Below are 144,179 nucleotides of genomic sequence, written 5' to 3' on the forward strand. Positions count from 1 at the left end.
GAACACGAATATCAACTTCTATGATTGAGTTTTTCGTGAGCTGTGGTCGCGAAGAAAATTATGTTGCATCAGTTTCCTTGGTTATTCGGCGTGCTGAAACCGAATATGATGCCAGATTTTGTCTAGGTGCAGCCAAAAAAAAGTGATTCCCATGATGTCGTAAAAACGCATATGTATAATCGACTTTTTCTCGAAGACAAATCGTTCAAACGCAAACTTCGGGTATGCACTCGTGTAGTTCGACGAGACGAAGCTATTGCACGCGGTTTCATCGGCCTACGACAATGTGTACTCAAGTTATATGCCATCATATCGAACACGAATATCAACTTCTATGATTGAGTTTTTCGTGAGCTGTGCTCGCGGAGAAAACGATGTTGCATCAGTTTCCTTGGTTATTCGGCGTGCTGAAACCGAATATGATGGCAGATTTTGTCTAGGTGCAGCCAAAAAAAAGTGATTCCCACGATGTCGTAAAAACGCATATGTATAATCGACTTTTTCTCGAAGACAAATCGTTCAAACGCAAACTTCGCGCATTGCACTCGTGTAGTTCGACGAGACGAAGCTATTGCACGCGGTTTCATCGGCCTACGACAATGTGTACTCAAGTTATATGCCATCATATCGAACACGAATATCAACTTCTATGATTGAGTTTTTCGTGAGCTGTGGTCGCGAAGAAAACGATGTTGCATCAGTTTCCTTGGTTATTCGGCGTGCTGAAACCGAATATGATGGCAGATTTTGTCTAGGTGCAGCCAAAAAAAGTGATTCCCACGATGTCGTAAAAACGCAACCGTATAATCGACTTTTTCTCGAAGACAAATCGTTCAAACGCAAACCTCGCGTATGCACTCGTGTAGTTCGACTAGACGAAGCTATTGCACGCGGTTTCATCGGCCTACGACAATGTGTACTCAAGTTATTTGCCATCATATCGAACACGAATATCAACTTCTATGATTGAGTTTTTCGTGAGCTGTGGTCGCGAAGAAAATTATGTTGCATCAGTTTCCTTGGTTATTCGGCGTGCTGAAACCAAATATGATGCCAGATTTTGTCTAGGTGCAGCCAAAAAAAAGTGATTCCCACGATGTCGTAAAAACGCATATGTATAATCGACTTTTTCTCGAAGACAAATCGTTCAAACGCAAACATCGCGCATTGCACTCGTGAAGTTCGACGAGACGATGCTATTCCACGCGTTTTCATCGGCCTACGACAATGTGTACTCAAGTTATTTGCCATCATATCGAACACGAATATCAACTTCTATGATTGAGTTTTTCGTGAGCTGTGGTCGCGAAGAAAATTATGTTGCATCAGTTTCCTTGGTTATTCGGCGTGCTGAAACCGAATATGATGGCAGATTTTTTCTAGGTGCAGCCAAAAAAAAGTGATTCCCACGATGTCGTAAAAACGCATATGTATAATCGACTTTTTCTCGAAGACAAATCGTTCAAACGCAAACTTGGCGAATTGCACTCGTGTAGTTCGACGAGACGAAGCTATTGCACGCGGATTCATCGGCCTACGACAATGTGTACTCAAGTTATTTGCCATCATATCGAACACGAATATCAACTTCTATGATTGAGTTTTTCGTGAGCTGTGGTCGCGAAGAAAATTATGTTGCATCAGTTTCCTTGGTTATTCGGCGTGCTGAAACCGAATATGATGCCAGATTTTGTCTAGGTGCAGCCAAAAAAAAGTGATTCCCATGATGTCGTAAAAACGCATATGTATAATCGACTTTTTCTCGAAGACAAATCGTTCAAACGCAAACTTCGGGTATGCACTCGTGTAGTTCGACGAGACGAAGCTATTGCACGCGGTTTCATCGGCCTACGACAATGTGTACTCAAGTTATATGCCATCATATCGAACACGAATATCAACTTCTATGATTGAGTTTTTCGTGAGCTGTGCTCGCGGAGAAAACGATGTTGCATCAGTTTCCTTGGTTATTCGGCGTGCTGAAACCGAATATGATGCCAGATTTTGTCTAGGTGCAGCCAAAAAAAAGTGATTCCCACGATGTCGTAAAAACGCATATGTATAATCGACTTTTTCTCGAACACAAATCGTTCAAACGCAAACATCGCGCATTGCACTCGTGAAGTTCGACGAGACGATGCTATTCCACGCGTTTTCATCGGCCTACGACCATGTGTACTCAAGTTATTTGCCATTATATCGAACACGAATATCAACTTCTATGATTGAGTTTTTCGTGAGCTGTGGTCGCGAAGAAAATTATGTTGCATCAGTTTGCTTGGTTATTCGGCGTGCTGAAACCGAATATGATGCCAGATTTTGTCTAGGTGCAGCCAAAAAAAAGTGATTCCCATGATGTCGTAAAAACGCATATGTATAATCGACTTTTTCTCGAAGACAAATCGTTCAAACGCAAACTTCGGGTATGCACTCGTGTAGTTCGACGAGACGAAGCTATTGCACGCGGTTTCATCGGCCTACGACAATGTGTACTCAAGTTATATGCCATCATATCGAACACGAATATCAACTTCTATGATTGAGTTTTTCGTGAGCTGTGCTCGCGGAGAAAACGATGTTGCATCAGTTTCCTTGGTTATTCGGCGTGCTGAAACCGAATATGATGGCAGATTTTGTCTAGGTGCAGCCAAAAAAAAGTGATTCCCACGATGTCGTAAAAACGCATATGTATAATCGACTTTTTCTCGAAGACAAATCGTTCAAACGCAAACTTCGCGCATTGCACTCGTGAAGTTCGACGAGACGAAGCTATTGCACGCGGTTTCATCGGCCTACGACAATGTGTACTCAAGTTATTTGCCATGATATCGAACACGAATATCAACTTCTATGATTGAGTTTTTCGTGAGCTGTGGTCGCGAAGAAAATTATGTTGCATCAGTTTGCTTGATTATTCGGCGTGCTGAAACCGAATATGATGCCAGATTTTGTCTAGGTGCAGCCAAAAAAAAGTGATTCCCATGATGTCGTAAAAACGCATATGTATAATCGACTTTTTCTCGAAGACAAATCGTTCAAACGCAAACTTCGGGTATGCACTCGTGTAGTTCGACGAGACGAAGCTATTGCACGCGGTTTCATCGGCCTACGACCATGTGTACTCAAGTTATATGCCATCATATCGAACACGAATATCAACTTCTATGATTGAGTTTTTCGTGAGCTGTGGTCGCGAAGAAAACGATGTTGCATTAGTTTCCTTGGTCAATCGGCGTGCTGGAACAGAATATGATGCCAGATTTTGTCTAGGTGCAGCCAAAAAAAAGTGATTCCCAGGATGTCGTAAAAACGCAAATGTATAATCGACTTTTTCTCGAAGATAGATCGTTCAAACGCAAACTTCGCACATTGCACTCGTGTAGTTGGACGAGACGAAGCTATTGCACGCGGTTTCATCGGCCTACGACAATGTGTACTCAAGTTATATGCCATCGTATCGGACACGAATATCAACTTCTATGATTGAGTTTTTCGTGAGCTGTGGTCGCGAAGAAAACGATGATGCATCAATTTCCTTGGTTATTCGGCGTGCTGAAACCGAATATGATGCCAGATTTTGTCTAGGTACAGCCAAAAAACAGTGATTACCACGATGTCGTAAAAACGCATATGTATAATCGACTTTTTCTCGAAGACAAATCGTTCAAACGCAAACTTCGCGTATGCACTCGTGTAGTTCAACGAGACGAAGCTATTGCACGCGGTTTCATCGGCCTACGACAATGTGTACTCAAGTTATTTGCCATCATATCGAACACGAATATCAACTTCTATGATTGAGTTTTTCGTGAGCTGTGGTCGCGAAGAAAATTATGTTGCATCAGTTTCCTTGGTTATTCGGCGTGCTGAAACCGAAACTGATGCCAGATTTTGTCTAGGTGCAGCCAAAAAAAAGTGATTCCCACGATGTCGTAAAAACGCATATGTATAATCGACTTTTTCTCGAAGACAAATCGTTCAAACGCAAACTTCGCACATTGCACTCGTGTAGTTCGACGAGACAAAGCTATTGCACGCGGTTTCATCGGCCTACGACAATGTGTACTCAAGTTATATGCCATCATATCGAACACGAATATCAACTTCTATGATTGAGTTTTTCGTGAGCTGTGGTCGCGAAGAAAACGATGTTGCATCAGTTTCCTTGGTTATTCGGCGTGCTGAAACCGAATATGATGCCAGATTTTGTCTAGGTGCAGCCAAAAAAAAGTGATTCCCACGATGTCGTAAAAACGCATATGTATAATCGACTTTTTCTCGAAGACAAATTGTTCAAACGCAAACTTGGCGCATTGCACTCGTGTAGTTCGACGAGACGAAGCTATTGCACGCGGTTTCATCGGCCTACGACAATGTGTACTCAACTTATATGCCATCATATCGAACACGAATATCAACTTCTATGATTGAGTTTTTCGTGAGCTGTGGTCGCGAAGAAAACGATGTTGCATCAGTTTCCTTGGTTATTCGGCGTACTGAAACCGAATATGATGCCAGATTTTGGCTAGGTGCAGCCAAAAAAAAGTAATTCCCACGATGTCGTAAAAACGCATATGTATAATCGACTTTTTCTCGAAGACAAATCGTTCAAACGCAAACTTGGCGAATTGCACTCGTGTAGTTCGACGAGACGAAGCTATTGCACGCGGATTCATCGGCCTACGACAATGTGTACTCAAGTTATATGCCCTCATATCGAACACGAATATCAACTTCTATGATTGAGTTTTTCGTGAGCTGTGGTCGCGAAGAAAACGATGTTGCATCAGTTTCCTTGGTTATTCGGCGTGCTGAAACCGAATATGATGCCAGATTTTGTCTAGGTGCAGCCAAAAAAAAGTGATTCCCACGATGTCGTAAAAACGCATATGTATAATCGACTTTTTCTCGAAGACAAATCGTTCAAACGCAAACATCGCGCATTGCACTCGTGAAGTTCGACGAGACGATGCTATTCCACTCGTTTTCATCGGCCTACGACAATGTGTACTCAAGTTATTTGCCATCATATCGAACACGAATATCAACTTCTATGATTGAGTTTTTCGTGAGCTGTGGTCGCGAAGAAAATTATGTTGCATCAGTTTGCTTGGTTATTCGGCGTGCTGAAACCGAATATGATGCCAGATTTTGTCTAGGTGCAGCCAAAAAAAAGTGATTCCCATGATGTCGTAAAAACGCATATGTATAATCGACTTTTTCTCGAAGACAAATCGTTCAAACGCAAACTTCGGGTATGCACTCGTGTAGTTCGACGAGACGAAGCTATTGCACGCGGTTTCATCGGCCTACGACAATGTGTACTCAAGTTATATGCCATCATATCGAACACGAATATCAACTTCTATGGTTGAGTTTTTCGTGAGCTGTGGTCGCCAAGAAAACGATGGTGCATCAGTTTCCTTGGTTATTCGGCGTGCTGAAACCGAATATGATGCCAGATTTTGTCTAGGTGCAGCCAAAAAAAAGTGATTCCCACGATGTCGTAAAAACGCATATGTATAATCGACTTTCTCTAGAAGACAAATCGTTGAAACGCATGCTTGGCGCATTGCACTCGTGTAGTTCGACGAGACGAAGCTATTGCACGCGGTTTCATCGGCCTACGACAATATGTACTCAAGTTATATGCCATCGTATCGGACACGAATATCAACTTCTATGATTGAGTTTTTCGTGAGCTGTGGTCGCGAAGAAAACGATGATGCATCAATTTCCTTGGTTATTCGGCGTGCTGAAACCGAATATGATGCCAGATTTTGTCTAGGTACAGCCAAAAAACAGTAATTACCACGATGTCGTAAAAACGCATATGTATAATCGACTTTTTCTCGAAGACAAATCGTTCAAACGCAAACTTCGCGTATGCACTCGTGTAGTTCAACGAGACGAAGCTATTGCACGCGGTTTCTTCGGCCTACGACAATGTGTACTCAAGTTATTTGCCATCATATCGAACACGAATATCAACTTCTATGATTGAGTTTTTCGTGAGCTGTGGTCGCGAAGAAAATTATGTTGCATCAGTTTCCTTGGTTATTCGGCGTGCTGAAACGGAAACTGATGCCAGATTTTGTCTAGGTGCAGCCAAAAAAAAGTGATTACCACGATGTCGTAAAAACGCATATGTATAATCGACTTTTTCTCGAAGACAAATCGTTCAAACGCAAACTTCGCGTATGCACTCGTGTAGTTCAACGAGACGAAGCTATTGCACGCGGTTTCATCGGCCTACGACAATGTGTACTCAAGTTATTTGCCATCATATCGAACACGAATATCAACTTCTATGATTGAGTTTTTCGTGAGCTGTGGTCGCGAAGAAAATTATGTTGCATCAGTTTCCTTGGTTATTCGGCGTGCTGAAACGGAAACTGATGCCAGATTTTGTCTAGGTGCAGCCAAAAAAAAGTGATTCCCATGATATCGTAAAAACGCATATGTATAATCGACTTTTTCTCGAAGACAAATCGTTCAAACGCAAACTTCGGGTATGCACTCGTGTAGTTCGACGAGACGAAGCTATTGCACGCGGTTTCATCGGCCTACGACCATGTGTACTCAAGTTATATGCCATCATATCGAACACGAATATCAACTTCTATGATTGAGTTTTTCGTGAGCTGTGGTCGCGAAGAAAACGATGTTGCATCAGTTTCCTTGGTTATTCGGCGTGCTGAAACCGAATATGATGGCAGATTTTGTCTAGGTGCAGCCAAAAAAAAGTGATTCCCACGATGTCGTAAAAACGCATATGTATAATCGACTTTCTCTAGAAGACAGATCGTTGAAACGCATGCTTGGCGCATTGCACTCGTGTAGTTCGACGAGACGAAGCTATTGCACGCGGTTTCATCGGCCTACGACAATGTGTACTCACGTTATATGCCATCATATCGAACACGAAAATCAACTTCTATGATTGAGTTTTTCGTGAGCTATGGTCGCGAAGAAAACGATGTTGCATCAGTTTCCTTGGTTATTCGGCGTGCTGAAACCGAATATGTCGCCAGATTTTGTCTAGGTGCAGCCAAAAAAAAGTGATTCCCACGATGTCGTAAAAACGCATATGTATAATCGACCTTTTCTCGAAGACAAATCGTTCAAACGCAAACATCGCGCATTGCACTCGTGAAGTTCGACGAGACGATGCTATTCCACGCGTTTTCATCGGCCTACGACAATGTGTACTCAAGTTATTTGCCATCATATCGAACACGAATATCAACTTCTATGATTGAGTTTTTCGTGAGCTGTGGTCGCGAAGAAAATTATGTTGCATCAGTTTCCTTGGTTATTCGGCGTGCTGAAACCGAATATGATGCCAGATTTTGTCTAGGTGCAGCCAAAAAAAGTGATTCCCACGATGTCGTAAAAACGCAACCGTATAATCGACTTTTTCTCGAAGACAAATCGTTCAAACGCAAACCTCGCGTATGCACTCGTGTAGTTCGACTAGACGAAGCTATTGCACGCGGTTTCATCGGCCTACGACAATGTGTACTCAAGTTATTTGCCATCATATCGAACACGAATATCAACTTCTATGATTGAGTTTTTCGGGAGCTGTGGTCGCGAAGAAAATTATGTTGCATCAGTTTCCTTGGTTATTCGGCGTGCTGAAACCGAATATGATGCCAGATTTTGTCTAGGTGCAGCCAAAAAAAAGTGATTCCCACGATGTCGTAAAAACGCATATGTATAATCGACTTTTTCTCGAAGACAAATGGTTCAAACGCAAACATCGCGCATTGCACTCGTGAAGTTCGACGAGACGATGCTATTCCACGCGTTTTCATCGGCCTACGACAATGTGTACTCAAGTTATTTGCCATCATATCGAACACGAATATCAACTTCTATGATTGAGTTTTTCGTGAGCTGTGGTCGCGAAGAAAATTATGTTGCATCAGTTTGCTTGGTTATTCGGCGTGCTGAAACCGAATATGATGCCAGATTTTGTCTAGGTGCAGCCAAAAAAAAGTGATTCCCATGATGTCGTAAAAACGCATATGTATAATCGACTTTTTCTCGAAGACAAATCGTTCAAACGCAAACTTCGGGTATGCACTCGTGTAGTTCGACGAGACGAAGCTATTGCACGCGGTTTCATCGGCCTACGACAATGTGTACTCAAGTTATATGCCATCATATCGAACACGAATCTCAACTTCTATGATTGAGTTTTTCGTGAGCTGTGCTCGCGGAGAAAACGATGTTGCATCAGTTTCCTTGGTTATTCGGCGTGCTGAAACCGAATATGATGGCAGATTTTGTCTAGGTGCAGCCAAAAAAAGTGATTCCCACGATGTCGTAAAAACGCAACCGTATAATCGACTTTTTCTCGAAGACAAATCGTTCAAACGCAAACTTCGGGTATGCACTCGTGTAGTTCGACTAGACGAAGCTATTGCACGCGGTTTCATCGGCCTACGACAATGTGTACTCAAGTTATTTGCCATCATATCGAACACGAATATCAACTTCTATGATTGAGTTTTTCGTGAGCTGTGGTCGCGAAGAAAATTATGTTGCATCAGTTTCCTTGGTTATTCGGCGTGCTGAAACCGAATATGATGCCAGATTTTGTCTAGGTGCAGCCAAAAAAAAGTGATTCCCACGATGTCGTAAAAACGCATATGTATAATCGACTTTTTCTCGAAGACAAATCGTTCAAACGCAAACATCGCGCATTGCACTCGTGAAGTTCGACGAGACGATGCTATTCCATGCGTTTTCATCGGCCTACGACAATGTGTACTCAAGTTATTTGCCATCATATCGAACACGAATATCAACTTCTATGATTGAGTTTTTCGTGAGCTGTGGTCGCGAAGAAAATTATGTTGCATCAGTTTGCTTGATTATTCGGCGTGCTGAAACCGAATATGATGCCAGATTTTGTCTAGGTGCAGCCAAAAAAAAGTGATTCGCATATGTATAATCGACTTTTTCTCGAAGACAAATCGTTCAAACGCAAACTTCGGGTATGCACTCGTGTAGTTCGACGAGACGAAACTATTGCACGCGGTTTCATCGGCCTACGACCATGTGTACTCAAGTTATATGCCATCATATCGAACACGAATATCAACTTCTATGATTGAGTTTTTCGTGAGCTGTGGTCGCGAAGAAAACGATGTTGCATCAGTGTCCTTGGTTATTCGGCGTGCTGAAACCGAATATGATGGCAGATTTTGTCTAGGTGCAGCCAAAAAAAAGTGATTCCCACGATGTCGTAAAAACGCATATGTATAATCGACTTTTTCTCGAAGACAAATCGTTCAAACGCAAACTTCGCACGTTGCACTCGTGTAGTTCGACGAGACAAAGCTATTGCACGCGGTTTCATCGGCCTACGACAATGTGTACTCAAGTTATATGCCATCATATCGAACACGAATATCAACTTCTATGATTGAGTTTTTCGTGAGCTGTGGTCGCGAAGAAAACGATGTTGCATCAGCTTCCTTGGTTATTCGGCGTGCTGAAACCGAATATGATGCCAGATTTTGTCTAGGTGCAGCCAAAAAAAAGTGATTCCCACGATGTCGTAAAAACGCATATGTATAATCGACTTTTTCTCGAAGACAAATCGTTCAAACGCAAACTTGGCGAATTGCACTCGTGTAGTTCGACGAGACGAAGCTATTGCACGCGGATTCATCGGCCTACGACAATGTGTACTCAAGTTATATGCCCTCATATCGAACACGAATATCAACTTCTATGATTGAGTTTTTCGTGAGCTGTGGTCGCGAAGAAAACGATGTTGCATCAGTTTCCTTGGTTATTCGGCGTGCTGAAACCGAATATGATGGCAGATTTTGTCTAGGTGCAGCCAAAAAAAAGTGATTCCCACGATGTCGTAAAAACGCATATGTATAATCGACTTTTTCACGAAGACAAATTGTTCAAACGCAAACTTGGCGCATTGCACTCGTGTAGTTCGACGAGACGAAGCTATTGCACGGGTTTCATCGGCCTACGACAATGTGTACTCAACTTATATGCCATCATATCGAACACGAATATCAACTTCTATGATTGAGTTTTTCGTGAGCTGTGGTCGCGAAGAAAACGATGTTGCATCAGTTTCCTTGGTTATTCGGCGTACTGAAACCGAATATGATGCCAGATTTTGTCTAGGTGCAGCCAAAAAAAAGTGATTCCCACGATGTCGTAAAAACGCATATGTATAATCGACTTTTTCTCGAAGACAAATCGTTCAAACGCAAACTTGGCGAATTGCACTCGTGTAGTTCGACGAGACGAAGCTATTGCACGCGGATTCATCGGCCTACGACAATGTGTACTCAAGTTATTTGCCATCATATCGAACACGAATATCAACTTCTATGATTGAGTTTTTCGTGAGCTGTGGTCGCGAAGAAAATTATGTTGCATCAGTTTCCTTGGTTATTCGGCGTGCTGAAACCGAATATGATGCCAGATTTTGTCTAGGTGCAGCCAAAAAAAAGTGATTCCCATGATGTCGTAAAAACGCATATGTATAATCGACTTTTTCTCGAAGACAAATCGTTCAAACGCAAACTTCGGGTATGCACTCGTGTAGTTCGACGAGACGAAGCTATTGCACGCGGTTTCATCGGCCTACGACAATGTGTACTCAAGTTATATGCCATCATATCGAACACGAATATCAACTTCTATGATTGAGTTTTTCGTGAGCTGTGCTCGCGGAGAAAACGATGTTGCATCAGTTTCCTTGGTTATTCGGCGTGCTGAAACCGAATATGATGGCAGATTTTGTCTAGGTGCAGCCAAAAAAAAGTGATTCCCACGATGTCGTAAAAACGCATATGTATAATCGACTTTTTCTCGAAGACAAATCGTTCAAACGCAAACTTCGCGCATTGCACTCGTGTAGTTCGACGAGACGAAGCTATTGCACGCGGTTTCATCGGCCTACGACAATGTGTACTCAAGTTATATGCCATCATATCGAACACGAATATCAACTTCTATGATTGAGTTTTTCGTGAGCTGTGGTCGCGAAGAAAACGATGTTGCATCAGTTTCCTTGGTTATTCGGCGTGCTGAAACCGAATATGATGGCAGATTTTGTCTAGGTGCAGCCAAAAAAAGTGATTCCCACGATGTCGTAAAAACGCAACCGTATAATCGACTTTTTCTCGAAGACAAATCGTTCAAACGCAAACCTCGCGTATGCACTCGTGTAGTTCGACTAGACGAAGCTATTGCACGCGGTTTCATCGGCCTACGACAATGTGTACTCAAGTTATTTGCCATCATATCGAACACGAATATCAACTTCTATGATTGAGTTTTTCGTGAGCTGTGGTCGCGAAGAAAATTATGTTGCATCAGTTTCCTTGGTTATTCGGCGTGCTGAAACCGAATATGATGCCAGATTTTGTCTAGGTGCAGCCAAAAAAAAGTGATTCCCACGATGTCGTAAAAACGCATATGTATAATCGACTTTTTCTCGAAGACAAATCGTTCAAACGCAAACATCGCGCATTGCACTCGTGAAGTTCGACGAGACGATGCTATTCCACGCGTTTTCATCGGCCTACGACCATGTGTACTCAAGTTATTTGCCATCATATCGAACACGAATATCAACTTCTATGATTGAGTTTTTCGTGAGCTGTGGTCGCGAAGAAAATTATGTTGCATCAGTTTCCTTGGTTATTCGGCGTGCTGAAACCGAATATGATGCCAGATTTTGTCTAGGTGCAGCCAAAAAAAAGTGATTCCCACGATGTCGTAAAAACGCATATGTATAATCGACTTTTTCTCGAACACAAATCGTTCAAACGCAAACATCGCGCATTGCACTCGTGAAGTTCGACGAGACGATGCTATTCCACGCGTTTTCATCGGCCTACGACCATGTGTACTCAAGTTATTTGCCATTATATCGAACACGAATATCAACTTCTATGATTGAGTTTTTCGTGAGCTGTGGTCGCGAAGAAAATTATGTTGCATCAGTTTGCTTGGTTATTCGGCGTGCTGAAACCGAATATGATGCCAGATTTTGTCTAGGTGCAGCCAAAAAAAAGTGATTCCCATGATGTCGTAAAAACGCATATGTATAATCGACTTTTTCTCGAAGACAAATCGTTCAAACGCAAACTTCGGGTATGCACTCGTGTAGTTCGACGAGACGAAGCTATTGCACGCGGTTTCATCGGCCTACGACAATGTGTACTCAAGTTATTTGCCATGATATCGAACACGAATATCAACTTCTATGATTGAGTTTTTCGTGAGCTGTGGTCGCGAAGAAAATTATGTTGCATCAGTTTGCTTGATTATTCGGCGTGCTGAAACCGAATATGATGCCAGATTTTGTCTAGGTGCAGCCAAAAAAAAGTGATTCCCATGATGTCGTAAAAACGCATATGTATAATCGACTTTTTCTCGAAGACAAATCGTTCAAACGCAAACTTCGGGTATGCACTCGTGTAGTTCGACGAGACGAAGCTATTGCACGCGGTTTCATCGGCCTACGACCATGTGTACTCAAGTTATATGCCATCATATCGAACACGAATATCAACTTCTATGATTGAGTTTTTCGTGAGCTGTGGTCGCGAAGAAAACGATGTTGCATTAGTTTCCTTGGTCAATCGGCGTGCTGGAACAGAATATGATGCCAGATTTTGTCTAGGTGCAGCCAAAAAAAAGTGATTCCCAGGATGTCGTAAAAACGCAAATGTATAATCGACTTTTTCTCGAAGATAGATCGTTCAAACGCAAACTTCGCACATTGCACTCGTGTAGTTGGACGAGACGAAGCTATTGCACGCGGTTTCATCGGCCTACGACAATGTGTACTCAAGTTATATGCCATCGTATCGGACACGAATATCAACTTCTATGATTGAGTTTTTCGTGAGCTGTGGTCGCGAAGAAAACGATGATGCATCAATTTCCTTGGTTATTCGGCGTGCTGAAACCGAATATGATGCCAGATTTTGTCTAGGTACAGCCAAAAAACAGTGATTACCACGATGTCGTAAAAACGCATATGTATAATCGACTTTTTCTCGAAGACAAATCGTTCAAACGCAAACTTCGCGTATGCACTCGTGTAGTTCAACGAGACGAAGCTATTGCACGCGGTTTCATCGGCCTACGACAATGTGTACTCAAGTTATTTGCCATCATATCGAACACGAATATCAACTTCTATGATTGAGTTTTTCGTGAGCTGTGGTCGCGAAGAAAATTATGTTGCATCAGTTTCCTTGGTTATTCGGCGTGCTGAAACCGAAACTGATGCCAGATTTTGTCTAGGTGCAGCCAAAAAAAAGTGATTCCCACGATGTCGTAAAAACGCATATGTATAATCGACTTTTTCTCGAAGACAAATCGTTCAAACGCAAACTTCGCACATTGCACTCGTGTAGTTCGACGAGACAAAGCTATTGCACGCGGTTTCATCGGCCTACGACAATGTGTACTCAAGTTATATGCCATCATATCGAACACGAATATCAACTTCTATGATTGAGTTTTTCGTGAGCTGTGGTCGCGAAGAAAACGATGTTGCATCAGTTTCCTTGGTTATTCGGCGTGCTGAAACCGAATATGATGCCAGATTTTGTCTAGGTGCAGCCAAAAAAAAGTGATTCCCACGATGTCGTAAAAACGCATATGTATAATCGACTTTTTCTCGAAGACAAATTGTTCAAACGCAAACTTGGCGCATTGCACTCGTGTAGTTCGACGAGACGAAGCTATTGCACGCGGTTTCATCGGCCTACGACAATGTGTACTCAACTTATATGCCATCATATCGAACACGAATATCAACTTCTATGATTGAGTTTTTCGTGAGCTGTGGTCGCGAAGAAAACGATGTTGCATCAGTTTCCTTGGTTATTCGGCGTACTGAAACCGAATATGATGCCAGATTTTGTCTAGGTGCAGCCAAAAAAAAGTAATTCCCACGATGTCGTAAAAACGCATATGTATAATCGACTTTTTCTCGAAGACAAATCGTTCAAACGCAAACTTGGCGAATTGCACTCGTGTAGTTCGACGAGACGAAGCTATTGCACGCGGATTCATCGGCCTACGACAATGTGTACTCAAGTTATATGCCCTCATATCGAACACGAATATCAACTTCTATGATTGAGTTTTTCGTGAGCTGTGGTCGCGAAGAAAACGATGTTGCATCAGTTTCCTTGGTTATTCGGCGTGCTGAAACCGAATATGATGCCAGATTTTGTCTAGGTGCAGCCAAAAAAAAGTGATTCCCACGATGTCGTAAAAACGCATATGTATAATCGACTTTTTCTCGAAGACAAATCGTTCAAACGCAAACATCGCGCATTGCACTCGTGAAGTTCGACGAGACGATGCTATTCCACTCGTTTTCATCGGCCTACGACAATGTGTACTCAAGTTATTTGCCATCATATCGAACACGAATATCAACTTCTATGATTGAGTTTTTCGTGAGCTGTGGTCGCGAAGAAAATTATGTTGCATCAGTTTGCTTGGTTATTCGGCGTGCTGAAACCGAATATGATGCCAGATTTTGTCTAGGTGCAGCCAAAAAAAAGTGATTCCCATGATGTCGTAAAAACGCATATGTATAATCGACTTTTTCTCGAAGACAAATCGTTCAAACGCAAACTTCGGGTATGCACTCGTGTAGTTCGACGAGACGAAGCTATTGCACGCGGTTTCATCGGCCTACGACAATGTGTACTCAAGTTATATGCCATCATATCGAACACGAATATCAACTTCTATGGTTGAGTTTTTCGTGAGCTGTGGTCGCCAAGAAAACGATGGTGCATCAGTTTCCTTGGTTATTCGGCGTGCTGAAACCGAATATGATGCCAGATTTTGTCTAGGTGCAGCCAAAAAAAAGTGATTCCCACGATGTCGTAAAAACGCATATGTATAATCGACTTTCTCTAGAAGACAAATCGTTGAAACGCATGCTTGGCGCATTGCACTCGTGTAGTTCGACGAGACGAAGCTATTGCACGCGGTTTCATCGGCCTACGACAATATGTACTCAAGTTATATGCCATCGTATCGGACACGAATATCAACTTCTATGATTGAGTTTTTCGTGAGCTGTGGTCGCGAAGAAAACGATGATGCATCAATTTCCTTGGTTATTCGGCGTGCTGAAACCGAATATGATGCCAGATTTTGTCTAGGTACAGCCAAAAAACAGTAATTACCACGATGTCGTAAAAACGCATATGTATAATCGACTTTTTCTCGAAGACAAATCGTTCAAACGCAAACTTCGCGTATGCACTCGTGTAGTTCAACGAGACGAAGCTATTGCACGCGGTTTCTTCGGCCTACGACAATGTGTACTCAAGTTATTTGCCATCATATCGAACACGAATATCAACTTCTATGATTGAGTTTTTCGTGAGCTGTGGTCGCGAAGAAAATTATGTTGCATCAGTTTCCTTGGTTATTCGGCGTGCTGAAACGGAAACTGATGCCAGATTTTGTCTAGGTGCAGCCAAAAAAAAGTGATTACCACGATGTCGTAAAAACGCATATGTATAATCGACTTTTTCTCGAAGACAAATCGTTCAAACGCAAACTTCGCGTATGCACTCGTGTAGTTCAACGAGACGAAGCTATTGCACGCGGTTTCATCGGCCTACGACAATGTGTACTCAAGTTATTTGCCATCATATCGAACACGAATATCAACTTCTATGATTGAGTTTTTCGTGAGCTGTGGTCGCGAAGAAAATTATGTTGCATCAGTTTCCTTGGTTATTCGGCGTGCTGAAACGGAAACTGATGCCAGATTTTGTCTAGGTGCAGCCAAAAAAAAGTGATTCCCATGATATCGTAAAAACGCATATGTATAATCGACTTTTTCTCGAAGACAAATCGTTCAAACGCAAACTTCGGGTATGCACTCGTGTAGTTCGACGAGACGAAGCTATTGCACGCGGTTTCATCGGCCTACGACCATGTGTACTCAAGTTATATGCCATCATATCGAACACGAATATCAACTTCTATGATTGAGTTTTTCGTGAGCTGTGGTCGCGAAGAAAACGATGTTGCATCAGTTTCCTTGGTTATTCGGCGTGCTGAAACCGAATATGATGGCAGATTTTGTCTAGGTGCAGCCAAAAAAAAGTGATTCCCACGATGTCGTAAAAACGCATATGTATAATCGACTTTCTCTAGAAGACAGATCGTTGAAACGCATGCTTGGCGCATTGCACTCGTGTAGTTCGACGAGACGAAGCTATTGCACGCGGTTTCATCGGCCTACGACAATGTGTACTCACGTTATATGCCATCATATCGAACACGAAAATCAACTTCTATGATTGAGTTTTTCGTGAGCTATGGTCGCGAAGAAAACGATGTTGCATCAGTTTCCTTGGTTATTCGGCGTGCTGAAACCGAATATGTCGCCAGATTTTGTCTAGGTGCAGCCAAAAAAAAGTGATTCCCACGATGTCGTAAAAACGCATATGTATAATCGACCTTTTCTCGAAGACAAATCCTTCAAACGCAAACATCGCGCATTGCACTCGTGAAGTTCGACGAGACGATGCTATTCCACGCGTTTTCATCGGCCTACGACAATGTGTACTCAAGTTATTTGCCATCATATCGAACACGAATATCAACTTCTATGATTGAGTTTTTCGTGAGCTGTGGTCGCGAAGAAAATTATGTTGCATCAGTTTCCTTGGTTATTCGGCGTGCTGAAACCGAATATGATGCCAGATTTTGTCTAGGTGCAGCCAAAAAAAGTGATTCCCACGATGTCGTAAAAACGCAACCGTATAATCGACTTTTTCTCGAAGACAAATCGTTCAAACGCAAACCTCGCGTATGCACTCGTGTAGTTCGACTAGACGAAGCTATTGCACGCGGTTTCATCGGCCTACGACAATGTGTACTCAAGTTATTTGCCATCATATCGAACACGAATATCAACTTCTATGATTGAGTTTTTCGGGAGCTGTGGTCGCGAAGAAAATTATGTTGCATCAGTTTCCTTGGTTATTCGGCGTGCTGAAACCGAATATGATGCCAGATTTTGTCTAGGTGCAGCCAAAAAAAAGTGATTCCCACGATGTCGTAAAAACGCATATGTATAATCGACTTTTTCTCGAAGACAAATGGTTCAAACGCAAACATCGCGCATTGCACTCGTGAAGTTCGACGAGACGATGCTATTCCACGCGTTTTCATCGGCCTACGACAATGTGTACTCAAGTTATTTGCCATCATATCGAACACGAATATCAACTTCTATGATTGAGTTTTTCGTGAGCTGTGGTCGCGAAGAAAATTATGTTGCATCAGTTTGCTTGGTTATTCGGCGTGCTGAAACCGAATATGATGCCAGATTTTGTCTAGGTGCAGCCAAAAAAAAGTGATTCCCATGATGTCGTAAAAACGCATATGTATAATCGACTTTTTCTCGAAGACAAATCGTTCAAACGCAAACTTCGGGTATGCACTCGTGTAGTTCGACGAGACGAAGCTATTGCACGCGGTTTCATCGGCCTACGACAATGTGTACTCAAGTTATATGCCATCATATCGAACACGAATCTCAACTTCTATGATTGAGTTTTTCGTGAGCTGTGCTCGCGGAGAAAACGATGTTGCATCAGTTTCCTTGGTTATTCGGCGTGCTGAAACCGAATATGATGGCAGATTTTGTCTAGGTGCAGCCAAAAAAAGTGATTCCCACGATGTCGTAAAAACGCAACCGTATAATCGACTTTTTCTCGAAGACAAATCGTTCAAACGCAAACTTCGGGTATGCACTCGTGTAGTTCGACTAGACGAAGCTATTGCACGCGGTTTCATCGGCCTACGACAATGTGTACTCAAGTTATTTGCCATCATATCGAACACGAATCTCAACTTCTATGATTGAGTTTTTCGTGAGCTGTGCTCGCGGAGAAAACGATGTTGCATCAGTTTCCTTGGTTATTCGGCGTGCTGAAACCGAATATGATGCCAGATTTTGTCTAGGTGCAGCCAAAAAAAAGTGATTCGCATATGTATAATCGACTTTTTCTCGAAGACAAATCGTTCAAACGCAAACTTCGGGTATGCACTCGTGTAGTTCGACGAGACGAAACTATTGCACGCGGTTTCATCGGCCTACGACCATGTGTACTCAAGTTATATGCCATCATATCGAACACGAATATCAACTTCTATGATTGAGTTTTTCGTGAGCTGTGGTCGCGAAGAAAACGATGTTGCATCAGTGTCCTTGGTTATTCGGCGTGCTGAAACCGAATATGATGGCAGATTTTGTCTAGGTGCAGCCAAAAAAAAGTGATTCCCACGATGTCGTAAAAACGCATATGTATAATCGACTTTTTCTCGAAGACAAATCGTTCAAACGCAAACTTCGCACGTTGCACTCGTGTAGTTCGACGAGACAAAGCTATTGCACGCGGTTTCATCGGCCTACGACAATGTGTACTCAAGTTATATGCCATCATATCGAACACGAATATCAACTTCTATGATTGAGTTTTTCGTGAGCTGTGGTCGCGAAGAAAACGATGTTGCATCAGCTTCCTTGGTTATTCGGCGTGCTGAAACCGAATATGATGCCAGATTTTGTCTAGGTGCAGCCAAAAAAAAGTGATTCCCACGATGTCGTAAAAACGCATATGTATAATCGACTTTTTCTCGAAGACAAATCGTTCAAACGCAAACTTGGCGAATTGCACTCGTGTAGTTCGACGAGACGAAGCTATTGCACGCGGATTCATCGGCCTACGACAATGTGTACTCAAGTTATATGCCCTCATATCGAACACGAATATCAACTTCTATGATTGAGTTTTTCGTGAGCTGTGGTCGCGAAGAAAACGATGTTGCATCAGTTTCCTTGGTTATTCGGCGTGCTGAAACCGAATATGATGCCAGATTTTGTCTAGGTGCAGCCAAAAAAAAGTGATTCCCACGATGTCGTAAAAACGCATATGTATAATCGACTTTTTCTCGAAGACAAATCGTTCAAACGCAAACATCGCGCATTGCACTCGTGAAGTTCGACGAGACGATGCTATTCCACTCGTTTTCATCGGCCTACGACAATGTGTACTCAAGTTATTTGCCATCATATCGAACACGAATATCAACTTCTATGATTGAGTTTTTCGTGAGCTGTGGTCGCGAAGAAAATTATGTTGCATCAGTTTGCTTGGTTATTCGGCGTGCTGAAACCGAATATGATGCCAGATTTTGTCTAGGTGCAGCCAAAGAAAGTGATTCCCATGATGTCGTAAAAACGCATATGTATAATCGACTTTTTCTCGAAGACAAATCGTTCAAACGCAAACTTCGGGTATGCACTCGTGTAGTTCGACGAGACGAAGCTATTGCACGCGGTTTCACGGCCTACGACAATGTGTACTCAAGTTATATGCCATCATATCGAACACGAATATCAACTTCTATGGTTGAGTTTTTCGTGAGCTGTGGTCGCCAAGAAAACGATGGTGCATCAGTTTCCTTGGTTATTCGGCGTGCTGAAACCGAATATGATGCCAGATTTTGTCTAGGTGCAGCCAAAAAAAAGTGATTCCCACGATGTCGTAAAAACGCATATGTATAATCGACTTTCTCTAGAAGACAAATCGTTGAAACGCATGCTTGGCGCATTGCACTCGTGTAGTTCGACGAGACGAAGCTATTGCACGCGGTTTCATCGGCCTACGACAATATGTACTCAAGTTATATGCCATCGTATCGGACACGAATATCAACTTCTATGATTGAGTTTTTCGTGAGCTGTGGTCGCGAAGAAAACGATGATGCATCAATTTCCTTGGTTATTCGGCGTGCTGAAACCGAATATGATGCCAGATTTTGTCTAGGTACAGCCAAAAAACAGTAATTACCACGATGTCGTAAAAACGCATATGTATAATCGACTTTTTCTCGAAGACAAATCGTTCAAACGCAAACTTCGCGTATGCACTCGTGTAGTTCAACGAGACGAAGCTATTGCACGCGGTTTCTTCGGCCTACGACAATGTGTACTCAAGTTATTTGCCATCATATCGAACACGAATATCAACTTCTATGATTGAGTTTTTCGTGAGCTGTGGTCGCGAAGAAAATTATGTTGCATCAGTTTCCTTGGTTATTCGGCGTGCTGAAACGGAAACTGATGCCAGATTTTGTCTAGGTGCAGCCAAAAAAAAGTGATTACCACGATGTCGTAAAAACGCATATGTATAATCGACTTTTTCTCGAAGACAAATCGTTCAAACGCAAACTTCGCGTATGCACTCGTGTAGTTCAACGAGACGAAGCTATTGCACGCGGTTTCATCGGCCTACGACAATGTGTACTCAAGTTATTTGCCATCATATCGAACACGAATATCAACTTCTATGATTGAGTTTTTCGTGAGCTGTGGTCGCGAAGAAAATTATGTTGCATCAGTTTCCTTGGTTATTCGGCGTGCTGAAACGGAAACTGATGCCAGATTTTGTCTAGGTGCAGCCAAAAAAAAGTGATTCCCATGATATCGTAAAAACGCATATGTATAATCGACTTTTTCTCGAAGACAAATCGTTCAAACGCAAACTTCGGGTATGCACTCGTGTAGTTCGACGAGACGAAGCTATTGCACGCGGTTTCATCGGCCTACGACCATGTGTACTCAAGTTATATGCCATCATATCGAACACGAATATCAACTTCTATGATTGAGTTTTTCGTGAGCTGTGGTCGCGAAGAAAACGATGTTGCATCAGTTTCCTTGGTTATTCGGCGTGCTGAAACCGAATATGATGGCAGATTTTGTCTAGGTGCAGCCAAAAAAAAGTGATTCCCACGATGTCGTAAAAACGCATATGTATAATCGACTTTCTCTAGAAGACAGATCGTTGAAACGCATGCTTGGCGCATTGCACTCGTGTAGTTCGACGAGACGAAGCTATTGCACGCGGTTTCATCGGCCTACGACAATGTGTACTCACGTTATATGCCATCATATCGAACACGAAAATCAACTTCTATGATTGAGTTTTTCGTGAGCTATGGTCGCGAAGAAAACGATGTTGCATCAGTTTCCTTGGTTATTCGGCGTGCTGAAACCGAATATGTCGCCAGATTTTGTCTAGGTGCAGCCAAAAAAAAGTGATTCCCACGATGTCGTAAAAACGCATATGTATAATCGACCTTTTCTCGAAGACAAATCGTTCAAACGCAAACATCGCGCATTGCACTCGTGAAGTTCGACGAGACGATGCTATTCCACGCGTTTTCATCGGCCTACGACAATGTGTACTCAAGTTATTTGCCATCATATCGAACACGAATATCAACTTCTATGATTGAGTTTTTCGTGAGCTGTGGTCGCGAAGAAAATTATGTTGCATCAGTTTCCTTGGTTATTCGGCGTGCTGAAACCGAATATGATGCCAGATTTTGTCTAGGTGCAGCCAAAAAAAGTGATTCCCACGATGTCGTAAAAACGCAACCGTATAATCGACTTTTTCTCGAAGACAAATCGTTCAAACGCAAACCTCGCGTATGCACTCGTGTAGTTCGACTAGACGAAGCTATTGCACGCGGTTTCATCGGCCTACGACAATGTGTACTCAAGTTATTTGCCATCATATCGAACACGAATATCAACTTCTATGATTGAGTTTTTCGGGAGCTGTGGTCGCGAAGAAAATTATGTTGCATCAGTTTCCTTGGTTATTCGGCGTGCTGAAACCGAATATGATGCCAGATTTTGTCTAGGTGCAGCCAAAAAAAAGTGATTCCCACGATGTCGTAAAAACGCATATGTATAATCGACTTTTTCTCGAAGACAAATGGTTCAAACGCAAACATCGCGCATTGCACTCGTGAAGTTCGACGAGACGATGCTATTCCACGCGTTTTCATCGGCCTACGACAATGTGTACTCAAGTTATTTGCCATCATATCGAACACGAATATCAACTTCTATGATTGAGTTTTTCGTGAGCTGTGGTCGCGAAGAAAATTATGTTGCATCAGTTTGCTTGGTTATTCGGCGTGCTGAAACCGAATATGATGCCAGATTTTGTCTAGGTGCAGCCAAAAAAAAGTGATTCCCATGATGTCGTAAAAACGCATATGTATAATCGACTTTTTCTCGAAGACAAATCGTTCAAACGCAAACTTCGGGTATGCACTCGTGTAGTTCGACGAGACGAAGCTATTGCACGCGGTTTCATCGGCCTACGACAATGTGTACTCAAGTTATATGCCATCATATCGAACACGAATCTCAACTTCTATGATTGAGTTTTTCGTGAGCTGTGCTCGCGGAGAAAACGATGTTGCATCAGTTTCCTTGGTTATTCGGCGTGCTGAAACCGAATATGATGGCAGATTTTGTCTAGGTGCAGCCAAAAAAAGTGATTCCCACGATGTCGTAAAAACGCAACCGTATAATCGACTTTTTCTCGAAGACAAATCGTTCAAACGCAAACTTCGGGTATGCACTCGTGTAGTTCGACTAGACGAAGCTATTGCACGCGGTTTCATCGGCCTACGACAATGTGTACTCAAGTTATTTGCCATCATATCGAACACGAATATCAACTTCTATGATTGAGTTTTTCGTGAGCTGTGGTCGCGAAGAAAATTATGTTGCATCAGTTTCCTTGGTTATTCGGCGTGCTGAAACCGAATATGATGCCAGATTTTGTCTAGGTGCAGCCAAAAAAAAGTGATTCCCACGATGTCGTAAAAACGCATATGTATAATCGACTTTTTCTCGAAGACAAATCGTTCAAACGCAAACATCGCGCATTGCACTCGTGAAGTTCGACGAGACGATGCTATTCCATGCGTTTTCATCGGCCTACGACAATGTGTACTCAAGTTATTTGCCATCATATCGAACACGAATATCAACTTCTATGATTGAGTTTTTCGTGAGCTGTGGTCGCGAAGAAAACGATGTTGCATCAGTTTCCTTGGTTATTCGGCGTGCTGAAACCGAATATGATGCCAGATTTTGTCTAGGTGCAGCCAAAAAAAAGTGATTCCCACGATGTCGTAAAAACGCATATGTATAATCGACTTTTTCTCGAAGACAAATTGTTCAAACGCAAACTTGGCGCATTGCACTCGTGTAGTTCGACGAGACGAAGCTATTGCACGCGGTTTCATCGGCCTACGACAATGTGTACTCAACTTATATGCCATCATATCGAACACGAATATCAACTTCTATGATTGAGTTTTTCGTGAGCTGTGGTCGCGAAGAAAACGATGTTGCATCAGTTTCCTTGGTTATTCGGCGTACTGAAACCGAATATGATGCCAGATTTTGTCTAGGTGCAGCCAAAAAAAAGTGATTCCCACGATGTCGTAAAAACGCATATGTATAATCGACTTTTTCTCGAAGACAAATCGTTCAAACGCAAACTTGGCGAATTGCACTCGTGTAGTTCGACGAGACGAAGCTATTGCACGCGGATTCATCGGCCTACGACAATGTGTACTCAAGTTATATGCCCTCATATCGAACACGAATATCAACTTCTATGATTGAGTTTTTCGTGAGCTGTGGTCGCGAAGAAAACGATGTTGCATCAGTTTCCTTGGTTATTCGGCGTGCTGAAACCGAATATGATGCCAGATTTTGTCTAGGTGCAGCCAAAAAAAAGTGATTCCCACGATGTCGTAAAAACGCATATGTATAATCGACTTTCTCTAGAAGACAAATCGTTGAAACGCATGCTTGGCGCATTGCACTCGTGTAGTTCGACGAGACGAAGCTATTGCACGCGGTTTCATCGGCCTACGACAATATGTACTCAAGTTATATGCCATCGTATCGGACACGAATATCAACTTCTATGATTGAGTTTTTCGTGAGCTGTGGTCGCGAAGAAAACGATGATGCATCAATTTCCTTGGTTATTCGGCGTGCTGAAACCGAATATGATGCCAGATTTTGTCTAGGTACAGCCAAAAAACAGTGATTACCACGATGTCGTAAAAACGCATATGTATAATCGACTTTTTCTCGAAGACAAATCGTTCAAACGCAAACTTCGCGTATGCACTCGTGTAGTTCAACGAGACGAAGCTATTGCACGCGGTTTCATCGGCCTACGACAATGTGTACTCAAGTTATTTGCCATCATATCGAACACGAATATCAACTTCTATGATTGAGTTTTTCGTGAGCTGTGGTCGCGAAGAAAATTATGTTGCATCAGTTTCCTTGGTTATTCGGCGTGCTGAAACCGAATATGATGCCAGATTTTGTCTAGGTGCAGCCAAAAAAAAGTGATTCCCACGATGTCGTAAAAACGCATATGTATAATCGACTTTTTCTCGAAGACAAATCGTTCAAACGCAAACATCGCGCATTGCACTCGTGAAGTTCGACGAGACGATGCTATTCCACGCGTTTTCATCGGCCTACGACAATGTGTACTCAAGTTATTTGCCATCATATCGAACACGAATATCAACTTCTATGATTGAGTTTTTCGTGAGCTGTGGTCGCGAAGAAAACGATGATGCATCAATTTCCTTGGTTATTCGGCGTGCTGAAACCGAATATGATGCCAGATTTTGTCTAGGTACAGCCAAAAAACAGTGATTACCACGATGTCGTAAAAACGCATATGTATAATCGACTTTTTCTCGAAGACAAATCGTTCAAACGCAAACTTCGCGTATGCACTCGTGTAGTTCAACGAGACGAAGCTATTGCACGCGGTTTCATCGGCCTACGACAATGTGTACTCAAGTTATTTGCCATCATATCGAACACGAATATCAACTTCTATGATTGAGTTTTTCGTGAGCTGTGGTCGCGAAGAAAATTATGTTGCATCAGTTTCCTTGGTTATTCGGCGTGCTGAAACGGAAACTGATGCCAGATTTTGTCTAGGTGCAGCCAAAAAAAAGTGATTACCACGATGTCGTAAAAACGCATATGTATAATCGACTTTTTCTCGAAGACAAATCGTTCAAACGCAAACTTCGCGTAGGCACTCGTGTAGTTCAACGAGACGAAGCTATTGCACGCGGTTTCATCGGCCTACGACAATGTGTACTCAAGTTATTTGCCATCATATCGAACACGAATATCAACTTCTATGATTGAGTTTTTCGTGAGCTGTGGTCGCGAAGAAAACGATGTTGCATCAGTTTCCTTGGTCATTCGGCGTGCTGGAACAGAATATGATGCCAGATTTTGTCTAGGTGCAGCCAAAAAAAGTGATTCCCACGATGTCGTAAAAACGCAACCGTATAATCGACTTTTTCTCGAAGACAAATCGTTCAAACGCAAACCTCGCGTATGCACTCGTGTAGTTCGACTAGACGAAGCTATTGCACGCGGTTTCATCGGCCTACGACAATGTGTACTCAAGTTATTTGCCATCATATCGAACACGAATATCAACTTCTATGATTGAGTTTTTCGTGAGCTGTGGTCGCGAAGAAAATTATGTTGCATCAGTTTCCTTGGTTATTCGGCGTGCTGAAACCGAATATGATGCCAGATTTTGTCTAGGTGCAGCCAAAAAAAAGTGATTCCCACGATGTCGTAAAAACGCATATGTATAATCGACTTTTTCTCGAAGACAAATCGTTCAAACGCAAACATCGCGCATTGCACTCGTGAAGTTCGACGAGACGATGCTATTCCACGCGTTTTCATCGGCCTACGACAATGTGTACTCAAGTTATTTGCCATCATATCGAACACGAATATCAACTTCTATGATTGAGTTTTTCGTGAGCTGTGGTCGCGAAGAAAATTATGTTGCATCAGTTTGCTTGATTATTCGGCGTGCTGAAACCAAATATGATGCCAGATTTTGTCTAGGTGCAGCCAAAAAAAAGTGATTCCCATGATGTCGTAAAAACGCATATGTATAATCGACTTTTTCTCGAAGACAAATCGTTCAAACGCAAACTTCGGGTATGCACTCGTGTAGTTCGACGAGACGAAGCTATTGCACGCGGTTTCATCGGCCTACGACCATGTGTACTCAAGTTATATGCCATCATATCGAACACGAATATCAACTTCTATGATTGAGTTTTTCGTGAGCTGTGGTCGCGAAGAAAACGATGTTGCATTAGTTTCCTTGGTCATTCGGCGTGCTGGAACAGAATATGATGCCAGATTTTGTCTAGGTGCAGCCAAAAAAAAGTGATTCCCAGGATGTCGTAAAAACGCAAATGTATAATCGACTTTTTCTCGAAGATAGATCGTTCAAACGCAAACTTCGCACATTGCACTCGTGTAGTTGGACGAGACGAAGCTATTGCACGCGGTTTCATCGGCCTACGACAATGTGTACTCAAGTTATATGCCATCGTATCGGACACGAATATCAACTTCTATGATTGAGTTTTTCGTGAGCTGTGGTCGCGAAGAAAACGATGATGCATCAATTTCCTTGGTTATTCGGCGTGCTGAAACCGAATATGATGCCAGATTTTGTCTAGGTACAGCCAAAAAACAGTGATTACCACGATGTCGTAAAAACGCATATGTATAATCGACTTTTTCTCGAAGACAAATCGTTCAAACGCAAACTTCGCGTATGCACTCGTGTAGTTCAACGAGACGAAGCTATTGCACGCGGTTTCATCGGCCTACGACAATGTGTACTCAAGTTATTTGCCATCATATCGAACACGAATATCAACTTCTATGATTGAGTTTTTCGTGAGCTGTGGTCGCGAAGAAAATTATGTTGCATCAGTTTCCTTGGTTATTCGGCGTGCTGAAACCGAAACTGATGCCAGATTTTGTCTAGGTGTAGCCAAAAAAAAGTGATTCCCACGATGTCGTAAAAACGCATATGTATAATCGACTTTTTCTCGAAGACAAATCGTTCAAACGCAAACTTCGCACATTGCACTCGTGTAGTTCGACGAGACAAAGCTATTGCACGCGGTTTCATCGGCCTACGACAATGTGTACTCAAGTTATATGCCATCATATCGAACACGAATATCAACTTCTATGATTGAGTTTTTCGTGAGCTGTGGTAGCGAAGAAAACGATGTTGCATCAGTTTCCTTGGTTATTCGGCGTGCTGAAACCGAATATGATGCCAGATTTTGTCTAGGTGCAGCCAAAAAAAAGTGATTCCCACGATGTCGTAAAAACGCATATGTATAATCGACTTTTTCTCGAAGACAAATTGTTCAAACGCAAACTTGGCGCATTGCACTCGTGTAGTTCGACGAGACGAAGCTATTGCACGCGGTTTCATCGGCCTACGACAATGTGTACTCAACTTATATGCCATCATATCGAACACGAATATCAACTTCTATGATTGAGTTTTTCGTGAGCTGTGGTCGCGAAGAAAACGATGTTGCATCAGTTTCCTTGGTTATTCGGCGTACTGAAACCGAATATGATGCCAGATTTTGTCTAGGTGCAGCCAAAAAAAAGTGATTCCCACGATGTCGTAAAAACGCATATGTATAATCGACTTTTTCTCGAAGACAAATCGTTCAAACGCAAACTTGGCGAATTGCACTCGTGTAGTTCGACGAGACGAAGCTATTGCACGCGGATTCATCGGCCTACGACAATGTGTACTCAAGTTATATGCCCTCATATCGAACACGAATATCAACTTCTATGATTGAGTTTTTCGTGAGCTGTGGTCGCGAAGAAAACGATGTTGCATCAGTTTCCTTGGTTATTCGGCGTGCTGAAACCGAATATGATGCCAGATTTTGTCTAGGTGCAGCCAAAAAAAAGTGATTCCCACGATGTCGTAAAAACGCATATGTATAATCGACTTTCTCTAGAAGACAAATCGTTGAAACGCATGCTTGGCGCATTGCACTCGTGTAGTTCGACGAGACGAAGCTATTGCACGCGGTTTCATCGGCCTACGACAATATGTACTCAAGTTATATGCCATCGTATCGGACACGAATATCAACTTCTATGATTGAGTTTTTCGTGAGCTGTGGTCGCGAAGAAAACGATGATGCATCAATTTCCTTGGTTATTCGGCGTGCTGAAACCGAATATGATGCCAGATTTTGTCTAGGTACAGCCAAAAAACAGTGATTACCACGATGTCGTAAAAACGCATATGTATAATCGACTTTTTCTCGAAGACAAATCGTTCAAACGCAAACTTCGCGTATGCACTCGTGTAGTTCAACGATACGAAGCTATTGCACGCGGTTTCATCGGCCTACGACAATGTGTACTCAAGTTATTTGCCATCATATCGAACACGAATATCAACTTCTATGATTGAGTTTTTCGTGAGCTGTGGTCGCGAAGAAAATTATGTTGCATCAGTTTCCTTGGTTATTCGGCGTGCTGAAACGGAAACTGATGCCAGATTTTGTCTAGGTGCAGCCAAAAAAAAGTGATTACCACGATGTCGTAAAAACGCATATGTATAATCGACTTTTTCTCGAAGACAAATCGTTCAAACGCAAACTTCGCGTAGGCACTCGTGTAGTTCAACGAGACGAAGCTATTGCACGCGGTTTCATCGGCCTACGACAATGTGTACTCAAGTTATTTGCCATCATATCGAACACGAATATCAACTTCTATGATTGAGTTTTTCGTGAGCTGTGGTCGCGAAGAAAACGATGTTGCATCAGTTTCCTTGGTCATTCGGCGTGCTGGAACAGAATATGATGCCAGATTTTGTCTAGGTGCAGCCAAAGAAAAGTGATTCCCACGATGTCGTAAAAACGCAAATGTATAATCGACTTTTTCTCGAAGATAGATCGTTCAAACGCAAACTTCGCACATTGCACTCGTGTAGTTGGACGAGACGAAGCTATTGCACGCGGTTTCATCGGCCTACGACAATGTGTACTCAAGTTATATGCCATCATATCGAACACGAATATCAACTTCTATGATTGAGTTTTTCGTGAGCTGTGGTCGCGAAGAAAATTATGTTGCATCAGTTTCCTTGGTTATTCGGCGTGCTGAAACCGAATATGATGCCAGATTTTGTCTAGGTGCAGCCAAAAAAAAGTGATTCCCACGATGTCGTAAAAACGCATATGTATAATCGACTTTTTCTCGAAGACAAATCGTTCAAACGCAAACATCGCGCATTGCACTCGTGAAGTTCGACGAGACGATGCTATTCCACTCGTTTTCATCGGCCTACGACAATGTGTACTGAAGTTATTTGCCATCATATCGAACACGAATATCAACTTCTATGATTGAGTTTTTCGTGAGCTGTGGTCGCGAAGAAAATTATGTTGCATCAGTTTGCTTGGTTATTCGGCGTGCTGAAACCGAATATGATGCCAGATTTTGTCTAGGTGCAGCCAAAAAAAAGTGATTCCCATGATGTCGTAAAAACGCATATGTATAATCGACTTTTTCTCGAAGACAAATCGTTCAAACGCAAACTTCGGGTATGCACTCGTGTAGTTCGACGAGACGAAGCTATTGCACGCGGTTTCATCGGCCTACGACAATGTGTACTCAAGTTATATGCCATCATATCGAACACGAATATCAACTTCTATGGTTGAGTTTTTCGTGAGCTGTGGTCGCCAAGAAAACGATGTTGCATCAGTTTCCTTGGTTATTCGGCGTGCTGAAACCGAATATGATGCCAGATTTTGTCTAGGTGCAGCCAAAAAAAAGTGATTCCCACGATGTCGTAAAAACGCATATGTATAATCGACTTTCTCTAGAAGACAAATCGTTGAAACGCATGCTTGGCGCATTGCACTCGTGTAGTTCGACGAGACGAAGCTATTGCACGCGGTTTCATCGGCCTACGACAATATGTACTCAAGTTATATGCCATCGTATCGGACACGAATATCAACTTCTATGATTGAGTTTTTCGTGAGCTGTGGTCGCGAAGAAAACGATGATGCATCAATTTCCTTGGTTATTCGGCGTGCTGAAACCGAATATGATGCCAGATTTTGTCTAGGTACAGCCAAAAAACAGTGATTACCACGATGTCGTAAAAACGCATATGTATAATCGACTTTTTCTCGAAGACAAATCGTTCAAACGCAAACTTCGCGTATGCACTCGTGTAGTTCAACGAGACGAAGCTATTGCACGCGGTTTCATCGGCCTACGACCATGTGTACTCAAGTTATATGCCATCATATCGAACACGAATATCAACTTCTATGATTGAGTTTTTCGTGAGCTGTGGTCGCGAAGAAAACGATGTTGCATCAGTTTCCTTGGTTATTCGGCGTGCTGAAACCGAATATGATGGCAGATTTTGTCTAGGTGCAGCCAAAAAAAAGTGATTCCCACGATGTCGTAAAAACGCATATGTATAATCGACTTTTTCTCGAAGACAAATCGTTCAAACTTCGCACGTTGCACTCGTGTAGTTCGACGAGACAAAGCTATTGCACGCGGTTTCATCGGCCTACGACAATGTGTACTCAAGTTATATGCCATCATATCGAACACGAATATCAACTTCTATGATTGAGTTTTTCGTGAGCTGTGGTCGCGAAGAAAACGATGTTGCATCAGTTTCCTTGGTTATTCGGCGTGCTGAAACCGAATGTGATGGCAGATTTTGTCTAGGTGCAGCCAAAAAAAGTGATTCCCACGATGTCGTAAAAACGCAACCGTATAATCGACTTTTTCTCGAAGACAAATCGTTCAACCGCAAACCTCGCGTATGCACTCGTGTAGTTCGACTAGACGAAGCTATTGCACGCGGTTTCATCGGCCTACGACAATGTGTACTCAAGTTATTTGCCATCATATCGAACACGAATATCAACTTCTATGATTGAGTTTTTCGTGAGCTGTGGTCGCGAAGAAAATTATGTTGCATCAGTTTCCTTGGTTATTCGGCGTGCTGAAACCGAATATGATGCCAGATTTTGTCTAGGTGCAGCCAAAAAAAAGTGATTCCCACGATGTCGTAGAAACGCATATGTATAATCGACTTTTTCTCGAAGACAAATCGTTCAAACGCAAACATCGCGCATTGCACTCGTGAAGTTCGACGAGACGATGCTATTCCACGCGTTTTCATCGGCCTACGACAATGTGTACTCAAGTTATTTGCCATCATATCGAACACGAATATCAACTTCTATGATTGAGTTTTTCGTGAGCTGTGGTCGCGAAGAAAACGATGTTGCATCAGTTTCCTTGGTTATTCGGCGTACTGAAACCGAATATGATGCCAGATTTTGTCTAGGTGCAGCCAAAAAAAAGTGATTCCCACGATGTCGTAAAAACGCATATGTATAATCGACTTTTTCTCGAAGACAAATCGTTCAAACGCAAACTTGGCGAATTGCACTCGTGTAGTTCGACGAGACGAAGCTATTGCACGCGGATTCATCGGCCTACGACAATGTGTACTCAAGTTATATGCCCTCATATCGAACACGAATATCAACTTCTATGATTGAGTTTTTCGTGAGCTGTGGTCGCGAAGAAAACGATGTTGCATCAGTTTCCTTGGTTATTCGGCGTGCTGAAACCGAATATGATGCCAGATTTTGTCTAGGTGCAGCCAAAAAAAAGTGATTCCCACGATGTCGTAAAAACGCATATGTATAATCGACTTTCTCTAGAAGACAAATCGTTGAAACGCATGCTTGGCGCATTGCACTCGTGTAGTTCGACGAGACGAAGCTATTGCACGCGGTTTCATCGGCCTACGACAATATGTACTCAAGTTATATGCCATCGTATCGGACACGAATATCAACTTCTATGATTGAGTTTTTCGTGAGCTGTGGTCGCGAAGAAAACGATGATGCATCAATTTCCTTGGTTATTCGGCGTGCTGAAACCGAATATGATGCCAGATTTTGTCTAGGTACAGCCAAAAAACAGTGATTACCACGATGTCGTAAAAACGCATATGTATAATCGACTTTTTCTCGAAGACAAATCGTTCAAACGCAAACTTCGCGTATGCACTCGTGTAGTTCAACGAGACGAAGCTATTGCACGCGGTTTCATCGGCCTACGACAATGTGTACTCAAGTTATTTGCCATCATATCGAACACGAATATCAACTTCTATGATTGAGTTTTTCGTGAGCTGTGGTCGCGAAGAAAATTATGTTGCATCAGTTTCCTTGGTTATTCGGCGTGCTGAAACGGAAACTGATGCCAGATTTTGTCTAGGTGCAGCCAAAAAAAAGTGATTACCACGATGTCGTAAAAACGCATATGTATAATCGACTTTTTCTCGAAGACAAATCGTTCAAACGCAAACTTCGCGTAGGCACTCGTGTAGTTCAACGAGACGAAGCTATTGCACGCGGTTTCATCGGCCTACGACAATGTGTACTCAAGTTATTTGCCATCATATCGAACACGAATATCAACTTCTATGATTGAGTTTTTCGTGAGCTGTGGTCGCGAAGAAAACGATGTTGCATCAGTTTCCTTGGTCATTCGGCGTGCTGGAACAGAATATGATGCCAGATTTTGTCTAGGTGCAGCCAAAGAAAAGTGATTCCCACGATGTCGTAAAAACGCAAATGTATAATCGACTTTTTCTCGAAGATAGATCGTTCAAACGCAAACTTCGCACATTGCACTCGTGTAGTTGGACGAGACGAAGCTATTGCACGCGGTTTCATCGGCCTACGACAATGTGTACTCAAGTTATATGCCATCATATCGAACACGAATATCAACTTCTATGATTGAGTTTTTCGTGAGCTGTGGTCGCGAAGAAAATTATGTTGCATCAGTTTCCTTGGTTATTCGGCGTGCTGAAACCGAATATGATGCCAGATTTTGTCTAGGTGCAGCCAAAAAAAAGTGATTCCCACGATGTCGTAAAAACGCATATGTATAATCGACTTTTTCTCGAAGACAAATCGTTCAAACGCAAACATCGCGCATTGCACTCGTGAAGTTCGACGAGACGATGCTATTCCACTCGTTTTCATCGGCCTACGACAATGTGTACTGAAGTTATTTGCCATCATATCGAACACGAATATCAACTTCTATGATTGAGTTTTTCGTGAGCTGTGGTCGCGAAGAAAATTATGTTGCATCAGTTTGCTTGGTTATTCGGCGTGCTGAAACCGAATATGATGCCAGATTTTGTCTAGGTGCAGCCAAAAAAAAGTGATTCCCATGATGTCGTAAAAACGCATATGTATAATCGACTTTTTCTCGAAGACAAATCGTTCAAACGCAAACTTCGGGTATGCACTCGTGTAGTTCGACGAGACGAAGCTATTGCACGCGGTTTCATCGGCCTACGACAATGTGTACTCAAGTTATATGCCATCATATCGAACACGAATATCAACTTCTATGGTTGAGTTTTTCGTGAGCTGTGGTCGCCAAGAAAACGATGTTGCATCAGTTTCCTTGGTTATTCGGCGTGCTGAAACCGAATATGATGCCAGATTTTGTCTAGGTGCAGCCAAAAAAAAGTGATTCCCACGATGTCGTAAAAACGCATATGTATAATCGACTTTCTCTAGAAGACAAATCGTTGAAACGCATGCTTGGCGCATTGCACTCGTGTAGTTCGACGAGACGAAGCTATTGCACGCGGTTTCATCGGCCTACGACAATATGTACTCAAGTTATATGCCATCGTATCGGACACGAATATCAACTTCTATGATTGAGTTTTTCGTGAGCTGTGGTCGCGAAGAAAACGATGATGCATCAATTTCCTTGGTTATTCGGCGTGCTGAAACCGAATATGATGCCAGATTTTGTCTAGGTACAGCCAAAAAACAGTGATTACCACGATGTCGTAAAAACGCATATGTATAATCGACTTTTTCTCGAAGACAAATCGTTCAAACGCAAACTTCGCGTATGCACTCGTGTAGTTCAACGAGACGAAGCTATTGCACGCGGTTTCATCGGCCTACGACCATGTGTACTCAAGTTATATGCCATCATATCGAACACGAATATCAACTTCTATGATTGAGTTTTTCGTGAGCTGTGGTCGCGAAGAAAACGATGTTGCATCAGTTTCCTTGGTTATTCGGCGTGCTGAAACCGAATATGATGGCAGATTTTGTCTAGGTGCAGCCAAAAAAAAGTGATTCCCACGATGTCGTAAAAACGCATATGTATAATCGACTTTTTCTCGAAGACAAATCGTTCAAACTTCGCACGTTGCACTCGTGTAGTTCGACGAGACAAAGCTATTGCACGCGGTTTCATCGGCCTACGACAATGTGTACTCAAGTTATATGCCATCATATCGAACACGAATATCAACTTCTATGATTGAGTTTTTCGTGAGCTGTGGTCGCGAAGAAAACGATGTTGCATCAGTTTCCTTGGTTATTCGGCGTGCTGAAACCGAATGTGATGGCAGATTTTGTCTAGGTGCAGCCAAAAAAAGTGATTCCCACGATGTCGTAAAAAGGCAACCGTATAATCGACTTTTTCTCGAAGACAAATCGTTCAAACGCAAACCTCGCGTATGCACTCGTGTAGTTCGACTAGACGAAGCTATTGCACGCGGTTTCATCGGCCTACGACAATGTGTACTCAAGTTATTTGCCATCATATCGAACACGAATATCAACTTCTATGATTGAGTTTTTCGTGAGCTGTGGTCGCGAAGAAAATTATGTTGCATCAGTTTCCTTGGTTATTCGGCGTGCTGAAACCGAATATGATGCCAGATTTTGTCTAGGTGCAGCCAAAAAAAAGTGATTCCCACGATGTCGTAGAAACGCATATGTATAATCGACTTTTTCTCGAAGACAAATCGTTCAAACGCAAACATCGCTCATTGCACTCGTGAAGTTCGACGAGACGATGCTATTCCACGCGTTTTCATCGGCCTACGACAATGTGTACTCAAGTTATTTGCCATCATATCGAACACGAATATCAACTTCTATGATTGAGTTTTTCGTGAGCTGTGGTCGCGAAGAAAATTATGTTGCATCAGTTTGCTTGGTTATTCGGCGTGCTGAAACCGAATATGATGCCAGATTTTGTCTAGGTGCAGCCAAAAAAAAGTGATTCCCATGATGTCGTAAAAACGCATATGTATAATCGACTTTTTCTCGAAGACAAATCGTTCAAACTTCGCACGTTGCACTCGTGTAGTTCGACGAGACAAAGCTATTGCACGCGGTTTCATCGGCCTACGACAATGTGTACTCAAGTTATATGCCATCATATCGAACACGAATATCAACTTCTATGATTGAGTTTTTCGTGAGCTGTGGTCGCGAAGAAAACGATGTTGCATCAGTTTCCTTGGTTATTCGGCGTGCTGAAACCGAATGTGATGGCAGATTTTGTCTAGGTGCAGCCAAAAAAAGTGATTCCCACGATGTCGTAAAAACGCAACCGTATAATCGACTTTTTCTCGAAGACAAATCGTTCAAACGCAAACCTCGCGTATGCACTCGTGTAGTTCGACTAGACGAAGCTATTGCACGCGGTTTCATCGGCCTACGACAATGTGTACTCAAGTTATTTGCCATCATATCGAACACGAATATCAACTTCTATGATTGAGTTTTTCGTGAGCTGTGGTCGCGAAGAAAATTATGTTGCATCAGTTTCCTTGGTTATTCGGCGTGCTGAAACCGAATATGATGCCAGATTTTGTCTAGGTGCAGCCAAAAAAAAGTGATTCCCACGATGTCGTAGAAACGCATATGTATAATCGACTTTTTCTCGAAGACAAATCGTTCAAACGCAAACATCGCGCATTGCACTCGTGAAGTTCGACGAGACGATGCTATTCCACGCGTTTTCATCGGCCTACGACAATGTGTACTCAAGTTATTTGCCATCATATCGAACACGAATATCAACTTCTATGATTGAGTTTTTCGTGAGCTGTGGTCGCGAAGAAAACGATGTTGCATCAGTTTCCTTGGTTATTCGGCGTACTGAAACCGAATATGATGCCAGATTTTGTCTAGGTGCAGCCAAAAAAAAGTGATTCCCACGATGTCGTAAAAACGCATATGTATAATCGACTTTTTCTCGAAGACAAATCGTTCAAACGCAAACTTGGCGAATTGCACTCGTGTAGTTCGACGAGACGAAGCTATTGCACGCGGATTCATCGGCCTACGACAATGTGTACTCAAGTTATATGCCCTCATATCGAACACGAATATCAACTTCTATGATTGAGTTTTTCGTGAGCTGTGGTCGCGAAGAAAACGATGTTGCATCAGTTTCCTTGGTTATTCGGCGTGCTGAAACCGAATATGATGCCAGATTTTGTCTAGGTGCAGCCAAAAAAAAGTGATTCCCACGATGTCGTAAAAACGCATATGTATAATCGACTTTCTCTAGAAGACAAATCGTTGAAACGCATGCTTGGCGCATTGCACTCGTGTAGTTCGACGAGACGAAGCTATTGCACGCGGTTTCATCGGCCTACGACAATATGTACTCAAGTTATATGCCATCGTATCGGACACGAATATCAACTTCTATGATTGAGTTTTTCGTGAGCTGTGGTCGCGAAGAAAACGATGATGCATCAATTTCCTTGGTTATTCGGCGTGCTGAAACCGAATATGATGCCAGATTTTGTCTAGGTACAGCCAAAAAACAGTGATTACCACGATGTCGTAAAAACGCATATGTATAATCGACTTTTTCTCGAAGACAAATCGTTCAAACGCAAACTTCGCGTATGCACTCGTGTAGTTCAACGAGACGAAGCTATTGCACGCGGTTTCATCGGCCTACGACAATGTGTACTCAAGTTATTTGCCATCATATCGAACACGAATATCAACTTCTATGATTGAGTTTTTCGTGAGCTGTGGTCGCGAAGAAAATTATGTTGCATCAGTTTCCTTGGTTATTCGGCGTGCTGAAACGGAAACTGATGCCAGATTTTGTCTAGGTGCAGCCAAAAAAAAGTGATTACCACGATGTCGTAAAAACGCATATGTATAATCGACTTTTTCTCGAAGACAAATCGTTCAAACGCAAACTTCGCGTAGGCACTCGTGTAGTTCAACGAGACGAAGCTATTGCACGCGGTTTCATCGGCCTACGACAATGTGTACTCAAGTTATTTGCCATCATATCGAACACGAATATCAACTTCTATGATTGAGTTTTTCGTGAGCTGTGGTCGCGAAGAAAACGATGTTGCATCAGTTTCCTTGGTCATTCGGCGTGCTGGAACAGAATATGATGCCAGATTTTGTCTAGGTGCAGCCAAAGAAAAGTGATTCCCACGATGTCGTAAAAACGCAAATGTATAATCGACTTTTTCTCGAAGATAGATCGTTCAAACGCAAACTTCGCACATTGCACTCGTGTAGTTGGACGAGACGAAGCTATTGCACGCGGTTTCATCGGCCTACGACAATGTGTACTCAAGTTATATGCCATCATATCGAACACGAATATCAACTTCTATGATTGAGTTTTTCGTGAGCTGTGGTCGCGAAGAAAATTATGTTGCATCAGTTTCCTTGGTTATTCGGCGTGCTGAAACCGAATATGATGCCAGATTTTGTCTAGGTGCAGCCAAAAAAAAGTGATTCCCACGATGTCGTAAAAACGCATATGTATAATCGACTTTTTCTCGAAGACAAATCGTTCAAACGCAAACATCGCGCATTGCACTCGTGAAGTTCGACGAGACGATGCTATTCCACTCGTTTTCATCGGCCTACGACAATGTGTACTGAAGTTATTTGCCATCATATCGAACACGAATATCAACTTCTATGATTGAGTTTTTCGTGAGCTGTGGTCGCGAAGAAAATTATGTTGCATCAGTTTGCTTGGTTATTCGGCGTGCTGAAACCGAATATGATGCCAGATTTTGTCTAGGTGCAGCCAAAAAAAAGTGATTCCCATGATGTCGTAAAAACGCATATGTATAATCGACTTTTTCTCGAAGACAAATCGTTCAAACGCAAACTTCGGGTATGCACTCGTGTAGTTCGACGAGACGAAGCTATTGCACGCGGTTTCATCGGCCTACGACAATGTGTACTCAAGTTATATGCCATCATATCGAACACGAATATCAACTTCTATGGTTGAGTTTTTCGTGAGCTGTGGTCGCCAAGAAAACGATGTTGCATCAGTTTCCTTGGTTATTCGGCGTGCTGAAACCGAATATGATGCCAGATTTTGTCTAGGTGCAGCCAAAAAAAAGTGATTCCCACGATGTCGTAAAAACGCATATGTATAATCGACTTTCTCTAGAAGACAAATCGTTGAAACGCATGCTTGGCGCATTGCACTCGTGTAGTTCGACGAGACGAAGCTATTGCACGCGGTTTCATCGGCCTACGACAATATGTACTCAAGTTATATGCCATCGTATCGGACACGAATATCAACTTCTATGATTGAGTTTTTCGTGAGCTGTGGTCGCGAAGAAAACGATGATGCATCAATTTCCTTGGTTATTCGGCGTGCTGAAACCGAATATGATGCCAGATTTTGTCTAGGTACAGCCAAAAAACAGTGATTACCACGATGTCGTAAAAACGCATATGTATAATCGACTTTTTCTCGAAGACAAATCGTTCAAACGCAAACTTCGCGTATGCACTCGTGTAGTTCAACGAGACGAAGCTATTGCACGCGGTTTCATCGGCCTACGACCATGTGTACTCAAGTTATATGCCATCATATCGAACACGAATATCAACTTCTATGATTGAGTTTTTCGTGAGCTGTGGTCGCGAAGAAAACGATGTTGCATCAGTTTCCTTGGTTATTCGGCGTGCTGAAACCGAATATGATGGCAGATTTTGTCTAGGTGCAGCCAAAAAAAAGTGATTCCCACGATGTCGTAAAAACGCATATGTATAATCGACTTTTTCTCGAAGACAAATCGTTCAAACTTCGCACGTTGCACTCGTGTAGTTCGACGAGACAAAGCTATTGCACGCGGTTTCATCGGCCTACGACAATGTGTACTCAAGTTATATGCCATCATATCGAACACGAATATCAACTTCTATGATTGAGTTTTTCGTGAGCTGTGGTCGCGAAGAAAACGATGTTGCATCAGTTTCCTTGGTTATTCGGCGTGCTGAAACCGAATGTGATGGCAGATTTTGTCTAGGTGCAGCCAAAAAAAGTGATTCCCACGATGTCGTAAAAACGCAACCGTATAATCGACTTTTTCTCGAAGACAAATCGTTCAAACGCAAACCTCGCGTATGCACTCGTGTAGTTCGACTAGACGAAGCTATTGCACGCGGTTTCATCGGCCTACGACAATGTGTACTCAAGTTATTTGCCATCATATCGAACACGAATATCAACTTCTATGATTGAGTTTTTCGTGAGCTGTGGTCGCGAAGAAAATTATGTTGCATCAGTTTCCTTGGTTATTCGGCGTGCTGAAACCGAATATGATGCCAGATTTTGTCTAGGTGCAGCCAAAAAAAAGTGATTCCCACGATGTCGTAGAAACGCATATGTATAATCGACTTTTTCTCGAAGACAAATCGTTCAAACGCAAACATCGCTCATTGCACTCGTGAAGTTCGACGAGACGATGCTATTCCACGCGTTTTCATCGGCCTACGACAATGTGTACTCAAGTTATTTGCCATCATATCGAACACGAATATCAACTTCTATGATTGAGTTTTTCGTGAGCTGTGGTCGCGAAGAAAATTATGTTGCATCAGTTTGCTTGGTTATTCGGCGTGCTGAAACCGAATATGATGCCAGATTTTGTCTAGGTGCAGCCAAAAAAAAGTGATTCCCATGATGTCGTAAAAACGCATATGTATAATCGACTTTTTCTCGAAGACAAATCGTTCAAACGCAAACTTCGGGTATGCACTCGTGTAGTTCGACGAGACGAAGCTATTGCACGCGGTTTCATCGGCCTACGACAATGTGTACTCAAGTTATATGCCATCATATCGAACACGAATATCAACTTCTATGATTGAGTTTTTCGTGAGCTGTGGTCGCGAAGAAAATTATGTTGCATCAGTTTCCTTGGTTATTCGGCGTGCTGAAACGGAAACTGATGCCAGATTTTGTCTAGGTGCAGCCAAAAAAAAGTGATTACCACGATGTCGTAAAAACGCATATGTATAATCGACTTTTTCTCGAAGACAAATCGTTCAAACGCAAACTTCGCGTAGGCACTCGTGTAGTTCAACGAGACGAAGCTATTGCACGCGGTTTCATCGGCCTACGACAATGTGTACTCAAGTTATTTGCCATCATATCGAACACGAATATCAACTTCTATGATTGAGTTTTTCGTGAGCTGTGGTCGCGAAGAAAACGATGTTGCATCAGTTTCCTTGGTCATTCGGCGTGCTGGAACAGAATATGATGCCAGATTTTGTCTAGGTGCAGCCAAAGAAAAGTGATTCCCACGATGTCGTAAAAACGCAAATGTATAATCGACTTTTTCTCGAAGATAGATCGTTCAAACGCAAACTTCGCACATTGCACTCGTGTAGTTGGACGAGACGAAGCTATTGCACGCGGTTTCATCGGCCTACGACAATGTGTACTCAAGTTATATGCCATCATATCGAACACGAATATCAACTTCTATGATTGAGTTTTTCGTGAGCTGTGGTCGCGAAGAAAATTATGTTGCATCAGTTTCCTTGGTTATTCGGCGTGCTGAAACCGAATATGATGCCAGATTTTGTCTAGGTGCAGCCAAAAAAAAGTGATTCCCACGATGTCGTAAAAACGCATATGTATAATCGACTTTTTCTCGAAGACAAATCGTTCAAACGCAAACATCGCGCATTGCACTCGTGAAGTTCGACGAGACGATGCTATTCCACTCGTTTTCATCGGCCTACGACAATGTGTACTGAAGTTATTTGCCATCATATCGAACACGAATATCAACTTCTATGATTGAGTTTTTCGTGAGCTGTGGTCGCGAAGAAAATTATGTTGCATCAGTTTGCTTGGTTATTCGGCGTGCTGAAACCGAATATGATGCCAGATTTTGTCTAGGTGCAGCCAAAAAAAAGTGATTCCCATGATGTCGTAAAAACGCATATGTATAATCGACTTTTTCTCGAAGACAAATCGTTCAAACGCAAACTTCGGGTATGCACTCGTGTAGTTCGACGAGACGAAGCTATTGCACGCGGTTTCATCGGCCTACGACAATGTGTACTCAAGTTATATGCCATCATATCGAACACGAATATCAACTTCTATGGTTGAGTTTTTCGTGAGCTGTGGTCGCCAAGAAAACGATGTTGCATCAGTTTCCTTGGTTATTCGGCGTGCTGAAACCGAATATGATGCCAGATTTTGTCTAGGTGCAGCCAAAAAAAAGTGATTCCCACGATGTCGTAAAAACGCATATGTATAATCGACTTTCTCTAGAAGACAAATCGTTGAAACGCATGCTTGGCGCATTGCACTCGTGTAGTTCGACGAGACGAAGCTATTGCACGCGGTTTCATCGGCCTACGACAATATGTACTCAAGTTATATGCCATCGTATCGGACACGAATATCAACTTCTATGATTGAGTTTTTCGTGAGCTGTGGTCGCGAAGAAAACGATGATGCATCAATTTCCTTGGTTATTCGGCGTGCTGAAACCGAATATGATGCCAGATTTTGTCTAGGTACAGCCAAAAAACAGTGATTACCACGATGTCGTAAAAACGCATATGTATAATCGACTTTTTCTCGAAGACAAATCGTTCAAACGCAAACTTCGCGTATGCACTCGTGTAGTTCAACGAGACGAAGCTATTGCACGCGGTTTCATCGGCCTACGACCATGTGTACTCAAGTTATATGCCATCATATCGAACACGAATATCAACTTCTATGATTGAGTTTTTCGTGAGCTGTGGTCGCGAAGAAAACGATGTTGCATCAGTTTCCTTGGTTATTCGGCGTGCTGAAACCGAATATGATGGCAGATTTTGTCTAGGTGCAGCCAAAAAAAAGTGATTCCCACGATGTCGTAAAAACGCATATGTATAATCGACTTTTTCTCGAAGACAAATCGTTCAAACTTCGCACGTTGCACTCGTGTAGTTCGACGAGACAAAGCTATTGCACGCGGTTTCATCGGCCTACGACAATGTGTACTCAAGTTATATGCCATCATATCGAACACGAATATCAACTTCTATGATTGAGTTTTTCGTGAGCTGTGGTCGCGAAGAAAACGATGTTGCATCAGTTTCCTTGGTTATTCGGCGTGCTGAAACCGAATGTGATGGCAGATTTTGTCTAGGTGCAGCCAAAAAAAGTGATTCCCACGATGTCGTAAAAACGCAACCGTATAATCGACTTTTTCTCGAAGACAAATCGTTCAAACGCAAACCTCGCGTATGCACTCGTGTAGTTCGACTAGACGAAGCTATTGCACGCGGTTTCATCGGCCTACGACAATGTGTACTCAAGTTATTTGCCATCATATCGAACACGAATATCAACTTCTATGATTGAGTTTTTCGTGAGCTGTGGTCGCGAAGAAAATTATGTTGCATCAGTTTCCTTGGTTATTCGGCGTGCTGAAACCGAATATGATGCCAGATTTTGTCTAGGTGCAGCCAAAAAAAAGTGATTCCCACGATGTCGTAGAAACGCATATGTATAATCGACTTTTTCTCGAAGACAAATCGTTCAAACGCAAACATCGCTCATTGCACTCGTGAAGTTCGACGAGACGATGCTATTCCACGCGTTTTCATCGGCCTACGACAATGTGTACTCAAGTTATTTGCCATCATATCGAACACGAATATCAACTTCTATGATTGAGTTTTTCGTGAGCTGTGGTCGCGAAGAAAATTATGTTGCATCAGTTTGCTTGGTTATTCGGCGTGCTGAAACCGAATATGATGCCAGATTTTGTCTAGGTGCAGCCAAAAAAAAGTGATTCCCATGATGTCGTAAAAACGCATATGTATAATCGACTTTTTCTCGAAGACAAATCGTTCAAACGCAAACTTCGGGTATGCACTCGTGTAGTTCGACGAGACGAAGCTATTGCACGCGGTTTCATCGGCCTACGACAATGTGTACTCAAGTTATATGCCATCATATCGAACACGAATATCAACTTCTATGATTGAGTTTTTCGTGAGCTGTGCTCGCGGAGAAAACGATGTTGCATCAGTTTCCTTGGTTATTCGGCGTGCTGAAACCGAATATGATGGCAGATTTTGTCTAGGTGCAGCCAAAAAAAAGTGATTCCCACGATGTCGTAAAAACGCATATGTATAATCGACTTTTTCTCGAAGACAAATCGTTCAAACGCAAACTTCGCGCATTGCACTCGTGTAGTTCGACGAGACGAAGCTATTTGCACGCGGTTTCATCGGCCTACGACAATGTGTACTCAAGTTATATGCCATCATATCGAACACGAATATCAACTTCTATGATTGAGTTTTTCGTGAGCTCTGGTCGCGAAGAAAACGATGTTGCATCAGTTTCCTTGGTTATTCGGCGTGCTGAAACCGAATATGATGGCAGATTTTGTCTAGGTGCAGCCAAAAAAAGTGATTCCCACGATGTCGTAAAAACGCAACCGTATAATCGACTTTTTCTCGAAGACAAATCGTTCAAACGCAAACCTCGCGTATGCACTCGTGTAGTTCGACTAGACGAAGCTATTGCACGCGGTTTCATCGGCCTACGACAATGTGTACTCAAGTTATTTGCCATCATATCGAACACGAATATCAACTTCTATGATTGAGTTTTTCGTGAGCTGTGGTCGCGAAGAAAATTATGTTGCATCAGTTTCCTTGGTTATTCGGCGTGCTGAAACCGAATATGATGCCAGATTTTGTCTAGGTGCAGCCAAAAAAAAGTGATTCCCACGATGTCGTAAAAACGCATATGTATAATCGACTTTTTCTCGAAGACAAATCGTTCAAACGCAAACATCGCGCATTGCACTCGTGAAGTTCGACGAGACGATGCTATTCCACGCGTTTTCATCGGCCTACGACAATGTGTACTCAAGTTATTTGCCATCATATCGAACACGAATATCAACTTCTATGATTGAGTTTTTCGTGAGCTGTGGTCGCGAAGAAAATTATGTTGCATCAGTTTGCTTGATTATTCGGCGTGCTGAAACCGAATATGATGCCAGATTTTGTCTAGGTGCAGCCAAAAAAAAGTGATTCCCATGATGTCGTAAAAACGCATATGTATAATCGACTTTTTCTCGAAGACAAATCGTTCAAACGCAAACTTCGGGTATGCACTCGTGTAGTTCGACGAGACGAAGCTATTGCACGCGGTTTCATCGGCCTACGACCATGTGTACGCAAGTTATATGCCATCATATCGAACACGAATATCAACTTCTATGATTGAGTTTTTCGTGAGCTGTGGTCGCGAAGAAAACGATGTTGCATTAGTTTCCTTGGTCATTCGGCGTGCTGGAACAGAATATGATGCCAGATTTTGTCTAGGTGCAGCCAAAAAAAAGTGATTCCCAGGATGTCGTAAAAACGCAAATGTATAATCGACTTTTTCTCGAAGATAGATCGTTCAAACGCAAACTTCGCACATTGCACTCGTGTAGTTCGACGAGACGAAGCTATTGCACGCGGTTTCATCGGCCTACGACAATATGTACTCAAGTTATATGCCATCGTATCGGACACGAATATCAACTTCTATGATTGAGTTTTTCGTGAGCTGTGGTCGCGAAGAAAACGATGATGCATCAATTTCCTTGGTTATTCGGCGTGCTGAAACCGAATATGATGCCAGATTTTGTCTAGGTACAGCCAAAAAACAGTGATTACCACGATGTCGTAAAAACGCATATGTATAATCGACTTTTTCTCGAAGACAAATCGTTCAAACGCAAACTTCGCGTATGCACTCGTGTAGTTCAACGAGACGAAGCTATTGCACGCGGTTTCATCGGCCTACGACAATGTGTACTCAAGTTATTTGCCATCATATCGAACACGAATATCAACTTCTATGATTGAGTTTTTCGTGAGCTGTGGTCGCGAAGAAAATTATGTTGCATCAGTTTCCTTGGTTATTCGGCGTGCTGAAACGGAAACTGATGCCAGATTTTGTCTAGGTGCAGCCAAAAAAAAGTGATTACCACGATGTCGTAAAAACGCATATGTATAATCGACTTTTTCTCGAAGACAAATCGTTCAAACGCAAACTTCGCGTAGGCACTCGTGTAGTTCAACGAGACGAAGCTATTGCACGCGGTTTCATCGGCCTACGACAATGTGTACTCAAGTTATTTGCCATCATATCGAACACGAATATCAACTTCTATGATTGAGTTTTTCGTGAGCTGTGGTCGCGAAGAAAACGATGTTGCATCAGTTTCCTTGGTCATTCGGCGTGCTGGAACAGAATATGATGCCAGATTTTGTCTAGGTGCAGCCAAAGAAAAGTGATTCCCACGATGTCGTAAAAACGCAAATGTATAATCGACTTTTTCTCGAAGATAGATCGTTCAAACGCAAACTTCGCACATTGCACTCGTGTAGTTGGACGAGACGAAGCTATTGCACGCGGTTTCATCGGCCTACGACAATGTGTACTCAAGTTATATGCCATCATATCGAACACGAATATCAACTTCTATGATTGAGTTTTTCGTGAGCTGTGGTCGCGAAGAAAATTATGTTGCATCAGTTTCCTTGGTTATTCGGCGTGCTGAAACCGAATATGATGCCAGATTTTGTCTAGGTGCAGCCAAAAAAAAGTGATTCCCACGATGTCGTAAAAACGCATATGTATAATCGACTTTTTCTCGAAGACAAATCGTTCAAACGCAAACATCGCGCATTGCACTCGTGAAGTTCGACGAGACGATGCTATTCCACTCGTTTTCATCGGCCTACGACAATGTGTACTGAAGTTATTTGCCATCATATCGAACACGAATATCAACTTCTATGATTGAGTTTTTCGTGAGCTGTGGTCGCGAAGAAAATTATGTTGCATCAGTTTGCTTGGTTATTCGGCGTGCTGAAACCGAATATGATGCCAGATTTTGTCTAGGTGCAGCCAAAAAAAAGTGATTCCCATGATGTCGTAAAAACGCATATGTATAATCGACTTTTTCTCGAAGACAAATCGTTCAAACGCAAACTTCGGGTATGCACTCGTGTAGTTCGACGAGACGAAGCTATTGCACGCGGTTTCATCGGCCTACGACAATGTGTACTCAAGTTATATGCCATCATATCGAACACGAATATCAACTTCTATGGTTGAGTTTTTCGTGAGCTGTGGTCGCCAAGAAAACGATGTTGCATCAGTTTCCTTGGTTATTCGGCGTGCTGAAACCGAATATGATGCCAGATTTTGTCTAGGTGCAGCCAAAAAAAAGTGATTCCCACGATGTCGTAAAAACGCATATGTATAATCGACTTTCTCTAGAAGACAAATCGTTGAAACGCATGCTTGGCGCATTGCACTCGTGTAGTTCGACGAGACGAAGCTATTGCACGCGGTTTCATCGGCCTACGACAATATGTACTCAAGTTATATGCCATCGTATCGGACACGAATATCAACTTCTATGATTGAGTTTTTCGTGAGCTGTGGTCGCGAAGAAAACGATGATGCATCAATTTCCTTGGTTATTCGGCGTGCTGAAACCGAATATGATGCCAGATTTTGTCTAGGTACAGCCAAAAAACAGTGATTACCACGATGTCGTAAAAACGCATATGTATAATCGACTTTTTCTCGAAGACAAATCGTTCAAACGCAAACTTCGCGTATGCACTCGTGTAGTTCAACGAGACGAAGCTATTGCACGCGGTTTCATCGGCCTACGACCATGTGTACTCAAGTTATATGCCATCATATCGAACACGAATATCAACTTCTATGATTGAGTTTTTCGTGAGCTGTGGTCGCGAAGAAAACGATGTTGCATCAGTTTCCTTGGTTATTCGGCGTGCTGAAACCGAATATGATGGCAGATTTTGTCTAGGTGCAGCCAAAAAAAAGTGATTCCCACGATGTCGTAAAAACGCATATGTATAATCGACTTTTTCTCGAAGACAAATCGTTCAAACTTCGCACGTTGCACTCGTGTAGTTCGACGAGACAAAGCTATTGCACGCGGTTTCATCGGCCTACGACAATGTGTACTCAAGTTATATGCCATCATATCGAACACGAATATCAACTTCTATGATTGAGTTTTTCGTGAGCTGTGGTCGCGAAGAAAACGATGTTGCATCAGTTTCCTTGGTTATTCGGCGTGCTGAAACCGAATGTGATGGCAGATTTTGTCTAGGTGCAGCCAAAAAAAGTGATTCCCACGATGTCGTAAAAACGCAACCGTATAATCGACTTTTTCTCGAAGACAAATCGTTCAAACGCAAACCTCGCGTATGCACTCGTGTAGTTCGACTAGACGAAGCTATTGCACGCGGTTTCATCGGCCTACGACAATGTGTACTCAAGTTATTTGCCATCATATCGAACACGAATATCAACTTCTATGATTGAGTTTTTCGTGAGCTGTGGTCGCGAAGAAAATTATGTTGCATCAGTTTCCTTGGTTATTCGGCGTGCTGAAACCGAATATGATGCCAGATTTTGTCTAGGTGCAGCCAAAAAAAAGTGATTCCCACGATGTCGTAGAAACGCATATGTATAATCGACTTTTTCTCGAAGACAAATCGTTCAAACGCAAACATCGCGCATTGCACTCGTGAAGTTCGACGAGACGATGCTATTCCACGCGTTTTCATCGGCCTACGACAATGTGTACTCAAGTTATTTGCCATCATATCGAACACGAATATCAACTTCTATGATTGAGTTTTTCGTGAGCTGTGGTCGCGAAGAAAACGATGTTGCATCAGTTTCCTTGGTTATTCGGCGTACTGAAACCGAATATGATGCCAGATTTTGTCTAGGTGCAGCCAAAAAAAAGTGATTCCCACGATGTCGTAAAAACGCATATGTATAATCGACTTTTTCTCGAAGACAAATCGTTCAAACGCAAACTTGGCGAATTGCACTCGTGTAGTTCGACGAGACGAAGCTATTGCACGCGGATTCATCGGCCTACGACAATGTGTACTCAAGTTATATGCCCTCATATCGAACACGAATATCAACTTCTATGATTGAGTTTTTCGTGAGCTGTGGTCGCGAAGAAAACGATGTTGCATCAGTTTCCTTGGTTATTCGGCGTGCTGAAACCGAATATGATGCCAGATTTTGTCTAGGTGCAGCCAAAAAAAAGTGATTCCCACGATGTCGTAAAAACGCATATGTATAATCGACTTTCTCTAGAAGACAAATCGTTGAAACGCATGCTTGGCGCATTGCACTCTTGTAGTTCGACGAGACGAAGCTATTGCACGCGGTTTCATCGGCCTACGACAATATGTACTCAAGTTATATGCCATCGTATCGGACACGAATATCAACTTCTATGATTGAGTTTTTCGTGAGCTGTGGTCGCGAAGAAAACGATGATGCATCAATTTCCTTGGTTATTCGGCGTGCTGAAACCGAATATGATGCCAGATTTTGTCTAGGTACAGCCAAAAAACAGTGATTACCACGATGTCGTAAAAACGCATATGTATAATCGACTTTTTCTCGAAGACAAATCGTTCAAACGCAAACTTCGCGTATGCACTCGTGTAGTTCAACGAGACGAAGCTATTGCACGCGGTTTCATCGGCCTACGACAATGTGTACTCAAGTTATTTGCCATCATATCGAACACGAATATCAACTTCTATGATTGAGTTTTTCGTGAGCTGTGGTCGCGAAGAAAATTATGTTGCATCAGTTTCCTTGGTTATTCGGCGTGCTGAAACGGAAACTGATGCCAGATTTTGTCTAGGTGCAGCCAAAAAAAAGTGATTACCACGATGTCGTAAAAACGCATATGTATAATCGACTTTTTCTCGAAGACAAATCGTTCAAACGCAAACTTCGCGTAGGCACTCGTGTAGTTCAACGAGACGAAGCTATTGCACGCGGTTTCATCGGCCTACGACAATGTGTACTCAAGTTATTTGCCATCATATCGAACACGAATATCAACTTCTATGATTGAGTTTTTCGTGAGCTGTGGTCGCGAAGAAAACGATGTTGCATCAGTTTCCTTGGTCATTCGGCGTGCTGGAACAGAATATGATGCCAGATTTTGTCTAGGTGCAGCCAAAGAAAAGTGATTCCCACGATGTCGTAAAAACGCAAATGTATAATCGACTTTTTCTCGAAGATAGATCGTTCAAACGCAAACTTCGCACATTGCACTCGTGTAGTTGGACGAGACGAAGCTATTGCACGCGGTTTCATCGGCCTACGACAATGTGTACTCAAGTTATATGCCATCATATCGAACACGAATATCAACTTCTATGATTGAGTTTTTCGTGAGCTGTGGTCGCGAAGAAAATTATGTTGCATCAGTTTCCTTGGTTATTCGGCGTGCTGAAACCGAATATGATGCCAGATTTTGTCTAGGTGCAGCCAAAAAAAAGTGATTCCCACGATGTCGTAAAAACGCATATGTATAATCGACTTTTTCTCGAAGACAAATCGTTCAAACGCAAACATCGCGCATTGCACTCGTGAAGTTCGACGAGACGATGCTATTCCACTCGTTTTCATCGGCCTACGACAATGTGTACTGAAGTTATTTGCCATCATATCGAACACGAATATCAACTTCTATGATTGAGTTTTTCGTGAGCTGTGGTCGCGAAGAAAATTATGTTGCATCAGTTTGCTTGGTTATTCGGCGTGCTGAAACCGAATATGATGCCAGATTTTGTCTAGGTGCAGCCAAAAAAAAGTGATTCCCATGATGTCGTAAAAACGCATATGTATAATCGACTTTTTCTCGAAGACAAATCGTTCAAACGCAAACTTCGGGTATGCACTCGTGTAGTTCGACGAGACGAAGCTATTGCACGCGGTTTCATCGGCCTACGACAATGTGTACTCAAGTTATATGCCATCATATCGAACACGAATATCAACTTCTATGGTTGAGTTTTTCGTGAGCTGTGGTCGCCAAGAAAACGATGTTGCATCAGTTTCCTTGGTTATTCGGCGTGCTGAAACCGAATATGATGCCAGATTTTGTCTAGGTGCAGCCAAAAAAAAGTGATTCCCACGATGTCGTAAAAACGCATATGTATAATCGACTTTCTCTAGAAGACAAATCGTTGAAACGCATGCTTGGCGCATTGCACTCGTGTAGTTCGACGAGACGAAGCTATTGCACGCGGTTTCATCGGCCTACGACAATATGTACTCAAGTTATATGCCATCGTATCGGACACGAATATCAACTTCTATGATTGAGTTTTTCGTGAGCTGTGGTCGCGAAGAAAACGATGATGCATCAATTTCCTTGGTTATTCGGCGTGCTGAAACCGAATATGATGCCAGATTTTGTCTAGGTACAGCCAAAAAACAGTGATTACCACGATGTCGTAAAAACGCATATGTATAATCGACTTTTTCTCGAAGACAAATCGTTCAAACGCAAACTTCGCGTATGCACTCGTGTAGTTCAACGAGACGAAGCTATTGCACGCGGTTTCATCGGCCTACGACCATGTGTACTCAAGTTATATGCCATCATATCGAACACGAATATCAACTTCTATGATTGAGTTTTTCGTGAGCTGTGGTCGCGAAGAAAACGATGTTGCATCAGTTTCCTTGGTTATTCGGCGTGCTGAAACCGAATATGATGGCAGATTTTGTCTAGGTGCAGCCAAAAAAAAGTGATTCCCACGATGTCGTAAAAACGCATATGTATAATCGACTTTTTCTCGAAGACAAATCGTTCAAACTTCGCACGTTGCACTCGTGTAGTTCGACGAGACAAAGCTATTGCACGCGGTTTCATCGGCCTACGACAATGTGTACTCAAGTTATATGCCATCATATCGAACACGAATATCAACTTCTATGATTGAGTTTTTCGTGAGCTGTGGTCGCGAAGAAAACGATGTTGCATCAGTTTCCTTGGTTATTCGGCGTGCTGAAACCGAATGTGATGGCAGATTTTGTCTAGGTGCAGCCAAAAAAAGTGATTCCCACGATGTCGTAAAAACGCAACCGTATAATCGACTTTTTCTCGAAGACAAATCGTTCAAACGCAAACCTCGCGTATGCACTCGTGTAGTTCGACTAGACGAAGCTATTGCACGCGGTTTCATCGGCCTACGACAATGTGTACTCAAGTTATTTGCCATCATATCGAACACGAATATCAACTTCTATGATTGAGTTTTTCGTGAGCTGTGGTCGCGAAGAAAATTATGTTGCATCAGTTTCCTTGGTTATTCGGCGTGCTGAAACCGAATATGATGCCAGATTTTGTCTAGGTGCAGCCAAAAAAAAGTGATTCCCACGATGTCGTAGAAACGCATATGTATAATCGACTTTTTCTCGAAGACAAATCGTTCAAACGCAAACATCGCGCATTGCACTCGTGAAGTTCGACGAGACGATGCTATTCCACGCGTTTTCATCGGCCTACGACAATGTGTACTCAAGTTATTTGCCATCATATCGAACACGAATATCAACTTCTATGATTGAGTTTTTCGTGAGCTGTGGTCGCGAAGAAAATTATGTTGCATCAGTTTGCTTGGTTATTCGGCGTGCTGAAACCGAATATGATGCCAGATTTTGTCTAGGTGCAGCCAAAAAAAAGTGATTCCCATGATGTCGTAAAAACGCATATGTATAATCGACTTTTTCTCGAAGACAAATCGTTCAAACGCAAACTTCGGGTATGCACTCGTGTAGTTCGACGAGACGAAGCTATTGCACGCGGTTTCATCGGCCTACGACAATGTGTACTCAAGTTATATGCCATCATATCGAACACGAATATCAACTTCTATGATTGAGTTTTTCGTGAGCTGTGCTCGCGGAGAAAACGATGTTGCATCAGTTTCCTTGGTTATTCGGCGTGCTGAAACCGAATATGATGGCAGATTTTGTCTAGGTGCAGCCAAAAAAAAGTGATTCCCACGATGTCGTAAAAACGCATATGTATAATCGACTTTTTCTCGAAGACAAATCGTTCAAACGCAAACTTCGCGCATTGCACTCGTGTAGTTCGACGAGACGAAGCTATTGCACGCGGTTTCATCGGCCTACGACAATGTGTACTCAAGTTATATGCCATCATATCGAACACGAATATCAACTTCTATGATTGAGTTTTTCGTGAGCTCTGGTCGCGAAGAAAACGATGTTGCATCAGTTTCCTTGGTTATTCGGCGTGCTGAAACCGAATATGATGGCAGATTTTGTCTAGGTGCAGCCAAAAAAAGTGATTCCCACGATGTCGTAAAAACGCAACCGTATAATCGACTTTTTCTCGAAGACAAATCGTTCAAACGCAAACCTCGCGTATGCACTCGTGTAGTTCGACTAGACGAAGCTATTGCACGCGGTTTCATCGGCCTACGACAATGTGTACTCAAGTTATTTGCCATCATATCGAACACGAATATCAACTTCTATGATTGAGTTTTTCGTGAGCTGTGGTCGCGAAGAAAATTATGTTGCATCAGTTTCCTTGGTTATTCGGCGTGCTGAAACCGAATATGATGCCAGATTTTGTCTAGGTGCAGCCAAAAAAAAGTGATTCCCACGATGTCGTAAAAACGCATATGTATAATCGACTTTTTCTCGAAGACAAATCGTTCAAACGCAAACATCGCGCATTGCACTCGTGAAGTTCGACGAGACGATGCTATTCCACGCGTTTTCATCGGCCTACGACAATGTGTACTCAAGTTATTTGCCATCATATCGAACACGAATATCAACTTCTATGATTGAGTTTTTCGTGAGCTGTGGTCGCGAAGAAAATTATGTTGCATCAGTTTGCTTGATTATTCGGCGTGCTGAAACCGAATATGATGCCAGATTTTGTCTAGGTGCAGCCAAAAAAAAGTGATTCCCATGATGTCGTAAAAACGCATATGTATAATCGACTTTTTCTCGAAGACAAATCGTTCAAACGCAAACTTCGGGTATGCACTCGTGTAGTTCGACGAGACGAAGCTATTGCACGCGGTTTCATCGGCCTACGACCATGTGTACTCAAGTTATATGCCATCATATCGAACACGAATATCAACTTCTATGATTGAGTTTTTCGTGAGCTGTGGTCGCGAAGAAAACGATGTTGCATTAGTTTCCTTGGTCATTCGGCGTGCTGGAACAGAATATGATGCCAGATTTTGTCTAGGTGCAGCCAAAAAAAAGTGATTCCCAGGATGTCGTAAAAACGCAAATGTATAATCGACTTTTTCTCGAAGATAGATCGTTCAAACGCAAACTTCGCACATTGCACTCGTGTAGTTGGACGAGACGAAGCTATTGCACGCGGTTTCATCGGCCTACGACAATGTGTACTCAAGTTATATGCCATCGTATCGGACACGAATATCAACTTCTATGATTGAGTTTTTCGTGAGCTGTGGTCGCGAAGAAAACGATGATGCATCAATTTCCTTGGTTATTCGGCGTGCTGAAACCGAATATGATGCCAGATTTTGTCTAGGTACAGCCAAAAAACAGTGATTACCACGATGTCGTAAAAACGCATATGTATAATCGACTTTTTCTCGAAGACAAATCGTTCAAACGCAAACTTCGCGTATGCACTCGTGTAGTTCAACGAGACGAAGCTATTGCACGCGGTTTCATCGGCCTACGACAATGTGTACTCAAGTTATTTGCCATCATATCGAACACGAATATCAACTTCTATGATTGAGTTTTTCGTGAGCTGTGGTCGCGAAGAAAATTATGTTGCATCAGTTTCCTTGGTTATTCGGCGTGCTGAAACCGAAACTGATGCCAGATTTTGTCTAGGTGCAGCCAAAAAAAAGTGATTCCCACGATGTCGTAAAAACGCATATGTATAATCGACTTTTTCTCGAAGACAAATCGTTCAAACGCAAACTTCGCACATTGCACTCGTGTAGTTCGACGAGACAAAGCTATTGCACGCGGTTTCATCGGCCTACGACAATGTGTACTCAAGTTATATGCCATCATATCGAACACGAATATCAACTTCTATGATTGAGTTTTTCGTGAGCTGTGGTCGCGAAGAAAACGATGTTGCATCAGTTTCCTTGGTTATTCGGCGTGCTGAAACCGAATATGATGCCAGATTTTGTCTAGGTGCAGCCAAAAAAAAGTGATTCCCACGATGTCGTAAAAACGCATATGTATAATCGACTTTTTCTCGAAGACAAATTGTTCAAACGCAAACTTGGCGCATTGCACTCGTGTAGTTCGACGAGACGAAGCTATTGCACGCGGTTTCATCGGCCTACGACAATGTGTACTCAACTTATATGCCATCATATCGAACACGAATATCAACTTCTATGATTGAGTTTTTCGTGAGCTGTGGTCGCGAAGAAAACGATGTTGCATCAGTTGCCTTGGTTATTCGGCGTACTGAAACCGAATATGATGCCAGATTTTGTCTAGGTGCAGCCAAAAAAAAGTGATTCCCACGATGTCGTAAAAACGCATATGTATAATCGACTTTTTCTCGAAGACAAAGCGTTCAAACGCAAACTTGGCGAATTGCACTCGTGTAGTTCGACGAGACGAAGCTATTGCACGCGGATTCATCGGCCTACGACAATGTGTACTCAAGTTATATGCCCTCATATCGAACACGAATATCAACTTCTATGATTGAGTTTTTCGTGAGCTGTGGTCGCGAAGAAAACGATGTTGCATCAGTTTCCTTGGTTATTCGGCGTGCTGAAACCGAATATGATGCCAGATTTTGTCTAGGTGCAGCCAAAAAAAAGTGATTCCCACGATGTCGTAAAAACGCATATGTATAATCGACTTTTTCTCGAAGACAAATTGTTCAAACGCAAACTTGGCGCATTGCACTCGTGTAGTTCGACGAGACGAAGCTATTGCACGCGGTTTCATCGGCCTACGACAATGTGTACTCAACTTATATGCCATCATATCGAACACGAATATCAACTTCTATGATTGAGTTTTTCGTGAGCTGTGGTCGCGAAGAAAACGATGTTGCATCAGTTGCCTTGGTTATTCGGCGTACTGAAACCGAATATGATGCCAGATTTTGTCTAGGTGCAGCCAAAAAAAAGTGATTCCCACGATGTCGTAAAAACGCATATGTATAATCGACTTTTTCTCGAAGACAAAGCGTTCAAACGCAAACTTGGCGAATTGCACTCGTGTAGTTCGACGAGACGAAGCTATTGCACGCGGATTCATCGGCCTACGACAATGTGTACTCAAGTTATATGCCCTCATATCGAACACGAATATCAACTTCTATGATTGAGTTTTTCGTGAGCTGTGGTCGCGAAGAAAACGATGTTGCATCAGTTTCCTTGGTTATTCGGCGTGCTGAAACCGAATATGATGCCAGATTTTGTCTAGGTGCAGCCAAAAAAAAGTGATTCCCACGATGTCGTAAAAACGCATATGTATAATCGACTTTCTCTAGAAGACAAATCGTTGAAACGCATGCTTGGCGCATTGCACTCGTGTAGTTCGACGAGACGAAGCTATTGCACGCGGTTTCATCGGCCTACGACAATATGTACTCAAGTTATATGCCATCGTATCGGACACGAATATCAACTTCTATGATTGAGTTTTTCGTGAGCTGTGGTCGCGAAGAAAACGATGATGCATCAATTTCCTTGGTTATTCGGCGTGCTGAAACCGAATATGATGCCAGATTTTGTCTAGGTACAGCCAAAAAACAGTGATTACCACGATGTCGTAAAAACGCATATGTATAATCGACTTTTTCTCGAAGACAAATCGTTCAAACGCAAACTTCGCGTATGCACTCGTGTAGTTCAACGAGACGAAGCTATTGCACGCGGTTTCATCGGCCTACGACCATGTGTACTCAAGTTATATGCCATCATATCGAACACGAATATCAACTTCTATGATTGAGTTTTTCGTGAGCTGTGGTCGCGAAGAAAATTATGTTGCATCAGTTTGCTTGATTATTCGGCGTGCTGAAACCGAATATGATGCCAGATTTTGTCTAGGTGCAGCCAAAAAAAAGTGATTCCCATGATGTCGTAAAAACGCATATGTATAATCGACTTTTTCTCGAAGACAAATCGTTCAAACGCAAACTTCGGGTATGCACTCGTGTAGTTCGACGAGACGAAGCTATTGCACGCGGTTTCATCGGCCTACGACCATGTGTACTCAAGTTATATGCCATCATATCGAACACGAATATCAACTTCTATGATTGAGTTTTTCGTGAGCTGTGGTCGCGAAGAAAACGATGTTGCATTAGTTTCCTTGGTCATTCAGCGTGCTGGAACAGAATATGATGCCAGATTTTGTCTAGGTGCAGCCAAAAAAAAGTGATTCCCAGGATGTCGTAAAAACGCAAATGTATAATCGACTTTTTCTCGAAGATAGATCGTTCAAACGCAAACTTCGCACATTGCACTCGTGTAGTTGGACGAGACGAAGCTATTGCACGCGGTTTCATCGGCCTACGACAATGTGTACTCAAGTTATATGCCATCGTATCGGACACGAATATCAACTTCTATGATTGAGTTTTTCGTGAGCTGTGGTCGCGAAGAAAACGATGATGCATCAATTTCCTTGGTTATTCGGCGTGCTGAAACCGAATATGATGCCAGATTTTGTCTAGGTACAGCCAAAAAACAGTGATTACCACGATGTCGTAAAAACGCATATGTATAATCGACTTTTTCTCGAAGACAAATCGTTCAAACGCAAACTTCGCGTATGCACTCGTGTAGTTCAACGAGACGAAGCTATTGCACGCGGTTTCATCGGCCTACGACAATGTGTACTCAAGTTATTTGCCATCATATCGAACACGAATATCAACTTCTATGATTGAGTTTTTCGTGAGCTGTGGTCGCGAAGAAAATTATGTTGCATCAGTTTCCTTGGTTATTCGGCGTGCTGAAACGGAAACTGATGCCAGATTTTGTCTAGGTGCAGCCAAAAAAAAGTGATTACCACGATGTCGTAAAAACGCATATGTATAATCGACTTTTTCTCGAAGACAAATCGTTCAAACGCAAACTTCGCGTATGCACTCGTGTAGTTCAACGAGACGAAGCTATTGCACGCGGTTTCATCGGCCTACGACAATGTGTACTCAAGTTATTTGCCATCATATCGAACACGAATATCAACTTCTATGATTGAGTTTTTCGTGAGCTGTGGTCGCGAAGAAAACGATGTTGCATCAGTTTCCTTGGTCATTCGGCGTGCTGGAACAGAATATGATGCCAGATTTTGTCTAGGTGCAGCCAAAGAAAAGTGATTCCCACGATGTCGTAAAAACGCAAATGTATAATCGACTTTTTCTCGAAGATAGATCGTTCAAACGCAAACTTCGCACATTGCACTCGTGTAGTTGGACGAGACGAAGCTATTGCACGCGGTTTCATCGGCCTACGACAATGTGTACTCAAGTTATATGCCATCATATCGAACACGAATATCAACTTCTATGATTGAGTTTTTCGTGAGCTGTGGTCGCGAAGAAAATTATGTTGCATCAGTTTCCTTGGTTATTCGGCGTGCTGAAACCGAATATGATGCCAGATTTTGTCTAGGTGCAGCCAAAAAAAAGTGATTCCCACGATGTCGTAAAAACGCATATGTATAATCGACTTTTTCTCGAAGACAAATCGTTCAAACGCAAACATCGCGCATTGCACTCGTGAAGTTCGACGAGACGATGCTATTCCACTCGTTTTCATCGGCCTACGACAATGTGTACTGAAGTTATTTGCCATCATATCGAACACGAATATCAACTTCTATGATTGAGTTTTTCGTGAGCTGTGGTCGCGAAGAAAATTATGTTGCATCAGTTTGCTTGGTTATTCGGCGTGCTGAAACCGAATATGATGCCAGATTTTGTCTAGGTGCAGCCAAAAAAAAGTGATTCCCATGATGTCGTAAAAACGCATATGTATAATCGACTTTTTCTCGAAGACAAATCGTTCAAACGCAAACTTCGGGTATGCACTCGTGTAGTTCGACGAGACGAAGCTATTGCACGCGGTTTCATCGGCCTACGACAATGTGTACTCAAGTTATATGCCATCATATCGAACACGAATATCAACTTCTATGATTGAGTTTTTCGTGAGCTGTGGTCGCGAAGAAAACGATGTTGCATCAGTTTCCTTGGTTATTCGGCGTGCTGAAACCGAATATGATGCCAGATTTTGTCTAGGTGCAGCCAAAAAAAAGTGATTCCCACGATGTCGTAAAAACGCATATGTATAATCGACTTTTTCTCGAAGACAAATTGTTCAAACGCAAACTTGGCGCATTGCACTCGTGTAGTTCGACGAGACGAAGCTATTGCACGCGGTTTCATCGGCCTACGACAATGTGTACTCAACTTATATGCCATCATATCGAACACGAATATCAACTTCTATGATTGAGTTTTTCGTGAGCTGTGGTCGCGAAGAAAACGATGTTGCATCAGTTTCCTTGGTTATTCGGCGTACTGAAACCGAATATGATGCCAGATTTTGTCTAGGTGCAGCCAAAAAAAAGTGATTCCCACGATGTCGTAAAAACGCATATGTATAATCGACTTTTTCTCGAAGACAAATCGTTCAAACGCAAACTTGGCGAATTGCACTCGTGTAGTTCGACGAGACGAAGCTATTGCACGCGGATTCATCGGCCTACGACAATGTGTACTCAAGTTATATGCCCTCATATCGAACACGAATATCAACTTCTATGATTGAGTTTTTCGTGAGCTGTGGTCGCGAAGAAAACGATGTTGCATCAGTTTCCTTGGTTATTCGGCGTGCTGAAACCGAATATGATGCCAGATTTTGTCTAGGTGCAGCCAAAAAAAAGTGATTCCCACGATGTCGTAAAAACGCATATGTATAATCGACTTTCTCTAGAAGACAAATCGTTGAAACGCATGCTTGGCGCATTGCACTCGTGTAGTTCGACGAGACGAAGCTATTGCACGCGGTTTCATCGGCCTACGACAATATGTACTCAAGTTATATGCCATCGTATCGGACACGAATATCAACTTCTATGATTGAGTTTTTCGTGAGCTGTGGTCGCGAAGAAAACGATGATGCATCAATTTCCTTGGTTATTCGGCGTGCTGAAACCGAATATGATGCCAGATTTTGTCTAGGTACAGCCAAAAAACAGTGATTACCACGATGTCGTAAAAACGCATATGTATAATCGACTTTTTCTCGAAGACAAATCGTTCAAACGCAAACTTCGCGTATGCACTCGTGTAGTTCAACGAGACGAAGCTATTGCACGCGGTTTCATCGGCCTACGACAATGTGTACTCAAGTTATTTGCCATCATATCGAACACGAATATCAACTTCTATGATTGAGTTTTTCGTGAGCTGTGGTCGCGAAGAAAATTATGTTGCATCAGTTTCCTTGGTTATTCGGCGTGCTGAAACGGAAACTGATGCCAGATTTTGTCTAGGTGCAGCCAAAAAAAAGTGATTACCACGATGTCGTAAAAACGCATATGTATAATCGACTTTTTCTCGAAGACAAATCGTTCAAACGCAAACTTCGCGTATGCACTCGTGTAGTTCAACGAGACGAAGCTATTGCACGCGGTTTCATCGGCCTACGACAATGTGTACTCAAGTTATTTGCCATCATATCGAACACGAATATCAACTTCTATGATTGAGTTTTTCGTGAGCTGTGGTCGCGAAGAAAACGATGTTGCATCAGTTTCCTTGGTCATTCGGCGTGCTGGAACAGAATATGATGCCAGATTTTGTCTAGGTGCAGCCAAAGAAAAGTGATTCCCACGATGTCGTAAAAACGCAAATGTATAATCGACTTTTTCTCGAAGATAGATCGTTCAAACGCAAACTTCGCACATTGCACTCGTGTAGTTGGACGAGACGAAGCTATTGCACGCGGTTTCATCGGCCTACGACAATGTGTACTCAAGTTATATGCCATCATATCGAACACGAATATCAACTTCTATGATTGAGTTTTTCGTGAGCTGTGGTCGCGAAGAAAATTATGTTGCATCAGTTTCCTTGGTTATTCGGCGTGCTGAAACCGAATATGATGCCAGATTTTGTCTAGGTGCAGCCAAAAAAAAGTGATTCCCACGATGTCGTAAAAACGCATATGTATAATCGACTTTTTCTCGAAGACAAATCGTTCAAACGCAAACATCGCGCATTGCACTCGTGAAGTTCGACGAGACGATGCTATTCCACTCGTTTTCATCGGCCTACGACAATGTGTACTGAAGTTATTTGCCATCATATCGAACACGAATATCAACTTCTATGATTGAGTTTTTCGTGAGCTGTGGTCGCGAAGAAAATTATGTTGCATCAGTTTGCTTGGTTATTCGGCGTGCTGAAACCGAATATGATGCCAGATTTTGTCTAGGTGCAGCCAAAAAAAAGTGATTCCCATGATGTCGTAAAAACGCATATGTATAATCGACTTTTTCTCGAAGACAAATCGTTCAAACGCAAACTTCGGGTATGCACTCGTGTAGTTCGACGAGACGAAGCTATTGCACGCGGTTTCATCGGCCTACGACAATGTGTACTCAAGTTATATGCCATCATATCGAACACGAATATCAACTTCTATGGTTGAGTTTTTCGTGAGCTGTGGTCGCCAAGAAAACGATGTTGCATCAGTTTCCTTGGTTATTCGGCGTGCTGAAACCGAATATGATGCCAGATTTTGTCTAGGTGCAGCCAAAAAAAAGTGATTCCCACGATGTCGTAAAAACGCATATGTATAATCGACTTTCTCTAGAAGACAAATCGTTGAAACGCATGCTTGGCGCATTGCACTCGTGTAGTTCGACGAGACGAAGCTATTGCACGCGGTTTCATCGGCCTACGACAATATGTACTCAAGTTATATGCCATCGTATCGGACACGAATATCAACTTCTATGATTGAGTTTTTCGTGAGCTGTGGTCGCGAAGAAAACGATGATGCATCAATTTCCTTGGTTATTCGGCGTGCTGAAACCGAATATGATGCCAGATTTTGTCTAGGTACAGCCAAAAAACAGTGATTACCACGATGTCGTAAAAACGCATATGTATAATCGACTTTTTCTCGAAGACAAATCGTTCAAACGCAAACTTCGCGTATGCACTCGTGTAGTTCAACGAGACGAAGCTATTGCACGCGGTTTCATCGGCCTACGACCATGTGTACTCAAGTTATATGCCATCATATCGAACACGAATATCAACTTCTATGATTGAGTTTTTCGTGAGCTGTGGTCGCGAAGAAAACGATGTTGCATCAGTTTCCTTGGTTATTCGGCGTGCTGAAACCGAATATGATGGCAGATTTTGTCTAGTTGCAGCCAAAAAAAAGTGATTCCCACGATGTCGTAAAAACGCATATGTATAATCGACTTTTTCTCGAAGACAAATCGTTCAAACTTCGCACGTTGCACTCGTGTAGTTCGACGAGACAAAGCTATTGCACGCGGTTTCATCGGCCTACGACAATGTGTACTCAAGTTATATGCCATCATATCGAACACGAATATCAACTTCTATGATTGAGTTTTTCGTGAGCTGTGGTCGCGAAGAAAACGATGTTGCATCAGTTTCCTTGGTTATTCGGCGTGCTGAAACCGAATATGATGCCAGATTTTGTCTAGGTGCAGCCAAAAAAAAGTGATTCCCACGATGTCGTAAAAACGCATATGTATAATCGACTTTTTCTCGAAGACAAATTGTTCAAACGCAAACTTGGCGCATTGCACTCGTGTAGTTCGACGAGACGAAGCTATTGCACGCGGATTCATCGGCCTACGACAATGTGTACTCAAGTTATATGCCATCATATCGAACACGAATATCAACTTCTATGATTGAGTTTTTCGTGAGCTGTGGTCGCGAAGAAAACGATGTTGCATCAGTTTCCTTGGTCATTCGGCGTGCTGGAACAGAATATGATGCCAGATTTTGTCTAGGTGCAGCCAAAAAAAAGTGATTCCCAGGATGTCGTAAAAACGCAAATGTATAATCGACTTTTTCTCGAAGATAGATCGTTCAAACGCAAACTTCGCACATTGCACTCGTGTAGTTGGACGAGACGAAGCTATTGGACGCGGTTTCATCGGCCTACGACAATGTGTACTCAAGTTATATGCCATCGTATCGGACACGAATATCAACTTCTATGATTGAGTTTTTCGTGAGCTGTGGTCGCGAAGAAAACGATGATGCATCAATTTCCTTGGTTATTCGGCGTGCTGAAACCAAATATGATGCCAGATTTTGTCTAGGTACAGCCAAAAAACAGTGATTACCACGATGTCGTAAAAACGCATATGTATAATCGACTTTTTCTCGAAGACAAATCGTTCAAACGCAAACTTCGCGTATGCACTCGTGTAGTTCAACGAGACGAAGCTATTGCACGCGTTTTCATCGGCCTACGACAATGTGTACTCAAGTTATATGCCATCATATCGAACACGAATATCACTATGATTGAGTTTATCGTGAGCTGTGGTCGCGAAGAAAATTATGTTGCATCAGTTTCCTTGATTATTCGGCGTACTGAAACCGAATATGATGCCAGATTTGGTCTAGGTGCAACCAAAAAAAAGTGATTCCCACGATGTCGTAAAAACGCATATGTATAATCGACTTTTTCTCGAAGACAAATCGTTCAAACGCAAACATCGAGCGTTGCACTCGTGTAGTTCGACGAGACGAATTTTTGCACGCGTTTTCATCGGCCTACGACAATGTGTACTCAAGTTATATGCCATCATATCGAACACGAATATCAACTTCTATGATTGAGTTTTTCGTGAGATGTGGTCGCGAAGAAAATTATGTTGCATCAGTTTCCTTGGTTATTCGGCGTGCTGAAACCGAAACTGATGCCAGATTTTGTCTAGGTGCAGCCAAAAAAAAGTGATTCCCACGATGTCGTAAAAACGCATATGTATAATCGACTTTTTCTCGAAGACAAATCGTTCAAACGCAAACTTCGCACATTGCACTCGTGTAGTTCGACGAGACAAAGCTATTGCACGCGGTTTCATCGGCCTACGACAATGTGTACTCAAGTTATATGCCATCATATCCAACACGAATATCAACTTCTATGATTGAGTTTTTCGTGAGCTGTGGTCGCGAAGAAAACGATGTTGCATCAGTTTCCTTGGTTATTCGGCGTGCTGAAACCGAATATGATGCCAGATTTTGTCTAGGTGCAGCCAAAAAAAAGTGATTCCCACGATGTCGTAAAAACGCATATGTATAATCGACTTTTTCTCGAAGACAAATTGTTCAAACGCAAACTTGGCGCATTGCACTCGTGTAGTTCGACGAGACGAAGCTATTGCACGCGGTTTCATCGGCCTACGACAATGTGTACTCAACTTATATGCCATCATATCGAACACGAATATCAACTTCTATGATTGAGTTTTTCGTGAGCTGTGGTCGCGAAGAAAACGATGTTGCATCAGTTTCCTTGGTCATTCGGCGTGCTGGAACAGAATATGATGCCAGATTTTGTCTAGGTGCAGCCAAAAAAAAGTGATTCCCAGGATGTCGTAAAAACGCAAATGTATAATCGACTTTTTCTCGAAGATAGATCGTTCAAACGCAAACTTCGCACATTGCACTCGTGTAGTTGGACGAGACGAAGCTATTGGACGCGGTTTCATCGGCCTACGACAATGTGTACTCAAGTTATATGCCATCGTATCGGACACGAATATCAACTTCTATGATTGAGTTTTTCGTGAGCTGTGGTCGCGAAGAAAACGATGATGCATCAATTTCCTTGGTTATTCGGCGTGCTGAAACCGAATATGATGCCAGATTTTGTCTAGGTACAGCCAAAAAACAGTGATTACCACGATGTCGTAAAAACGCATATGTATAATCGACTTTTTCTCGAAGACAAATCGTTCAAACGCAAACTTCGCGTATGCACTCGTGTAGTTCAACGAGACGAAGCTATTGCACGCGTTTTCATCGGCCTACAACAATGTGTACTCAAGTTATATGCCATCATATCGAACACGAATATCACTATGATTGAGTTTATCGTGAGCTGTGGTCGCGAAGAAAATTATGTTGCATCAGTTTCCTTGATTATTCGGCGTACTGAAACCGAATATGATGCCAGATTTGGTCTAGGTGCAACAAAAAAAAATTGATTCCCACGATGTCGTAAAAACGCATATGTATAATCGACTTTTTCTCGAAGACAAATCGTTCAAACGCAAACATCGCGCGTTGCACTCGTGTAGTTCGACGAGACGAATTTTTGCACGCGTTTTCATCGGCCTACGACAATGTGTACTCAAGTTATATGCCATCATATCGAACACGAATATCAACTTCTATGATTGAGTTTTTCGTGAGATGTGGTCGCGAAGAAAATTATGTTGCATCAGTTTCCTTGGTTATTCGGCGTGCTGAAACCGAAACTGATGCCAGATTTTGTCTAGGTGCAGCCAAAAAAAAGTGATTCCCACGATGTCGTAAAAACGCATATGTATAATCGACTTTTTCTCGAAGACAAATCGTTCAAACGCAAACTTCGCACATTGCACTCGTGTAGTTCGACGAGACAAAGCTATTGCACGCGGTTTCATCGGCCTACGACAATGTGTACTCAAGTTATATGCCATCATATCGAACACGAATATCAACTTCTATGATTGAGTTTTTCGTGAGCTGTGGTCGCGAAGAAAACGATGTTGCATCAGTTTCCTTGGTTATTCGGCGTGCTGAAACCGAATATGATGCCAGATTTTGTCTAGGTGCAGCCAAAAAAAAGTGATTCCCACGATGTCGTAAAAACGCATATGTATAATCGACTTTTTCTCGAAGACAAATTGTTCAAACGCAAACTTGGCGCATTGCACTCGTGTAGTTCGACGAGACGAAGCTATTGCACGCGGTTTCATCGGCCTACGACAATGTGTACTCAACTTATATGCCATCATATCGAACACGAATATCAACTTCTATGATTGAGTTTTTCGTGAGCTGTGGTCGCGAAGAAAACGATGTTGCATCAGTTTCCTTGGTTATTCGGCGTACTGAAACCGAATATGATACCAGATTTTGTCTAGGTGCAGCCAAAAAAAAGTGATTCCCACGATGTCGTAAAAACGCATATGTATAATCGACTTTTTCTCGAAGACAAATCGTTCAAACGCAAACTTGGCGAATTGCACTCGTGTAGTTCGACGAGACGAAGCTATTGCACGCGGATTCATCGGCCTACGACAATGTGTACTCAAGTTATATGCCCTCATATCGAACACGAATATCAACTTCTATGATTGAGTTTTTCGTGAGCTGTGGTCGCGAAGAAAACGATGTTGCATCAGTTTCCTTGGTTATTCGGCGTGCTGAAACCGAATATGATGCCAGATTTTGTCTAGGTGCAGCCAAAAAAAAGTGATTCCCACGATGTCGTAAAAACGCATTTGTATAATCGACTTTTTCTCGAAGACAAATCCTTCGAACGCAAACTTGGCGCATTGCACTCGTGTAGTTCGACGAGACGAAGCTATTGCACGCGGTTTCATCGGCCTACGACAATGTGTACTCAAGTTATATGCCATCATATCGAACACGAATATCAACTTCTATGATTGAGTTTTTCGTGAGCTGTGGTCGCGAAGAAAACGATGTTGCATCAGTTTCCTTGGTCATTCGGCGTGCTGGAACAGAATATGATGCCAGATTTTGTCTAGGTGCAGCCAAAAAACAGTGATTACCACGATGTCGTAAAAACGCATATGTATAATCGACTTTTTCTCGAAGACAAATCGTTCAAACGCAAACTTCGCGTATGCACTCGTGTAGTTCAACGAGACGAAGCTATTGCACGCGTTTTCATCGGCCTACGACAATGTGTACTCAAGTTATATGCCATCATATCGAACACGAATATCACTATGATTGAGTTTATCGTGAGCTGTGGTCGCGAAGAAAATTATGTTGCATCAGTTTCCTTGATTATTCGGCGTACTGAAACCGAATATGATGCCAGATTTGGTCTAGGTGCAACCAAAAAAAAGTGATTCCCACGATGTCGTAAAAACGCATATGTATAATCGACTTTTTCTCGAAGACAAATCGTTCAAACGCAAACATCGCGCGTTGCACTCGTGTAGTTCGACGAGACGAATTTTTGCACGCGTTTTCATCGGCCTACGACAATGTGTACTCAAGTTATATGCCATCATATCGAACACGAATATCAACTTCTATGATTGAGTTTTTCGTGAGATGTGGTCGCGAAGAAAATTATGTTGCATCAGTTTCCTTGGTTATTCGGCGTGCTGAAACCGAAACTGATGCCAGATTTTGTCTAGGTGCAGCCAAAAAAAAGTGATTCCCACGATGTCGTAAAAACGCATATGTATAATCGACTTTTTCTCGAAGACAAATCGTTCAAACGCAAACTTCGCACATTGCACTCGTGTAGTTCGACGAGACAAAGCTATTGCACGCGGTTTCATCGGCCTACGACAATGTGTACTCAAGTTATATGCCATCATATCGAACACGAATATCAACTTCTATGATTGAGTTTTTCGTGAGCTGTGGTCGCGAAGAAAACGATGTTGCATCAGTTTCCTTGGTTATTCGGCGTGCTGAAACCGAATATGATGCCAGATTTTGTCTAGGTGCAGCCAAAAAAAAGTGATTCCCACGATGTCGTAAAAACGCATATGTATAATCGACTTTTTCTCGAAGACAAATTGTTCAAACGCAAACTTGGCGCATTGCACTCGTGTAGTTCGACGAGACGAAGCTATTGCACGCGGTTTCATCGGCCTACGACAATGTGTACTCAACTTATATGCCATCATATCGAACACGAATATCAACTTCTATGATTGAGTTTTTCGTGAGCTGTGGTCGCGAAGAAAACGATGTTGCATCAGTTTCCTTGGTTATTCGGCGTACTGAAACCGAATATGATACCAGATTTTGTCTAGGTGCAGCCAAAAAAAAGTGATTCCCACGATGTCGTAAAAACGCATATGTATAATCGACTTTTTCTCGAAGACAAATCGTTCAAACGCAAACTTGGCGAATTGCACTCGTGTAGTTCGACGAGACGAAGCTATTGCACGCGGATTCATCGGCCTACGACAATGTGTACTCAAGTTATATGCCCTCATATCGAACACGAATATCAACTTCTATGATTGAGTTTTTCGTGAGCTGTGGTCGCGAAGAAAACGATGTTGCATCAGTTTCCTTGGTTATTCGGCGTGCTGAAACCGAATATGATGCCAGATTTTGTCTAGGTGCAGCCAAAAAAAAGTGATTCCCACGATGTCGTAAAAACGCATTTGTATAATCGACTTTTTCTCGAAGACAAATCCTTCGAACGCAAACTTGGCGCATTGCACTCGTGTAGTTCGACGAGACGAAGCTATTGCACGCGGTTTCATCGGCCTACGACAATGTGTACTCAAGTTATATGCCATCATATCGAACACGAATATCAACTTCTATGATTGAGTTTTTCGTGAGCTGTGGTCGCGAAGAAAACGATGTTGCATCAGTTTCCTTGGTCATTCGGCGTGCTGGAACAGAATATGATGCCAGATTTTGTCTAGGTGCAGCCAAAAAAAAGTGATTCCCACGATGTCGTAAAAACGCATATGTATAATCGACTTTCTCTAGAAGACAAATCGTTGAAACGCATGCTTGGCGCATTGCACTCGTGTAGTTCGACGAGACGAAGCTATTGCACGCGGTTTCATCGGCCTACGACAATATGTACTCAAGTTATATGCCATCGTATCGGACACGAATATCAACTTCTATGATTGAGTTTTTCGTGAGCTGTGGTCGCGAAGAAAACGATGATGCATCAATTTCCTTGGTTATTCGGCGTGCTGAAACCGAATATGATGCCAGATTTTGTCTAGGTACAGCCAAAAAACAGTGATTACCACGATGTCGTAAAAACGCATATGTATAATCGACTTTTTCTCGAAGACAAATCGTTCAAACGCAAACTTCGCGTATGCACTCGTGTAGTTCAACGAGACGAAGCTATTGCACGCGGTTTCATCGGCCTACGACAATGTGTACTCAAGTTATTTGCCATCATATCGAACACGAATATCAACTTCTATGATTGAGTTTTTCGTGAGCTGTGGTCGCGAAGAAAATTATGTTGCATCAGTTTCCTTGGTTATTCGGCGTGCTGAAACGGAAACTGATGCCAGATTTTGTCTAGGTGCAGCCAAAAAAAAGTGATTCCCATGATGTCGTAAAAACGCATATGTATAATCGACTTTTTCTCGAAGACAAATCGTTCAAACGCAAACTTCGGGTATGCACTCGTGTAGTTCGACGAGACGAAGCTATTGCACGCGGTTTCATCGGCCTACGACCATGTGTACTCAAGTTATATGCCATCATATCGAACACGAATATCAACTTCTATGATTGAGTTTTTCGTGAGCTGTGGTCGCGAAGAAAACGATGTTGCATCAGTTTCCTTGGTTATTCGGCGTGCTGAAACCGAATATGATGGCAGATTTTGTCTAGGTGCAGCCAAAAAAAAGTGATTCCCACGATGTCGTAAAAACGCATATGTATAATCGACTTTTTCTCGAAGACAAATCGTTCAAACTTCGCACGTTGCACTCGTGAAGTTCGACGAGACAAAGCTATTGCACGCGGTTTCATCGGCCTACGACAATGTGTACTCAAGTTATATGCCATCATATCGAACACGAATATCAACTTCTATGATTGAGTTTTTCGTGAGCTGTGGTCGCGAAGAAAACGATGTTGCATCAGTTTCCTTGGTTATTCGGCGTGCTGAAACCGAATATGATGCCAGATTTTGTCTAGGTGCAGCCAAAAAAAAGTGATTCCCACGATGTCGTAAAAACGCATATGTATAATCGACTTTCTCTAGAAGACAAATCGTTGAAACGCATGCTTGGCGCATTGCACTCGTGTAGTTCGACGAGACGAAGCTATTGCACGCGGTTTCATCGGCCTACGACAATATGTACTCAAGTTATATGCCATCGTATCGGACACGAATATCAACTTCTATGATTGAGTTTTTCGTGAGCTGTGGTCGCGAAGAAAACGATGATGCATCAATTTCCTTGGTTATTCGGCGTGCTGAAACCGAATATGATGCCAGATTTTGTCTAGGTACAGCCAAAAAACAGTGATTACCACGATGTCGTAAAAACGCATATGTATAATCGACTTTTTCTCGAAGACAAATCGTTCAAACGCAAACTTCGCGTATGCACTCGTGTAGTTCAACGAGACGAAGCTATTGCACGCGGTTTCATCGGCCTACGACAATGTGTACTCAAGTTATTTGCCATCATATCGAACACGAATATCAACTTCTATGATTGAGTTTTTCGTGAGCTGTGGTCGCGAAGAAAATTATGTTGCATCAGTTTCCTTGGTTATTCGGCGTGCTGAAACGGAAACTGATGCCAGATTTTGTCTAGGTGCAGCCAAAAAAAAGTGATTACCACGATGTCGTAAAAACGCATATGTATAATCGACTTTTTCTCGAAGACAAATCGTTCAAACGCAAACTTCGCGTATGCACTCGTGTAGTTCAACGAGACGAAGCTATTGCACGCGGTTTCATCGGCCTACGACAATGTGTACTCAAGTTATTTGCCATCATATCGAACACGAATATCAACTTCTATTATTGAGTTTTTCGTGAGCTGTGGTCGCGAAGAAAACGATGTTGCATCAGTTTCCTTGGTCATTCGGCGTGCTGGAACAGAATATGATGCCAGATTTTGTCTAGGTGCAGCCAAAGAAAAGTGATTCCCACGATGTCGTAAAAACGCAAATGTATAATCGACTTTTTCTCGAAGATAGATCGTTCAAACGCAAACTTCGCACATTGCACTCGTGTAGTTGGACGAGACGAAGCTATTGCACGCGGTTTCATCGGCCTACGACAATGTGTACTCAAGTTATATGCCATCATATCGAACACGAATATCAACTTCTATGATTGAGTTTTTCGTGAGCTGTGGTCGCGAAGAAAATTATGTTGCATCAGTTTCCTTGGTTATTCGGCGTGCTGAAACCGAATATGATGCCAGATTTTGTCTAGGTGCAGCCAAAAAAAAGTGATTCCCACGATGTCGTAAAAACGCATATGTATAATCGACTTTTTCTCGAAGACAAATCGTTCAAACGCAAACATCGCGCATTGCACTCGTGAAGTTCGACGAGACGATGCTATTCCACTCGTTTTCATCGGCCTACGACAATGTGTACTCAAGTTATTTGCCATCATATCGAACACGAATATCAACTTCTATGATTGAGTTTTTCGTGAGCTGTGGTCGCGAAGAAAATTATGTTGCATCAGTTTGCTTGGTTATTCGGCGTGCTGAAACCGAATATGATGCCAGATTTTGTCTAGGTGCAGCCAAAAAAAAGTGATTCCCATGATGTCGTAAAAACGCATATGTATAATCGACTTTTTCTCGAAGACAAATCGTTCAAACGCAAACTTCGGGTATGCACTCGTGTAGTTCGACGAGACGAAGCTATTGCACGCGGTTCCATCGGCCTACGACAATGTGTACTCAAGTTATATGCCATCATATCGAACACGAATATCAACTTCTATGGTTGAGTTTTTCGTGAGCTGTGGTCGCCAAGAAAACGATGTTGCATCAGTTTCCTTGGTTATTCGGCGTGCTGAAACCGAATATGATGCCAGATTTTGTCTAGGTGCAGCCAAAAAAAAGTGATTCCCACGATGTCGTAAAAACGCATTTGTATAATCGACTTTTTCTCGAAGACAAATCCTTCGAACGCAAACTTGGCGCATTGCAGTCGTGTAGTTCGACGAGACGAAGCTATTGCACGCGGTTTCATCGGCCTACGACAATGTGTACTCAAGTTATATGCCATCATATCGAACACGAATATCAACTTCTATGATTGAGTTTTTCGTGAGCTGTGGTCGCGAAGAAAACGATGTTGCATCAGTTTCCTTGGTCATTCGGCGTGCTGGAACAGAATATGATGCCACATTTTGTCTAGGTGCAGCCAAAAAAAAGTGATTCCCACGATGTCGTAAAAACGCAAATGTATAATCGACTTTTTCTCGAAGATAGATCGTTCAAACGCAAACTTCGCACATTGCACTCGTGTAGTTGGACGAGACGAAGCTATAGCACGCGGTTTCATCGGCCTACGACAATGTGTACTCAATTTATATGCCATCATATCGAACACGAATATCAACTTCTATGATTGAGTTTTTCGTGAGCTGTGGTCGCGAAGAAAATTATGTTGCATCAGTTTCCTTGGTTATTCGGCGTGCTGAAACCGAATATGATGCCAGATTTTGTCTAGGTGCAGCCAAAAAAAAGTGATTCCCACGATGTCGTAAAAACGCATATGTATAATCGACTTTTTCTCGAAGACAAATCGTTCAAACGCAAACTTGGCGAATTGCACTCGTGTAGTTCGACGAGACGAAGCTATTGCACGCGGATTCATCGGCCTACGACAATGTGTACTCAAGTTATATGCCCTCATATCGAACACGAATATCAACTTCTATGATTGAGTTTTTCGTGAGCTGTGGTCGCGAAGAAAACGATGTTGCATCAGTTTCCTTGGTTATTCGGCGTGCTGAAACCGAATATGATGCCAGATTTTGTCTAGGTGCAGCCAAAAAAAAGTGATTCCCACGATGTCGTAAAAACGCATTTGTATAATCGACTTTTTCTCGAAGACAAATCCGTCGAACGCAAACTTGGCGCATTGCACTCGTGTAGTTCGACGAGACGAAGCTATTGCACGCGGTTTCATCGGCCTACGACAATGTGTACTCAAGTTATATGCCATCATATCGAACACGAATATCAACTTCTATGATTGAGTTTTTCGTGAGCTGTGGTCGCGAAGAAAACGATGTTGCATCAGTTTCCTTGGTCATTCGGCGTGCTGGAACAGAATATGATGCCAGATTTGGTCTAGGTGCAGCCAAAAAAAAGTGATTCCCACGATGTCGTAAAAACGCATATGTATAATCGACTTTTTCTCGAAGACAAATCCTTCGAACGCAAACTTGGCGCATTGCACTCGTGTAGTTCGACGAGACGAAGCTATTGCACGCGGTTTCATCGGCCTACGACAATGTGTACTCAAGTTATATGCCATCATATCGAACACGAATATCAACTTCTATGATTGAGTTTTTCGTGAGCTGTGGTCGCGAAGAAAACGATGTTGCATCAGTTTCCTTGGTCATTCGGCGTGCTGGAACAGAATATGATGCCAGATTTTGTCTAGGTGCAGGCAAAAAAAAGTGATTCCCACGATGTCGTAAAAACGCAAATGTATAATCGACTTTTTCTCGAAGATAGATCGTTCAAACGCAAACATCGCGCATTGCACTCGTGAAGTTCGACGAGACGAAGCTATTCCACGCGTTTTCATCGGCCTACGACAATGTGTACTCAAGTTATTTGCCATCATATCGAACACGAATATCAACTTCTATGATTGAGTTTTTCGTGAGCTGTGGTCGCGAAGAAAATTATGTTGCATCAGTTTGCTGGGTTATTCGGCGTGCTGAAACCGAATATGATGCCAGATTTTGTCTAGGTGCAGCCAAAAAAAAGTGATTCCCATGATGTCGTAAAAACGCATATGTATAATCGACTTTTTCTCGAAGACAAATCGTTCAAACGCAAACTTCGGGTATGCACTCGTGTAGTTCGACGAGACGAAGCTATTGCACGCGGTTTCATCGGCCTATGACAATGTGTACTCAAGTTATATGCCATCATATCGAACACGAATATCAACTTCTATGGTTGAGTTTTTCGTGAGCTGTGGTCGCCAAGAAAACGATGTTGCATCAGTTTCCTTGGTTATTCGGCGTGCTGAAACCGAATATGATGCCAGATTTTGTCTAGGTGCAGCCAAAAAAAAGTGATTCCCACGATGTCGTAAAAACGCATATGTATAATCGACTTTCTCTAGAAGACAAATCGTTGAAACGCGTGCTTGGCGCATTGCACTCGTGTAGTTCGACGAGACGAAGCTATTGCACGCGGTTTCATCGGCCTACGACAATATGTACTCAAGTTATATGCCATCGTATCGGACACGAATATCAACTTCTATGATTGAGTTTTTCGTGAGCTGTGGTCGCGAAGAAAACGATGATGCATCAATTTCCTTGGTTATTCGGCGTGCTGAAACCGAATATGATGCCAGATTTTGTCTAGGTACAGCCAAAAAACAGTGATTACCACGATGTCGTAAAAACGCATATGTATAATCGACTTTTTCTCGAAGACAAATCGTTCAAACGCAAACTTCGCGTATGCACTCGTGTAGTTCAACGAGACGAAGCTATTGCACGCGGTTTCATCGGCCTACGACAATGTGTACTCAAGTTATTTGCCATCATATCGAACACGAATATCAACTTCTATGATTGAGTTTTTCGTGAGCTGTGGTCGCGAAGAAAATTATGTTGCATCAGTTTCCTTGGTTATTCGGCGTGCTGAAACGGAAACTGATGCCAGATTTTGTCTAGGTGCAGCCAAAAAAAAGTGATTCCCATGATGTCGTAAAAACGGATATGTATAATCGACTTTTCCTCGAAGACAAATCGTTCAAACGCAAACTTCGGGTATGCACTCGTGTAGTTCGACGAGACGAAGCTATTGCACGCGGTTTCATCGGCCTACGACAATATGTACTCAAGTTATATGCCATCGTATCGGACACGAATATCAACTTCTATGATTGAGTTTTTCGTGAGCTGTGGTCGCGAAGAAAACGATGATGCATCAATTTCCTTGGTTATTCGGCGTGCTGAAACCGAATATGATGCCAGATTTTGTCTAGGTACAGCCAAAAAACAGTGATTACCACGATGTCGTAAAAACGCATATGTATAATCGACTTTTTCTCGAAGACAAATCGTTCAAACGCAAACTTCGCGTATGCACTCGTGTAGTTCAACGAGACGAAGCTATTGCACGCGGTTTCATCGGCCTACGACAATGTGTACTCAAGTTATTTGCCATCATATCGAACACGAATATCAACTTCTATGATTGAGTTTTTCGTGAGCTGTGGTCGCGAAGAAAATTATGTTGCATCAGTTTCCTTGGTTATTCGGCGTGCTGAAACGGAAACTGATGCCAGATTTTGTCTAGGTGCAGCCAAAAAAAAGTGATTACCACGATGTCGTAAAAACGCATATGTATAATCGACTTTTTCTCGAAGACAAATCGTTCAAACGCAAACTTCGCGTATGCACTCGTGTAGTTCAACGAGACGAAGCTATTGCACGCGGTTTCATCGGCCTACGACAATGTGTACTCAAGTTATTTGCCATCATATCGAACACGAATATCAACTTCTATTATTGAGTTTTTCGTGAGCTGTGGTCGCGAAGAAAACGATGTTGCATCAGTTTCCTTGCTCATTCGGCGTGCTGGAACAGAATATGATGCCAGATTTTGTCTAGGTGCAGCCAAAGAAAAGTGATTCCCACGATGTCGTAAAAACGCAAATGTATAATCGACTTTTTCTCGAAGATAGATCGTTCAAACGCAAACTTCGCACATTGCACTCGTGTAGTTGGACGAGACGAAGCTATTGCACGCGGTTTCATCGGCCTACGACAATGTGTACTCAAGTTATATGCCATCATATCGAACACGAATATCAACTTCTATGATTGAGTTTTTCGTGAGCTGTGGTCGCGAAGAAAATTATGTTGCATCAGTTTCCTTGGTTATTCGGCGTGCTGAAACCGAATATGATGCCAGATTTTGTCTAGGTGCAGCCAAAAAAAAGTGATTCCCACGATGTCGTAAAAACGCATATGTATAATCGACTTTTTCTCGAAGACAAATCGTTCAAACGCAAACATCGCGCATTGCACTCGTGAAGTTCGACGAGACGATGCTATTCCACTCGTTTTCATCGGCCTACGACAATGTGTACTCAAGTTATTTGCCATCATATCGAACACGAATATCAACTTCTATGATTGAGTTTTTCGTGAGCTGTGGTCGCGAAGAAAATTATGTTGCATCAGTTTGCTTGGTTATTCGGCGTGCTGAAACCGAATATGATGCCAGATTTTGTCTAGGTGCAGCCAAAAAAAAGTGATTCCCATGATGTCGTAAAAACGCATATGTATAATCGACTTTTTCTCGAAGACAAATCGTTCAAACGCAAACTTCGGGTATGCACTCGTGTAGTTCGACGAGACGAAGCTATTGCACGCGGTTCCATCGGCCTACGACAATGTGTACTCAAGTTATATGCCATCATATCGAACACGAATATCAACTTCTATGGTTGAGTTTTTCGTGAGCTGTGGTCGCCAAGAAAACGATGTTGCATCAGTTTCCTTGGTTATTCGGCGTGCTGAAACCGAATATGATGCCAGATTTTGTCTAGGTGCAGCCAAAAAAAAGTGATTCCCACGATGTCGTAAAAACGCATTTGTATAATCGACTTTTTCTCGAAGACAAATCCTTCGAACGCAAACTTGGCGCATTGCAGTCGTGTAGTTCGACGAGACGAAGCTATTGCACGCGGTTTCATCGGCCTACGACAATGTGTACTCAAGTTATATGCCATCATATCGAACACGAATATCAACTTCTATGATTGAGTTTTTCGTGAGCTGTGGTCGCGAAGAAAACGATGTTGCATCAGTTTCCTTGGTCATTCGGCGTGCTGGAACAGAATATGATGCCACATTTTGTCTAGGTGCAGCCAAAAAAAAGTGATTCCCACGATGTCGTAAAAACGCAAATGTATAATCGACTTTTTCTCGAAGATAGATCGTTCAAACGCAAACTTCGCACATTGCACTCGTGTAGTTGGACGAGACGAAGCTATAGCACGCGGTTTCATCGGCCTACGACAATGTGTACTCAATTTATATGCCATCATATCGAACACGAATATCAACTTCTATGATTGAGTTTTTCGTGAGCTGTGGTCGCGAAGAAAATTATGTTGCATCAGTTTCCTTGGTTATTCGGCGTGCTGAAACCGAATATGATGCCAGATTTTGTCTAGGTGCAGCCAAAAAAAAGTGATTCCCACGATGTCGTAAAAACGCATATGTATAATCGACTTTTTCTCGAAGACAAATCGTTCAAACGCAAACTTGGCGAATTGCACTCGTGTAGTTCGACGAGACGAAGCTATTGCACGCGGATTCATCGGCCTACGACAATGTGTACTCAAGTTATATGCCCTCATATCGAACACGAATATCAACTTCTATGATTGAGTTTTTCGTGAGCTGTGGTCGCGAAGAAAACGATGTTGCATCAGTTTCCTTGGTTATTCGGCGTGCTGAAACCGAATATGATGCCAGATTTTGTCTAGGTGCAGCCAAAAAAAAGTGATTCCCACGATGTCGTAAAAACGCATTTGTATAATCGACTTTTTCTCGAAGACAAATCCGTCGAACGCAAACTTGGCGCATTGCACTCGTGTAGTTCGACGAGACGAAGCTATTGCACGCGGTTTCATCGGCCTACGACAATGTGTACTCAAGTTATATGCCATCATATCGAACACGAATATCAACTTCTATGATTGAGTTTTTCGTGAGCTGTGGTCGCGAAGAAAACGATGTTGCATCAGTTTCCTTGGTCATTCGGCGTGCTGGAACAGAATATGATGCCAGATTTGGTCTAGGTGCAGCCAAAAAAAAGTGATTCCCACGATGTCGTAAAAACGCATATGTATAATCGACTTTTTCTCGAAGACAAATCCTTCGAACGCAAACTTGGCGCATTGCACTCGTGTAGTTCGACGAGACGAAGCTATTGCACGCGGTTTCATCGGCCTACGACAATGTGTACTCAAGTTATATGCCATCATATCGAACACGAATATCAACTTCTATGATTGAGTTTTTCGTGAGCTGTGGTCGCGAAGAAAACGATGTTGCATCAGTTTCCTTGGTCATTCGGCGTGCTGGAACAGAATATGATGCCAGATTTTGTCTAGGTGCAGGCAAAAAAAAGTGATTCCCACGATGTCGTAAAAACGCAAATGTATAATCGACTTTTTCTCGAAGATAGATCGTTCAAACGCAAACATCGCGCATTGCACTCGTGAAGTTCGACGAGACGGAGCTATTCCACGCGTTTTCATCGGCCTACGACAATGTGTACTCAAGTTATTTGCCATCATATCGAACACGAATATCAACTTCTATGATTGAGTTTTTCGTGAGCTGTGGTCGCGAAGAAAATTATGTTGCATCAGTTTGCTGGGTTATTCGGCGTGCTGAAACCGAATATGATGCCAGATTTTGTCTAGGTGCAGCCAAAAAAAAGTGATTCCCATGATGTCGTAAAAACGCATATGTATAATCGACTTTTTCTCGAAGACAAATCGTTCAAACGCAAACTTCGGGTATGCACTCGTGTAGTTCGACGAGACGAAGCTATTGCACGCGGTTTCATCGGCCTATGACAATGTGTACTCAAGTTATATGCCATCATATCGAACACGAATATCAACTTCTATGGTTGAGTTTTTCGTGAGCTGTGGTCGCCAAGAAAACGATGTTGCATCAGTTTCCTTGGTTATTCGGCGTGCTGAAACCGAATATGATGCCAGATTTTGTCTAGGTGCAGCCAAAAAAAAGTGATTCCCACGATGTCGTAAAAACGCATATGTATAATCGACTTTCTCTAGAAGACAAATCGTTGAAACGCATGCTTGGCGCATTGCACTCGTGTAGTTCGACGAGACGAAGCTATTGCACGCGGTTTCATCGGCCTACGACAATATGTACTCAAGTTATATGCCATCGTATCGGACACGAATATCAACTTCTATGATTGAGTTTTTCGTGAGCTGTGGTCGCGAAGAAAACGATGATGCATCAATTTCCTTGGTTATTCGGCGTGCTGAAACCGAATATGATGCCAGATTTTGTCTAGGTACAGCCAAAAAACAGTGATTACCACGATGTCGTAAAAACGCATATGTATAATCGACTTTTTCTCGAAGACAAATCGTTCAAACGCAAACTTCGCGTATGCACTCGTGTAGTTCAACGAGACGAAGCTATTGCACGCGGTTTCATCGGCCTACGACAATGTGTACTCAAGTTATTTGCCATCATATCGAACACGAATATCAACTTCTATGATTGAGTTTTTCGTGAGCTGTGGTCGCGAAGAAAATTATGTTGCATCAGTTTCCTTGGTTATTCGGCGTGCTGAAACGGAAACTGATGCCAGATTTTGTCTAGGTGCAGCCAAAAAAAAGTGATTCCCATGATGTCGTAAAAACGCATATGTATAATCGACTTTTCCTCGAAGACAAATCGTTCAAACGCAAACTTCGGGTATGCACTCGTGTAGTTCGACGAGACGAAGCTATTGCACGCGGTTTCATCGGCCTACGACCATGTGTACTCAAGTTATATGCCATCATATCGAACACGAATATCAACTTCTATGATTGAGTTTTTCGTGAGCTGTGGTCGCGAAGAAAACGATGTTGCATCAGTTTCCTTGGTTATTCGGCGTGCTGAAACCGAATATGATGGCAGATTTTGTCTAGGTGCAGCCAAAAAAAAGTGATTCCCACGATGTCGTAAAAACGCATATGTATAATCGACTTTTTCTCGAAGACAAATCGTTCAAACTTCGCACGTTGCACTCGTGTAGTTCGACGAGACAAAGCTATTGCACGCGGTTTCATCGGCCTACGACAATGTGTACTCAAGTTATATGCCATCATATCGAACACGAATATCAACTTCTATGATTGAGTTTTTCGTGAGCTGTGGTCGCGAAGAAAACGATGTTGCATCAGTTTCCTTGGTCATTCGGCGTGCTGGAACAGAATATGATGCCAGATTTTGTCTAGGTGCAGCCAAAAAAAAGTGATTCCCAGGATGTCGTAAAAACGCAAATGTATAATCGACTTTTTCTCGAAGATAGATCGTTCAAACGCAAACTTCGCACATTGCACTCGTGTAGTTGGACGAGACGAAGCTATTGGACGCGGTTTCATCGGCCTACGACAATGTGTACTCAAGTTATATGCCATCGTATCGGACACGAATATCAACTTCTATGATTGAGTTTTTCGTGAGCTGTGGTCGCGAAGAAAACGATGATGCATCAATTTCCTTGGTTATTCGGCGTGCTGAAACCGAATATGATGCCAGATTTTGTCTAGGTACAGCCAAAAAACAGTGATTACCACGATGTCGTAAAAACGCATATGTATAATCGACTTTTTCTCGAAGACAAATCGTTCAAACGCAAACTTCGCGTATGCACTCGTGTAGTTCAACGAGACGAAGCTATTGCACGCGTTTTCATCGGCCTACGACAATGTGTACTCAAGTTATATGCCATCATATCGAACACGAATATCACTATGATTGAGTTTATCGTGAGCTGTGGTCGCGAAGAAAATTATGTTGCATCAGTTTCCTTGATTATTCGGCGTACTGAAACCGAATATGATGCCAGATTTGGTCTAGGTGCAACCAAAAAAAAGTGATTCCCACGATGTCGTAAAAACGCATATGTATAATCGACTTTTTCTCGAAGACAAATCGTTCAAACGCAAACATCGAGCGTTGCACTCGTGTAGTTCGACGAGACGAATTTTTGCACGCGTTTTCATCGGCCTACGACAATGTGTACTCAAGTTATATGCCATCATATCGAACACGAATATCAACTTCTATGATTGAGTTTTTCGTGAGATGTGGTCGCGAAGAAAATTATGTTGCATCAGTTTCCTTGGTTATTCGGCGTGCTGAAACCGAAACTGATGCCAGATTTTGTCTAGGTGCAGCCAAAAAAAAGTGATTCCCACGATGTCGTAAAAACGCATATGTATAATCGACTTTTTCTCGAAGATAGATCGTTCAAACGCAAACTTCGCACATTGCACTCGTGTAGTTGGACGAGACGAAGCTATTGCACGCGGTTTCATCGGCCTACGACAATGTGTACTCAAGTTATATGCCATCATATCGAACACGAATATCAACTTCTATGATTGAGTTTTTCGTGAGCTGTGGTCGCGAAGAAAATTATGTTGCATCAGTTTCCTTGGTTATTCGGCGTGCTGAAACCGAATATGATGCCAGATTTTGTCTAGGTGCAGCCAAAAAAAAGTGATTCCCACGATGTCGTAAAAACGCATATGTATAATCGACTTTTTCTCGAAGACAAATCGTTCAAACGCAAACATCGCGCATTGCACTCGTGAAGTTCGACGAGACGATGCTATTCCACTCGTTTTCATCGGCCTACGACAATGTGTACTCAAGTTATTTGCCATCATATCGAACACGAATATCAACTTCTATGATTGAGTTTTTCGTGAGCTGTGGTCGCGAAGAAAATTATGTTGCATCAGTTTGCTTGGTTATTCGGCGTGCTGAAACCGAATATGATGCCAGATTTTTTCTAGGTGCAGCCAAAAAAAAGTGATTCCCATGATGTCGTAAAAACGCATATGTATAATCGACTTTTTCTCGAAGACAAATCGTTCAAACGCAAACTTCGGGTATGCACTCGTGTAGTTCGACGAGACGAAGCTATTGCACGCGGTTCCATCGGCCTACGACAATGTGTACTCAAGTTATATGCCATCATATCGAACACGAATATCAACTTCTATGGTTGAGTTTTTCGTGAGCTGTGGTCGCCAAGAAAACGATGTTGCATCAGTTTCCTTGGTTATTCGGCGTGCTGAAACCGAATATGATGCCAGATTTTGTCTAGGTGCAGCCAAAAAAAAGTGATTCCCACGATGTCGTAAAAACGCATATGTATAATCGACTTTCTCTAGAAGACAAATCGTTGAAACGCATGCTTGGCGCATTGCACTCGTGTAGTTCGACGAGACGAAGCTATTGCACGCGGTTTCATCGGCCTACGACAATATGTACTCAAGTTATATGCCATCGTATCGGACACGAATATCAACTTCTATGATTGAGTTTTTCGTGAGCTGTGGTCGCGAAGAAAACGATGATGCATCAATTTCCTTGGTTATTCGGCGTGCTGAAACCGAATATGATGCCAGATTTTGTCTAGGTACAGCCAAAAAACAGTGATTACCACGATGTCGTAAAAACGCATATGTATAATCAACTTTTTCTCGAAGACAAATCGTTCAAACGCAAACTTCGCGTATGCACTCGTGTAGTTCAACGAGACGAAGCTATTGCACGCGGTTTCATCGGCCTACGACAATGTGTACTCAAGTTATTTGCCATCATATCGAACACGAATATCAACTTCTATGATTGAGTTTTTCGTGAGCTGTGGTCGGGAAGAAAATTATGTTGCATCAGTTTCCTTGGTTATTCGGCGTGCTGAAACGGAAACTGATGCCAGATTTTGTCTAGGTGCAGCCAAAAAAAAGTGATTACCACGATGTCGTAAAAACGCATATGTATAATCGACTTTTTCTCGAAGACAAATCGTTCAAACGCAAACTTCGCGTATGCACTCGTGTAGTTCAACGAGACGAAGATATTGCACGCGGTTTCATCGGCCTACGACAATGTGTACTCAAGTTATTTGCCATCATATCGAACACGAATATCAACTTCTATGATTGAGTTTTTCTTGAGCTGTGGTCGCGAAGAAAATTATGTTGCATCAGTTTCCTTGGTTATTCGGCGTGCTGAAACGGAAACTGATGCCAGATTTTGTCTAGGTGCAGCCAAAAAAAAGTGATTCCCATGATGTCGTAAAAACGCATATGTATAATCGACTTTTTCTCGAAGACAAATCGTTCAAACGCAAACTTCGGGTATGCACTCGTGTAGTTCGACGAGACGAAGCTATTGCACGCGGTTCCATCGGCCTACGACAATGTGTACTCAAGTTATATGCCATCATATCGAACACGAATATCAACTTCTATGGTTGAGTTTTTCGTGAGCTGTGGTCGCCAAGAAAACGATGTTGCATCAGTTTCCTTGGTTATTCGGCGTGCTGAAACCGAATATGATGCCAGATTTTGTCTAGGTGCAGCCAAAAAAAAGTGATTCCCACGATGTCGTAAAAACGCATATGTATAATCGACTTTCTCTAGAAGACAAATCGTTGAAACGCATGCTTGGCGCATTGCACTCGTGTAGTTCGACGAGACGAAGCTATTGCACGCGGTTTCATCGGCCTACGACAATATGTACTCAAGTTATATGCCATCGTATCGGACACGAATATCAACTTCTATGATTGAGTTTTTCGTGAGCTGTGGTCGCGAAGAAAACGATGATGCATCAATTTCCTTGGTTATTCGGCGTGCTGAAACCGAATATCATGCCAGATTTTGTCTAGGTACAGCCAAAAAACAGTGATTACCACGATGTCGTAAAAACGCATATGTATAATCGACTTTTTCTCGAAGACAAATCGTTCAAACGCAAACTTCGCGTATGCACTCGTGTAGTTCAACGAGACGAAGCTATTGCACGCGGTTTCATCGGCCTACGACAATGTGTACTCAAGTTATTTGCCATCATATCGAACACGAATATCAACTTCTATGATTGAGTTTTTCGTGAGCTGTGGTCGCGAAGAAAATTATGTTGCATCAGTTTCCTTGGTTATTCGGCGTGCTGAAACGGAAACTGATGCCAGATTTTGTCTAGGTGCAGCCAAAAAAAAGTGATTACCACGATGTCGTAAAAACGCATATGTATAATCGACTTTTTCTCGAAGACAAATCGTTCAAACGCAAACTTCGCGTATGCACTCGTGTAGTTCAACGAGACGAAGCTATTGCACGCGGTTTCATCGGCCTACGACAATGTGTACTCAAGTTATTTGCCATCATATCGAACACGAATATCAACTTCTATGATTGAGTTTTTCGTGAGCTGTGGTCGCGAAGAAAATTATGTTGCATCAGTTTCCTTGGTTATTCGGCGTGCTGAAACGGAAACTGATGCCAGATTTTGTCTAGGTGCAGCCAAAAAAAAGTGATTCCCATGATGTCGTAAAAACGCATATGTATAATCGACTTTTTCTCGAAGACAAATCGTTCAAACGCAAACTTCGGGTATGCACTCGTGTAGTTCGACGAGACGAAGCTATTGCACGCGGTTTCATCGGCCTACGACCATGTGTACTCAAGTTATATGCCATCATATCGAACACGAATATCAACTTCTATGATTGAGTTTTTCGTGAGCTGTGGTCGCGAAGAAAACGATGTTGCATCAGTTTCCTTGGTTATTCGGCGTGCTGAAACCGAATATGATGGCAGATTTTGTCTAGGTGCAGCCAAAAAAAAGTGATTCCCACGATGTCGTAAAAACGCATATGTATAATCGACTTTTTCTCGAAGACAAATCGTTCAAACTTCGCACGTTGCACTCGTGTAGTTCGACGAGACAAAGCTATTGCACGCGGTTTCATCGGCCTACGACAATGTGTACTCAAGTTATATGCCATCATATCGAACACGAATATCAACTTCTATGATTGAGTTTTTCGTGAGCTGTGGTCGCGAAGAAAACGATGTTGCATCAGTTTCCTTGGTTATTCGGCGTACTGAAACCGAATATGATGCCAGATTTTGTCTAGGTGCAGCCAAAAAAAAGTGATTCCCACGATGTCGTAAAAACGCATATGTATAATCGACTTTTTCTCGAAGACAAATCGTTCAAACGCAAACTTGGCGAATTGCACTCGTGTAGTTCGACGAGACGAAGCTATTGCACGCGGATTCATCGGCCTACGACAATGTGTACTCAAGTTATATGCCCTCATATCGAACACGAATATCAACTTCTATGATTGAGTTTTTCGTGAGCTGTGGTCGCGAAGAAAACGATGTTGCATCAGTTTCCTTGGTTATTCGGCGTGCTGAAACCGAATATGATGGCAGATTTTGTCTAGGTGCAGCCAAAAAAAAGTGATTCCCACGATGTCGTAAAAACGCATATGTATAATCGACTTTTTCTCGAAGACAAATCCTTCGAACGCAAACTTGGCGCATTGCACTCGTGTAATTCGACGTGACGAAGCTATTGCACGCGGTTTCATCGGCCTACGACAATGTGTACTCAAGTTATATGCCATCATATCGAACACGAATATCAACTTCTATGATTGAGTTTTTCGTGAGCTGTGGTCGCGAAGAAAACGATGTTGCATCAGTTTCCTTGGTCATTCGGCGTGCTGGAACAGAATATGATGCCAGATTTTGTCTAGGTGCAGCCAAAAAAAAGTGATTCCCAGGATGTCGTAAAAACGCAAATGTATAATCGACTTTTTCTCGAAGATAGATCGTTCAAACGCAAACTTCGCACATTGCACTCGTGTAGTTGGACGAGACGAAGCTATTGGACGCGGTTTCATCGGCCTACGACAATGTGTACTCAAGTTATATGCCATCGTATCGGACACGAATATCAACTTCTATGATTGAGTTTTTCGTGAGCTGTGGTCGCGAAGAAAACGATGATGCATCAATTTCCTTGGTTATTCGGCGTGCTGAAACCGAATATGATGCCAGATTTTGTCTAGGTACAGCCAAAAAACAGTGATTACCACGATGTCGTAAAAACGCATATGTATAATCGACTTTTTCTCGAAGACAAATCGTTCAAACGCAAACTTCGCGTATGCACTCGTGTAGTTCAACGAGACGAAGCTATTGCACGCGTTTTCATCGGCCTACGACAATGTGTACTCAAGTTATATGCCATCATATCGAACACGAATATCACTATGATTGAGTTTATCGTGAGCTGTGGTCGCGAAGAAAATTATGTTGCATCAGTTTCCTTGATTATTCGGCGTACTGAAACCGAATATGATGCCAGATTTGGTCTAGGTGCAACCAAAAAAAAGTGATTCCCACGATGTCGTAAAAACGCATATGTATAATCGACTTTTTCTCGAAGACAAATCGTTCAAACGCAAACATCGAGCGTTGCACTCGTGTAGTTCGACGAGACGAATTTTTGCACGCGTTTTCATCGGCCTACGACAATGTGTACTCAAGTTATATGCCATCATATCGAACACGAATATCAACTTCTATGATTGAGTTTTTCGTGAGATGTGGTCGCGAAGAAAATTATGTTGCATCAGTTTCCTTGGTTATTCGGCGTGCTGAAACCGAAACTGATGCCAGATTTTGTCTAGGTGCAGCCAAAAAAAAGTGATTCCCACGATGTCGTAAAAACGCATATGTATAATCGACTTTTTCTCGAAGATAGATCGTTCAAACGCAAACTTCGCACATTGCACTCGTGTAGTTGGACGAGACGAAGCTATTGCACGCGGTTTCATCGGCCTACGACAATGTGTACTCAAGTTATATGCCATCATATCGAACACGAATATCAACTTCTATGATTGAGTTTTTCGTGAGCTGTGGTCGCGAAGAAAATTATGTTGCATCAGTTTCCTTGGTTATTCGGCGTGCTGAAACCGAATATGATGCCAGATTTTGTCTAGGTGCAGCCAAAAAAAAGTGATTCCCACGATGTCGTAAAAACGCATATGTATAATCGACTTTTTCTCGAAGACAAATCGTTCAAACGCAAACATCGCGCATTGCACTCGTGAAGTTCGACGAGACGATGCTATTCCACTCGTTTTCATCGGCCTACGACAATGTGTACTCAAGTTATTTGCCATCATATCGAACACGAATATCAACTTCTATGATTGAGTTTTTCGTGAGCTGTGGTCGCGAAGAAAATTATGTTGCATCAGTTTGCTTGGTTATTCGGCGTGCTGAAACCGAATATGATGCCAGATTTTGTCTAGGTGCAGCCAAAAAAAAGTGATTCCCATGATGTCGTAAAAACGCATATGTATAATCGACTTTTTCTCGAAGACAAATCGTTCAAACGCAAACTTCGGGTATGCACTCGTGTAGTTCGACGAGACGAAGCTATTGCACGCGGTTCCATCGGCCTACGACAATGTGTACTCAAGTTATATGCCATCATATCGAACACGAATATCAACTTCTATGGTTGAGTTTTTCGTGAGCTGTGGTCGCCAAGAAAACGATGTTGCATCAGTTTCCTTGGTTATTCGGCGTGCTGAAACCGAATATGATGCCAGATTTTGTCTAGGTGCAGCCAAAAAAAAGTGATTCCCACGATGTCGTAAAAACGCATATGTATAATCGACTTTCTCTAGAAGACAAATCGTTGAAACGCATGCTTGGCGCATTGCACTCGTGTAGTTCGACGAGACGAAGCTATTGCACGCGGTTTCATCGGCCTACGACAATATGTACTCAAGTTATATGCCATCGTATCGGACACGAATAGCAACTTCTATGATTGAGTTTTTCGTGAGCTGTGGTCGCGAAGAAAACGATGATGCATCAATTTCCTTGGTTATTCGGCGTGCTGAAACCGAATATGATGCCAGATTTTGTCTAGGTACAGCCAAAAAACAGTGATTACCACGATGTCGTAAAAACGCATATGTATAATCGACTTTTTCTCGAAGACAAATCGTTCAAACGCAAACTTCGCGTATGCACTCGTGTAGTTCAACGAGACGAAGCTATTGCACGCGGTTTCCTCGGCCTACGACAATGTGTACTCAAGTTATTTGCCATCATATCGAACACGAATATCAACTTCTATGATTGAGTTTTTCGTGAGCTGTGGTCGCGAAGAAAATTATGTTGCATCAGTTTCCTTGGTTATTCGGCGTGCTGAAACGGAAACTGATGCCAGATTTTGTCTAGGTGCAGCCAAAAAAAAGTGATTACCACGATGTCGTAAAAACGCATATGTATAATCGACTTTTTCTCGAAGACAAATCGTTCAAACGCAAACTTCGCGTATGCACTCGTGTAGTTCAACGAGACGAAGCTATTGCACGCGGTTTCATCGGCCTACGACAATGTGTACTCAAGTTATTTGCCATCATATCGAACACGAATATCAACTTCTATGATTGAGTTTTTCTTGAGCTGTGGTCGCGAAGAAAATTATGTTGCATCAGTTTCCTTGGTTATTCGGCGTGCTGAAACGGAAACTGATGCCAGATTTTGTCTAGGTGCAGCCAAAAAAAAGTGATTCCCATGATGTCGTAAAAACGCATATGTATAATCGACTTTTTCTCGAAGACAAATCGTTCAAACGCAAACTTCGGGTATGCACTCGTGTAGTTCGACGAGACGAAGCTATTGCACGCGGTTTCATCGGCCTACGACCATGTGTACTCAAGTTATATGCCATCATATCGAACACGAATATCAACTTCTATGATTGAGTTTTTCGTGAGCTGTGGTCGCGAAGAAAACGATGTTGCATCAGTTTCCTTGGTTATTCGGCGTGCTGAAACCGAATATGATGGCAGATTTTGTCTAGGTGCAGCCAAAAAAAAGTGATTCCCACGATGTCGTAAAAACGCATATGTATAATCGACTTTTTCTCGAAGACAAATCGTTCAAACTTCGCACGTTGCACTCGTGTAGTTCGACGAGACAAAGCTATTGCACGCGGTTTCATCGGCCTACGACAATGTGTACTCAAGTTATATGCCATCATATCGAACACGAATATCAACTTCTATGATTGAGTTTTTCGTGAGCTGTGGTCGCGAAGAAAACGATGTTGCATCAGTTTCCTTGGTTATTCGGCGTGCTGAAACCGAATATGATGCCAGATTTTGTCTAGGTGCAGCCAAAAAAAAGTGATTCCCACGATGTCGTAAAAACGCATATGTATAATCGACTTTTTCTCGAAGACAAATTGTTCAAACGCAAACTTGGCGCATTGCACTCGTGTAGTTCGACGAGACGAAGCTATTGCACGCGGTTTCATCGGCCTACGACAATGTGTACTCAACTTATATGCCATCATATCGAACACGAATATCAACTTCTATGATTGAGTTTTTCGTGAGCTGTGGTCGCGAAGAAAACGATGTTGCATCAGTTTCCTTGGTTATTCGGCGTACTGAAACCGAATATGATGCCAGATTTTGTCTAGGTGCAGCCAAAAAAAAGTGATTCCCACGATGTCGTAAAAACGCATATGTATAATCGACTTTTTCTCGAAGACAAATCGTTCAAACGCAAACTTGGCGAATTGCACTCGTGTAGTTCGACGAGACGAAGCTATTGCACGCGGATTCATCGGCCTACGACAATGTGTACTCAAGTTATATGCCCTCATATCGAACACGAATATCAACTTCTATGATTGAGTTTTTCGTGAGCTGTGGTCGCGAAGAAAACGATGTTGCATCAGTTTCCTTGGTTATTCGGCGTGCTGAAACCGAATATGATGGCAGATTTTGTCTAGGTGCAGCCAAAAAAAAGTGATTCCCACGATGTCGTAAAAACGCATATGTATAATCGACTTTTTCTCGAAGACAAATCCTTCGAACGCAAACTTGGCGCATTGCACTCGTGTAGTTCGACGTGACGAAGCTATTGCACGCGGTTTCATCGGCCTACGACAATGTGTACTCAAGTTATATGCCATCATATCGAACACGAATATCAACTTCTATGATTGAGTTTTTCGTGAGCTGTGGTCGCGAAGAAAACGATGTTGCATCAGTTTCCTTGGTCATTCGGCGTGCTGGAACAGAATATGATGCCAGATTTTGTCTAGGTGCAGCCAAAAAAAAGTGATTCCCAGGATGTCGTAAAAACGCAAATGTATAATCGACTTTTTCTCGAAGATAGATCGTTCAAACGCAAACTTCGCACATTGCACTCGTGTAGTTGGACGAGACGAAGCTATTGGACGCGGTTTCATCGGCCTACGACAATGTGTACTCAAGTTATATGCCATCGTATCGGACACGAATATCAACTTCTATGATTGAGTTTTTCGTGAGCTGTGGTCGCGAAGAAAACGATGATGCATCAATTTCCTTGGTTATTCGGCGTGCTGAAACCGAATATGATGCCAGATTTTGTCTAGGTACAGCCAAAAAACAGTGATTACCACGATGTCGTAAAAACGCATATGTATAATCGACTTTTTCTCGAAGACAAATCGTTCAAACGCAAACTTCGCGTATTCACTCGTGTAGTTCAACGAGACGAAGCTATTGCACGCGTTTTCATCGGCCTACGAAAATGTGTACTCAAGTTATATGCCATCATATCGAACACGAATATCACTATGATTGAGTTTATCGTGAGCTGTGGTCGCGAAGAAAATTATGTTGCATCAGTTTCCTTGATTATTCGGCGTACTGAAACCGAATATGATGCCAGATTTGGTCTAGGTGCAACCAAAAAAAAGTGATTCCCACGATGTCGTAAAAACGCATATGTATAATCGACTTTTTCTCGAAGACAAATCGTTCAAATGCAGACATCGAGCGTTGCACTCGTGTAGTTCGACGAGACGAATTTTTGCACGCGTTTTCATCGGCCTACGACAATGTGTACTCAAGTTATATGCCATCATATCGAACACGAATATCAACTTCTATGATTGAGTTTTTCGTGAGATGTGGTCGCGAAGAAAATTATGTTGCATCAGTTTCCTTGGTTATTCGGCGTGCTGAAACCGAAACTGATGCCAGATTTTGTCTAGGTGCAGCCAAAAAAAAGTGATTCCCACGATGTCGTAAAAACGCATATGTATAATCGACTTTTTCTCGAAGACAAATCGTTCAAACGCAAACTTCGCACATTGCACTCGTGTAGTTCGACGAGACAAAGCTATTGCACGCGGTTTCATCGGCCTACGACAATGTGTACTCAAGTTATATGCCATCATATCGAACACGAATATCAACTTCTATGATTGAGTTTTTCGTGAGCTGTGGTCGCGAAGAAAACGATGTTGCATCAGTTTCCTTGGTTATTCGGCGTGCTGAAACCGAATATGATGCCAGATTTTGTCTAGGTGCAGCCAAAAAAAAGTGATTCCCACGATGTCGTAAAAACGCATATGTATAATCGACTTTCTCTAGAAGACAAATCGTTGAAACGCATGCTTGGCGCATTGCACTCGTGTAGTTCGACGAGACGAAGCTATTGCACGCGGTTTCATCGGCCTACGACAATATGTACTCAAGTTATATGCCATCGTATCGGACACGAATATCAACTTCTATGATTGAGTTTTTCGTGAGCTGTGGTCGCGAAGAAAACGATGATGCATCAATTTCCTTGGTTATTCGGCGTGCTGAAACCGAATATGATGCCAGATTTTGTCTAGGTACAGCCAAAAAACAGTGATTACCACGATGTCGTAAAAACGCATATGTATAATCGACTTTTTCTCGAAGACAAATCGTTCAAACGCAAACTTCGCGTATGCACTCGTGTAGTTCAACGAGACGAAGCTATTGCACGCGGTTTCATCGGCCTACGACAATGTGTACTCAAGTTATTTGCCATCATATCGAACACGAATATCAACTTCTATGATTGAGTTTTTCGTGAGCTGTGGTCGCGAAGAAAATTATGTTGCATCAGTTTCCTTGGTTATTCGGCGTGCTGAAACGGAAACTGATGCCAGATTTTGTTTAGGTGCAGCCAAAAAAAAGTGATTACCACGATGTCGTAAAAACGCATATGTATAATCGACTTTTTCTCGAAGACAAATCGTTCAAACGCAAACTTCGCGTATGCACTCGTGTAGTTCAACGAGACGAAGCTATTGCACGCGGTTTCATCGGCCTACGACAATGTGTACTCAAGTTATTTGCCATCATATCGAACACGAATATCAACTTCTATGATTGAGTTTTTCGTGAGCTGTGGTCGCGAAGAAAACGATGTTGCATCAGTTTCCTTGGTCATTCGGCGTGCTGGAACAGAATATGATGCCAGATTTTGTCTAGGTGCAGCCAAAGAAAAGTGATTCCCACGATGTCGTAAAAACGCAAATGTATAATCGACTTTTTCTCGAAGATAGATCGTTCAAACGCAAACTTCGCACATTGCACTCGTGTAGTTGGACGAGACGAAGCTATTGCACGCGGTTTCATCGGCCTACGACAATGTGTACTCAAGTTATATGCCATCATATCGAACACGAATATCAACTTCTATGATTGAGTTTTTCGTGAGCTGTGGTCGCGAAGAAAATTATGTTGCATCAGTTTCCTTGGTTATTCGGCGTGCTGAAACCGAATATGATGCCAGATTTTGTCTAGGTGCAGCCAAAAAAAAGTGATTCCCACGATGTCGTAAAAACGCATATGTATAATCGACTTTTTCTCGAAGACAAATCGTTCAAACGCAAACATCGCGCATTGCACTCGTGAAGTTCGACGAGACGATGCTATTCCACTCGTTTTCATCGGCCTACGACAATGTGTACTCAAGTTATTTGCCATCATATCGAACACGAATATCAACTTCTATGATTGAGTTTTTCGTGAGCTGTGGTCGCGAAGAAAATTATGTTGCATCAGTTTGCTTGGTTATTCGGCGTGCTGAAACCGAATATGATGCCAGATTTTGTCTAGGTGCAGCCAAAAAAAAGTGATTCCCATGATGTCGTAAAAACGCATATGTATAATCGACTTTTTCTCGAAGACAAATCGTTCAAACGCAAACTTCGGGTATGCACTCGTGTAGTTCGACGAGACGAAGCTATTGCACGCGGTTTCATCGGCCTACGACAATGTGTACTCAAGTTATATGCCATCATATCGAACACGAATATCAACTTCTATGGTTGAGTTTTTCGTGAGCTGTGGTCGCGAAGAAAATTATGTTGCATCAGTTTCCTTGGTTATTCGGCGTGCTGAAACGGAAACTGATGCCAGATTTTGTCTAGGTGCAGCCAAAAAAAAGTGATTCCCATGATGTCGTAAAAACGCATATGTATAATCGACTTTTTCTCGAAGACAAATCGTTCAAACGCAAACTTCGGGTATGCACTCGTGTAGTTCGACGAGACGAAGCTATTGCACGCGGTTTCATCGGCCTACGACCATGTGTACTCAAGTTATATGCCATCATATCGAACACGAATATCAACTTCTATGATTGAGTTTTTCGTGAGCTGTGGTCGCGAAGAAAACGATGTTGCATCAGTTTCCTTGGTTATTCGGCGTGCTGAAACCGAATATGATGGCAGATTTTGTCTAGGTGCAGCCAAAAAAAAGTGATTCCCACGATGTCGTAAAAACGCATATGTATAATCGACTTTTTCTCGAAGACAAATCGTTCAAACTTCGCACGGTGCACTCGTGTAGTTCGACGAGACAAAGCTATTGCACGCGGTTTCATCGGCCTACGACAATGTGTACTCAAGTTATATGCCATCATATCGAACACGAATATCAACTTCTATGATTGAGTTTTTCGTGAGCTGTGGTCGCGAAGAAAACGATGTTGCATCAGTTTCCTTGGTTATTCGGCGTGCTGAAACCGAATATGATGCCAGATTTTGTCTAGGTGCAGCCAAAAAAAAGTGATTCCCACGATGTCGTAAAAACGCATATGTATAATCGACTTTTTCTCGAAGACAAATTGTTCAAACGCAAACTTGGCGCATTGCACTCGTGTAGTTCGACGAGACGAAGCTATTGCACGCGGTTTCATCGGCCTACGACAATGTGTACTCAACTTATATGCCATCATATCGAACACGAATATCAACTTCTATGATTGAGTTTTTCGTGAGCTGTGGTCGCGAAGAAAACGATGTTGCATCAGTTTCCTTGGTTATTCGGCGTACTGAAACCGAATATGATGCCAGATTTTGTCTAGGTGCAGCCAAAAAAAAGTGATTCCCACGATGTCGTAAAAACGCATATGTATAATCGACTTTTTCTCGAAGACAAATCGTTCAAACGCAAACTTGGCGAATTGCACTCGTGTAGTTCGACGAGACGAAGCTATTGCACGCGGATTCATCGGCCTACAACAATGTGTACTCAAGTTATATGCCCTCATATCGAACACGAATATCAACTTCTATGATTGAGTTTTTCGTGAGCTGTGGTCGCGAAGAAAACGATGTTGCATCAGTTTCCTTGGTTATTCGGCGTGCTGAAACCGAATATGATGGCAGATTTTGTCTAGGTGCAGCCAAAAAAAAGTGATTCCCACGATGTCGTAAAAACGCATATGTATAATCGACTTTTTCTCGAAGACAAATCCTTCGAACGCAAACTTGGCGCATTGCACTCGTGTAGTTCGACGTGACGAAGCTATTGCACGCGGTTTCATCGGCCTACGACAATGTGTACTCAAGTTATATGCCATCATATCGAACACGAATATCAACTTCTATGATTGAGTTTTTCGTGAGCTGTGGTCGCGAAGAAAACGATGTTGCATCAGTTTCCTTGGTCATTCGGCGTGCTGGAACAGAATATGATGCCAGATTTTGTCTAGGTGCAGCCAAAAAAAAGTGATTCCCAGGATGTCGTAAAAACGCAAATGTATAATCGACTTTTTCTCGAAGATAGATCGTTCAAACGCAAACTTCGCACATTGCACTCGTGTAGTTGGACGAGACGAAGCTATTGGACGCGGTTTCATCGGCCTACGACAATGTGTACTCAAGTTATATGCCATCGTATCGGACACGAATATCAACTTCTATGATTGAGTTTTTCGTGAGCTGTGGTCGCGAAGAAAACGATGATGCATCAATTTCCTTGGTTATTCGGCGTGCTGAAACCGAATATGATGCCAGATTTTGTCTAGGTACAGCCAAAAAACAGTGATTACCACGATGTCGTAAAAACGCATATGTATAATCGACTTTTTCTCGAAGACAAATCGTTCAAACGCAAACTTCGCGTATGCACTCGTGTAGTTCAACGAGACGAAGCTATTGCACGCGTTTTCATCGGCCTACGACAATGTGTACTCAAGTTATATGCCATCATATCGAACACGAATATCACTATGATTGAGTTTATCGTGAGCTGTGGTCGCGAAGAAAATTATGTTGCATCAGTTTCCTTGATTATTCGGCGTACTGAAACCGAATATGATGCCAGATTTGGTCTAGGTGCAACCAAAAAAAAGTGATTCCCACGATGTCGTAAAAACGCATATGTATAATCGACTTTTTCTCGAAGACAAATCGTTCAAACGCAAACATCGAGCGTTGCACTCGTGTAGTTCGACGAGACGAATTTTTGCACGCGTTTTCATCGGCCTACGACAATGTGTACTCAAGTTATATGCCATCATATCGAACACGAATATCACTATGATTGAGTTTATCGTGAGCTGTGGTCGCGAAGAAAATTATGTTGCATCAGTTTCCTTGATTATTCGGCGTACTGAAACCGAATATGATGCCAGATTTGGTCTAGGTGCAACCAAAAAAAAGTGATTCCCACGATGTCGTAAAAACGCATATGTATAATCGACTTTTTCTCGAAGACAAATCGTTCAAACGCAAACATCGAGCGTTGCACTCGTGTAGTTCGACGAGACGAATTTTTGCACGCGTTTTCATCGGCCTACGACAATGTGTACTCAAGTTATATGCCATCATATCGAACACGAATATCAACTTCTATGATTGAGTTTTTCGTGAGATGTGGTCGCGAAGAAAATTATGTTGCATCAGTTTCCTTGGTTATTCGGCGTGCTGAAACCGAAACTGATGCCAGATTTTGTTTAGGTGCAGCCAAAAAAAAGTGATTCCCACGATGTCGTAAAAACGCATATGTATAATCGACTTTTTCTCGAAGACAAATCGTTCAAACGCAAACTTCGCACATTGCACTCGTGTAGTTCGACGAGACAAAGCTATTGCACGCGGTTTCATCGGCCTACGACAATGTGTACTCAAGTTATATGCCATCATATCGAACACGAATATCAACTTCTATGATTGAGTTTTTCGTGAGCTGTGGTCGCGAAGAAAACGATGTTGCATCAGTTTCCTTGGTTATTCGGCGTGCTGAAACCGAATATGATGCCAGATTTTGTCTAGGTGCAGCCAAAAAAAAGTGATTCCCACGATGTCGTAAAAACGCATATGTATAATCGACTTTCTCTAGAAGACAAATCGTTGAAACGCATGCTTGGCGCATTGCACTCGTGTAGTTCGACGAGACGAAGCTATTGCACGCGGTTTCATCGGCCTACGACAATATGTACTCAAGTTATATGCCATCGTATCGGACACGAATATCAACTTCTATGATTGAGTTTTTCGTGAGCTGTGGTCGCGAAGAAAACGATGATGCATCAATTTCCTTGGTTATTCGGCGTGCTGAAACCGAATATGATGCCAGATTTTGTCTAGGTACAGCCAAAAAACAGTGATTACCACGATGTCGTAAAAACGCATATGTATAATCGACGTTTTCTCGAAGACAAATCGTTCAAACGCAAACTTCGCGTATGCACTCGTGTAGTTCAACGAGACGAAGCTATTGCACGCGGTTTCATCGGCCTACGACAATGTGTACTCAAGTTATTTGCCATCATATCGAACACGAATATCAACTTCTATGATTGAGTTTTTCGTGAGCTGTGGTCGCGAAGAAAATTATGTTGCATCAGTTTCCTTGGTTATTCGGCGTGCTGAAACGGAAACTGATGCCAGATTTTGTCTAGGTGCAGCCAAAAAAAAGTGATTACCACGATGTCGTAAAAACGCATATGTATAATCGACTTTTTCTCGAAGACAAATCGTTCAAACGCAAACTTCGCGTATGCACTCGTGTAGTTCAACGAGACGAAGCTATTGCACGCGGTTTCATCGGCCTACGACAATGTGTACTCAAGTTATTTGCCATCATATCGAACACGAATATCAACTTCTATGATTGAGTTTTTCGTGAGCTGTGGTCGCGAAGAAAACGATGTTGCATCAGTTTCCTTGGTCATTCGGCGTGCTGGAACAGAATATGATGCCAGATTTTGTCTAGGTGCAGCCAAAGAAAAGTGATTCCCACGATGTCGTAAAAACGCAAATGTATAATCGACTTTTTCTCGAAGATAGATCGTTCAAACGCAAACTTCGCACATTGCACTCGTGTAGTTGGACGAGACGAAGCTATTGCACGCGGTTTCATCGGCCTACGACAATGTGTACTCAAGTTATATGCCATCATATCGAACACGAATATCAACTTCTATGATTGAGTTTTTCGTGAGCTGTGGTCGCGAAGAAAATTATGTTGCATCAGTTTGCTTGGTTATTCGGCGTGCTGAAACCGAATATGATGCCAGATTTTGTCTAGGTGCAGCCAAAAAAAAGTGATTCCCATGATGTCGTAAAAACGCATATGTATAATCGACTTTTTCTCGAAGACAAATCGTTCAAACGCAAACTTCGGGTATGCACTCGTGTAGTTCGACGAGACGAAGCTATTGCACGCGGTTTCATCGGCCTACGACAATGTGTACTCAAGTTATATGCCATCATATCGAACACGAATATCAACTTCTATGGTTGAGTTTTTCGTGAGCTGTGGTCGCGAAGAAAATTATGTTGCATCAGTTTCCTTGGTTATTCGGCGTGCTGAAACGGAAACTGATGCCAGATTTTGTCTAGGTGCAGCCAAAAAAAAGTGATTCCCATGATGTCGTAAAAACGCATATGTATAATCGACTTTTTCTCGAAGACAAATCGTTCAAACGCAAACTTCGGGTATGCACTCGTGTAGTTCGACGAGACGAAGCTATTGCACGCGGTTTCATCGGCCTACGACCATGTGTACTCAAGTTATATGCCATCATATCGAACACGAATATCAACTTCTATGATTGAGTTTTTCGTGAGCTGTGGTCGCGAAGAAAACGATGTTGCATCAGTTTCCTTGGTTATTCGGCGTGCTGAAACCGAATATGATGGCAGATTTTGTCTAGGTGCAGCCAAAAAAAAGTGATTCCCACGATGTCGTAAAAACGCATATGTATAATCGACTTTTTCTCGAAGACAAATCGTTCAAACTTCGCACGTTGCACTCGTGTAGTTCGACGAGACAAAGCTATTGCACGCGGTTTCATCGGCCTACGACAATGTGTACTCAAGTTATATGCCATCATATCGAACACGAATATCAACTTCTATGATTGAGTTTTTCGTGAGCTGTGGTCGCGAAGAAAACGATGTTGCATCAGTTTCCTTGGTTATTCGGCGTGCTGAAACCGAATATGATGCCAGATTTTGTCTAGGTGCAGCCAAAAAAAAGTGATTCCCACGATGTCGTAAAAACGCATATGTATAATCGACTTTTTCTCGAAGACAAATTGTTCAAACGCAAACTTGGCGCATTGCACTCGTGTAGTTCGACGAGACGAAGCTATTGCACGCGGTTTCATCGGCCTACGACAATGTGTACTCAACTTATATGCCATCATATCGAACACGAATATCAACTTCTATGATTGAGTTTTTCGTGAGCTGTGGTCGCGAAGAAAACGATGTTGCATCAGTTTCCTTGGTTATTCGGCGTACTGAAACCGAATATGATGCCAGATTTTGTCTAGGTGCAGCCAAAAAAAAGTGATTCCCACGATGTCGTAAAAACGCATATGTATAATCGACTTTTTCTCGAAGACAAATCGTTCAAACGCAAACTTGGCGAATTGCACTCGTGTAGTTCGACGAGACGAAGCTATTGCACGCGGATTCATCGGCCTACAACAATGTGTACTCAAGTTATATGCCCTCATATCGAACACGAATATCAACTTCTATGATTGAGTTTTTCGTGAGCTGTGGTCGCGAAGAAAACGATGTTGCATCAGTTTCCTTGGTTATTCGGCGTGCTGAAACCGAATATGATGGCAGATTTTGTCTAGGTGCAGCCAAAAAAAAGTGATTCCCACGATGTCGTAAAAACGCATATGTATAATCGACTTTTTCTCGAAGACAAATCCTTCGAACGCAAACTTGGCGCATTGCACTCGTGTAGTTCGACGTGACGAAGCTATTGCACGCGGTTTCATCGGCCTACGACAATGTGTACTCAAGTTATATGCCATCATATCGAACACGAATATCAACTTCTATGATTGAGTTTTTCGTGAGCTGTGGTCGCGAAGAAAACGATGTTGCATCAGTTTCCTTGGTCATTCGGCGTGCTGGAACAGAATATGATGCCAGATTTTGTCTAGGTGCAGCCAAAAAAAAGTGATTCCCAGGATGTCGTAAAAACGCAAATGTATAATCGACTTTTTCTCGAAGATAGATCGTTCAAACGCAAACTTCGCACATTGCACTCGTGTAGTTGGACGAGACGAAGCTATTGGACGCGGTTTCATCGGCCTACGACAATGTGTACTCAAGTTATATGCCATCGTATCGGACACGAATATCAACTTCTATGATTGAGTTTTTCGTGAGCTGTGGTCGCGAAGAAAACGATGATGCATCAATTTCCTTGGTTATTCGGCGTGCTGAAACCGAATATGATGCCAGATTTTGTCTAGGTACAGCCAAAAAACAGTGATTACCACGATGTCGTAAAAACGCATATGTATAATCGACTTTTTCTCGAAGACAAATCGTTCAAACGCAAACTTCGCGTATGCACTCGTGTAGATCAACGAGACGAAGCTATTGCACGCGGTTTCATCGGCCTACGACAATGTGTACTCAAGTTATTTGCCATCATATCGAACACGAATATCAACTTCTATGATTGAGTTTTTCGTGAGCTGTGGTCGCGAAGAAAATTATGTTGCATCAGTTTCCTTGGTTATTCGGCGTGCTGAAACGGAAACTGATGCCAGATTTTGTCTAGGTGCAGCCAAAAAAAAGTGATTACCACGATGTCGTAAAAACGCATATGTATAATCGACTTTTTCTCGAAGACAAATCGTTCAAACGCAAACTTCGCGTATGCACTCGTGTAGTTCAACGAGACGAAGCTATTGCACGCGGTTTCATCGGCCTACGACAATGTGTACTCAAGTTATTTGCCATCATATCGAACACGAATATCAACTTCTATGATTGAGTTTTTCGTGAGCTGTGGTCGCGAAGAAAACGATGTTGCATCAGTTTCCTTGGTCATTCGGCGTGCTGGAACAGAATATGATGCCAGATTTTGTCTAGGTGCAGCCAAAGAAAAGTGATTCCCACGATGTCGTAAAAACGCAAATGTATAATCGACTTTTTCTCGAAGATAGATCGTTCAAACGCAAACTTCGCACATTGCACTCGTGTAGTTGGACGAGACGAAGCTATTGCACGCGGTTTCATCGGCCTACGACAATGTGTACTCAAGTTATATGCCATCATATCGAACACGAATATCAACTTCTATGATTGAGTTTTTCGTGAGCTGTGGTCGCGAAGAAAATTATGTTGCATCAGTTTCCTTGGTTATTCGGCGTGCTGAAACCGAATATGATGCCAGATTTTGTCTAGGTGCAGCCAAAAAAAAGTGATTCCCACGATGTCGTAAAAACGCATATGTATAATCGACTTTTTCTCGAAGACAAATCGTTCAAACGCAAACATCGCGCATTGCACTCGTGAAGTTCGACGAGACGATGCTATTCCACTCGTTTTCATCGGCCTACGACAATGTGTACTCAAGTTATTTGCCATCATATCGAACACGAATATCAACTTCTATGATTGAGTTTTTCGTGAGCTGTGGTCGCGAAGAAAATTATGTTGCATCAGTTTGCTTGGTTATTCGGCGTGCTGAAACCGAATATGATGCCAGATTTTGTCTAGGTGCAGCCAAAAAAAAGTGATTCCCATGATGTCGTAAAAACGCATATGTATAATCGACTTTTTCTCGAAGACAAATCGTTCAAACGCAAACTTCGGGTATGCACTCGTGTAGTTCGACGAGACGAAGCTATTGCACGCGGTTTCATCGGCCTACGACAATGTGTACTCAAGTTATATGCCATCATATCGAACACGAATATCAACTTCTATGGTTGAGTTTTTCGTGAGCTGTGGTCGCGAAGAAAATTATGTTGCATCAGTTTCCTTGGTTATTCGGCGTGCTGAAACGGAAACTGATGCCAGATTTTGTCTAGGTGCAGCCAAAAAAAAGTGATTCCCATGATGTCGTAAAAACGCATATGTATAATCGACTTTTTCTCGAAGACAAATCGTTCAAACGCAAACTTCGGGTATGCACTCGTGTAGTTCGACGAGACGAAGCTATTGCACGCGGTTTCATCGGCCTACGACCATGTGTACTCAAGTTATATGCCATCATATCGAACACGAATATCAACTTCTATGATTGAGTTTTTCGTGAGCTGTGGTCGCGAAGAAAACGATGTTGCATCAGTTTCCTTGGTTATTCGGCGTGCTGAAACCGAATATGATGGCAGATTTTGTCTAGGTGCAGCCAAAAAAAAGTGATTCCCACGATGTCGTAAAAACGCATATGTATAATCGACTTTTTCTCGAAGACAAATCGTTCAAACTTCGCACGTTGCACTCGTGTAGTTCGACGAGACAAAGCTATTGCACGCGGTTTCATCGGCCTACGACAATGTGTACTCAAGTTATATGCCATCATATCGAACACGAATATCAACTTCTATGATTGAGTTTTTCGTGAGCTGTGGTCGCGAAGAAAACGATGTTGCATCAGTTTCCTTGGTTATTCGGCGTGCTGAAACCGAATATGATGCCAGATTTTGTCTAGGTGCAGCCAAAAAAAAGTGATTCCCACGATGTCGTAAAAACGCATATGTATAATCGACTTTTTCTCGAAGACAAATTGTTCAAACGCAAACTTGGCGCATTGCACTCGTGTAGTTCGACGAGACGAAGCTATTGCACGCGGTTTCATCGGCCTACGACAATGTGTACTCAACTTATATGCCATCATATCGAACACGAATATCAACTTCTATGATTGAGTTTTTCGTGAGCTGTGGTCGCGAAGAAAACGATGTTGCATCAGTTTCCTTGGTTATTCGGCGTACTGAAACCGAATATGATGCCAGATTTTGTCTAGGTGCAGCCAAAAAAAAGTGATTCCCACGATGTCGTAAAAACGCATATGTATAATCGACTTTTTCTCGAAGACAAATCGTTCAAACGCAAACTTGGCGAATTGCACTCGTGTAGTTCGACGAGACGAAGCTATTGCACGCGGATTCATCGGCCTACAACAATGTGTACTCAAGTTATATGCCCTCATATCGAACACGAATATCAACTTCTATGATTGAGTTTTTCGTGAGCTGTGGTCGCGAAGAAAACGATGTTGCATCAGTTTCCTTGGTTATTCGGCGTGCTGAAACCGAATATGATGGCAGATTTTGTCTAGGTGCAGCCAAAAAAAAAGTGATTCCCACGATGTCGTAAAAACGCATATGTATAATCGACTTTTTCTCGAAGACAAATCCTTCGAACGCAAACTTGGCGCATTGCACTCGTGTAGTTCGACGTGACGAAGCTATTGCACGCGGTTTCATCGGCCTACGACAATGTGTACTCAAGTTATATGCCATCATATCGAACACGAATATCAACTTCTATGATTGAGTTTTTCGTGAGCTGTGGTCGCGAAGAAAACGATGTTGCATCAGTTTCCTTGGTCATTCGGCGTGCTGGAACAGAATATGATGCCAGATTTTGTCTAGGTGCAGCCAAAAAAAAGTGATTCCCAGGATGTCGTAAAAACGCAAATGTATAATCGACTTTTTCTCGAAGATAGATCGTTCAAACGCAAACTTCGCACATTGCACTCGTGTAGTTGGACGAGACGAAGCTATTGGACGCGGTTTCATCGGCCTACGACAATGTGTACTCAAGTTATATGCCATCGTATCGGACACGAATATCAACTTCTATGATTGAGTTTTTCGTGAGCTGTGGTCGCGAAGAAAACGATGATGCATCAATTTCCTTGGTTATTCGGCGTGCTGAAACCGAATATGATGCCAGATTTTGTCTAGGTACAGCCAAAAAACAGTGATTACCACGATGTCGTAAAAACGCATATGTATAATCGACTTTTTCTCGAAGACAAATCGTTCAAACGCAAACTTCGCGTATGCACTCGTGTAGATCAACGAGACGAAGCTATTGCACGCGGTTTCATCGGCCTACGACAATGTGTACTCAAGTTATTTGCCATCATATCGAACACGAATATCAACTTCTATGATTGAGTTTTTCGTGAGCTGTGGTCGCGAAGAAAATTATGTTGCATCAGTTTCCTTGGTTATTCGGCGTGCTGAAACGGAAACTGATGCCAGATTTTGTCTAGGTGCAGCCAAAAAAAAGTGATTACCACGATGTCGTAAAAACGCATATGTATAATCGACTTTTTCTCGAAGACAAATCGTTCAAACGCAAACTTCGCGTATGCACTCGTGTAGTTCAACGAGACGAAGCTATTGCACGCGGTTTCATCGGCCTACGACAATGTGTACTCAAGTTATTTGCCATCATATCGAACACGAATATCAACTTCTATGATTGAGTTTTTCGTGAGCTGTGGTCGCGAAGAAAACGATGTTGCATCAGTTTCCTTGGTCATTCGGCGTGCTGGAACAGAATATGATGCCAGATTTTGTCTAGGTGCAGCCAAAGAAAAGTGATTCCCACGATGTCGTAAAAACGCAAATGTATAATCGACTTTTTCTCGAAGATAGATCGTTCAAACGCAAACTTCGCACATTGCACTCGTGTAGTTGGACGAGACGAAGCTATTGCACGCGGTTTCATCGGCCTACGACAATGTGTACTCAAGTTATATGCCATCATATCGAACACGAATATCAACTTCTATGATTGAGTTTTTCGTGAGCTGTGGTCGCGAAGAAAATTATGTTGCATCAGTTTCCTTGGTTATTCGGCGTGCTGAAACCGAATATGATGCCAGATTTTGTCTAGGTGCAGCCAAAAAAAAGTGATTCCCACGATGTCGTAAAAACGCATATGTATAATCGACTTTTTCTCGAAGACAAATCGTTCAAACGCAAACATCGCGCATTGCACTCGTGAAGTTCGACGAGACGATGCTATTCCACTCGTTTTCATCGGCCTACGACAATGTGTACTCAAGTTATTTGCCATCATATCGAACACGAATATCAACTTCTATGATTGAGTTTTTCGTGAGCTGTGGTCGCGAAGAAAATTATGTTGCATCAGTTTGCTTGGTTATTCGGCGTGCTGAAACCGAATATGATGCCAGATTTTGTCTAGGTGCAGCCAAAAAAAAGTGATTCCCATGATGTCGTAAAAACGCATATGTATAATCGACTTTTTCTCGAAGACAAATCGTTCAAACGCAAACTTCGGGTATGCACTCGTGTAGTTCGACGAGACGAAGCTATTGCACGCGGTTTCATCGGCCTACGACAATGTGTACTCAAGTTATATGCCATCATATCGAACACGAATATCAACTTCTATGGTTGAGTTTTTCGTGAGCTGTGGTCGCGAAGAAAATTATGTTGCATCAGTTTCCTTGGTTATTCGGCGTGCTGAAACGGAAACTGATGCCAGATTTTGTCTAGGTGCAGCCAAAAAAAAGTGATTCCCATGATGTCGTAAAAACGCATATGTATAATCGACTTTTTCTCGAAGACAAATCGTTCAAACGCAAACTTCGGGTATGCACTCGTGTAGTTCGACGAGACGAAGCTATTGCACGCGGTTTCATCGGCCTACGACCATGTGTACTCAAGTTATATGCCATCATATCGAACACGAATATCAACTTCTATGATTGAGTTTTTCGTGAGCTGTGGTCGCGAAGAAAACGATGTTGCATCAGTTTCCTTGGTTATTCGGCGTGCTGAAACCGAATATGATGGCAGATTTTGTCTAGGTGCAGCCAAAAAAAAGTGATTCCCACGATGTCGTAAAAACGCATATGTATAATCGACTTTTTCTCGAAGACAAATCGTTCAAACTTCGCACGTTGCACTCGTGTAGTTCGACGAGACAAAGCTATTGCACGCGGTTTCATCGGCCTACGACAATGTGTACTCAAGTTATATGCCATCATATCGAACACGAATATCAACTTCTATGATTGAGTTTTTCGTGAGCTGTGGTCGCGAAGAAAACGATGTTGCATCAGTTTCCTTGGTTATTCGGCGTGCTGAAACCGAATATGATGCCAGATTTTGTCTAGGTGCAGCCAAAAAAAAGTGATTCCCACGATGTCGTAAAAACGCATATGTATAATCGACTTTTTCTCGAAGACAAATTGTTCAAACGCAAACTTGGCGCATTGCACTCGTGTAGTTCGACGAGACGAAGCTATTGCACGCGGTTTCATCGGCCTACGACAATGTGTACTCAACTTATATGCCATCATATCGAACACGAATATCAACTTCTATGATTGAGTTTTTCGTGAGCTGTGGTCGCGAAGAAAACGATGTTGCATCAGTTTCCTTGGTTATTCGGCGTACTGAAACCGAATATGATGCCAGATTTTGTCTAGGTGCAGCCAAAAAAAAGTGATTCCCACGATGTCGTAAAAACGCATATGTATAATCGACTTTTTCTCGAAGACAAATCGTTCAAACGCAAACTTGGCGAATTGCACTCGTGTAGTTCGACGAGACGAAGCTATTGCACGCGGATTCATCGGCCTACAACAATGTGTACTCAAGTTATATGCCCTCATATCGAACACGAATATCAACTTCTATGATTGAGTTTTTCGTGAGCTGTGGTCGCGAAGAAAACGATGTTGCATCAGTTTCCTTGGTTATTCGGCGTGCTGAAACCGAATATGATGGCAGATTTTGTCTAGGTGCAGCCAAAAAAAAGTGATTCCCACGATGTCGTAAAAACGCATATGTATAATCGACTTTTTCTCGAAGACAAATCCTTCGAACGCAAACTTGGCGCATTGCACTCGTGTAGTTCGACGTGACGAAGCTATTGCACGCGGTTTCATCGGCCTACGACAATGTGTACTCAAGTTATATGCCATCATATCGAACACGAATATCAACTTCTATGATTGAGTTTTTCGTGAGCTGTGGTCGCGAAGAAAACGATGTTGCATCAGTTTCCTTGGTCATTCGGCGTGCTGGAACAGAATATGATGCCAGATTTTGTCTAGGTGCAGCCAAAAAAAAGTGATTCCCAGGATGTCGTAAAAACGCAAATGTATAATCGACTTTTTCTCGAAGATAGATCGTTCAAACGCAAACTTCGCACATTGCACTCGTGTAGTTGGACGAGACGAAGCTATTGGACGCGGTTTCATCGGCCTACGACAATGTGTACTCAAGTTATATGCCATCGTATCGGACACGAATATCAACTTCTATGATTGAGTTTTTCGTGAGCTGTGGTCGCGAAGAAAACGATGATGCATCAATTTCCTTGGTTATTCGGCGTGCTGAAACCGAATATGATGCCAGATTTTGTCTAGGTACAGCCAAAAAACAGTGATTACCACGATGTCGTAAAAACGCATATGTATAATCGACTTTTTCTCGAAGACAAATCGTTCAAACGCAAACTTCGCGTATGCACTCGTGTAGTTCAACGAGACGAAGCTATTGCACGCGTTTTCATCGGCCTACGACAATGTGTACTCAAGTTATATGCCATCATATCGAACACGAATATCACTATGATTGAGTTTATCGTGAGCTGTGGTCGCGAAGAAAATTATGTTGCATCAGTTTCTTTGATTATTCGGCGTACTGAAACCGAATATGATGCCAGATTTGGTCTAGGTGCAACCAAAAAAAAGTGATTCCCACGATGTCGTAAAAACGCATATGTATAATCGACTTTTTCTCGAAGACAAATCGTTCAAACGCAAACATCGAGCGTTGCACTCGTGTAGTTCGACGAGACGAATTTTTGCACGCGTTTTCATCGGCCTAGGACAATGTGTACTCAAGTTATATGCCATCATATCGAACACGAATATCAACTTCTATGATTGAGTTTTTCGTGAGATGTGGTCGCGAAGAAAATTATGTTGCATCAGTTTCCTTGGTTATTCGGCGTGCTGAAACCGAAACTGATGCCAGATTTTGTCTAGGTGCAGCCAAAAAAAAGTGATTCCCACGATGTCGTAAAAACGCATATGTATAATCGACTTTTTCTCGAAGACAAATCGTTCAAACGCAAACTTCGCACATTGCACTCGTGTAGTTCGACGAGACAAAGCTATTGCACGCGGTTTCATCGGCCTACGACAATGTGTACTCAAGTTATATGCCATCATATCGAACACGAATATCAACTTCTATAATTGAGTTTTTCGTGAGCTGTGGTCGCGAAGAAAACGATGTTGCATCAGTTTCCTTGGTTATTCGGCGTGCTGAAACCGAATATGATGGCAGATTTTGTCTAGGTGCAGCCAAAAAAAAGTGATTCCCACGATGTCGTAAAAACGCATATGTATAATCGACTTTTTCTCGAAGACAAATCGTTCAAACGCAAACTTGGCGAATTGCACTCGTGTAGTTCGACGAGACGAAGCTATTGCACGCGGATTCATCGGCCTACAACAATGTGTACTCAAGTTATATGCCCTCATATCGAACACGAATATCAACTTCTATGATTGAGTTTTTCGTGAGCTGTGGTCGCGAAGAAAACGATGTTGCATCAGTTTCCTTGGTTATTCGGCGTGCTGAAACCGAATATGATGGCAGATTTTGTCTAGGTGCAGCCAAAAAAAAGTGATTCCCACGATGTCGTAAAAACGCATATGTATAATCGACTTTTTCTCGAAGACAAATCCTTCGAACGCAAACTTGGCGCATTGCACTCGTGTAGTTCGACGTGACGAAGCTATTGCACGCGGTTTCATCGGCCTACGACAATGTGTACTCAAGTTATATGCCATCATATCGAACACGAATATCAACTTCTATGATTGAGTTTTTCGTGAGCTGTGGTCGCGAAGAAAACGATGTTGCATCAGTTTCCTTGGTCATTCGGCGTGCTGGAACAGAATATGATGCCAGATTTTGTCTAGGTGCAGCCAAAAAAAAGTGATTCCCAGGATGTCGTAAAAACGCAAATGTATAATCGACTTTTTCTCGAAGATAGATCGTTCAAACGCAAACTTCGCACATTGCACTCGTGTAGTTGGACGAGACGAAGCTATTGGACGCGGTTTCATCGGCCTACGACAATGTGTACTCAAGTTATATGCCATCGTATCGGACACGAATATCAACTTCTATGATTGAGTTTTTCGTGAGCTGTGGTCGCGAAGAAAACGATGATGCATCAATTTCCTTGGTTATTCGGCGTGCTGAAACCGAATATGATGCCAGATTTTGTCTAGGTACAGCCAAAAAACAGTGATTACCACGATGTCGTAAAAACGCATATGTATAATCGACTTTTTCTCGAAGACAAATCGTTCAAACGCAAACTTCGCGTATGCACTCGTGTAGATCAACGAGACGAAGCTATTGCACGCGGTTTCATCGGCCTACGACAATGTGTACTCAAGTTATTTGCCATCATATCGAACACGAATATCAACTTCTATGATTGAGTTTTTCGTGAGCTGTGGTCGCGAAGAAAATTATGTTGCATCAGTTTCCTTGGTTATTCGGCGTGCTGAAACGGAAACTGATGCCAGATTTTGTCTAGGTGCAGCCAAAAAAAAGTGATTACCACGATGTCGTAAAAACGCATATGTATAATCGACTTTTTCTCGAAGACAAATCGTTCAAACGCAAACTTCGCGTATGCACTCGTGTAGTTCAACGAGACGAAGCTATTGCACGCGGTTTCATCGGCCTACGACAATGTGTACTCAAGTTATTTGCCATCATATCGAACACGAATATCAACTTCTATGATTGAGTTTTTCGTGAGCTGTGGTCGCGAAGAAAACGATGTTGCATCAGTTTCCTTGGTCATTCGGCGTGCTGGAACAGAATATGATGCCAGATTTTGTCTAGGTGCAGCCAAAGAAAAGTGATTCCCACGATGTCGTAAAAACGCAAATGTATAATCGACTTTTTCTCGAAGATAGATCGTTCAAACGCAAACTTCGCACATTGCACTCGTGTAGTTGGACGAGACGAAGCTATTGCACGCGGTTTCATCGGCCTACGACAATGTGTACTCAAGTTATATGCCATCATATCGAACACGAATATCAACTTCTATGATTGAGTTTTTCGTGAGCTGTGGTCGCGAAGAAAATTATGTTGCATCAGTTTCCTTGGTTATTCGGCGTGCTGAAACCGAATATGATGCCAGATTTTGTCTAGGTGCAGCCAAAAAAAAGTGATTCCCACGATGTCGTAAAAACGCATATGTATAATCGACTTTTTCTCGAAGACAAATCGTTCAAACGCAAACATCGCGCATTGCACTCGTGAAGTTCGACGAGACGATGCTATTCCACTCGTTTTCATCGGCCTACGACAATGTGTACTCAAGTTATTTGCCATCATATCGAACACGAATATCAACTTCTATGATTGAGTTTTTCGTGAGCTGTGGTCGCGAAGAAAATTATGTTGCATCAGTTTGCTTGGTTATTCGGCGTGCTGAAACCGAATATGATGCCAGATTTTGTCTAGGTGCAGCCAAAAAAAAGTGATTCCCATGATGTCGTAAAAACGCATATGTATAATCGACTTTTTCTCGAAGACAAATCGTTCAAACGCAAACTTCGGGTATGCACTCGTGTAGTTCGACGAGACGAAGCTATTGCACGCGGTTTCATCGGCCTACGACAATGTGTACTCAAGTTATATGCCATCATATCGAACACGAATATCAACTTCTATGGTTGAGTTTTTCGTGAGCTGTGGTCGCGAAGAAAATTATGTTGCATCAGTTTCCTTGGTTATTCGGCGTGCTGAAACGGAAACTGATGCCAGATTTTGTCTAGGTGCAGCCAAAAAAAAGTGATTCCCATGATGTCGTAAAAACGCATATGTATAATCGACTTTTTCTCGAAGACAAATCGTTCAAACGCAAACTTCGGGTATGCACTCGTGTAGTTCGACGAGACGAAGCTATTGCACGCGGTTTCATCGGCCTACGACCATGTGTACTCAAGTTATATGCCATCATATCGAACACGAATATCAACTTCTATGATTGAGTTTTTCGTGAGCTGTGGTCGCGAAGAAAACGATGTTGCATCAGTTTCCTTGGTTATTCGGCGTGCTGAAACCGAATATGATGGCAGATTTTGTCTAGGTGCAGCCAAAAAAAAGTGATTCCCACGATGTCGTAAAAACGCATATGTATAATCGACTTTTTCTCGAAGACAAATCGTTCAAACTTCGCACGTTGCACTCGTGTAGTTCGACGAGACAAAGCTATTGCACGCGGTTTCATCGGCCTACGACAATGTGTACTCAAGTTATATGCCATCATATCGAACACGAATATCAACTTCTATGATTGAGTTTTTCGTGAGCTGTGGTCGCGAAGAAAACGATGTTGCATCAGTTTCCTTGGTTATTCGGCGTGCTGAAACCGAATATGATGCCAGATTTTGTCTAGGTGCAGCCAAAAAAAAGTGATTCCCACGATGTCGTAAAAACGCATATGTATAATCGACTTTTTCTCGAAGACAAATTGTTCAAACGCAAACTTGGCGCATTGCACTCGTGTAGTTCGACGAGACGAAGCTATTGCACGCGGTTTCATCGGCCTACGACAATGTGTACTCAACTTATATGCCATCATATCGAACACGAATATCAACTTCTATGATTGAGTTTTTCGTGAGCTGTGGTCGCGAAGAAAACGATGTTGCATCAGTTTCCTTGGTTATTCGGCGTACTGAAACCGAATATGATGCCAGATTTTGTCTAGGTGCAGCCAAAAAAAAGTGATTCCCACGATGTCGTAAAAACGCATATGTATAATCGACTTTTTCTCGAAGACAAATCGTTCAAACGCAAACTTGGCGAATTGCACTCGTGTAGTTCGACGAGACGAAGCTATTGCACGCGGATTCATCGGCCTACAACAATGTGTACTCAAGTTATATGCCCTCATATCGAACACGAATATCAACTTCTATGATTGAGTTTTTCGTGAGCTGTGGTCGCGAAGAAAACGATGTTGCATCAGTTTCCTTGGTTATTCGGCGTGCTGAAACCGAATATGATGGCAGATTTTGTCTAGGTGCAGCCAAAAAAAAGTGATTCCCACGATGTCGTAAAAACGCATATGTATAATCGACTTTTTCTCGAAGACAAATCCTTCGAACGCAAACTTGGCGCATTGCACTCGTGTAGTTCGACGTGACGAAGCTATTGCACGCGGTTTCATCGGCCTACGACAATGTGTACTCAAGTTATATGCCATCATATCGAACACGAATATCAACTTCTATGATTGAGTTTTTCGTGAGCTGTGGTCGCGAAGAAAACGATGTTGCATCAGTTTCCTTGGTCATTCGGCGTGCTGGAACAGAATATGATGCCAGATTTTGTCTAGGTGCAGCCAAAAAAAAGTGATTCCCAGGATGTCGTAAAAACGCAAATGTATAATCGACTTTTTCTCGAAGATAGATCGTTCAAACGCAAACTTCGCACATTGCACTCGTGTAGTTGGACGAGACGAAGCTATTGGACGCGGTTTCATCGGCCTACGACAATGTGTACTCAAGTTATATGCCATCATATCGAACACGAATATCAACTTCTATGATTGAGTTTTTCGTGAGCTGTGGTCGCGAAGAAAACGATGTTGCATCAGTTTCCTTGGTCATTCGGCGTGCTGGAACAGAATATGATGCCAGATTTTGTCTAGGTGCAGCCAAAAAAAAGTGATTCCCAGGATGTCGTAAAAACGCAAATGTATAATCGACTTTTTCTCGAAGATAGATCGTTCAAACGCAAACTTCGCACATTGCACTCGTGTAGTTGGACGAGACGAAGCTATTGGACGCGGTTTCATCGGCCTACGACAATGTGTACTCAAGTTATATGCCATCGTATCGGACACGAATATCAACTTCTATGATTGAGTTTTTCGTGAGCTGTGGTCGCGAAGAAAACGATGATGCATCAATTTCCTTGGTTATTCGGCGTGCTGAAACCGAATATGATGCCAGATTTTGTCTAGGTACAGCCAAAAAACAGTGATTACCACGATGTCGTAAAAACGCATATGTATAATCGACTTTTTCTCGAAGACAAATCGTTCAAACGCAAACTTCGCGTATGCACTCGTGTAGTTCAACGAGACGAAGCTATTGCACGCGTTTTCATCGGCCTACGACAATGTGTACTCAAGTTATATGCCATCATATCGAACACGAATATCACTATGATTGAGTTTATCGTGAGCTGTGGTCGCGAAGAAAATTATGTTGCATCAGTTTCTTTGATTATTCGGCGTACTGAAACCGAATATGATGCCAGATTTGGTCTAGGTGCAACCAAAAAAAAGTGATTCCCACGATGTCGTAAAAACGCATATGTATAATCGACTTTTTCTCGAAGACAAATCGTTCAAACGCAAACATCGAGCGTTGCACTCGTGTAGTTCGACGAGACGAATTTTTGCACGCGTTTTCATCGGCCTACGACAATGTGTACTCAAGTTATATGCCATCATATCGAACACGAATATCAACTTCTATGATTGAGTTTTTCGTGAGATGTGGTCGCGAAGAAAATTATGTTGCATCAGTTTCCTTGGTTATTCGGCGTGCTGAAACCGAAACTGATGCCAGATTTTGTCTAGGTGCAGCCAAAAAAAAGTGATTCCCACGATGTCGTAAAAACGCATATGTATAATCGACTTTTTCTCGAAGACAAATCGTTCAAACGCAAACTTCGCACATTGCACTCGTGTAGTTCGACGAGACAAAGCTATTGCACGCGGTTTCATCGGCCTACGACAATGTGTACTCAAGTTATATGCCATCATATCGAACACGAATATCAACTTCTATAATTGAGTTTTTCGTGAGCTGTGGTCGCGAAGAAAACGATGTTGCATCAGTTTCCTTGGTTATTCGGCGTGCTGAAACCGAATATGATGCCAGATTTTGTCTAGGTGCAGCCAAAAAAAAGTGATTCCCACGATGTCGTAAAAACGCATATGTATAATCGACTTTCTCTAGAAGACAAATCGTTGAAACGCATGCTTGGCGCATTGCACTCGTGTAGTTCGACGAGACGAAGCTATTGCACGCGGTTTCATCGGCCTACGACAATATGTACTCAAGTTATATGCCATCGTATCGGACACGAATATCAACTTCTATGATTGAGTTTTTCGTGAGCTGTGGTCGCGAAGAAAACGATGATGCATCAATTTCCTTGGTTATTCGGCGTGCTGAAACCGAATATGATGCCAGATTTTGTCTAGGTACAGCCAAAAAACAGTGATTACCACGATGTCGTAAAAACGCATATGTATAATCGACTTTTTCTCGAAGATAGATCGTTCAAACGCAAACTTTGCACATTGCACTCGTGTAGTTGGACGAGACGAAGCTATTGCACGCGGTTTCATCGGCCTACGACAATGTGTACTCAAGTTATATGCCATCATATCGAACACGAATATCAACTTCTATGATTGAGTTTTTCGTGAGCTGTGGTCGCGAAGAAAATTATGTTGCATCAGTTTCCTTGGTTATTCGGCGTGCTGAAACCGAATATGATGCCAGATTTTGTCTAGGTGCAGCCAAAAAAAAGTGATTCCCACGATGTCGTAAAAACGCATATGTATAATCGACTTTCTCTAGAAGACAAATCGTTGAAACGCATGCTTGGCGCATTGCACTCGTGTAGTTCGACGAGACGAAGCTATTGCACGCGGTTTCATCGGCCTACGACAATATGTACTCAAGTTATATGCCATCGTATCGGACACGAATATCAACTTCTATGATTGAGTTTTTCGTGAGCTGTGGTCGCGAAGAAAACGATGATGCATCAATTTCCTTGGTTATTCGGCGTGCTGAAACCGAATATGATGCCAGATTTTGTCTAGGTACAGCCAAAAAACAGTGATTACCACGATGTCGTAAAAACGCATATGTATAATCGACTTTTTCTCGAAGACAAATCGTTCAAACGCAAACTTCGCGTATGCACTCGTGTAGTTCAACGAGACGAAGCTATTGCACGCGGTTTCATCGGCCTACGACAATGTGTACTCAAGTTATTTGCCATCATATCGAACACGAATATCAACTTCTATGATTGAGTTTTTCGTGAGCTGTGGTCGCGAAGAAAATTATGTTGCATCAGTTTCCTTGGTTATTCGGCGTGCTGAAACGGAAACTGATGCCAGATTTTGTCTAGGTGCAGCCAAAAAAAAGTGATTACCACGATGTCGTAAAAACGCATATGTATAATCGACTTTTTCTCGAAGACAAATCGTTCAAACGCAAACTTCGCGTATGCACTCGTGTAGTTCAACGAGACGAAGCTATTGCACGCGGTTTCATCGGCCTACGACAATGTGTACTCAAGTTATTTGCCATCATATCGAACACGAATATCAACTTCTATGATTGAGTTTTTCGTGAGCTGTGGTCGCGAAGAAAACGATGTTGCATCAGTTTCCTTGGTCATTCGGCGTGCTGGAACAGAATATGATGCCAGATTTTGTCTAGGTGCAGCCAAAGAAAAGTGATTCCCACGATGTCGTAAAAACGCAAATGTATAATCGACTTTTTCTCGAAGATAGATCGTTCAAACGCAAACTTCGCACATTGCACTCGTGTAGTTGGACGAGACGAAGCTATTGCACGCGGTTTCATCGGCCTACGACAATGTGTACTCAAGTTATATGCCATCATATCGAACACGAATATCAACTTCTATGATTGAGTTTTTCGTGAGCTGTGGTCGCGAAGAAAATTATGTTGCATCAGTTTCCTTGGTTATTCGGCGTGCTGAAACCGAATATGATGCCAGATTTTGTCTAGGTGCAGCCAAAAAAAAGTGATTCCCACGATGTCGTAAAAACGCATATGTATAATCGACTTTTTCTCGAAGACAAATCGTTCAAACGCAAACATCGCGCATTGCACTCGTGAAGTTCGACGAGACGATGCTATTCCACTCGTTTTCATCGGCCTACGACAATGTGTACTCAAGTTATTTGCCATCATATCGAACACGAATATCAACTTCTATGATTGAGTTTTTCGTGAGCTGTGGTCGCGAAGAAAATTATGTTGCATCAGTTTGCTTGGTTATTCGGCGTGCTGAAACCGAATATGATGCCAGATTTTGTCTAGGTGCAGCCAAAAAAAAGTGATTCCCATGATGTCGTAAAAACGCATATGTATAATCGACTTTTTCTCGAAGACAAATCGTTCAAACGCAAACTTCGGGTATGCACTCGTGTAGTTCGACGAGACGAAGCTATTGCACGCGGTTTCATCGGCCTACGACAATGTGTACTCAAGTTATATGCCATCATATCGAACACGAATATCAACTTCTATGGTTGAGTTTTTCGTGAGCTGTGGTCGCGAAGAAAATTATGTTGCATCAGTTTCCTTGGTTATTCGGCGTGCTGAAACGGAAACTGATGCCAGATTTTGTCTAGGTGCAGCCAAAAAAAAGTGATTCCCATGATGTCGTAAAAACGCATATGTATAATCGACTTTTTCTCGAAGACAAATCGTTCAAACGCAAACTTCGGGTATGCACTCGTGTAGTTCGACGAGACGAAGCTATTGCACGCGGTTTCATCGGCCTACGACCATGTGTACTCAAGTTATATGCCATCATATCGAACACGAATATCAACTTCTATGATTGAGTTTTTCGTGAGCTGTGGTCGCGAAGAAAACGATGTTGCATCAGTTTCCTTGGTTATTCGGCGTGCTGAAACCGAATATGATGGCAGATTTTGTCTAGGTGCAGCCAAAAAAAAGTGATTCCCACGATGTCGTAAAAACGCATATGTATAATCGACTTTTTCTCGAAGACAAATCGTTCAAACTTCGCACGTTGCACTCGTGTAGTTCGACGAGACAAAGCTATTGCACGCGGTTTCATCGGCCTACGACAATGTGTACTCAAGTTATATGCCATCATATCGAACACGAATATCAACTTCTATGATTGAGTTTTTCGTGAGCTGTGGTCGCGAAGAAAACGATGTTGCATCAGTTTCCTTGGTTATTCGGCGTGCTGAAACCGAATATGATGCCAGATTTTGTCTAGGTGCAGCCAAAAAAAAGTGATTCCCACGATGTCGTAAAAACGCATATGTATAATCGACTTTTTCTCGAAGACAAATTGTTCAAACGCAAACTTGGCGCATTGCACTCGTGTAGTTCGACGAGACGAAGCTATTGCACGCGGTTTCATCGGCCTACGACAATGTGTACTCAACCTATATGCCATCATATCGAACACGAATATCAACTTCTATGATTGAGTTTTTCGTGAGCTGTGGTCGCGAAGAAAACGATGTTGCATCAGTTTCCTTGGTTATTCGGCGTACTGAAACCGAATATGATGCCAGATTTTGTCTAGGTGCAACCAAAAAAAAGTGATTCCCACGATGTCGTAAAAACGCATATGTATAATCGACTTTTTCTCGAAGACAAATCGTTCAAACGCAAACTTGGCGAATTGCACTCGTGTAGTTCGACGAGACGAAGCTATTGCACGCGGATTCATCGGCCTACAACAATGTGTACTCAAGTTATATGCCCTCATATCGAACACGAATATCAACTTCTATGATTGAGTTTTTCGTGAGCTGTGGTCGCGAAGAAAACGATGTTGCATCAGTTTCCTTGGTTATTCGGCGTGCTGAAACCGAATATGATGGCAGATTTTGTCTAGGTGCAGCCAAAAAAAAGTGATTCCCACGATGTCGTAAAAACGCATATGTATAATCGACTTTTTCTCGAAGACAAATCCTTCGAACGCAAACTTGGCGCATTGCACTCGTGTAGTTCGACGTGACGAAGCTATTGCACGCGGTTTCATCGGCCTACGACAATGTGTACTCAAGTTATATGCCATCATATCGAACACGAATATCAACTTCTATGATTGAGTTTTTCGTGAGCTGTGGTCGCGAAGAAAACGATGTTGCATCAGTTTCCTTGGTCATTCGGCGTGCTGGAACAGAATATGATGCCAGATTTTGTCTAGGTGCAGCCAAAAAAAAGTGATTCCCAGGATGTCGTAAAAACGCAAATGTATAATCGACTTTTTCTCGAAGATAGATCGTTCAAACGCAAACTTCGCACATTGCACTCGTGTAGTTGGACGAGACGAAGCTATTGGACGCGGTTTCATCGGCCTACGACAATGTGTACTCAAGTTATATGCCATCGTATCGGACACGAATATCAACTTCTATGATTGAGTTTTTCGTGAGCTGTGGTCGCGAAGAAAACGATGATGCATCAATTTCCTTGGTTATTCGGCGTGCTGAAACCGAATATGATGCCAGATTTTGTCTAGGTACAGCCAAAAAACAGTGATTACCACGATGTCGTAAAAACGCATATGTATAATCGACTTTTTCTCGAAGACAAATCGTTCAAACGCAAACTTCGCGTATGCACTCGTGTAGTTCAACGAGACGAAGCTATTGCACGCGGTTTCATCGGCCTACGACAATGTGTACTCAAGTTATTTGCCATCATATCGAACACGAATATCAACTTCTATGATTGAGTTTTTCGTGAGCTGTGGTCGCGAAGAAAATTATGTTGCATCAGTTTCCTTGGTTATTCGGCGTGCTGAAACGGAAACTGATGCCAGATTTTGTCTAGGTGCAGCCAAAAAAAAGTGATTACCACGATGTCGTAAAAACGCATATGTATAATCGACTTTTTCTCGAAGACAAATCGTTCAAACGCAAACTTCGCGTATGCACTCGTGTAGTACAACGAGACGAAGCTATTGCACGCGGTTTCATCGGCCTACGACAATGTGTACTCAAGTTATTTGCCATCATATCGAACACGAATATCAACTTCTATGATTGAGTTTTTCGTGAGCTGTGGTCGCGAAGAAAACGATGTTGCATCAGTTTCCTTGGTCATTCGGCGTGCTGGAACAGAATATGATGCCAGATTTTGTCTAGGTGCAGCCAAAGAAAAGTGATTCCCACGATGTCGTAAAAACGCAAATGTATAATCGACTTTTTCTCGAAGATAGATCGTTCAAACGCAAACTTCGCACATTGCACTCGTGTAGTTGGACGAGACGAAGCTATTGCACGCGGTTTCATCGGCCTACGACAATGTGTACTCAAGTTATATGCCATCATATCGAACACGAATATCAACTTCTATGATTGAGTTTTTCGTGAGCTGTGGTCGCGAAGAAAATTATGTTGCATCAGTTTCCTTGGTTATTCGGCGTGCTGAAACCGAATATGATGCCAGATTTTGTCTAGGTGCAGCCAAAAAAAAGTGATTCCCACGATGTCGTAAAAACGCATATGTATAATCGACTTTTTCTCGAAGACAAATCGTTCAAACGCAAACATCGCGCATTGCACTCGTGAAGTTCGACGAGACGATGCTATTCCACTCGTTTTCATCGGCCTACGACAATGTGTACTCAAGTTATTTGCCATCATATCGAACACGAATATCAACTTCTATGATTGAGTTTTTCGTGAGCTGTGGTCGCGAAGAAAATTATGTTGCATCAGTTTGCTTGGTTATTCGGCGTGCTGAAACCGAATATGATGCCAGATTTTGTCTAGGTGCAGCCAAAAAAAAGTGATTCCCATGATGTCGTAAAAACGCATATGTATAATCGACTTTTTCTCGAAGACAAATCGTTCAAACGCAAACTTCGGGTATGCACTCGTGTAGTTCGACGAGACGAAGCTATTGCACGCGGTTTCATCGGCCTACGACAATGTGTACTCAAGTTATATGCCATCATATCGAACACGAATATCAACTTCTATGGTTGAGTTTTTCGTGAGCTGTGGTCGCGAAGAAAATTATGTTGCATCAGTTTCCTTGGTTATTCGGCGTGCTGAAACGGAAACTGATGCCAGATTTTGTCTAGGTGCAGCCAAAAAAAAGTGATTCCCATGATGTCGTAAAAACGCATATGTATAATCGACTTTTTCTCGAAGACAAATCGTTCAAACGCAAACTTCGGGTATGCACTCGTGTAGTTCGACGAGACGAAGCTATTGCACGCGGTTTCATCGGCCTACGACCATGTGTACTCAAGTTATATGCCATCATATCGAACACGAATATCAACTTCTATGATTGAGTTTTTCGTGAGCTGTGGTCGCGAAGAAAACGATGTTGCATCAGTTTCCTTGGTTATTCGGCGTGCTGAAACCGAATATGATGGCAGATTTTGTCTAGGTGCAGCCAAAAAAAAGTGATTCCCACGATGTCGTAAAAACGCATATGTATAATCGACTTTTTCTCGAAGACAAATCGTTCAAACTTCGCACGTTGCACTCGTGTAGTTCGACGAGACAAAGCTATTGCACGCGGTTTCATCGGCCTACGACAATGTGTACTCAAGTTATATGCCATCATATCGAACACGAATATCAACTTCTATGATTGAGTTTTTCGTGAGCTGTGGTCGCGAAGAAAACGATGTTGCATCAGTTTCCTTGGTTATTCGGCGTGCTGAAACCGAATATGATGCCAGATTTTGTCTAGGTGCAGCCAAAAAAAAGTGATTCCCACGATGTCGTAAAAACGCATATGTATAATCGACTTTTTCTCGAAGACAAATTGTTCAAACGCAAACTTGGCGCATTGCACTCGTGTAGTTCGACGAGACGAAGCTATTGCACGCGGTTTCATCGGCCTACGACAATGTGTACTCAACTTATATGCCATCATATCGAACACGAATATCAACTTCTATGATTGAGTTTTTCGTGAGCTGTGGTCGCGAAGAAAACGATGTTGCATCAGTTTCCTTGGTTATTCGGCGTACTGAAACCGAATATGATGCCAGATTTTGTCTAGGTGCAACCAAAAAAAAGTGATTCCCACGATGTCGTAAAAACGCATATGTATAATCGACTTTTTCTCGAAGACAAATCGTTCAAACGCAAACTTGGCGAATTGCACTCGTGTAGTTCGACGAGACGAAGCTATTGCACGCGGATTCATCGGCCTACAACAATGTGTACTCAAGTTATATGCCCTCATATCGAACACGAATATCAACTTCTATGATTGAGTTTTTCGTGAGCTGTGGTCGCGAAGAAAACGATGTTGCATCAGTTTCCTTGGTTATTCGGCGTGCTGAAACCGAATATGATGGCAGATTTTGTCTAGGTGCAGCCAAAAAAAAGTGATTCCCACGATGTCGTAAAAACGCATATGTATAATCGACTTTTTCTCGAAGACAAATCCTTCGAACGCAAACTTGGCGCATTGCACTCGTGTAGTTCGACGTGACGAAGCTATTGCACGCGGTTTCATCGGCCTACGACAATGTGTACTCAAGTTATATGCCATCATATCGAACACGAATATCAACTTCTATGATTGAGTTTTTCGTGAGCTGTGGTCGCGAAGAAAACGATGTTGCATCAGTTTCCTTGGTCATTCGGCGTGCTGGAACAGAATATGATGCCAGATTTTGTCTAGGTGCAGCCAAAAAAAAGTGATTCCCAGGATGTCGTAAAAACGCAAATGTATAATCGACTTTTTCTCGAAGATAGATCGTTCAAACGCAAACTTCGCACATTGCACTCGTGTAGTTGGACGAGACGAAGCTATTGGACGCGGTTTCATCGGCCTACGACAATGTGTACTCAAGTTATATGCCATCGTATCGGACACGAATATCAACTTCTATGATTGAGTTTTTCGTGAGCTGTGGTCGCGAAGAAAACGATGATGCATCAATTTCCTTGGTTATTCGGCGTGCTGAAACCGAATATGATGTCAGATTTTGTCTAGGTACAGCCAAAAAACAGTGATTACCACGATGTCGTAAAAACGCATATGTATAATCGACTTTTTCTCGAAGACAAATCGTTCAAACGCAAACTTCGCGTATGCACTCGTGTAGTTCAACGAGACGAAGCTATTGCACGCGTTTTCATCGGCCTACGACAATGTGTACTCAAGTTATATGCCATCATATCGAACACGAATATCACTATGATTGAGTTTATCGTGAGCTGTGGTCGCGAAGAAAATTATGTTGCATCAGTTTCTTTGATTATTCGGCGTACTGAAACCGAATATGATGCCAGATTTGGTCTAGGTGCAACCAAAAAAAAGTGATTCCCACGATGTCGTAAAAACGCATATGTATAATCGACTTTTTCTCGAAGACAAATCGTTCAAACGCAAACATCGAGCGTTGCACTCGTGTAGTTCGACGAGACGAATTTTTGCACGCGTTTTCATCGGCCTACGACAATGTGTACTCAAGTTATATGCCATCATATCGAACACGAATATCAACTTCTATGATTGAGTTTTTCGTGAGATGTGGTCGCGAAGAAAATTATGTTGCATCAGTTTCCTTGGTTATTCGGCGTGCTGAAACCGAAACTGATGCCAGATTTTGTCTAGGTGCAGCCAAAAAAAAGTGATTCCCACGATGTCGTAAAAACGCATATGTATAATCGACTTTTTCTCGAAGACAAATCGTTCAAACGCAAACTTCGCACATTGCACTCGTGTAGTTCGACGAGACAAAGCTATTGCACGCGGTTTCATCGGCCTACGACAATGTGTACTCAAGTTATATGCCATCATATCGAACACGAATATCAACTTCTATAATTGAGTTTTTCGTGAGCTGTGGTCGCGAAGAAAACGATGTTGCATCAGTTTCCTTGGTTATTCGGCGTGCTGAAACCGAATATGATGGCAGATTTTGTCTAGGTGCAGCCAAAAAAAAGTGATTCCCACGATGTCGTAAAAACGCATATGTATAATCGACTTTTTCTCGAAGACAAATCCTTCGAACGCAAACTTGGCGCATTGCACTCGTGTAGTTCGACGTGACGAAGCTATTGCACGCGGTTTCATCGGCCTACGACAATGTGTACTCAAGTTATATGCCATCATATCGAACACGAATATCAACTTCTATGATTGAGTTTTTCGTGAGCTGTGGTCGCGAAGAAAACGATGTTGCATCAGTTTCCTTGGTCATTCGGCGTGCTGGAACAGAATATGATGCCAGATTTTGTCTAGGTGCAGCCAAAAAAAAGTGATTCCCAGGATGTCGTAAAAACGCAAATGTATAATCGACTTTTTCTCGAAGATAGATCGTTCAAACGCAAACTTCGCACATTGCACTCGTGTAGTTGGACGAGACGAAGCTATTGGACGCGGTTTCATCGGCCTACGACAATGTGTACTCAAGTTATATGCCATCGTATCGGACACGAATATCAACTTCTATGATTGAGTTTTTCGTGAGCTGTGGTCGCGAAGAAAACGATGATGCATCAATTTCCTTGGTTATTCGGCGTGCTGAAACCGAATATGATGCCAGATTTTGTCTAGGTACAGCCAAAAAACAGTGATTACCACGATGTCGTAAAAACGCATATGTATAATCGACTTTTTCTCGAAGACAAATCGTTCAAACGCAAACTTCGCGTATGCACTCGTGTAGTTCAACGAGACGAAGCTATTGCACGCGGTTTCATCGGCCTACGACAATGTGTACTCAAGTTATTTGCCATCATATCGAACACGAATATCAACTTCTATGATTGAGTTTTTCGTGAGCTGTGGTCGCGAAGAAAATTATGTTGCATCAGTTTCCTTGGTTATTCGGCGTGCTGAAACGGAAACTGATGCCAGATTTTGTCTAGGTGCAGCCAAAAAAAAGTGATTACCACGATGTCGTAAAAACGCATATGTATAATCGACTTTTTCTCGAAGACAAATCGTTCAAACGCAAACTTCGCGTATGCACTCGTGTAGTTCAACGAGACGAAGCTATTGCACGCGGTTTCATCGGCCTACGACAATGTGTACTCAAGTTATTTGCCATCATATCGAACACGAATATCAACTTCTATGATTGAGTTTTTCGTGAGCTGTGGTCGCGAAGAAAACGATGTTGCATCAGTTTCCTTGGTCATTCGGCGTGCTGGAACAGAATATGATGCCAGATTTTGTCTAGGTGCAGCCAAAGAAAAGTGATTCCCACGATGTCGTAAAAACGCAAATGTATAATCGACTTTTTCTCGAAGATAGATCGTTCAAACGCAAACTTCGCACATTGCACTCGTGTAGTTGGACGAGACGAAGCTATTGCACGCGGTTTCATCGGCCTACGACAATGTGTACTCAAGTTATATGCCATCATATCGAACACGAATATCAACTTCTATGATTGAGTTTTTCGTGAGCTGTGGTCGCGAAGAAAATTATGTTGCATCAGTTTCCTTGGTTATTCGGCGTGCTGAAACCGAATATGATGCCAGATTTTGTCTAGGTGCAGCCAAAAAAAAGTGATTCCCACGATGTCGTAAAAACGCATATGTATAATCGACTTTTTCTCGAAGACAAATCGTTCAAACGCAAACATCGCGCATTGCACTCGTGAAGTTCGACGAGACGATGCTATTCCACTCGTTTTCATCGGCCTACGACAATGTGTACTCAAGTTATTTGCCATCATATCGAACACGAATATCAACTTCTATGATTGAGTTTTTCGTGAGCTGTGGTCGCGAAGAAAATTATGTTGCATCAGTTTGCTTGGTTATTCGGCGTGCTGAAACCGAATATGATGCCAGATTTTGTCTAGGTGCAGCCAAAAAAAAGTGATTCCCATGATGTCGTAAAAACGCATATGTATAATCGACTTTTTCTCGAAGACAAATCGTTCAAACGCAAACTTCGGGTATGCACTCGTGTAGTTCGACGAGACGAAGCTATTGCACGCGGTTTCATCGGCCTACGACAATGTGTACTCAAGTTATATGCCATCATATCGAACACGAATATCAACTTCTATGGTTGAGTTTTTCGTGAGCTGTGGTCGCGAAGAAAATTATGTTGCATCAGTTTCCTTGGTTATTCGGCGTGCTGAAACGGAAACTGATGCCAGATTTTGTCTAGGTGCAGCCAAAAAAAAGTGATTCCCATGATGTCGTAAAAACGCATATGTATAATCGACTTTTTCTCGAAGACAAATCGTTCAAACGCAAACTTCGGGTATGCACTCGTGTAGTTCGACGAGACGAAGCTATTGCACGCGGTTTCATCGGCCTACGACCATGTGTACTCAAGTTATATGCCATCATATCGAACACGAATATCAACTTCTATGATTGAGTTTTTCGTGAGCTGTGGTCGCGAAGAAAACGATGTTGCATCAGTTTCCTTGGTTATTCGGCGTGCTGAAACCGAATATGATGGCAGATTTTGTCTAGGTGCAGCCAAAAAAAAGTGATTCCCACGATGTCGTAAAAACGCATATGTATAATCGACTTTTTCTCGAAGACAAATCGTTCAAACTTCGCACGTTGCACTCGTGTAGTTCGACGAGACAAAGCTATTGCACGCGGTTTCATCGGCCTACGACAATGTGTACTCAAGTTATATGCCATCATATCGAACACGAATATCAACTTCTATGATTGAGTTTTTCGTGAGCTGTGGTCGCGAAGAAAACGATGTTGCATCAGTTTCCTTGGTTATTCGGCGTGCTGAAACCGAATATGATGCCAGATTTTGTCTAGGTGCAGCCAAAAAAAAGTGATTCCCACGATGTCGTAAAAACGCATATGTATAATCGACTTTTTCTCGAAGACAAATTGTTCAAACGCAAACTTGGCGCATTGCACTCGTGTAGTTCGACGAGACGAAGCTATTGCACGCGGTTTCATCGGCCTACGACAATGTGTACTCAACTTATATGCCATCATATCGAACACGAATATCAACTTCTATGATTGAGTTTTTCGTGAGCTGTGGTCGCGAAGAAAACGATGTTGCATCAGTTTCCTTGGTTATTCGGCGTACTGAAACCGAATATGATGCCAGATTTTGTCTAGGTGCAACCAAAAAAAAGTGATTCCCACGATGTCGTAAAAACGCATATGTATAATCGACTTTTTCTCGAAGACAAATCGTTCAAACGCAAACTTGGCGAATTGCACTCGTGTAGTTCGACGAGACGAAGCTATTGCACGCGGATTCATCGGCCTACAACAATGTGTACTCAAGTTATATGCCCTCATATCGAACACGAATATCAACTTCTATGATTGAGTTTTTCGTGAGCTGTGGTCGCGAAGAAAACGATGTTGCATCAGTTTCCTTGGTTATTCGGCGTGCTGAAACCGAATATGATGGCAGATTTTGTCTAGGTGCAGCCAAAAAAAAGTGATTCCCACGATGTCGTAAAAACGCATATGTATAATCGACTTTTTCTCGAAGACAAATCCTTCGAACGCAAACTTGGCGCATTGCACTCGTGTAGTTCGACGTGACGAAGCTATTGCACGCGGTTTCATCGGCCTACGACAATGTGTACTCAAGTTATATGCCATCATATCGAACACGAATATCAACTTCTATGATTGAGTTTTTCGTGAGCTGTGGTCGCGAAGAAAACGATGTTGCATCAGTTTCCTTGGTCATTCGGCGTGCTGGAACAGAATATGATGCCAGATTTTGTCTAGGTGCAGCCAAAAAAAAGTGATTCCCAGGATGTCGTAAAAACGCAAATGTATAATCGACTTTTTCTCGAAGATAGATCGTTCAAACGCAAACTTCGCACATTGCACTCGTGTAGTTGGACGAGACGAAGCTATTGGACGCGGTTTCATCGGCCTACGACAATGTGTACTCAAGTTATATGCCATCGTATCGGACACGAATATCAACTTCTATGATTGAGTTTTTCGTGAGCTGTGGTCGCGAAGAAAACGATGATGCATCAATTTCCTTGGTTATTCGGCGTGCTGAAACCGAATATGATGCCAGATTTTGTCTAGGTACAGCCAAAAAACAGTGATTACCACGATGTCGTAAAAACGCATATGTATAATCGACTTTTTCTCGAAGACAAATCGTTCAAACGCAAACTTCGCGTATGCACTCGTGTAGTTCAACGAGACGAAGCTATTGCACGCGTTTTCATCGGCCTACGACAATGTGTACTCAAGTTATATGCCATCATATCGAACACGAATATCACTATGATTGAGTTTATCGTGAGCTGTGGTCGCGAAGAAAATTATGTTGCATCAGTTTCTTTGATTATTCGGCGTACTGAAACCGAATATGATGCCAGATTTGGTCTAGGTGCAACCAAAAAAAAGTGATTCCCACGATGTCGTAAAAACGCATATGTATAATCGACTTTTTCTCGAAGACAAATCGTTCAAACGCAAACATCGAGCGTTGCACTCGTGTAGTTCGACGAGACGAATTTTTGCACGCGTTTTCATCGGCCTACGACAATGTGTACTCAAGTTATATGCCATCATATCGAACACGAATATCAACTTCTATGATTGAGTTTTTCGTGAGATGTGGTCGCGAAGAAAATTATGTTGCATCAGTTTCCTTGGTTATTCGGCGTGCTGAAACCGAAACTGATGCCAGATTTTGTCTAGGTGCAGCCAAAAAAAAGTGATTCCCACGATGTCGTAAAAACGCATATGTATAATCGACTTTTTCTCGAAGACAAATCGTTCAAACGCAAACTTCGCACATTGCACTCGTGTAGTTCGACGAGACAAAGCTATTGCACGCGGTTTCATCGGCCTACGACAATGTGTACTCAAGTTATATGCCATCATATCGAACACGAATATCAACTTCTATAATTGAGTTTTTCGTGAGCTGTGGTCGCGAAGAAAACGATGTTGCATCAGTTTCCTTGGTTATTCGGCGTGCTGAAACCGAATATGATGCCAGATTTTGTCTAGGTGCAGCCAAAAAAAAGTGATTCCCACGATGTCGTAAAAACGCATATGTATAATCGACTTTCTCTAGAAGACAAATCGTTGAAACGCATGCTTGGCGCATTGCACTCGTGTAGTTCGACGAGACGAAGCTATTGCACGCGGTTTCATCGGCCTACGACAATATGTACTCAAGTTATATGCCATCGTATCGGACACGAATATCAACTTCTATGATTGAGTTTTTCGTGAGCTGTGGTCGCGAAGAAAACGATGATGCATCAATTTCCTTGGTTATTCGGCGTGCTGAAACCGAATATGATGCCAGATTTTGTCTAGGTACAGCCAAAAAACAGTGATTACCACGATGTCGTAAAAACGCATATGTATAATCGACTTTTTCTCGAAGATAGATCGTTCAAACGCAAACTTCGCACATTGCACTCGTGTAGTTGGACGAGACGAAGCTATTGCACGCGGTTTCATCGGCCTACGACAATGTGTACTCAAGTTATATGCCATCATATCGAACACGAATATCAACTTCTATGATTGAGTTTTTCGTGAGCTGTGGTCGCGAAGAAAATTATGTTGCATCAGTTTCCTTGGTTATTCGGCGTGCTGAAACCGAATATGATGCCAGATTTTGTCTAGGTGCAGCCAAAAAAAAGTGATTCCCACGATGTCGTAAAAACGCATATGTATAATCGACTTTTTCTCGAAGACAAATCGTTCAAACGCAAACATCGCGCATTGCACTCGTGAAGTTCGACGAGACGATGCTATTCCACTCGTTTTCATCGGCCTACGACAATGTGTACTCAAGTTATTTGCCATCATATCGAACACGAATATCAACTTCTATGATTGAGTTTTTCGTGAGCTGTGGTCGCGAAGAAAATTATGTTGCATCAGTTTGCTTGGTTATTCGGCGTGCTGAAACCGAATATGATGCCAGATTTTGTCTAGGTGCAGCCAAAAAAAAGGGATTCCCATGATGTCGTAAAAACGCATATGTATAATCGACTTTTTCTCGAAGACAAATCGTTCAAACGCAAACTTCGGGTATGCACTCGTGTAGTTCGACGAGACGAAGCTATTGCACGCGGTTTCATCGGCCTACGACAATGTGTACTCAAGTTATATGCCATCATATCGAACACGAATATCAACTTCTATGGTTGAGTTTTTCGTGAGCTGTGGTCGCCAAGAAAACGATGTTGCATCAGTTTCCTTGGTTATTCGGCGTGCTGAAACCGAATATGATGCCAGATTTTGTCTAGGTGCAGCCAAAAAAGAGTGATTCCCACGATGTCGTAAAAACGCATATGTATAATCGACTTTCTCTAGAAGACAAATCGTTGAAACGCATGCTTGGCGCATTGCACTCGTGTAGTTCGACGAGACGAAGCTATTGCACGCGGTTTCATCGGCCTACGACAATATGTACTCAAGTTATATGCCATCGTATCGGACACGAATATCAACTTCTATGATTGAGTTTTTCGTGAGCTGTGGTCGCGAAGAAAACGATGATGCATCAATTTCCTTGGTTATTCGGCGTGCTGAAACCGAATATGATGCCAGATTTTGTCTAGGTACAGCCAAAAAACAGTGATTACCACGATGTCGTAAAAACGCATATGTATAATCGACTTTTTCTCGAAGACAAATCGTTCAAACGCAAACTTCGCGTATGCACTCGTGTAGTTCAACGAGACGAAGCTATTGCACGCGGTTTCATCGGCCTACGACAATGTGTACTCAAGTTATTTGCCATCATATCGAACACGAATATCAACTTCTATGATTGAGTTTTTCGTGAGCTGTGGTCGCGAAGAAAATTATGTTGCATCAGTTTCCTTGGTTATTCGGCGTGCTGAAACGGAAACTGATGCCAGATTTTGTCTAGGTGCAGCCAAAAAAAAGTGATTACCACGATGTCGTAAAAACGCATATGTATAATCGACTTTTTCTCGAAGACAAATCGTTCAAACGCAAACTTCGCGTATGCACTCGTGTAGTTCAACGAGACGAAGCTATTGCACGCGGTTTCATCGGCCTACGACAATGTGTACTCAAGTTATTTGCCATCATATCGAACACGAATATCAACTTCTATGATTGAGTTTTTCGTGAGCTGTGGTCGCGAAGAAAATTATGTTGCATCAGTTTCCTTGGTTATTCGGCGTGCTGAAACGGAAACTGATGCCAGATTTTGTCTAGGTGCAGCCAAAAAAAAGTGATTCCCATGATGTCGTAAAAACGCATATGTATAATCGACTTTTTCTCGAAGACAAATCGTTCAAACGCAAACTTCGGGTATGCACTCGTGTAGTTCGACGAGACGAAGCTATTGCACGCGGTTTCATCGGCCTACGACCATGTGTACTCAAGTTATATGCCATCATATCGAACACGAATATCAACTTCTATGATTGAGTTTTTCGTGAGCTGTGGTCGCGAAGAAAACGATGTTGCATCAGTTTCCTTGGTTATTCGGCGTGCTGAAACCGAATATGATGGCAGATTTTGTCTAGGTGCAGCCAAAAAAAAGTGATTCCCACGATGTCGTAAAAACGCATATGTATAATCGACTTTTTCTCGAAGACAAATCGTTCAAACTTCGCACGTTGCACTCATGTAGTTCGACGAGACAAAGCTATTGCACGCGGTTTCATCGGCCTACGACAATGTGTACTCAAGTTATATGCCATCATATCGAACACGAATATCAACTTCTATGATTGAGTTTTTCGTGAGCTGTGGTCGCGAAGAAAACGATGTTGCATCAGTTTCCTTGGTTATTCGGCGTGCTGAAACCGAATATGATGCCAGATTTTGTCTAGGTGCAGCCAAAAAAAAGTGATTCCCACGATGTCGTAAAAACGCATATGTATAATCGACTTTTTCTCGAAGACAAATTGTTCAAACGCAAACTTGGCGCATTGCACTCGTGTAGTTCGACGAGACGAAGCTATTGCACGCGGTTTCATCGGCCTACGACAATGTGTACTCAACTTATATGCCATCATATCGAACACGAATATCAACTTCTATGATTGAGTTTTTCGTGAGCTGTGGTCGCGAAGAAAACGATGTTGCATCAGTTTCCTTGGTTATTCGGCGTACTGAAACCGAATATGATACCAGATTTTGTCTAGGTGCAGCCAAAAAAAAGTGATTCCCACGATGTCGTAAAAACGCATATGTATAATCGACTTTTTCTCGAAGACAAATCGTTCAAACGCAAACTTGGCGAATTGCACTCGTGTAGTTCGACGAGACGAAGCTATTGCACGCGGATTCATCGGCCTACGACAATGTGTACTCAAGTTATATGCCCTCATATCGAACACGAATATCAGCTTCTATGATTGAGTTTTTCGTGAGCTGTGGTCGCGAAGAAAACGATGTTGCATCAGTTTCCTTGGTTATTCGGCGTGCTGAAACCGAATATGATGCCAGATTTTGTCTAGGTGCAGCCAAAAAAAAGTGATTCCCACGATGTCGTAAAAACGCATTTGTATAATCGACTTTTTCTCGAAGACAAATCCTTCGAACGCAAACTTGGCGCATTGCACTCGTGTAGTTCGACGAGACGAAGCTATTGCACGCGGTTTCATCGGCCTACGACAATGTGTACTCAAGTTATAGGCCATCATATCGAACACGAATATCAACTTCTATGATTGAGTTTTTCGTGGGCTGTGGTCGCGAAGAAAACGATGTTGCATCAGTTTCCTTGGTCATTCGGCGTGCTGGAACAGAATATGATGCCAGATTTTGTCTAGGTGCAGCCAAAAAAAAGTGATTCCCACGATGTCGTAAAAACGCATATGTATAATCGACTTTTTCTCGAAGACAAATCCTTCGAACGCAAACTTGGCGCATTGCACTCGTGTAGTTCGACGAGACGAAGCTATTGCACGCGGTTTCATCGGCCTACGACAATGTGTACTCAAGTTATATGCCATCATATCGAACACGAATATCAACTTCTATGATTGAGTTTTTCGTGAGCTGTGGTCGCGAAGAAAACGATGTTGCATCAGTTTCCTTGGTCATTCGGCGTGCTGGAACAGAATATGATGCCAGATTTTGTCTAGGTGCAGCCAAAAAAAAGTGATTCCCACGATGTCGTAAAAACGCAAATGTATAATCGACTTTTTCTCGAAGATAGATCGTTCAAACGCAAACTTCGCACATTGCACTCGTGTAGTTGGACGAGACGAAGCTATTGCACGCGGTTTCATCGGCCTACGACAATGTGTACTCAATTTATATGCCATCATATCGAACACGAATATCAACTTCTATGATTGAGTTTTTCGTGAGCTGTGGTCGCGAAGAAAATTATGTTGCATCAGTTTCCTTGGTTATTCGGCGTGCTGAAACCGAATATGATGCCAGATTTTGTCTAGGTGCAGCCAAAAAAAAGTGATTCCCACGATGTCGTAAAAACGCATATGTATAATCGACTTTTTCTCGAAGACAAATCGTTCAAACGCAAACTTGGCGCATTGCACTCGTGTAGTTCGACGAGACGAAGCTATTGCACGCGGTTTCATCGGCCTACGACAATGTGTACTCAAGTTATATGCCATCATATCGAACACGAATATCAACTTCTATGATTGAGTTTTTCGTGAGCTGTGGTCGCGAAGAAAATTATGTTGCATCAGTTTCCTTGGTTATTCGGCGTGCTGAAACCGAATATGATGCCAGATTTTGTCTAGGTGCAGCCAAAAAAAAGTGATTCTCACGATGTCGTAAAAACGCATATGTATAATCGACTTTTTCTCGAAGACAAATCGTTCAAACGCAAACATCGCGCATTGCACTCGTGAAGTTCGACGAGACGATGCTATTCCACGCGTTTTCATCGGCCTACGACAATGTGTACTCAAGTTATTTGCCATCATATCGAACACGAATATCAACTTCTATGATTGAGTTTTTCGTGAGCTGTGGTCGCGAAGAAAATTATGTTGCATCAGTTTGCTTGGTTATTCGGCGTGCTGAAACCGAATATGATGCCAGATTTTGTCTAGGTGCAGCCAAAAAAAAGTGATTCCCATGATGTCGTAAAAACGCATATGTATAATCGACTTTTTCTCGAAGACAAATCGTTCAAACGCAAACTTCGGGTATGCACTCGTGTAGTTCGACGAGACGAAGCTATTGCACGCGGTTTCATCGGCCTACGACAATGTGTACTCAAGTTATATGCCATCATATCGAACACGAATATCAACTTCTATGGTTGAGTTTTTCGTGAGCTGTGGTCGCCAAGAAAACGATGTTGCATCAGTTTCCTTGGTTATTCGGCGTGCTGAAACCGAATATGATGCCAGATTTTGTCTAGGTGCAGCCAAAAAAAAGTGATTCCCACGATGTCGTAAAAACGCATATGTATAATCGACTTTCTCTAGAAGACAAATCGTTGAAACGCATACTTGGCGCATTGCACTCGTGTAGTTCGACGAGACGAAGCTATTGCACGCGGTTTCATCGGCCTACGACAATATGTACTCAAGTTATATGCTATCGTATCGGACACGAATATCAACTTCTATGATTGAGTTTTTCGTGAGCTGTGGTCGCGAAGAAAACGATGATGCATCAGTTTCCTTGGTTATTCGGCGTGCTGAAACGGAAACTGATGCCAGATTTTGTCTAGGTGCAGCCAAAAAAAAGTGATTCCCACGATGTCTTAAAAACGCATATGTATAATCGACTTTTTCTCGAAGACTAATCGTTCAAACTTCGCACCTTGCACTCGTGTAGTTCGACGAGACAAAGCTATTGCACGCGGTTTCATCGGCCTACGACAATGTGTACTCAAGTTATATGCCATCATATCGAACACGAATATCAACTTCTATGATTGAGTTTTTCGTGAGCTGTGGTCGCGAAGAAAACGATGTTGCATCAGTTTCCTTGGTTATTCGGCGTGCTGAAACCGAATATGATGCCAGATTTTGTCTAGGTGCAGCCAAAAAAAAGTGATTCCCACGATGTCGTAAAAACGCATATGTATAATCGACTTTTTCTCGAAGACAAATTGTTCAAACGCAAACTTGGCGCATTGCACTCGTGTAGTTCGACGAGACGAAGCTATTGCACGCGGTTTCATCGGCCTACGACAATGTGTACTCAACTTATATGCCATCATATCGAACACGAATATCAACTTCTATGATTGAGTTTTTCGTGAGCTGTGGTCGCGAAGAAAACGATGTTGCATCAGTTTCCTTGGTCATTCGGCGTGCTGGAACAGAATATGATGCCAGATTTTGTCTAGGTGCAGCCAAAAAAAAGTGATTCCCAGGATGTCGTAAAAACGCAAATGTATAATCGACTTTTTCTCGAAGATAGATCGTTCAAACGCAAACTTCGCACATTGCACTCGTGTAGTTGGACGAGACGAAGCTATTGGACGCGGTTTCATCGGCCTACGACAATGTGTACTCAAGTTATATGCCATCGTATCGGACACGAATATCAACTTCTATGATTGAGTTTTTCGTGAGCTGTGGTCGCGAAGAAAACGATGATGCATCAATTTCCTTGGTTATTCGGCGTGCTGAAACCGAATATGATGCCAGATTTTGTCTAGGTACAGCCAAAAAACAGTGATTACCACGATGTCGTAAAAACGCATATGTATAATCGCCTTTGTCTCGAAGACAAATCGTTCAAACGCAAACTTCGCGTATGCACTCGTGTAGTTCAACGAGACGAAGCTATTGCACGCGTTTTCATCGGCCTACGACAATGTGTACTCAAGTTATATGCCATCATATCGAACACGAATATCACTATGATTGAGTTTATCGTGAGCTGTGGTCGCGAAGAAAATTATGTTGCATCAGTTTCCTTGATTATTCGGCGTACTGAAACCGAATATGATGCCAGATTTGGTCTAGGTGCAACCAAAAAAAAGTGATTCCCACGATGTCGTAAAAACGCATATGTATAATCGACTTTTTCTCGAAGACAAATCGTTCAAACGCAAACATCGCGCGTTGCACTCGTGTAGTTCGACGAGACGAATTTTTGCACGCGTTTTCATCGGCCTACGACAATGTGTACTCAAGTTATATGCCATCATATCGAGCACGAATATCAACTTCTATGATTGAGTTTTTCGTGAGATGTGGTCGCGAAGAGAACGATGTTGCATCAGTTTTTTCTTGGTTATTCGGCGTGCTGAAACCGAATATGATGCCAGATTTTGTCTCGGTGCAGTCAAAAAAAAGTGATTCCCACGATGTCGTAAAAACGCATATGTATAATCGACTTTTTCTCGAAGATAGATCGTTCAAACGCAAACTTCGCACATTGCACTCGTGTAGTTGGACGAGACGAAGCTATTGCACGCGGTTTCATCGGCCTACGACAATGTGTACTCAAGTTATATGCCATCATATCGAACACGAATATCAACTTCTATGATTGAGTTTTTCGTGAGCTGTGGTCGCGAAGAAAATTATGTTGCATCAGTTTCCTTGGTTATTCGGCGTGCTGAAACCGAATATGATGCCAGATTTTGTCTAGGTGCAGCCAAAAAAAAGTGATTCCCACGATGTCGTAAAAACGCATATGTATAATCGACTTTTTCTCGAAGACAAATCGTTCAAACGCAAACATCGCGCATTGCACTCGTGAAGTTCGACGAGACGATGCTATTCCACGCGTTTTCATCGGCCTACGACAATGTGTACTCAAGTTATTTGCCATCATATCGAACACGAATATCAACTTCTATGATTGAGTTTTTCGTGAGCTGTGGTCGCGAAGAAAATTATGTTGCATCAGTTTGCTTGGTTATTCGGCGTGCTGAAACCGAATATGATGCCAGATTTTGTCTAGGTGCAGCCAAAAAAAAGTGATTCCCATGATGTCGTAAAAACGCATATGTATAATCGACTTTTTCTCGAAGACAAATCGTTCAAACGCAAACTTCGGGTATGCACTCGTGTAGTTCGACGAGACGAAGCTATTGCACGCGGTTTCATCGGCCTACGACAATGTGTACTCAAGTTATTTGCCATCATATCGAACACGAATATCAACTTCTATGATTGAGTTTTTCGTGAGCTGTGGTCGCGAAGAAAATTATGTTGCATCAGTTTCCTTGGTTATTCGGCGTGCTGAAACGGAAACTGATGCCAGATTTTGTCTAGGTGCAGCCAAAAAAAAGTGATTCCCATGATGTCGTAAAAACGCATATGTATAATCGACTTTTTCTCGAAGACAAATCGTTCAAACGCAAACTTCGGGTATGCACTCGTGTAGTTCGACGAGACGAAGCTATTGCACGCGGTTTCATCGGCCTACGACCATGTGTACTCAAGTTATATGCCATCATATCGAACACGAATATCAACTTCTATGATTGAGTTTTTCGTGAGCTGTGGTCGCGAAGAAAACGATGTTGCATCAGTTTCCTTGGTTATTCGGCGTGCTGAAACCGAATATGATGGCAGATTTTGTCTAGGTGCAGCCAAGAAAAAGTGATTCCCACGATGTCGTAAAAACGCATATGTATAATCGACTTTTTCTCGAAGACAAATCGTTCAAACTTCGCACGTTGCACTCGTGTAGTTCGACGAGACAAAGCTATTGCACGCGGTTTCATCGGCCTACGACAATGTGTACTCAAGTTATATGCCATCATATCGAACACGAATATCAACTTCTATGATTGAGTTTTTCGTGAGCTGTGGTCGCGAAGAAAACGATGTTGCATCAGTTTCCTTGGTTATTCGGCGTGCTGAAACCGAATATGATGCCAGATTTTGTCTAGGTGCAGCCAAAAAAAAGTGATTCCCACGATGTCGTAAAAACGCATATGTATAATCGACTTTTTCTCGAAGACAAATTGTTCAAACGCAAACTTGGCGCATTGCACTCGTGTAGTTCGACGAGACGAAGCTATTGCACGCGGTTTCATCGGCCTACGACAATGTGTACTCAACTTATATGCCATCATATCGAACACGAATATCAACTTCTATGATTGAGTTTTTCGTGAGCTGTGGTCGCGAAGAAAACGATGTTGCATCAGTTTCCTTGGTTATTCGGCGTACTGAAACCGAATATGATGCCAGATTTTGTCTAGGTGCAGCCAAAAAAAAGTGATTCCCACGATGTCGTAAAAACGCATATGTATAATCGACTTTTTCTCGAAGACAAATCGTTCAAACGCAAACTTGGCGAATTGCACTCGTGTAGTTCGACGAGACGAAGCTATTGCACGCGGATTCATCGGCCTACGACAATGTGTACTCAAGTTATATGCCCTCATATCGAACACGAATATCAACTTCTATGATTGAGTTTTTCGTGAGCTGTGGTCGCGAAGAAAACGATGTTGCATCAGTTTCCTTGGTTATTCGGCGTGCTGAAACCGAATATGATGGCAGATTTTGTCTAGGTGCAGCCAAAAAAAAGTGATTCCCACGATGTCGTAAAAACGCATATGTATAATCGACTTTTTCTCGAAGACAAATCCTTCGAACGCAAACTTGGCGCATTGCACTCGTGTAGTTCGACGAGACGAAGCTATTGCACGCGGTTTCATCGGCCTACGACAATGTGTACTCAAGTTATATGCCATCATATCGAACACGAATATCAACTTCTATGATTGAGTTTTTCGTGAGCTGTGGTCGCGAAGAAAACGATGTTGCATCAGTTTCCTTGGTCATTCGGCGTGCTGGAACAGAATATGATGCCAGATTTTGTCTAGGTGCAGCCAAAAAAAAGTGATTCCCAGGATGTCGTAAAAACGCAAATGTATAATCGACTTTTTCTCGAAGATAGATCGTTCAAACGCAAACTTCGCATATTGCACTCGTGTAGTTGGACGAGACGAAGCTATTGCACGCGGTTTCATCGGCCTACGACAATGTGTACTCAAGTTATATGCCATCATATCGAACACGAATATCAACTTCTATGATTGAGTTTTTCGTGAGCTGTGGTCGCGAAGAAAATTATGTTACATCAGTTTCCTTGGTTATTCGGCGTGCTGAAACCGAATATGATGCCAGATTTTGTCTAGGTGCAGCCAAAAAAAAGTGATTCCCACGATGTCGTAAAAACGCATATGTATAATCGACTTTTTCTCGAAGACAAATCGTTCAAACGCAAACATCGCGCATTGCACTCGTGAAGTTCGACGAGACGATGCTATTCCACGCGTTTTCATCGGCCTACGACAATGTGTACTCAAGTTATTTGCCATCATATCGAACACGAATATCAACTTCTTTGATTGAGTTTTTCGTGAGCTGTGGTCGCGAAGAAAATTATGTTGCATCAGTTTGCTTGGTTATTCGGCGTGCTGAAACCGAATATGATGCCAGATTTTGTCTAGGTGCAGCCAAAAAAAAGTGATTCCCATGATGTCGTAAAAACGCATATGTATAATCGACTTTTTCTCGAAGACAAATCGTTCAAACGCAAACTTCGGGTATGCACTCGTGTAGTTCGACGAGACGAAGCTATTGCACGCGGTTTCATCGGCCTACGACAATGTGTACTCAAGTTATATGCCATCATATCGAACACGAATATCAACTTCTATGGTTGAGTTTTTCGTGAGCTGTGGTCGCCAAGAAAACGATGTTGCATCAGTTTCCTTGGTTATTCGGCGTGCTGAAACCGAATATGATGCCAGATTTTGTCTAGGTGCAGCCAAAAAAAAGTGATTCCCACGATGTCGTAAAAACGCATATGTATAATCGACTTGGTCTCGAAGATAGATCGTTCAAACGCAAACTTCGCACATTGCAATCGTGTAGTTGGACGAGACGAAGCTATTGCACGCGGTTTCATCGGCCTACGACAATGTGTACTCAAGTTATATGCCATCATATCGAACACGAATATCAACTTCTATGATTGAGTTTTTCGTGAGCTGTGGTCGCGAAGAAAATTATGTTGCATCAGTTTCCTTGGTTATTCGGCGTGCTGAAACCGAATATGATGCCAGATTTTGTCTAGGTGCAGCCAAAAAAAAGTGATTCCCACGATGTCGTAAAAACGCATATGTAGAATCGACTTTTTCTCGAAGACAAATCGTTCAAACGCAAACATCGCGCATTGCACTCGTGTAGTTTGACGAGACGATGCTATTCCACGCGTTTTCATCGGCCTACGACAATGTGTACTCAAGTTATTTGCCATCATATCGAACATGAATATCAACTTCTATGATTGAGTTTTTCGTGAGCTGTGGTCGCGAAGAAAATTATGTTGCATCAGTTTGCTTGGTTATTCGGCGTGCTGAAACCGAATATGATGCCAGATTTTGTCTAGGTGCAGCCAAAAAAAAGTGATTCCCATGATGTCGTAAAAACGCATATGTATAATCGACTTTTTCTCGAAGACAAATCGTTCAAACGCAAACTCCGGGTATGCACTCGTGTAGTTCGACGAGACGAAGCTATTGCACGCGGTTTCATCGGCCTACGACAATGTGTACTCAAGTTATATGCCATCATATCGAACACGAATATCAACTTCTATGATTGAGTTTTTCGTGAGCTGTGGTCGCCAAGAAAACGATGTTGCATCAGTTTCCTTGGTTATTCGGCGTGCTGAAACCGAATATGATGCCAGATTTTGTCTAGGTGCAGCCAAAAAAAAGTGATTCCCACGATGTCGTAAAAACGCATATGTATAATCGACTTTCTCTAGAAGACAAATCGTTGAAACGTATGCTTGGCGCATTGCACTCGTGTAGTTCGACGAGACGATGCTACTCCACGCGTTTTCATCGGCCTACGACAATGTGTACTCAAGTTATTTGCCATCATATCGAACACGAATATCAACTTCTATGATTGAGTTTTTCGTGAGCTGTGGTCGCGAAGAAAACGATGTTGCATCAGTTTCCTTGGTTATTCCGCGTGCTGAAACAGAATATGATGCCAGATTTTGTCTAGGTGCAGCCAAAAAAAAGTGATTCCCACGATGTCGTAAAAACGCAAATGTATAATCGACTTTTTCTCGAAGACAGATCGTTCAAACGCAAACTTCGCACATTGCACTCGTGTAGTTGGACGAGACGAAGCTATTGCACGCGGTTTCATCGGCCTACGACAATGTGTACTCAAGTTATATGCCATCGTATCGGACACGAATATCAACTTCTATGATTGAGTTTTTCGTGAGCTGTGGTCGCGAAGAAAACGATGATGCATCAATTTCCTTGGTTATTCGGCGTGCTGAAACCGAATATGATGCCAGATTTTGTCTAGGTACAGCCAAAAAACAGTGATTACCACGATGTCGTAAAAACGCATATGTATAATTGACTTTTTCTCGAAGACAAATCGTTCAAACGCAAACTTCGCGTATGCACTCGTGTAGTTCGACGAGACGAAGCTATTGCACGCGGTTTCATCGGCCTACGACAATGTGTACTCAAGTTATATGCCATCATATCGAACACGAATATCAACTTCTATGATTGAGTTTTTCGTGAGCTGTGGTCGCGAAGAAAACGATGTTGCATCAGTTTCCTTGGTTATTCCGCGTGCTGAAACCGAATATGATGGCAGATTTTGTCTAGGTGCAGCCAAAAAAAAGTGATTCCCACGATGTCGTAAAAACGCAACCGTATAATCGACTTTTTCTCGAAGACAAATCGTTCAAACGCAAACCTCGCGTATGCACTCGTGTAGTTCGACTAGACGAAGCTATTGCACGCGGTTTCATCGGCCTACGACAATGTGTACTCAAGTTATTTGCCATCATATCGAACACGAATATCAACTTCTATGATTGAGTTTTTCGTGAGCTGTGGTCGCGAAGAAAATTATGTTGCATCAGTTTCCTTGGTTATTCGGCGTGCTGAAACCGAATATGATGCCAGATTTTGTCTAGGTGCAGCCAAAAAAAAGTGATTCCCATGATGTCGTAAAAACGCATATGGATAATCGACTTTTTCTCGAAGACAAATCGTTCAAACGCAAACTTCGCACATTGCACTCGTGTAGTACGACGAGACGAAGCTATTGCACGCGGTTTCATCGGCCTACGACAATGTGTACTCAAGTTATATGCCATCGTATCGGACACGAATATCAACTTCTATGATTGAGTTTTTCGTGAGCTGTGGTCGCGAAGAAAACGATGATGCATCAATTTCCTTGGTTATTCGGCGTGCTGAAACCGAATATGATGCCAGATTTTGTCTAGGTACAGCCAAAAAACAGTGATTACCACGATGTCGTAAAAACGCATATGTATAATCGACTTTTTCTCGAAGACAAATCGTTCAAACGCAAACTTCGCGTATGCACTCGTGTAGTTCGACGAGACGAAGCTATTGCACGCGGTTTCGTCGGCCTACGACAATGTGTACTCAAGTTATATGCCATCATATCGAACACGAATATCAACTTCTATGATTGAGTTTTTCGTGAGCTGTGGTCGCGAAGAAAACGATGTTGCATCAGTTTCCTTGGTTATTCCGCGTGCTGAAACCGAATATGATGGCAGATTTTGTCTAGGTGCAGCCAAAAAAAAGTGATTCCCACGATGTCGTAAAAACGCAACCGTATAATCGACTTTTTCTCGAAGACAAATCGTTCAAACGCAAACCTCGCGTATGCACTCGTGTAGTTCGACTAGACGAAGCTATTGCACGCGGTTTCTTCGGCCTACGACAATGTGTACTCAAGTTATTTGCCATCATATCGAACACGAATATCAACTTCTATGATTGAGTTTTTCGTGAGCTGTGGTCGCGAAGAAAATTATGTTGCATCAGTTTCCTTGGTTATTCGGCGTGCTGAAACCGAATATGATGCCAGATTTTGTCTAGGTGCAGCCAAAAAAAAGTGATTCCCATGATGTCGTAAAAACGCATATGTATAATCGACTTTTTCTCGAAGACAAATCGTTCAAACGCAAACTTCGGGTATGCACTCGTGTAGTTCGACGAGACGAAGCTATTGCACGCGGTTTCATCGGCCTACGACAATGTGTACTCAAGTTATATGCCATCATATCGAACACGAATATCAACTTCTATGATTGAGTTTTTCGTGAGCTGTGGTCGCGAAGAAAACCCTGTTGCATCAGTTTCCTTGGTTATTCGGCGTGCTGAAACCGAATATGATGCCAGATTTTGTCTAGGTGCAGCCAAAAAAAAGTGATTCCCACGATGTCGTAAAAACGCATATATATAATCGACTTTTTCTCGAAGACAAATCGTTCAAACGCAAACATCGCGCATTGCACTCGTGAAGTTCGACGAGACGATGCTATTCCACGCGTTTTCATCGGCCTACGACAATGTGTACTCAAGTTATTTGCCATCATATCGAACACGAATATCAACTTCTATGATTGAGTTTTTCGTGAGCTGTGGTCGCGAAGAAAATTATGTTGCATCAGTTTCCTTGGTTATTCGGCGTGCTGAAACCGAATATGATGCCAGATTTTGTCTAGGTGCAGCCAAAAAAAAGTGATTCCCATGATGTCGTAAAAACGCAAATGTATAATCGACTTTTTCTCGAAGACAGATCGTTCAAACGCAAACTTCGCACATTGCACTCGTGTAGTTGGACGAGACGAAGCTATTGCACGCGGGTTCATCGGCCTACGACAATGTGTACTCAAGTTATATGCCATCGTATCGGACACGAATATCAACTTCTATGATTGAGTTTTTCGTGAGCTGTGGTCGCGAAGAAAACGATGATGCATCAATTTCCTTGGTTATTCGGCGTGCTGAAACCGAATATGATGCCAGATTTTGTCTAGGTACAGCCAAAAAACAGTGATTACCACGATGTCGTAAAAACGCATATGTATAATTGACTTTTTCTCGAAGACAAATCGTTCAAACGCAAACTTCGCGTATGCACTCGTGTAGTTCGACGAGACGAAGCTATTGCACGCGGTTTCATCGGCCTACGACAATGTGTACTCAAGTTATATGCCATCATATCGAACACGAATATCAACTTCTATGATTGAGTTTTTCGTGAGCTGTGGTCGCGAAGAAAACGATGTTGCATCAGTTTCCTTGGTTATTCCGCGTGCTGAAACCGAATATGATGGCAGATTTTGTCTAGGTGCAGCCAAAAAAAAGTGATTCCCACGATGTCGTAAAAACGCAACCGTATAATCGACTTTTTCTCGAAGACAAATCGTTCAAACGCAAACCTCGCGTATGCACTCGTGTAGTTCGACTAGACGAAGCTATTGCACGCGGTTTCATCGGCCTACGACAATGTGTACTCAAGTTATTTGCCATCATATCGAACACGAATATCAACTTCTATGATTGAGTTTTTCGTGAGCTGTGGTCGCGAAGAAAATTATGTTGCATCAGTTTCCTTGGTTATTCGGCGTGCTGAAACCGAATATGATGCCAGATTTTGTCTAGGTGCAGCCAAAAAAAAGTGATTCCCATGATGTCGTAAAAACGCATATGTATAATCGACTTTTTCCCGAAGACAAATCGTTCAAACGCAAACTTCGCACATTGCACTCGTGTAGTTCGACGAGACGAAGCTATTGCACGCGGTTTCATCGGCCTACGACAATGTGTACTCAAGTTATATGCCATCGTATCGGACACGAATATCAACTTCTATGATTGAGTTTTTCGTGAGCTGTGGTCGCGAAGAAAACGATGATGCATCAATTTCCTTGGTTATTCGGCGTGCTGAAACCGAATATGATGCCAGATTTTGTCTAGGTACAGCCAAAAAACAGTGATTACCACGATGTCGTAAAAACGCATATGTATAATCGACTTTTTCTCGAAGACAAATCGTTCAAACGCAAACTTCGCGTATGCACTCGTGTAGTTCGACGAGACGAAGCTATTGCACGCGGTTTCGTCGGCCTACGACAATGTGTACTCAAGTTATATGCCATCATATCGAACACGAATATCAACTTCTATGATTGCGTTTTTCGTGAGCTGTGGTCGCGAAGAAAACGATGTTGCATCAGTTTCCTTGGTTATTCCGCGTGCTGAAACCGAATATGATGGCAGATTTTGTCTAGGTGCAGCCAAAAAAAAGTGATTCCCACGATGTCGTAAAAACGCAACCGTATAATCGACTTTTTCTCGAAGACAAATCGTTCAAACGCAAACCTCGCGTATGCACTCGTGTAGTTCGACTAGACGAAGCTATTGCACGCGGTTTCATCGGCCTACGACAATGTGTACTCAAGTTATTTGCCATCATATCGAACACGAATATCAACTTCTATGATTGAGTTTTTCGTGAGCTGTGGTCGCGAAGAAAATTATGTTGCATCAGTTTCCTTGGTTATTCGGCGTGCTGAAACCGAATATGATGCCAGATTTTGTCTAGGTGCAGCCAAAAAAAAGTGATTCCCATGATGTCGTAAAAACGCATATGTATAATCGACTTTTTCTCGAAGACAAATCGTTCAAACGCAAACTTCGGGTATGCACTCGTGTAGTTCGACGAGACGAAGCTATGGCACGCGGTTTCATCGGCCTACGACAATGTGTACTCAAGTTATATGCCATCATATCGAACACGAATATCAACTTCTATGATTGAGTTTTTCGTGAGCTGTGGTCGCGAAGAAAACGATGTTGCATCAGTTTCCTTGGTTATTCGGCGTGCTGAAACCGAATATGATGCCAGATTTTGTCTAGGTGCAGCCAAAAAAAAGTGATTCCCACGATGTCGTAAAAACGCATATATATAATCGACTTTTTCTCGAAGACAAATCGTTCAAACGCAAACATCGCGCATTGCACTCGTGAAGTTCGACGAGACGATGCTATTCCACGCGTTTTCATCGGCCTACGACAATGTGTACTCAAGTTATTTGCCATCATATCGAACACGAATATCAACTTCTATGATTGAGTTTTTCGTGAGCTGTGGTCGCGAAGAAAATTATGTTGCATCAGTTTCCTTGGTTATTCGGCGTGCTGAAACCGAATATGATGCCAGATTTTGTCTAGGTGCAGCCAAAAAAAAGTGATTCCCATGATGTCGTAAAAACGCATATGTATAATCGACTTTTTCTCGAAGACAAATCGTTCAAACGCAAACTTCGGGTATGCACTCGTGTAGTTCGACGAGACGAAGCTATTGCACGCGGTTTCATCGGCCTACGACAATGTGTACTCAAGTTATATGCCATCATATCGAACACGAATATCAACTTCTATGATTGAGTTTTTCGTGAGCTGTGGTCGCGAAGAAAACGATGTTGCATCAGTTTCCTTTGTTATTCGGCGTGCTGAAACCGAATATGATGGCAGATTTTGTCTAGGTGCAGCCAAAAAAAAGTGATTCCCACGATGTCGTAAAAACGCATATGTATAATCGACTTTTTCTCGAAGACAAATCGTTCAAACGCAAACTTCGCACGTTGCACTCGTGTAGTTCGACGAGACGATGCTATTCCACGCGTTTTCATCGGCCTACGACAATGTGTACTCAAGTTATTTGCCATCATATCGAACACGAATATCAACTTCTATGATTAAGTTTTTCGTGAGCTGTGGTCGCGAAGAAAACGATGTTGCATCAGTTTCCTTGGTTATTCGGCGTGCTGAAACAGAATATGATGCCAGATTTTGTCTAGGTGCAGCCAAAAAAAAGTGATTCCCACGATGTCGTAAAAACGCAAATGTATAATCGACTTTTTCTCGAAGACAGATCGTTCAAACGCAAACTTCGCACATTGCACTCGTGTAGTTGGACGAGACGAAGCTATTGCACGCGGTTTCATCGGCCTACGACAATGTGTACTCAAGTTATATGCCATCGTATCGGACACGAATATCAACTTCTATGATTGAGTTTTTCGTGAGCTGTGGTCGCGAAGAAAACGATGATGCATCAATTTCCTTGGTTATTCGGCGTGCTGAAACCGAATATGATGCCAGATTTTGTCTAGGTACAGCCAAAAAACAGTGATTACCACGATGTCGTAAAAACGCATATGTATAATCGACTTTTTCTCGAAGACAAATCGTTCAAACGCAAACTTCGCGTATGCACTCGTGTAGTTCGACGAGACGAAGCTATGGCACGCGGTTTCATCGGCCTACGACAATGTGTACTCAAGTTATATGCCATCATATCGAACACGAATATCAACTTCTATGATTGAGTTTTTCGTGAGCTGTGGTCGCGAAGAAAACGATGTTGCATCAGTTTCCTTGGTTATTCGGCGTGCTGAAACCGAATATGATGCCAGATTTTGTCTAGGTGCAGCCAAAAAAAAGTGATTCCCACGATGTCGTAAAAACGCATATATATAATCGACTTTTTCTCGAAGACAAATCGTTCAAACGCAAACATCGCGCATTGCACTCGTGAAGTTCGACGAGACGATGCTATTCCACGCGTTTTCATCGGCCTACGACAATGTGTACTCAAGTTATTTGCCATCATATCGAACACGAATATCAACTTCTATGATTG

Source organism: Diachasmimorpha longicaudata, chromosome 2 (assembly GCF_034640455.1).
Source record: "Diachasmimorpha longicaudata isolate KC_UGA_2023 chromosome 2, iyDiaLong2, whole genome shotgun sequence".
Taxonomy (NCBI): Eukaryota; Metazoa; Arthropoda; class Insecta; order Hymenoptera; family Braconidae; genus Diachasmimorpha; species Diachasmimorpha longicaudata.